Genomic DNA, 144179 nt, shown 5'->3' on the forward strand with positions numbered 1-144179 from the left:
AACTGTATTTAATCACACAATGAAAAATTAAAAGAAAAACAACATGGTCTTCTGCTTCTCTTTTTCTCTTCTGTCACACTGACACCACTGCATGACAGTCATAGAGAGAGAGACTGGGGCCTTTGTCGAACAATAGCAGAATGAATATGTAAAGAAAAGCTCATAAATAGAGAACTGAAAGACCTCCAGCTGAGACTGCTCTCGGCCAGCCTCCAGCCACACACACACACACACACACGTACGCACACACAAACGCACACACACACACACACTGACACACACGCAGGCCCTTTCAGGCAAAGACAACCAGCACTCAATCAAAGGTCTGTAAGGGAAATAGTTGTTAACAGATCAATCACCTGTAGGATGAGACCAACAGAAGAACAATCCATCTGTGGCTGGAGCTATGCTAATGAGAGGAGTCGGTGCATTACTACACACACACACACACACACACACACACACACACACACACACACACACACACACACACACACACACACACACACACACACACACACACACACACACACACACACACAATTGATTTGCAGTATTACAGTTGTTTACAGGAGCACACCAATACTTCAGGAAACCAAAATTGTTGGAAACAATTCTCTACACAGACTTTTTCTCATTCTCACAGCTTAAGTAAACTCCATCTGCTAAGGAGGGTCATGAGATGTGACTTAAAGCTCCAGCACAAATCTAGTAAGTGCATCTCAAGTGAAGAACACATACAAGATATACAAATGTTGCATGACCTCCTCTGCAAGAAGGAAGCAACCACATATCATAACTCATTCAAGTTTAAACTACACAGTGCAGCATGGCTTCAGTGTGTCAGCACCGTGGAGCTGTGAATGGAGCAACAGCGTATGTTAGTGCTGAAGCCAGAGTCAAAGGGAAAGAGAATGAATGAAGTAGAAGACAGAGCGCAGGTTTGTGTGTGTGTGTGAGAACAGACAGAACAGAGCATACTTGAAATGAAATAGCTGATACTGACTTGTTTGTGTGGAGTTGGAAACACTGCATAGATGTGTGTGGTCATGTGTTTGTGTTGAGGTACAGCCTCTCTCTGCTGTTTGTCTCCTGTCTGTAGAGCCCTGCCAGACTCTGTGAATTTTCTTTCTTCTCTGTCTGGAGTGACTCTGTCTTTCCATCCCTCTATTCCACTCCTCTCCTCCTCTGTCCTCTGTTAGTCACTCTTTTTCTCTTCAACCCTACATCTCAGCACCTCTTCTTCCCTGTCTCCTACAAATTCTAGACAGATTGTTCCATATCTCTATTTTTTATATTGGTTGTATTTATTCTGTGGAGAATTAAACCCTTCCTTTATATTGAACATAAAAATACAGTGGTGGAAAAAAGCTTTCAGACACCCCATGCATTTTTGAAGTACTGCATTAAGAATAACTCTTAAGTCATGAAGTGTATTTTATTTTAGTACAGTCACAGCCAAAATACTAAACAAATCCTAAAAAAGCCATTAAAAACTTAAAATTGATTAGTTCCATAAAAATACGTAAGGAATTCTAAGTATTGACTCATTTTGGTACCAGTAATCCACTAATGAAGGTCGTGCTTTTTTTTAAAAGACACAATTTTTGTTGCCATATGTTGTTGTTGCTATATAAAGCCAGTATATTTGAAAGTTCTTCAGAGGCAAAAATGACTAAAACGAGGAACCTAAAGCAGGAAACACGCCTGAAGATACAGATTCTCAGCCAGGAAGGGTACAGCTGCCGCCAGTTAGCCAGGAAGTGCCGATGCAGTCCTTCAGCAGTTGGATACATTCTGCAGAAACACAGACGAATACCAACAGCTTGGAAGACAAACCAGGATCTGGGTATCAGCAAGAAATGGTCGCATTCTGATCCACATGTGCAGGAAAAACCCTCGAATGACATCAGAGGAGCTTCAGCAGCAGTGTTCAAACCAAACAGGTGTCCAATGTTCCACCTGCACTGTATGTGGCTGACTTTCAGATCGTGCCTTAAGGTCCTACAAGGCTGTCAAGAAGCCCCTGATCAATGACAGACAAATAAGAGACAGGTTAGCCCACCGTTGTTGGGCCCAAGCACACAAAACCTTGACAGCCAGGAACTGGAAGAAGATTTTGTGGTCAGATGAGTCCAGCTTCCAGCTTTATATTCCCCCTGCTAATGTGAGGGTACGCAGAAGGCCAGGCGAAGCATTATCTCCAGTATGTACGGTACCTACTGTTAAGCAAGAATATACCAAACTTAATTACGGTAATTCGGGAAGAATGGGACAAGATTACCCCTAGAGCTCTACTGCGTGCTGATGGCAGGACTACTAAATATTAATTTGATGATTTGATGGTTTATTTATGAACATTTATTTTTTGTTTAGTCTTGTACACATTCTCTGCTATTTGTTGGCTTTGATACTGAAAATGTTGAGAACTGACAACTGACATAGCTTTTCTTGTAAACAATAAACAAAAAATATATAATTTGTATTTTTTGCATCTGTCTAATGCAGCCACACCTTTTGAAGTACAAAAACGATTTTTCCACAATTATTTAATGATAATATTTGAGATTCTGTAAAATTTTAAGGGTGTCCGAAAACTTTTTTCCATCACTGTATTAATACAGGCTGTAAGTATAGGACTGTATGAGAAAGCAGCATTCTGTTGGATTTTAAAACAATCATAGCAATAAAACATGAAAACTGAAGCAACAAACAAAACATATCCTTCAGCATACTTTTCATACATTTCATCTTTCCATTCATACTCTCTCTTGCTTTCATTCTGCTACCCGTTTTTCAGCTCCCACCAGTTATTATTGTGGCCTGCTAGCCACTGCTGATGCTGTAATCATCATAAATGTGGTCACCTGCTCATTACACTAGGGCTGCGCTGTGATTTGGACAAATTGCAATGAGATGTCTTTTCTTCTCCAAGGGTGAAAAACACTGGTTGGGACACATGGAGCTGGATCAAGAAAAAAGAACATAGACTAGAAGAAGAAGGAAAATGCTCTTTTTGTCAGTACAAGATAGAAAATATGATGTCTTTTTAAAGTTAAATTCTTGTGGTTGCTATAGAGAAGACAAAGGGCATGTGGTGAACTCTGCACTCCTTGCTGAACAGTCTGACAGAGAACTACATTTTTGAGTACATTCATCATTCATACTGTCATTTAATGTGTTCTAATAAATGCATATATACCCTACTGTTCAAATGTTTGGGGTCACTTAGAAATGTCCATATTTTACTGACAGAAAAGCAGTTATTTTCAATGAAAATAACATTAATCAGAAATATAGTGTAGACATTGTTAATGTGGTAAATGACTATTCTAGCTGGAAACTGCTGATTTTTAACGGAATATCTACATAGGAGTACAGAGGAACATTTCCAGCACCATCACTCCTGTGTTCTAATGCTACATTGTGTTAGCTAATAGTGTTGAAAGGCTAACTGATGACTAGAAACCCCTTAGTACGGTAGTGTATGTCCTGTCATTTCAATTGCAGATCAGAGTTTTAAATGTGTTTCTTGAAGCTAAACACACAAAATCTCACCATTTTAAAGTGCAACTATCAAGTTGTTACTTAAACTATAATAACTAATGACTGATTAAATGATTTAGGGATGTAGTAAGGGTTGCTAACTGCTAGCAAACATGTAAGACAACTAGTCTGGAGCTTGAATTAAATTATTTTTATAAAGTTCATCTTCACAAATTGCAAGTTATGCCAAATTTATGCCATTGCATAGTGCTTGCAGAGTATAGTTTGGATCAGCTCCTCAAGCAAGCAAACAAACAAACAACAAACAATCATATCAGTGTTGTAGTTGTAATCCCACATTGAAATGTTGGGAATTTATGGCATCTACAATATCTTGAGTAGGTGTGAACAAACTGGTGATAAAATGACTGGTCAATATTGCAGGCAGTTACAGAGCAAAGAATTCCAAACAAATACAACTGATTCTAATTAAAACAGGACTATACTATTTGTATCTGGCTTCACTTGTGTTGAAAATGTAGTACAGATTAATGGGTGTATGTCACCATGGGGGAATAGTAATAGGTTTTCCTCTTCTTCTCATTTTGTTGCCATAGTCTGATGTTCCTTTTCCCAGCTAGCTTCATTTTTTAATATTAGCGACTATCTTCATGAAATTAGCTCACTATATTTCTCCCATTATCATTTTTATCTAGCTCTAGCTTGAAATGTTTACATATTTAATATCCAATGTCCTTGACTATCTTGTAATGGAATAAAGGGGGTGTAGGGTATTGTTTGAAGGAGGATAGTTTCTCTGAATCAGCATGGTAAAATGCACCGTTAATGGAATTTCTCGATGTCTACTCAATACCCCCATGCTTTTAAGTATTTAACTCAGACAAAAAGATATCCCATAGAAAAAAGTTTTTCCACCCCTGGCCTTCAAAACGATACTACATCCCAGTCATTATGGCAGGTCTTAAGCTACAGTCAGGTCTGCAGTCCTTAGCACAGTATGCCACTTGGTCTTTATTGCAAAGCTTGTCCAGGTGTTTCCTTGTCTGAGGTTACCCATTTTTCACAGGCTACATAGTTGGATGGGATCTCATCCAGAGTGCAGTGTAGAGTTTATGACAGACTCCTGGGCTCAAAGTTGACCTAGGTCAACCTCACAGATCAGAGCCGTATCTTCCGGGCCAGGTCCAGAATGTGGCTGCTGCTGAAATCACAGGTTGCATATGGTCAGTTTTTGTTGGCCTCTACATGGACCGAGCTGCACCCTGCAAGGCTGGACACACCTCTGGCCACAACTACCCTGGCCAAGCACAGGCAGACCATTATCACCTTGGCTGTGCTCCCTTACAGACTGAATGTTGCCGAGAAACATCTATTAATGCTCAAACTATGTGACTTTATGTTTGACACACTGTTTCTTACAAGACTGAGTGAATTATTGTAGTTGGATTGTGTTTTTCAGTAGTTAAAGTGTCAAAGTGCCAAAGTTAATTGACTTGGTGAGGCCATTTCCCTCTCAACTTCAGTGGCCTACATCTATCATCCCAGTGGTTTCCAGTTCTCAGGACACAGCACGTCTTTGAGAGATGAGACATTTTTCTCTTCCTCTCTGACTGCAGAGTACAGAGGCAAATTCCTGACATTTCTAAATCTGAATCAGAAATACTTTAAGAATTTCTTGTGTAGCCACTGTTCTGCTAGCTTGTGTAATTAAATTCAGTCTGTCATTAACAGTTTCCTTTATCCATCTTTCTGAAAATCTGAACACATTGAGTTCATAAATACACAGGGAGTGAGAATTAGAGATAAAGCTTCCCAGAGTTTAAACCCCTTAACAACACAATTTCTTGATCTTCCAAACTACACCTTCAATGAAGTTTTATCAGTGTGGCATGTCTTATATTGTGTATCATAATAACACTTTTTATCTTCTAATGGAACCTTCTCAACTTCCTGTAGCTGTAACTGCTGGTGTGTAAACTTTGCCATATGGCCCTTTAACCTTCAGGGGTATCAGACTTTTGGTAAACAGCATCTATTAAGAACTATTAATAACAGAAATAGCTCATTAAGTTAACAATGCCATGCCACTTTTTACTACCCCTATTAAGGAAAATTATGTAAATACAGCTTGTTGTTGAGTAGGCAGAGTTATTGCTAATCTGATGAATTAAAGATGTCACATTAAATGTCCTGTAAGTAGCCCTGGAACAACAACTGATTTCAGGGGCTTCGAGAGTTACTTTTTCATTTAAAATGTGATATTTGTTGGAATGAAATCCAAGTCACATAACCAACAAAGCACAGTTAAAAATCTTTATTCTGGGCAATTAGCTAACACATGAACTTCTAGTAACCTAACTAGTATTAGCATCCAATAAAACTGGTTTCAGTCTTACAAAACCCAAAGAGCTGATTGTATTTTTACACCTAATCATAGCAGCATCTGTTGAAGCTGCTATTGTTGGTGTTTTGTGTATTAGTGACCATAAAGAGCCTCAGAGTGCCCCCCAGACCCACTTTGGGATCCCAGGGACTAAACAGGGGCTACAACTGGGAAAGTGTTGTATTGTTATTCACTGAGGCTAACACTCAGGTCTCCCTTTTGAGTGCTGCTGGGTATCCACCATTACAGGTAGTTGTGAACTGCTAGTACTTGTTGAGATGAGAGCCTAGCACACAATGAACGGCTGAAGGGCACAATGACTTCAAATAACTTTCAAGGTAAACTCCCTCTGCACAATAGAAAGTGTCTGTGCCACAAAGGACCCAGGCACTTCAAGTCACAGACACCCAGAGTCACATTGTGTATTGACCTGCGTATTGTTGATTTGTTCTTTTTTTCTGGGTTTTGAGAGTCGTAAATGAACACAGTACAACACATCTGTGTCATGTTTGCCAGTAAAATGACACTAAATGGAGGAGAATTAGTGTGATGCTTTAGTGACTTCAGTGAAATAATGTTGTAACCAAAGATGGGGAAGCTGCATGGGAGCCTTGCCCAGTCTGAAGGTCTGGACTGGCTCACAGAGACTTTAAAGAGCTTATCGCACCCTTTTCTTCAAGTCCTGGTCCTGCTGATGTGAATGGACCACCACTGTCCTCTGGTGGCAGTTTGTTTCAGTCCAGGATGAAAGACATACAAACACAAATAAACCACTCTCCTGGCTGACATTATCTGAGTTTCAATACAATCTGAGCAACAATATATTAGTAGCTGTTTACAAACACACTAAAAATATCCTTGGCTGCATGTTTTGTTATGTTGTACTATGAATTGATTAATCATTAATTTGATGCTGACAATAGCCTTACACTTCTACTTACACTGCTCATCCACATCAAAGCCAACAGGTAGAAAAAGTCCCTAACACATACACATTGAGTAATGAAAGGCTGCAATCAACATGTGACTGTCTTTAATAAGGTGGGGGAATAAACATGTGAGTAGTGGAACAGTCAGCAGAAACCAACCCAGCTCTGAAAACAGCTCAGATGCTTATTGGGTGGCTACATTAGCATACTGGTATCTACAACCATGTCTGTAGCTCAGGGGCAAATTAATGGTGATTACCATTTAAAACAGACCCAAGACTTGTTCAAAGAAGTTACACAACCCCAACCCTCAGTGAGCAGCTGATGTCATTGCTTAGGAAAAAACATTTTAGCATTTTAGATTTATCCTGGAGGTGTTTTGCTGTAGGTGAGTCTTCTGTGCTATGTATTATATTATATTATATTATATTATATTATATTATATTGTATTGTATTGTATTGTATTGTATTGTATTGTATTATATTATATTATATTATATTATATTATATTATATTATATTATATTATATTATATTATATTATATTATATTGATTTAACAAAATGGGAGGAATATTTCATAAATTCAGAGCTTTTAATTGGGTACAGGCTTACTTTGGAGACATGCCTTTTGAAATTTCCTCTGTTCCCCTGGTAATGAAAACGTTACACTTTATGCCTTTTCTCTGTTCTATCAGTACATCAAGAGTGTTGGCAGGTCTTCCACTTCCCTGAATCAAGCTAACATGAATGAAACTCGACACATCCTCCAGACTTTTCACACTAAATGTTTTGCAGCCTTCCTTCATAGCAGGTGTAGGTTGATGTGTGTTTTTGTTGTTAATGTTGATGCTTAAAATCAAGGAATACACGAAAATAGAAAGGAAAGAACTAGATTTAAAAAATTACATTAACAGAAAAACTCAGTAAAGAGGTGAGAATAACATCAGTGTGGAGAAGTACATTATATTAAGCAGTTAACTGTTGTAGGTAGTTGCTACTAGTCATATTCTCTAACATCTTTTCCCCAACCTTTATGAATGACCGCCTTTTATTTGTCTTTGGTATCTAGTTTTAATATGCAAATTTTGGGTGTTTTAATTCTTAAACAATTACATAACTTTTGGCACAAAAGAATCAACCTGAATTTGAACTGATTTCTGACTGAGTCACTGAATGTTGATTCAAGCCCTCTCAGAAAAGTCCCAGCCTATACATTGGTGTATTTATGTGAGAGGGAAACAAAGCCTCAAAGCTGTCTGTGTGGCAGCATGGTGCTGGAGCATAAGATCAGGCCGGCCCAGTCGTAACACACTTGCTCACAAAACACTTAAAGCCTGTAGCAGTGAAGTGCTACATTCATCAACTATCTGCCAGAGCATTTACTCTCCTATCCTCACCAGCTCACGGAGACGGATGACAGAGGGAAGGACATAGAGAAAAGGTAGATAACTATTTGTGTGAAGCAGGCAGACCCGTCAGTACCTCAAATGTCCTACCTCCACTCCACAATATAAAGGTCTTAGAATTTTTCATCACCGTGTGTCAGCTATAACAGGTCCTCCATTTTCTGTGTTGTGGCCGTTGTTTAATGACATGGATTTTTTTTTAAATTTGTAGTGTGTTTATATTGTGCTACAAGGTAGCATTATGACTGCAAAATATTCAGCATCAGCACATGCATCAATGACAAGCTGATGCATTATCTACACACTATTTAATCCTCATTAGGGCCACGGTGGGGCTGAAGTCTATCCCAGCTGACTTAGGGTGAAGGCAGGGGACACTCTGGACAGGTCACCAGTCTATCACACACTCTAAGAAATTTCCCTGTAAATTTACAGTAAAGAGATGGCAGCAAAAGTTGCCAGCAGTGCACTGTTTTTCTACAGTAAACCTACTGTATTCTACAACAACAGCTTATTACTGTAAAAATATTACAGTATTATGCTGTTTAGAGTTTATGCTTACAGTATATTACTGTCGGTATTTTGGTGCCATTATACTGTTATTTTACTGTTTGTACTGTAATCTTCATAAATAGTTTACTACTGTAAAATTGATATCAGAGAATGTGATGATATAAAGTGATAACATTGCTAAAAACTAATGATTTAAAAACATCACATCTCAAAATGAAAGCCCCAGGAAATAGCACAGCATAGAAATGGCTCAGACAAGAGATGACTTTACAACATTAAGCTTTCAATAAAGCCAACTCTGTATCAAACATATTATTAAACCCATTAAGTTTTAGTAACATACAATCATTTCCTCATGCTGAACAGGTTCTCATTCTGCATGTTCTAGTTCAGGTACACTGAGTTTGGTTTCCATTTCTCCTGAACTGTAACAAAAGATATCTATATATCATTTAGATTATTTAACTACTGCATTGAACACATTCAGTAGCTAACAAATTTCAAGTAATTCAAGTCTTGTAAAATAAAATCTATAAAAACAATTAATGATGTTGAACAGGCTGTCAACAATCTGTATAAAAATGGCATATCACATTTCAGGTACGCTGCCTTCAGGATCAGTCTTTCCTAACTCATGATCATGTTCAATAAACACCAAGTCATGGATCAAATCTGGAACTTCAAAACTGAGACACATGGACTGAAGTATTTTATACTGAACTGAAGACAATACTGAGACTTGTTACATTAGAATGACAACATGAACATCTGGTGGCAGACGGGGCTTTTACTTTGTGAAAGTGAGCTCCTGTGGTGGAGAGGTGCTGTGGGTTTACATGAAGTCCCACTCAGAGTCCATGAGTCTTTTTTTCAGGGAGGCTACACGGGGATTTACAGTAGACGTCTTTTTCTGGAGCAGCTTCACTGACCTCTTGGACATCACCTTCTCCTGGCTGGCCTTTGTTCCCCTCTCAGGGTTGATACCAAGAAAGAGTCTACAACAAATTGACAAAGAAAGAATATATTAGGTGTGGTAGGCAAAGATCACTTAAAGTTAATATGGAACTCTGTCACATTCATCAAAAAAAACAAACAAAAACAGGAAATTCAAATTATTAAGCCAAACAGAGGCTTCCACTTATAACAGCTATTTAGTTCAGTACACAATTAAATGTAATTTTTGCAGCTATTTGCATAACAAGCAAATTTACCTTTCCTAAGTGGAGAGAAAACCAACATGACACATCCTACAAACCTTTTTGTAAAACTTGAAATCATCCAAATGGTCGAATGCAGACAAGTACATGTGGAGATTTGAAACACTCTGCAGCCAAAGGGGTGTATGCTAGCTGCTAGCTAACATTGTGGAAAACATGGCTCAGACAAGAGATGACTTTTCAACATTAAGCTTTCATTAAAGCCAACTCTGTATCAAACATGTTTCAAAAACTGACTTATTTAACCCATTCAGTTTTAGTAACATACAATCATTTCCTCATGCAGAACAGGTTCTCATTCTGCATGTTCTAGTTGAGATACACTGAGTTTGGTTTCCATTTCTCCTGAACTGTAACAAAAGATACCCTTATATCATTTAAATTATTTAACTACTGCACATTTCAAGTAATTCAAGTCTTGCAAAATAAAATCTACAAAAACAATTAATGATGTTTAACAGGTTGTCAACAATCTGTATAAAAATGGCATATCACATTTCAGGTACCCTGCCTTCTGAATCAGTTTCTCCTAACTCATGATCATGTTCAATAAATAACAAGTCATGGAACAAACCTGGAACTTCAAAACTGAGACACCAGGACTTAAGTATTGTATATTGAACCGAACACAATACTGAGACTTGTTACCTTAAAATGACAACATAAACATCTGGTTGCACACTGGGATTTTGCTTTGTGAAAGTGAGGTCCTGTGTGGAGAAGTGTTGTGGGTTTACATAAAGTCCCACTCAGAGTCCATGAGTCTTTTATAAGGGTGGCTAGATGGGGATTTACAGTAGGTGCATTTTTCTGGAGCAGCTTCCCAGACCTCTTGAACATCACCTTCTCCTGGCTGGCCTTTGTTCCCCTCTCAGGGCTGGTACCAAGAAAGCGCCTATAACGAAATGACAAAGAAAGAATATATTAGGTGTGGTAGGCAAAGATCCCTTGAACTTAATATGGAACTCTGTCACATTCATCAAAAAACAAACAAACAAAAATAAACAGGAAACAAATTATTAAGCAAAACAGAGGCTTCCACTTAAAACAGCTATTAAGTTCAGTACACATTTAAATCAAATTTTTTCAGCCGTTTGCATAACAAGCAAATTTCCCTTTCGTAAGTGGAGAGAAAAGCAACATGACACATCCTACAAATCTTTTTTGAAACTTGAATTTACCCAAATGGTCGAATGTAGACAAGTACATGTGGAGATTTGATAACAGATCAGTGGAGCATCACATTGTATATTTGATGGAAAATTACAAGAAAGACAGAGATAGCTAACTTAACCTAGTTGGATTTGGTTGCCTAGAAATTCATTTTCTTGGTCTGGTTTAAAAGTAAGAACCAAAGTGTTGTCCAGTCTGCAGCCAAAGGGGAGTATGCTAGCTAACAGTGTGGGAAATGTTAGCATTCATGCTAGCGACTCGGGGCTAACACCAAGCAGTAACTAACCTGGTTATGTTTATGTTACTGTCTGTAGAAAAGGCCCCAAGGTTAGTTCATGTTCACACATTGTTAGATTTCATTCAGTTAGACGTAGTACCTTCAACGGGCAGGGCATCGCCCATGTGAAACGTGTGTGATGAGTGACGTCATATAATAGTATGCGGCGTGATAGAGGAATGGGTCATATATGAGACGTTGGTTGTGCGTGCAAGAAGAGTAAGTATTGTCTGAATGATTTGTGTAATGTGTCTAGTTAATGTTATTGTCAGGTTTATATTCTGTATTTATTCTTTAAGTCGAACTGTTTGGGCACTGTGCGTTTGTAAAGTCATGTGTGTAAGAGGAACATGAGTATTTTCACCGTCTGACGTTTGGAGCGTCAAGTTGCTGCTGCGCTGTGCGCAGCTAGTGGTACTTGCGGTTACCAAGTAAGCGCATGGTCCATGTTTATATATTGAGGATGTTTTATTTTGAAATGCCAAAGAGGAAGTTGCACGTTAATATGCCAAATAGTGGAAGTAAGTGTATTTGATGATGTTCATGGATAAGTTTGATTGCAGAGCATTTGTTTACATTTCTGTTCCTATTGTTTGTGTATTTAGATATAAGTTATTAAGATATGTTTATTATTATTTCCTTGTAGAAAAACCACAACCAAACTTCAAGTAAAGTAGAAAACAACGCAGTCTCTGTGCCTTTTATTCCATACTCTGGATAAACTGGCTTTAAGTGGTGTTCTGGCCGACACTCCCTGTGTGAATCCGGTGACAAACCAGAACCAGCGCTGAAACCTAGCTAATTCTTAATATCTCCCTTACACTGTCAAAGAATAAAACATAAAATAGACTGACAGAATTAAAAGTAAGGCTGACTTTTTTTTTTTTTTTTTTTTAAACAATCACAGTTACCTTGTCAAGTGAACCACCGGAGCAGGATGGATCAGCTACAGGTGGTCCGTGCAGGTCTGAGCCGGGCCGAAAATCATGGTCCTCAATTCTTCCTTTTCTCCTAATTATTCCCTCAGTAATGAGTAGAATCACTGATAGATAATATTTTAAACCTATTTCGTTACTTCTTTGTGTTGACTGTTTGCTGAATGCGGTGATGTGCAGGAAGATATGCTGAGATGAGTAATGGTCGGACTGCGCCAACAGTCACACTCAAATCAACCCAAACCAGAAAAACACTGTAATCTGCTGTAAGATTGTACGGTAGCTTGCTGTTGATATTTTGTTCTTTAAAAACACATGAATTTACAGTATTCAGCTGTATTTATAAAGAACAGTACATTACTGTACAAAATATGCTGTATTTTTACAGCAATTTGTTACAGTGCAGAAAATGACGATGCACTGAGAGAAAAACATTTTATTACAATCTGAATTTTATTTATTTTTTTAGCTTTTAGAAAGCCAAACTATCCAAATGTGTTGTAAATATTTATTACAGTTTACATATAGAGAAGCAAGAAGCAGTGGCTAAGACATGTAAAATTTGTAATGATGATCAAAGAAATATGTCAATTAGAGATTTGGTTTTTTTCTGTACATTAACCTCTAGCAGCTCATGTCAGTCTCATACATTCAAGTTGGCACCCTTGCTTATTTTCAGGAATATATTTAGTAAACTATGTACAAAGATGGTGTACTCAATCTCCATTGTGCCTGCATAGCTCTGAGTGGTCATCTCTATCTGATGCTTGAAGATATGTCATTACATTGCACGTAGTTTTACAAGTGACTAAACAGTCTATTATTCAACAACAACAATAATAATAATAACAAAAATGACATGCAACTTTTTGAAGTTTTGTCCATCATTCCTAACAATTTCGCTAACACTGTATTCACCAAAATAATTATGAATGAGATCTTGGAACAGTGACATGGTGTCACTAATACAATCACGCTATGAAAACAATTAATCTACCAGTTTATTCACTTTACTTGGAAGTCAAAATGAAAATGAGGGCACTGACAAGGGCACTAAAACTCCCCCTAATTTAGGAAAACCAAACCACAACCGGTACAGTACAGATGACGAGGGAAGTGAATTTATAAACTGTGATGGCTTTTCTCTCCAAATATGTTTGTCAGGTCTGTTTTTATGTTTCTTGTCCTGTCACACTTCATGTCCCAGATTTCAGTTATCACATTGAATAATACAATGTAACTTTGGGGGGAAAAAAGGCCAAACCAATGATGGAAAACTGGATTTTTTTTTGTCTTAACCTAAAGCACTAAGCTGATAAAGTTGCAAATAGCAGGACTGCATACTATACTGTTTTTTAACAGTATTTTTAACCTGATTGTGGTTCAAGTGGGAAGTCCAGCTTCACTAAACTAGAATCCTCTAAATACAAGTGAAGTGTAGTTTAGTTAAAGGGCACATATCGAAGTAATCAAGAGCTTTGTAATCTCAGTGAGAAGCTGAAGCTCTGTTAAGAAGATGAGCTGTCAAACTCCAGTGAAGCATGTTCCATACCACCGTAGCCATTCATCTTCTTCAGCTTTAGCTGATCACCATGAATCAGACCCTGTGTCTCTAGGACTGCCTCCTTCTTACTGAACATCCGGCTGATCTCCATGAAGGTCTTGTTTTTGGTCTCTGGGATCACGATATAGACGTAGATAGCAACAAACACGCAAATGGTGGCGAAAACCAAGTAGCAGTAAGCCCCTGCTGACATCTGATGATTGGATAGGACAGATGGACAGAGGATAATTGGAAGGGTAGAGCAGAGAGGATAGAAACATGAGGTTGAAACAGAAGGTTTTTTGTTAGTTTGTTTACAAGAACTCACATGAGCCTGTATGTAGACAATACTCAACTGATCAGAGCTTATAAGTAAAGGAAGTGGTTAAGAATTTGTTTTTGTACAAATGGAATGTATGACATTATGATATTTTAAACTGCTAATATATCATTTGATCATTCAAGCTGCTCTCTAATCAGTTATGCAAGGGAGAGCTGGTCAGATGTTTATGGAAATGTTACAAAAGAAGTCACTGTTGGAAGCTTCCTAAAAATATTTAGAAACAGAAATGGAGACCCTAACCAGGAGGGTGGTCAGTGATCACATCAATTAGTTCTCATGACATTAAATATGGGAAAACTTTAGCACTTCAAATGATATTAACATTTAGGAAAGAGATGCAGGACAGCACAGTGTATTGCTTTCACCTGTAAAAAGGGGAAGACGAAGCCCACAGTGAAATTGGACAGCCAGTTAAGTGACCCTCCTATGATGTAAGCTGCTGGGCGATGGGACTGTTTAAACAGCTCTGCTGTGATCAGGAAGGGGACACCAGCTAGAAAAGGGAAAAGCAAACCAGAACAAAACATATACAATTATAAATGGCAATTACAGTTTTCTATTTGAATGTTGTTGCACTGAATTCATTTAGAAGTTGACATCATGTGGTTTAGTACAGCACTTTATTTAGCTTGGCTGCTCATGAGAAAAAAATCATCAAAACCTGAGATTTTTTGTCTCTTCTATGGTCCTAAAACTTGTTATCCTACATTTCCCATAATTCAGCTTAACAGTGTCTTTCCATATACTCCCAGGTTAACCCCTCAGAACTCACGTTGACAGTAAATTCCTGTAAACAAGCAACATGTTTGTTTAGACTCCATCCCCACTAGATTGTTCAACAAAATATTTCCTTTAATTAACACTGTATTAAATATCATTAATTTCTCTTTATTGGCAGGCTACGTAGTGCAGACTTTCAAAGTTGCTATCATAAAGCCACTCTCCAAAAAGCCTACTCTGGATCAAGGTGTTGTAGCCAATTACAGACCCATATCCAGCCTCCCCTTCATTTCTAAAATTCATGAAAGATTTTTTCCAAGCCGATCATGTTACTATCTGCATAGAAATGGTTTGTCTGAAGAGTTTCAGTCAGGATTTAGAATACATCATAGAACAGAGACAGTACTGGGGAATGTCACCAATGATCTTTAAATGTCTTCAGACAGTGGACTAGTTTCTATACTTGTTCTACTGGATCTCAGTTCTGCATTTGATACAGTTGATCACAGCATCTTATTACAGAGACTGGAACTTGTTAGTGGGAATAAAGGAACTGCAATAAACTGGTTTAAATCATATTTATCAGATAGATTCCAGTTTGTTCATGTTAATGATGATTTTTCTGCCCACGCAAGAGTTAGTTCTGGAGTTCCACAGAGTTCTGTGTTAGGACCAATATTATTTACTTTGTACATGCTTCCCTTAGGTAATATTATTAGGAAATACTGCCTAAATTTCTATTATGCAGATGACATCTAGTTATATTTATCTATAAAGCCAAACAAAACCAATCAGACAGACTTCAGGCATGTCTGAAAGACATAAAGGCCTGGATGACCTTTAATTTTCTTCATTTAAATATGGACAAAACTGAGATTATTGTATTTGTCCCTAAACACCTCAGAAACATACGACACAACCAGATAGTTACTCTCACCACCTGCTATCCTGCTATCCCCACCCCAACACCTCCTGTCATACCCCACCCCTCTCATCTTCACTCTCACCCAGCCGGTCGAAGCAGTTGGCGCTTTTCCTGAGCCTGGTTCTGTCTAAAGTTTTCCCCCCTCTCCCTACTCCTTCCCTCTGTCACTCATAGGGAATCCAAAGGTAATTCTGGATTGCTGTGTTTTATTTTCTCTGTTCAGAATTCATAAGGTCTGTACCTTACCATCAATTTTTTTTTTTTACCATAGATGACATCTGTTGTGCATCTGCACTATATAAATAAAATTGAATTACTATGATGTGATCAGGGGTATTTTCGTCCATTTTGACTTTGAGTAGTATTAACTATAGTGAGTGAGCAGATGTTAATGTGTAGTGCCCCTCTTTTCAATAAACTCAGTAACCAAAATTGCTACCATTTTTGAGCATAATCTATGTATGTTGTCACATCTCTTAATATGTTACTAACTGTTGAATGTTAATTAAACATTATCTAGAGTTACTATTTAAAAAAAAGTTTTTGTGAGACTGAACATAATTCTTTCTAAACTATCCATGAGACAGTTTCCTGCAGTCAGAAAGGTTTTCATTGTTTGGTGTTAAAGTAACTTTTGTTTTCACAAATCAAGTGCAAAAAATGATAGAAAAGTCTTCTAACAGGATAGGTTTTCTTTTTCAATCTGTGAGGGTCTGTGTGCGCAAGACTTTATTCATGGTCCTGATTGGCTTATTTATGTTCATTCATCTATTTATTTATTTATTTTAGCAATTGCAATTAAGCTTGTAAATGGCTAATTAGAGATAAACAAAACTGTCCTCTCAGGTGAGGGCCAGGCTAGCATGTGGACCGAAGAGTCATATATTAAAGAATGCATATCACGAATATTGTATTATCATATCCTTTCATTAAAACTGCAGTATCTGTCTCTCTCACAAGAGGCTGTACAAGATGAATTTGTCAGCATATAGAAAAAATAAATAGGCATATTTATCTCTTATTGTTAGATGCTGTGAAAAACTGTTTACAAAGAAGATCGCTTAAAATTTTTAAATTTACAGTATTCCTATGGCTAATGCTTATAATTTAAACATTATTAATTCAGTGTCATTTACCAGACTCGAAATACATATTTAAAATGTAAAGATTTATGGCTTGATATGTTGTAGGAAAATGAATGTTTCCCAAAGACCTTTAAAGGAATTTTCAAGGTATGACCTCCAGAGGGCAGCATTCATTCATTCATAACACAAACCAACCTGAACCCTTGCAGAATAATCGTCTGTCTTAGTTTGTGGTTTATCAAAATGGAAAAATCAAACAGAATGTGCCAGACAAAATAACCCTGGTTTTAAAATTCTGTTGTAAAAAACAGGACAAAAAAACCCAAACCAATCATCCTTTCTCTGTTGGAATCAAATCAAACTACAACCATAAATATTTCATCACTTTCTGCTAATCGTGTCTACCTGCTCACAGTTTTGTTTTTTGTCCGTAATTACACTAATATAATGAAGAATAATTGGAATAGCTGATATGTGGTAATCCCCTGATCAGTCTCCTCTTTCCTTTGGGTCATCCACGGAACACATTGTGAACGGTCTATATTTAAACCAAAATGACACACCAACTAATCTTAATTATTTGACATAAAATTAAACAGCTACTGTTTTTATAACTAATCAGTCAATACATATTTTTTGAACAAAAGAGTAAAAACATCCTTGCCTCCAGATTTTAAAATCTGAATACTGCCTGTATTGTAATCTGTGATGATAATAAGCATTATCTTTGGTTTTAGACTGTTGGTTAGCCAAAACAAAACTTTGGGAGACTGTGATGTTCTTTGTGTATTTTGTTGACCAAATAATTAACTGAGTGAATTGAGAAAATAATTAACAAACTGAAAATGTGCAGTTGCACTGCATTCTGTATACATCGTAAAAAAGTGTGAATTTACGTTTCCTCATCATTTGAAGTCTTTTACAGTTTTTCTCAATTGATAAGACACTAAATTCCATTCACTGCACACAGCCACCAACTGACTGCACACATTTCTCAAAAACAGGACACTGCTGTCTAAATTTTGGACACTATTCATGGTTTGCACACAGTTTCCAAAACTTTTGCACTCTTTTTGCAAAAGACTGAACACGTTTTTTGCTCATTTGAACACAATTTTCACTCATAGCACACATTTTTTAAAAAAGTGAACACTAGGAAGCAGAATTGGGACACTGTTCCAACACTACTGTCACAATTGAGACACAATAGGTCAAAACTGAAAACACTTTTGCCAATGAACTGCACACTGTAAAACCTGCTGGGAAACAGCATTAGCTGTTCAGAATGCAATCTGTTGTTAAGGTCAGCAGATGGTAAGGATGGTGCATAAAGTAAATGGTTTCAGGTTTACTGTGGTTTACTTTACATGTATGTAAATGTTGTTTGTCACTTCAATGACATGTCTATACTGGAACAATACAAGCAGTCAGAAATGTTCTCAGAATACTGTAAAAAATTCTAATGCATAATTCTGGTTCACAAGTGCTAGTAAAATTACAGAAAGTGTACATGACTGACTTTTTCTGTGTTTGGTTCGTTTGTTCCAGAGAGTTTTTCAGTTGGATTCTGATGATACACATGAATACATCTGGGACAATGTTAGTTTTCATAGAGGACTATTGATTTAGGAATGTTTCAATATGAACTTCAAATTATTGTGGTTTTTCTGCCGCCATATTCTCCCTTTCTGAATCCTATAGAAGAGTTCTTCTCTACATGGAGGTGGAAGGTATATGAGCGACAGCCATACTTTGGGAAAATCTCTTGCAATCAGTGCTCTTGGCATGTGGTGATGTTTCTGTTGATGCATATCAGGGCTGGATCAGACACACTAGGTCTTTCTATCCACGTTGCCTGGCCAGAGAAAACATATCTTGTGATGTTGATGAGGTCCTGTGGCCTGACCAGGCTGAAAGAATTGATGCAGATGTGGTGTAAATATTTGCATACTGTACAATACAGTGCTGTATTTTTTGTCTAACATTATTTTTTTTTCTAATGTACAGTCAGGCACTGCAATGCTCCCCTCTGATTCATTTATAGGATGCATTTGTGTTTAAGTTGTCATTTTTAAGGACTATCATTTTTTTACACTTCATGTGAAAACACGGTGAGGGAAGAGTGTTTTGTATTTAGCAGTGCAGTGTGCTAGTTTTGCTTCGTGTCTTAATTTTGAAAACAAAGTTCAGATTTTGACAATAAAGTACGCTTTTGACACGTGTGCAGTGCTTTGTGAATTGTGTTCAAATAAAGAAAATAGTGTGCAGTGTGTTGGGAAATATGTGTTATTTTTCAGGAACAGTGTCTTATCAATTGAGAAAAAATGTAACATGCAGTGTAGAGCTTACCTGGTCCGATGCAGAATCCAGCGATGATGCCGACCACACAGCAGACACTGATGTAGCGCATGAACGGTAAGTGAGTCTGCAGATAGAAGAAACAGCCCTATAAATAAGACAGTTTGAGAACATTTAGAATTTTTTTTTTAGTGGCAAACTGACTCCGTTTTAAAAACTGCTTCACATTTCAATCCACTGCTACCTGGCCTTGCATGAAAAATTGACTGGGAAAAGCATTTTGCTGACTGAAAGGGAAATGCTCATTCCAAATGTGTTAATTTGTCTTTTCCTCTGCTTGTTTCCTCTCCTCCTTCACTTCCTCTTGTCTTCTACTGAGTGGTAATGTGGAGAAAGTTAGTAAAAAGAAGTGGAAATAGTGACTAAAACAAGAAGTGACAGAATGATAATTTAAATTCAGCTAGAGCCTTTCTGTATGGAGTTTGTGTATTCTCATATCACCATGGGATTCTGCAACAGTATAAAACAAGGAAAGCACTCCGAGAGCGCAGTACTCCACCAACATTGCTCAGTCGTATCATTTGTATCATTGCTGAAATCTTGAAAAGATTGTTGCAGAAATCAGGACACCATAGAATGTGGCCATTTAATACAGATGTACCCACAAACAAAATAACCTGGTACTGAGCACAAGCGTGTGTTATGCAGGTGTACGTTATGTACAGATACTGAATTGTGTGACCTAAATATGTAGCAGAATTGATGGGACTTGGAAACACCTCCACAATTTAATCAGCTGTTCCTTGTATTATTTCTGATGGATAAGTCCTAATAAGTCCGCAGTGGTCGATTTGTAGTAGGATCGCAATCATGTGATCGTCTGCAGGCAGCTGACGTAGCGTTCACTTGTTGTCATAGCTACAGGGACGCCGTGGTGCTATCTCGCAATGATACAGAAATCTTTTAGAAATCCGTGGATCCAGACTATAAACACCATCACTACCAAAATGTAATCAGTTGGTCCTTCTGTCATTTCTGACCTTCTCTGAAAACTTCATCCAAATCCGTAAGTCCATTTTTGAGTAATGGCGCACACAGACAGACGGACAAACATACGCCAATCGTCACATAATTGGCCAGCGTTCCTTGGCGGAATAAAAATGCAGGTTAGAAGTGCTGGACAGACACACACACACACACACACACACACACACACACACACACACACACACACACACACACACACACACACACACACACACACACACACACACACACACACACACACACACACACACACACACACACACACACACACACACACACACACACACACACCTGTAAAAGGAGAGCTAATGTGATTCCACCACTGCAGATGCCCATCATGGCAAAACCCCCAATCATGAGAGGCCTCCTGCCCAGCTTCTCTATGGTGAAACACTGCAGGAGGAGACACAGAGATTATTGTTAAATAAATACATAGTGCACATGTTTAATATAGTCTGGCATGAAGACTGCATGTAGGGGAAAATCAGCTAGTCTGGCTCTGTCCACCATTCAAAAATGCACCTACCAACACCTCTAAAGCTCAAAGATAAATGTTGTGTTTTACAAGCATTGATGTTAAAAATAAATGTAAAAAGAAATCTTTCGTGACAAATGTTTCCATCTATCCAGCTCTTCTGTGCATTGTTTCTGGCTTTACTGTATGTTGCCAGCTACAGTCAGACATCCAACCAACTTTTGGTTTTGGTCCAATGTGACAACCTCACTGTAATTGTAATAAAAAACAACGATGAAAAGAGAATGTGCAGAACTTACACAGTAATTTGATGAAATGGCAATCGAAGATGCGTGTATTGAGTTCATCTGGTTCATCAGTTTTGTTTTTCGTTATTGTTTTATCATGAAGCACCTTATAAAGTTGTATTTTTTTTAATCAATAAATTACTCCTGTTGCATCTGTCTTATTGTAATTTTACCCCAATGAGTCCAGCGATGATCTCTATAACTCCTGTTCCTGCTGTGGTATACTGGATCTCTGGTGCTGGAATACCTGCATTCTTAAAGATGTCGTTGGTATAGAACCAAATCTGTGGTGAAAAAATAAACATTTAAAAAATGTGTGAAGTGATATGTGTTGTCTCAGACTTGTTCATCACTGTTCAGAAACTAGTTTGACACTTAAAACCTTTCTTGGCCTGCCACTATATGATATCATAACGTGTTGAAAATTTTTTAACTACTGTGGGTTCTACTTTCCATAACTGTAGTGCATTTGCAATCTGGGATTGATCAGACAAAATGAGTCATTCCACCTCAATTCACCAAAGAAAGTTCACACCTGACCATTGTTCAGGTTTTTAGTAATGAATACTGATTGAGCTGACCATGTGTAAAATCAAGGTTCATCGGCAACATTAGTTATTCAATTTAAAGTTCTTAAAGATGGGTGGGGTTATGTCCATTTTGCATTGATTTCTTCAAACCATTCTATGGAGCAATGTTTGAAGTGTCATAATATAACTAGAGTCCTGAAATTTTTCAGGTTCATTGATAAGTACATATGGTTTTCAATGGTACAACCCTTATTTGATAGAATAATACAAACTAGTTATATGATGGTACAAATTTGGTCAAATAATGTCTGTGTGGTTTCTATTCTGATATTTCACCAACCATGAAAACCTTTATTTTTCACCCTAAGGGGCTAAATTTCCCAGTAGACCTCCACTCAGAGGCCCACTTTATGAGAAAGAAATTGTGTGACTAACTCTTTGCATACAAGGTTTTAATCTGTTAAAACAGATCTTGATAAAGAAGTCAAAAAGAAGTGACTACATATAGAAAATAAACATGGACAAAATTGCTTATGGTACCACTTTTCATAAAATAATTTGAAGCACTATAAGTTGGAAAACCATGATTTTTTTTGTCCATTAAAAATGTTATATAATCTTCCAGTTTGGATGACTTTTGAAGTGGTTTCACCCACCATACTTGTTCAAATGCATGCTCAAATATTGGTCTTAAATGCAAAAAAAAAAAAAAAGCAATTTTGATTGATTCTTTCAAAAAAGGTTTGTGCCACTGAAGACCATATGTCATACATCAATGAACCTGCAAAATTTCAGGACTCTAGCTACCCCGCCCCATTTTAATTTTTCTTAAACTCCTGAACTAAAGTTACCTTTGACCCCCAATTTTATACTCAATCAATACCACTTAAACCCTTAAACAAACAAACACAAAAAAGAGTGGGGCATTCCGTGAATTGAGGCGGCCATCACCACCTTCACCATTAATATTATTATCATCATCACCACCACTTTCATCATCATCATTGTTATCATTATCAGCACCATCATCACCGTCATCATTATGGTCATCACAGTCACCTTTATCTTCAGTGTCAGTCATCAGCGATCATCATCACTGATTATACTCACTTTTTATTTTAGATTAATCATTTCTCATTATGTTGTTACATATTATTCCTCTCATTCTAGTGTTGCTGTTTTAATCACCACCATCACCGTTGTCACTATAACCATCATCGTCAGCGCTGTTCTCAGTATGTGTAGGATTTAGCAGCTAAAACTACAGCATGGATAAGGTGTGTTAATGAGTCTAGCTCCAGTGCTTAAGATGTGGACTTTTTGGCCCAGACACCCCACTAATCATTTGAATAATTAATGAATCTCTGGGGCAGAATTCAGACAGGAAATCTAGCTAATTGTATCAGCAGAAAAATGATGACACCAGCTCATAAAACAATAATAGGCCAGTTTTCATTTCAGTGTCTTTGACTAATAATCTAGATCAGTCAGATGAGGGAGCTGTAGAAACAGGGAACCACAGGAAGTGGACAAAAGGGTAGAAAGGCAAAAAGAGAAAGTTGGAGATAAATTGTTCAAGATGGAGATTGAATGCAAAAAAAAAGAGCCAATACTGACCAGAACCATCTAAAGTTATTTCATTGTGAATTTATGCTAATTGGTGCTGCTTAGCACTGTGCCTAAAGACTCCATTTAACAGAAATCATTTGGCAGCTACCAGCTGATGGGCTATATAGGCTGATATGTTTTTTTGTTATTTATTAAAGCAAATGCCTATATGACTACCTGGTTTTAGGGCTGTTCTAATTGGGCTGTTTCGCTCTGAAAACCAATTAGCTGTCCATCCTCTCTTTAGGAAGAACGCTGCCGGTGCATGTGTGACTGACACCGCAGAGCAAACAGCCGACCGTACGCTGCAAGAAGACCAACGCTTTCTTTTGCTTCTATCCCTGAGTAATAATTTCACAGTGAAATATCATCAAATTTACAGCACAGCTGTTGTTTTTAACTCGTGTATGATTAGCTTGTAAGATGATGTTGCAGTTATAAAATCAGGGTTTTAGCAGTACAGAACAGTTTGAGACCCGTTATTAAATGATTGCTGGGTAAAATGTTGGACTGCACTTCACTCACTGTTTCATCCTCGTTCTCTTGTCTGTTAACGAAAACAGAAAACTAAGTACATGTAGCAGGTAGCAGAAGCAGCTTTAGAAAGTAAATAAATCTGGTGGACTGCTAGTCAGCTGCTCATTATGAATGATTCAGCTGAAAGCAGTGGGCGGTGATGAGGCTGGATTACAAAGAGCTCATTGACTATTGATTTGGTATGTGTGAGGTTTTCTGACACCCAGATTCTATCTTTAGCAAGCTACTTTTAGTTTAAGGCTACACTACCTGTCCATCACCTGACAAAAGCAAAAAGCTGGACCACATGATACCAAACCAGAGCAAAAAGAAAAGCCAATACTGCACTTGTATTTCCCAGGTGAACAGAAACACTGAATGAATGCTAAATGAATCTGAATATGTAAACCTGTAACTGTTTGCTAGCATTGTAGCAACAACACCTTTACAAGTTCAGATGGATCATAAAACATATTTCATGTTTTCCCAGCTTGCTCTAGTGACAAAATAACAGTTAATGTAGGTTTAAGGACAATGTTTTTGTACTATATGGCATTGTTTAAATTAGATATACTTTCCTAGACTAACTGTTCAAACATTTCAACCCCACTGCATCTCTGGCATGGAATTTTTGGGTTAGTTAATACAGTGCAACGCTGCTGCATCTGTCCACTGCTTTTCTATGTTCAGTTCTCATCATCAAATGAAAAATTTAAATACTCTATTGAAAAACGGTTTTGAAACTTTAACTAAGCATTTCTAGACTACTTCACAAATAGATAATTGACTCTTTGATTCATTTTAATTGTTCATAGTTCACAATTATATTTTATTCAGCTAAACTAACTCTGCTGCAACAACACTGCAAATGTGAACAATTAAAAATTAAACTGAGATAATTATTTATTTGTAATGTCATCAAAAAGTAAATCTGAAAGTTTTAAACATATTTTTTATTTGATTCATTTTGATGATTCGAACAGAAAAGTAACCTTTAAAGCTGTTCACAGACCTAATATGTATACATTACTCTGTGTTCAATGTGCCCTTACAGCATCAATGCCGGACAACTGCATGCCAATGTTGATGACCACCACACTCAGCACTTGCCAGCGGACTGTGTCATCCAGTAACAGTTTCCATACTGACAGTGTTTCCACTGACGACAAGGAGTGCTGCTCCTCCTGCATCTCCTCAATCTCAGCCTGGATGTTACACTTGGCTCTGTACTGCTTTAGAGCTGAGAAACAGGAGACAAATAGCATTGTGGTTACAGCACATTCTGGAAAGGAAACAACATCTGAAGCACTGGTCATTACAGCAACACCAGTTATGCTATTTCATTAACATACCAAATGGAAGGTCAGACAGGTTATCTACCTAAGATCACTGTGGGATTGGTAGATGTTTTTCTCTGACTGTGGTCAATACAGTGATGGCAGTCTATCCACTGGTCATCAGCATTGTTTAATAAGCAGTTTGCAACTACAATTCATTCTTGTTCTTTATGTACATGTTGCTCCTTTGCTACATGGTTTGCTGCTTTGATAATAGGCTTATCTAGTGTGCCTAAAGGGCAAAAATGATCAGCGAACTATTCCTTTTTCACCTTCAAATATTCAATTTGTTCATCAAATGCCCTGTTGTCATATCTTCATTGAATCCGTTTCATTTTATCACTTTTTCAATCTATAAAAATCAGTAACAACATCCATGTTTTAGATAGCTGTATTCACAAATGTTCTCAGCGGAGAAAATCAAACTATCATAAACATCATCTTTATTTTCTTTTTTACTAGTCCTGTAATGTTGTCCCCACCAATACAATTCATCACCTGTGCACAAGTGCACTATTCGAAAGAGGAGCGTCTGCAATTCTGCTGAAAATCTAAGCTGTAGGATTGTTTAATACCCTGGTATACCTTGATACTGCTCAAACCTTTTGGACATGGCTGATCATTGCTATAGTGGTGATACACTTCATCCGCACTCTTTTAATTGTAACCCTTAAGTGAGGCTAGATATAATTGAAATCTCCTATAGTCCATTCCTGTTTTGTCTCCTATTGTTGATGGGCAGCAGAGCCCACAACACTCACCTGTGATGGTGGCGTGGACGTTGTGCTTCTCAATCAGCAGGTACCTAGGACTCTCTGGGAACCACGGCAACAACATCAACTGGATGAAAGTGGGTAACACCACCACCGAGAGGAAGAGGGGCCAGTGTTCCTCCTGTAATGGTCACAACGTGGTTACAGGTGTACTGAGAGTGTCACTGTAGAGGGCAGCAATCACAATAGGGCTATCTGGAAACATTATAAGTGCTATTGCTGTAAACATTTTAAATTTCTGGTGGAAAGCCTGAATTCTGGGTTTCTTTAGAATAAAATGCCAGTTACAACACAGCTATATACTACTCTTGATTGCAATAGCAGATAATAGTATCTAGTAATATACAGGCTTAAAAATATATAATTAGATTTTTGGGTTTATTAATGTGGTTTTGCTGCAGTCCTTTCCACATATTGGTTGTTGTTGTTGTTGTGAGAGCGCAGTTATCCATTACCTTTCCTAGGAGCTCGTGCAGGCCGAGGATTTGGGCAGCAAAGACCCCAGTTCCGATAAATATACTGGGAACAAGGCCGAGGAAGCCCCTCAGGTTCTTAGGTGCTATCTCACCCAAGTACATTGGTACTACACTTAAAGAGATGCCTGTAGGAACAAAAGCAAAAAAAGATCTTTGAAACAATGCTCCGACTGTTTATTAAGATACTTTATAAAGTTTTGAAAGCAGAATTGAACTAGATTATTGCAAAGCATAATAAGTATCTGAACAAACAGTGTTAACAGAGAGATGTAAACTCCATGGACAACAGTAGATATATGCCTGAACATTCTAGCAATAGATGATAATTGGATGTAGTCATGCAAACTAAAGTGGGCTAAAAAGGTTAAGAGTTTTTAAACTGAATCTCTGGAAAGAGGTCTTAGGAGCATTTCTACAAATTTCAGCTTGTGCCTTCTCATGCACTGTGATATGAAAGTGTGAAGAGGGAATATGTATGCTTTTTGTTGGTGTGGTGGTCGTTATTTTTAGATTAAAGCAGCTATAGGTATCTTGTAAAAAGATAACAGTGCAAACCCTTGTAACTTGCTGAGCAGACGTAGAGTGATTAAATCAGTCGTTAGTTGCCAGTATTCCAGTCATCTATTCTGCAGGAATGCTCGCATTTACTGGTGCGAGGATTGCAACTTGTTAATGGAATCTCTTGGCATTTTGGGTATAAAAATTTATGTAAAGACAAATTAGTTCTGGAAAACTGTTACTAGAACTGTTCACTGTTTAATGACATGTTTACATTGACTGATTAACCCATAAAATAATCTAAAGATTAATAAATTCATGATTTAGATTGTAACTCTCTGTTGTTTATTCAGCCAGAAGTTAAAGGTGTGCAGTAGCCAGTGTGTGTGGAGCCACTGAGAGACTTTGATCAAAATCTGATTGTTATTCTCTCTTGTCTCTTTGGATCAAACCAGATCATGTTTGAGGGTTTTGAATTTCGTCATCTTGATCAATGTGTGTTGCATAATACGGCCTTCTTTCCTTTGGTTTCTGTCTCCATTGCAGATGTAGAACCAATTGAACGGATTTGCTTCAGTTCAGACAGCAGAACATTAGTATGGTCAATGCTGGGTTATCCCTTTAAGGTTCCGCTCAGCTATTTGGTAGAGCACATTTTGACTCACTATATCTTATTTAGAAATATTTTTTACTTAATTCCATCTCTACCACTCAGTTGAGGTACATTATGCTAAAAAAAGTCCAGTAGATGTCACTGTGTTTTGAAGTAGCATGCAGAGCAAGTTAGTCTGCTCACAGGAAGTTAGCATGAGCAAAATCACTCCTCACATGAGGCCTCTGTTTGCTGTGATTTTCAAAGGTAAAGTAATACTTTTGACATATTATAGTGCCTAAGGAGTTGCTGAACACAACTGTGTCATTTGAAATGTAAAAACAAAGATTTAAAAGGGTCAAATAATTTTTCTCAACCGTTTGCCATAGGTCAATATTTTAAAAACCGCTGGGTCTCTTCATGAAAAAAACATTGATTGTTGTTATTAGTGCCCCAAAAAGATAAGAAATATAAAAAATAATTTTTTCATTGCCTTTTTCTTGATGAGGATGTTAAAGGGTTATGAGGTCTGATTTCTTTATGCACTGCAGCAACATTATGTTGAAACAGAAAAGCCAAGCAAGAACAGGGACCTCTTCATACATTTTGACATGTAATGCACATGCACAGTAAATGCAGAAGCAAATGTGTATGTATGTGTGTTTACCTGAGTGAATGCCTGTGATGAAGCGGCCAAAGATGACCATCTCAGGTGAACCACATATCCTGCTGAAGCCCATGAGTGAGCCAGCAATAAACACCAGCACACTTGTGTTTATCACTGTGCCCTTCCTGAAAAAAAAGACACACACACATTCACACATTAGCAGCAGGCAGACATTCCCAATACAGTATATATACTCACAGTCATTGACATGTGTGCTTGTGTCGGAATATATTGTGTATATATTGTATACACCGATCAAGCGTAACATTATGACCACTTTCCTAGTATTGCGTTGGATCCCTTTATGCTGCTAAAACTCCTCTGACCCAGTGAGGCATGGACACAGGACCTCTGGGGATGTCCTGTGGCACCGGGATGGTGGCAGTGAATTCTGTGGGTCCTGTGGGTTACAGGGTGGGACCTACCTGGATCAGGCTTATCCTGGCACATCCCACAGATTCTCAATAAGATTTAGATCTGGGGAGTACGAAACCCAGGTGAACACCTTAGCTCTGTCATGTTCCCCAGGCCACTCCTGAGCAGTTTTTGCAGTGTGTCGGGGTGCATTAACCTGCTGAGGGTGGCAATCGAGGACTACTGTTGTCAGTGGGGGGTAGGGGTTGCTTGATCTGTAATATTTAGGTGGGTGGTACATGTCAAACATCTACATGAATGTTATCTATCTGCTGTTATCTCACAATCCCAAAGCAACGTGACAGAGTTTGACAGTTTTGCAAAGAAGAATGAGATAAATTTGCCATGTCCATGTGTGGAAGTCTAACTGAGACCTACTCACACAGGCTCAGTGCCATAACTGCAGCCAAAGGTGCATCGACTAGAGTGAGTTAAAGAGGGAGAACACTTTTCCACTCATTTATTTACAATTTCTATTTTTAATTCTTTTACATTACCTTGTAGAAATTAGTTTTCCTTTTGACATGGACAAATATTTTTTGCAAATCCTTGCCAAAAAAGTCAAATTAAATTGTCCATGATTCAATGTTGAAAAACAATAAAAAGGGAAAAACTTTCACATACTGTGTAGTCTTGTCTCTATCTGTTTACCTGTTTGTGGGCTAGTTAGTAATTAGATTTTGTATTATTTTATGTTATTTTGATGATAGCTTCCTGCGTGTAGAGCCCATGTCCAAGCTGAAGCAGTCAGCTCAGGTATAATCCTCAAGGAACTTCTCCAGTCACCATGCCTGGGTTGATCAATGGCTTTCCTGTTTTCAAGTAATTTCTTTTTGACTCTTAAGACTCTGCTCCTGAGTGTGCCTACGGTTAGCTCAAACCTTGCTCAGGCCCCTACAATCTTTGATCACTGCCTAGGCTAGGTCCTTGTAATGATGTTTCCCCTCTTCCTAGGTCAATGTCAGGTGATGTCTCCTCTGTATTTCAGTCAAAGTTGGCTGATGTGACATTCCCTGTGTTCCTGAATCTGTTTCTGACTCAGTCAAGACAAAGACTGTACCTGAGTCAGCTTAAGTTTCTCTTCTTCCTTAATCAGTTGAGTCCTGAGTGAGTTTTCAGTCACCAGAGTCAGCAAAAAAAAAAAACAAAAACAAAGACTGTTTCAGAGTTAACCAGCACAAACACTGCTGTGTGACATTTCCCCTGCTTCGGAGTTGAAGTCAAATGGAATCGTGATGATTTGGGCATGGGACCAGAATGTGGTCTTTCAACTAACGATCGGTTTCAGGTGTGGGATATCCCCCCTTCATCCTATTTGTTTGGCTACTATAGTATTAGTGCAGTTCAGTTTTAAAGATGGCTGGCTTGATCACAATTTGCCAAACAGTGACTGGCAAACTGCAGTAATCAACTCATAGTATCCTGTGTATTCTGTAAAATTTTGGAAGGACATTAGCTCATGTTACAGTACGGAAGAGAAGCAGTTTCGTGTTCTTCAGCAGCACAAACTTGACTTGATATTTTAGGTAAAACCTAAAGACTCCAAATCACAAGCTCTTTCTAGCTCACACACACCTTTTAAGAAGAAAGACTTGCAGAATTGAACATGGGCTCAGGTGCAATCATCTAGGAATCCATCGCGGCTGCTTCTATCATTCACTGTGCTCTCAATGCATCTCAAAAAAACTTCTAAATATACATATATACCTTATGATATACACACATTCATAATAGTCAAAATAAACCATAGAACTGGTGTATAATATAACATAATTTCCTGAACAATCTGTAAAAACAAATCTTTTACCTGCCGAAGCGAGTGACCAGCATGCCCACAATGAGGGAACCCAGCAGACCTCCGATAGCAAAGACAGACACAGTGAGAGAGTACATGAGGGTCAGGGTCTCTCCACTGAGTCCTGTTCCATTACGACTCACTACCGTCTTGTTGTAGAAGTCCTTGATGTACTGATAGTAGAAACAGGATGGAGGAAAAGTCAGATGACAAACATAGCATGAGAGGGAAACACTGAAAAACCACCGTCTATGAATGAAAGATAACTGAGTAATTACAGACATTAAAGCTTTGGGTTTAGTCTGTGGGTTAAGGGGGTGTCATAGTCTCACAACTTTCTGATATACTTATAGCATTTTGTGCAGTGACCAAATGTGTTGAGCTGTAAAAATACACATAGCTTGAGCTCTACAAAGTCTATTCTTCAGTTTTCAGGTGCTTGACCACCATTTTGAGGCTGAGTAGAAACTGCTCACCAGTTAATGAGAAAGAAATACATGAATTAAGCAGTAAAAGTGCATTCAGATAAAGAAGAATGTATGCAGATATCATGAAATTATGGGAATGATGAGGGAAAGATGCAAATTTGCTGTAACTGGAAGGAAGGCAATGGTGTATTGCCTGAGCTGAAAATTGAGCTACATTTTCAGAAAGATATAAAGATAGACTGGATTCCAAAAATATTTACACCTGTTCATTAAAAAAAAAAAAAAAACTACTTTGTTAGGGTTAGGAAACCTTCAGAATTATAGTTTCAATCATTAATGATGATACCAAGGTTATGAAGAACTTTGGAATTTGAAAACCAAAATCAAGACATCAGCTAATAAAGATGGGATTAACACAGGTGTGTTGAAAAATGACCAATGACTGAATAATCAAATGTCTTAGCTACATTTTCAGTCTTTCCTTTCATACTGGCATTTTTGCAGACAGAATGAAAATAGGGCAGATTATTTAAGACAAACACAGAGTTTACTAGCTAGAAATCACTGTCTGATTTCACAGCTTTTTTTGCTCGAAAAATTGTTCTTCCAAAAGTTATATACTTTGTTTAAAAATAACCAATTATTAAGTGAGTCAGAATTCCTTTTAGACAAATTACCACCCAGCTTCATTGTTAACAGAAAATTTGCAGCCTTCTAGCTGCATCAGTACAAAGGCTACTTTATTTATTTGAACAGTCATCTACAAAAGTGTAGGAAAGTTATGTCCTCTTTACCTTTTTACAGACTAATAAAGCAAAGTCACCTCATGCAAGCTCTGAAAGCCTACATGTTATAAAACTGTATTTTGTTGTAATAAAAGTTTTGTTTTTTGCAGCTCTGGCTTTGCTTAAACAGGTAAAGAGAATTTAATGCAGTGTTAATGAATTTTGGATTAACAGCCAGCTGATTCAAGACACTTCACAATATGCAAACATTTCAAAGCTGCTGATGTAAAACATTTTGCAGCAGCATTTTGTATTGTGTGGTTTGCACTGTCACCCCCAAGGCTCTGGGTTGGAATCTTGGCCTGGGGTGAGTTAGGTAATTTTAAATTGTCCATAGGTGGTACTGTGAGTGTGTTGGTTGCCAGTGACCTGTCCAGGTGAACCCTGCCTTCACCCTATGTCAGCTGATATAGGCTCCAGCCCCTTCATGAGCCTACAGAAAATAACTACAAAAAAACATTGTTCCATGGAAAAATAATCACAACATGAAACAAAAGAGAGAATGCAGAGCTTCAGAGCACAGATGGCAATAAACAAAACTAGAAATCCATTATGATATACTCACTGAAAACCTTAAAATCCACAACAAAAAAAATTTGAAAGTCCCAACACTTGGCTCTATGTGGCTGTGTCTTATGATGACACTGAACCAGCTGACTCACTTTTTAATTGCATTTTAGATGTTCAGGCCTTGATGTCACAGAAATTTTTTACAGCTTAACCAGGACAAGACAGATGTAAAGGCTCAGAGAGAGAAACTGGGATCTAAACTAAATACATTTGGTCTAAAATCAAGTCAAGAGGCAAGAAACCTAGGAGTGATACTTGATTATGATCTTAATTTTAAACCGCATATACGCTGTCACAAAAACAGCATTTTAAAAAAATATTTCCAAAGTGAGTCAGTTTCTCTGTCTGAGCAACACAGAGACTAATGCATACTTTCATAAGTAGCAGTCTAGACTATTGCAGTGCTCTCCTTTATGGTTTATGCAAGAATACAATTAATCAGCTGCAGCTGATTCAAAACTCAGCAGTACGGGTTCTCACTCAGACCAGAAGGAGAGCACACATTACATCTATTTTAATTTCCCTACACTGGCTGCCTGTTAGTTTTCGTATTGAGTTTAAAGCTCTTTTATTAGTTTATAAGGCACTACACCAGATTGTATCTCAGAGATGCTTTTATTATATGAACCAAGAAGGACCCTCAGATCCTCTCAGTCTTCTCTTTTAACTGTTCCACAGAGCAGAACAAAAACATCTGGCGATGCTGTTTTCGGCTGCCATGCTCCAAACTGTGGAACAGCCTGCTGGAGGATCTGAGAGTTAGAATCATTGACACTTTCAAACATTGGTTTAAACCCCATCTTTTCAGTCTGGCTTTTATGAGTGTGAGTGGAGGAGGAGGTGTGATGATGTGGGGATAGTTTACTGGTGACACTGTTGGTGATTTATTCAAAACTGAAGGCACACTGAACCAGCATGGCTACCACAGCATCCTGCAGCAACATGCCATCCCATCGAGTTCGTGCTAACTGGGACTATCATTTGTTTTTCAACAAGACAATGACCCCAAACACACCTCCAGGCTGTGTAGGGGTTATTTGACCAAGAAGAAGAGTGATGGAGTGATGACCTGGCCTCCACAATCACCTGACCAAACCCAATCGAGATGGTTTGGGATGAGTTTGACCACAGACTAAAGGAAAAGCAGCCAACAAGTGCTCAGCATCTCTAGGAACTCCTTCAAGACTGTTGAAAAACCATTTCAGGTGACTACCTCATGAAGCTGACTGACAGAATGCAAAGAGTGTGCAAAACTGTCATCAAAGCAAATGGTGGCTACTTTGAAGAATCTAAAATACAAAACATATTTTGATTTAACAGTTTCTTGTTTACAACACAATTACTCCGCCAAGGAGGTGGAGCCTGGGTGGAGTTATGTGACAATCGGTGTTGGTTTGTTTGTCTATCTACATTACTCAAAAACAGACAAACAGATTTGGTTAAAATTTTTCACGGAAGGTCAGAAATGACACAAGGACCAAGTGATTAGATTTTGGCAGTGATGCGGCTTATAGTCTGGAACCACAGATTTGTTAAAAAGTTCTGTATCGTTGCGAGATATCGGCACAGTGTCATTGTAACTATAACAACAAGTGAACACTACCTCAGCTGCCTGCTGACGATCACATGATTGCGATCCTACTACAAATCCACCGTTGCAGACTTATCAGGACTTATCTGTCGGAAATCATACAAGGAACAATTGATTAAATTGTGAGGGTGTTTCCAAGTCCCATCAATTCCCGCCCACAACTTTTTTCAAGATTTCAGCCGTTGGAAATGATACGACTGAGCAGCCTTGGCGGAGTACTGCGTTGAAGATTAAAGACAGTTTTACAAGACTCAGCTCTGGGACCTAAACTGCTACATCTATAGATAAATGCCGTATGTAAAATATCAAAAATATTGTTGTTTGTTTTGTTCACAAACTGCAGAATTTGAGATAAAAATTTTGGAACAAATAATCAAACCAAACTTGAAAGACTGTTTGATTAAAATAAATTGCAATTGAAGTTAAAACTGTTTCACTCTCCATAGTTGATGCTGATATTGAAAGAGTATTTGAAATTAGATTTTTGATGACAAATGACTTGGAAATCTCATTCAGTTCAATTCAATTCAATTCAATTTTATTTATATAGCGCCAATTACAGTCAAATTGTCTCGATATATACAGTGTATATTTTAACAAAGGTAGCCAAGTATATTTCTGTTGTGAAAAAACATAAAACTGTTTTTTAGATCATAGCTGTTAAAATCGAGGATGGTCGAGCTGTGAGGTGTCAGTGCGAACAACCGAGCCACTGTGCAGCCATGACTGAAGATGTTTCCTGATCTGCTCCTGTTAAAGTGAATTTAGCATTTAACCCTCAAATATCAGATCAGACGTTCTATAGAAGTAATAGTTACAATTTGAACCAACCTACTGAGCCAATCAGACAATGTTCCTTCCTAAATATAAACATTGTCCTTGTCTATCATGCGGATGGGATATCTTGGTGTCACAAGACCAATATTAACTTTATCTTTTTTCAACTCTCAAAGTAGTCTCTAGTATGTGAAACTTGTGTCTGTGGTTGGTTCGTGAGGGGATAAGGATAGCAGGGGACATTAGAATTGTTTAACGCTGAAGAATAGTAAACTCGCTGTTAGTTTTAGTTAAGGGGTGCTACTGAGGTTGTATTTTGGTTTTGGAAATGAACAGAATGGGGTTTTTTGTATTGGTTATCTTTCAGTTGCTTTTCCAGTTTGGCATCAGCTTCAGAGAGAAGTTCGCTTTTAGTTAGATTTATTTCTTTTATGTCAGTAGCACCCATTTGCCTTTAATCCCCTCACATTTTGTACTACTGTGAACTTGGCTTTAAAGTAAAAACCTGCTTATCTCTCTGGAAATCAGCGTTTGTACTGTTTTTGTGTTACTCCTCGGCTATCCTAGACAGCCGGGTTGTATCAAAGAGTCACAAAACTCTCAAACAGAAACTTCTGACAGAGACAAAAACATTCCAACAGAAAAAGCTGAAAACAAAAAGAGGAAAAGTCATCAGTACTTAAAAGACTCCGAGTGCAAAGTGGAATGTGATGAAGGCCAGGTACTAACTAATAATGACTATTGTGACAGTTATGTTATGGAGTCATGTATGACATGCCACAAACACTTCAGGAGGCTATGAGCTCATCAAGCTCAGAATCTTGGGATAAGTCTATGAAGGAGGAAATGGATTCCATAAGAGAAAATAAAACATTTACACTGACCACTCTGCCAGAAGGTAAAAATGCAGTGGGGAGCAAGTGGGTTTATACAGTCAAAGAAAACTCAGAAGAAACACAAACATACAAGGCCAGATATGTTGCAAAAGGTTTTAGTGTGATTGCAGGAATGGACAACAATGAGACTTTTTGTCCAACTGCAAACATGACATCTGTACGTATCCTAATGCGGCTTGTAGCTCAATATGATTTCATCAGCTGGACATTAAAACATCCTATCTACATGCTCCAGTTAATTGTGAGATGTATATGAAATAACCAGAAGGACTTGAAGTTAAGTCAGGCGAGACGCTATAGTCTGCAAACTTAACAAACCACTATAGGCCATGGTGGATATGTCTCCTGGTGACAAAGTTTTCTATTATGTCCTAAACATGGCTGGACAGGCTGCAGGTTTTCACTATAGCTTATTCCATTTTTTTGCTGGCCACGACAACCCACGTCATTCTCTCTATCTACAATGGATACATCCAGCACCTTAAAGAAAAAAGAAGCATAAAATCCTAAATAATTCCAGCTTGTACAATCAATTTCGGAAATAGAATAAATATGACATTTTCAGACCATTAAGGTCCACCACAAGCCATTGAAAACATGTATGTTTTGAGCTTTTTCTGTGAAATGTCAGTGGAGAAACATTTGAGAGACAGAGAAACATTGTTCCAAAGCTTTTGGGCTGTTACTGCAAAGGCCCACTCTCCCTTTCGCGTTAGTCTTGATTTTGGAACACTTAAAAGCAGCTGTTCTCAGGCCAGTGAGGTATCTATGTGTATTTATCTAGCTACCATCTAGCTAGTCCACTGGCTTCACTTGCTGATTGTCAGTAGCAAACAGTAGCAATAGCGATCAATGTTGAACGTTGACAAAGACTCAGAGTGAAACCTGAAATAACAGGAACCAGAACTAAGCTTGATACAAAACAACCACACTGACAATTGTATTAAAGGGAGCAGCAAATAATCGTAGTCAATAAAAATCAGTGACCAAATTAATTGCCTGCAAAATTCAACGCAATTGTTTTTGTGCTGACTCATGCATTAACGGAAGGGCATTACCACTTACTGGAGTGAATGGTGTTACTACCTGATGTGAGTGACTGCTAAGCATGCCTATATAAAAAACATAGATCAGTTTCTCACATAAATTGTGAACCACTTTACAATGAGGATTACAGTGATCCCTAGTGGACCTCAACGTACAGTAAGAAGTCCTCTAAGCTACAGTTACATTGGAGGGGTATGGCAAGAAATACATAAAATGGTTGGATAGCAAAGCACACCAGCAACATTCAGCGAGTTATCACAGAAACTGTAGGACCCTACTTTAATGCTGCTCTCAGTCTGTTTCCGGCCTCCACCTAACCCCTGTCAGAAGAGATATATGGCCACCTGCTGGTAGGTTAGTGGACCAGCAAATAAACAAAAATATTTTGTTGGCTCTGTCAATGTCTTTCCCTGCCCCCTCATTTGCATTCTGCTATGGCTTTTCATTGGTTTGACAGAGGAAACCAGCATGCATATTCAAACGCGGCTGTAAGTATACTAAGACAAGGAGAGATAAACCTTAGATGTTTTTACACAACAGAGATTACAGCTAAATTAAAAGAAATATAACATTAGGGCTGAATGTGGATTGATTGCTGATGAAATAATCACTGTTTAACTTCTATAAAATTATGACTGGCTCAAATTCTATTGTGTCGTGGCTAGTCATTTATCTAGAGATGATATTAGGCTCTCTTTTGGTCTTTACCGAATAGTTAGGCAAACATTTTCTTTCGTTTAGTGTCGGACCAAACCAAATAGTTACGTAAACAAACATCCAATACTGATTATCCCCCCCAATGATCAGGAAAAGGATCTATGCTTTTAATTACTGATTTGAACAGACTGAATGTACGCTTAAGTCAAACAAAACCGAGAGTAAACTCCACTGTACACCCACTCTCACTAACTGGGCCAGACGCTGCATTCCTTCTAATAAAATGCTGTATGACATGCAGTTCACATTCCTCACAACAAGCAGCCCTTCACAGGCACACTTAAGCTCTTTAACTATTTACATTCCCTGTGCGTGTCCAGCAATCGCACTCTGTGACAAAGTATATAAATATACACACAATTAGCTTGGACAAAGCCATCAGTTATCATCAGACTAACATATGCACACAGATCATAGCTGTTTCTACTTCCAAATGGACAGGTATATATGGCAGAAATATAATAAACTACAACAGTTATTAAAAACTGATTTCACATAATGTTACCTTTGCCATTTAAAATTTAATTCAAAATTCTACACTCTTGACTTTCAAGAGTGTATTTCTTTCACAGCATGGTGGGATTTACCTTTTTGGGGGGGTTGGGAGGGGTGTCAGCTTAAGACTTTGCTGTTGGGTCTATTATATGGTTATTTGATTTAGCACCATTTTATTAAGTCGCACTTATTAAGTGAGCACATAGGGCTTCTCAACACAAAATGCCAGAAAAAATAAAGTCAAACTTTAGGGTCTGCCTAAGTTCAAAAGTTCAAAGAAGTGCAGTTAATTAAATTACCAAAAATTACTTGACATGCAAGAAAAACAGGAGTCTGTGTGTGTGTGTGTGTGTGTGTGTTGTAGTTGTGTCTAAATCTCTTACCACAGCAGGGGAGTTGACCACCGCCAGATTGTAGCCATAAAGCATTGAGCTCCCAAAGGAGGAAAGGAATGCTACTGCCAACAGAGAACTGGTGAGGTGCTGCATACAGAGGATGAGAGATATGTTAGGAAGTGCACAATACTACATGTAGGTTTCATCAACAGAATAGTGGGGAAATGATATAACAAATCACTGGTAGTCTTTACCTTACACTAGTTGTACTGTTAGTGCTAAGGTTTCAACCAAACAAGCTGCTTTTTGCCATCTTGCTGAAAGTGATGCACACTAGTACTTTTTTCTCTTGCCATTGCACTCTACCGTAATGTGTCAGAAATGGTGCCTTCTCTCTGCTTAGTCACTCAGTCACACCTCAGTCTAAAACTTTCCTGAATGAAGCATGCATCCGACTAGGACAGGATTACAAGGATGACAACAATTGAAAGCTTTTTACTCCTTGCGCTGATAGTCAGGAGAGTTTCAGAGGATTCCTAACCAGTTAGCGGTTGCCAGGGTATGGTGTTCTGGCAGTGACATAAGACACATTCTGTGGAAGAAGATGTTCAAATTTTGCAAATGTTTCATTTCCCATCATTCTGTGAATACAACCAACAGACATGCAAATAAGGAGTTTATTCATTTTATTATTAATTCATTTGTTAACATGATTAAAGGTACTACTATTGGTACTATGTGGTGTTCTACTGGAAAATCTTGGATTTTGGCATCCAAGTTGATGAGACTTAGACACCAAAATAAACACTGTCCCAGAACAAGCACACACCTTCATGCAAATGGCAATCCCAAATGTCACTGGCCTACCCCTAAAGAAAAGTGCACCCCACCACATCGCAAGAACATCAAACAATCAGGAACATCTTGGGGAACATGACAATCACCCAAGATGTTGATTTGACCTCCATACTTCCTAAACTCATTCTGATCAACAGGATGCAGTGGAACAAATTTGATTCCCAGAGGCCCACTGCCAACGTCCTGGTGCCAGACCCCATTGGACACCCTGAGAGGTCCTCTCGTCCATGCCCAATGGTCAGAGCATTTTTGACCACACAAGGGGGACCAACACAATATTAGGCAAGTTGTCATCATGTTATGTCTGATGTATACCTACTGCCTTCACATGTTGAGCTGGTAATAGTCATTTATTAATTTTTACTGCCGCAACAAGATCAAAACTTTTTGGATTGCATAATTACATGTCACTTCGTTGAAAAGGCATCCGTTGAAAAGGACAGAGATTAGATGTTTGCAATGTGTTGATAATGACAAAATGTGATCAATTGTGTTTTTTGTCGGGAGATTAGGAAGAGATGTATTACTCTTCTGGGCAAAATGTCTAATTTGCAAGTACCTGAAGAAGTGAGCAGTAGGTAGATTAAATAACTGTGAGAGGTGGGTAAATGATCCAAATTTGCCATTAATGAATAGGTTTGACGTAGATTTAACTCCTTTTGAGTACCATGCCTTAAAGGTACCGTCTGTAAAGGAGGGTGGGAAATTATAATTGTTTCTAATAGGAGAAAATACTGAGGTAGTCTGGAAGTTGAAATGTCTTCTAAACTGCGACCAGATTCTAACTGAGTGATAAACCATAGGGTTAAGGCGAAACTGGCTGAGAGGAGGAGTTGTTTGTCGGCATAAAACAGACTTTATATCGACTGGGCTGCAGGCATACTCCATTTGGACCCAGACCTCAGGACTATTGGCTGGGTTTTCATCAGTCCAGTTCAGCATAGATTTTATATTGCATGACCAGTAATAGTGCATGAAATTGGGTAAGGCCAGGCCAGCAAGATTTTTATGTAAAGACATAAAAATCTTGCTGGCCTGGCACCCTTTTTGATTCTATGTGGCTTTCTGTTCAGGATAAAAGACAGTATTGTTGGAAAGACCAATAAGAACTATGCATTGCCCTGTGCATGCACGTTACGGGCTGGATCCCGTGCGCATCACATGCACAGGTGATGCACAGCAGCCGAGCGGAGGCACGAATGAATGTGTGCAGCGCATTGACTGTGCAGCGGAGGCGACGTAGCGGTGGAGTCAGGTGTGCATTGGAGTGGTGTGTGTGCGTTATTGACGACCCGTAAGTAGCTTTCCCTGCCAGATTTGTGCTATATGTGTTGTTATTTCTTGCGTTTGATTATTATCATTTCAGCATTGGACTTAAGCCTTAGTTTGACTTTATTTGGCAGACTTTAAGACACACCGTTAATGTGTATTTATGTTACATCTGCTAAATGGTTGTTTGTGCGTTATTGCATTTATTTTGTGTTTGAAGCAGCATGGTACTGTAAATTTATAAGTGTGTTACCAGTTAATTGCAGTGTGGTTATGTAGTGATTGATGAAGGCTGATAGAGATTTCCGTTTCTCCTTTTAGAACCACATTCACACAAACACGTTTAGATACCGTTGTCAGACCCCAAGGCTCCTGTATTGTACTGTGTTGCCAACGTTCATTATTAAAGCATCCAAACTGCAGTTCAACTCCAGAGGTGTTCTTACCAACACACCAAGGCGACACCAACCCACCTGAACCATCACCTAGCACCAGTTTTGACAGAGATCCTTTGAGCCGGATTGGAGGTGTTTCCTTGGATTCCTAGGCCTTCAGTATGCAGTACCTGGTACCTATTGGGGTGTTTCCAGTGGTTCCTACTCACCTTCAGCACCAGACCTACCCACCTGCTTACCTAAGAGACTATGATGTTCAGCTTGTGGGCCAAAGCCAAACAATGCAGCCACGGGAACCTTATGCAGCACAGTACGTACAGGGGCTGGAAGACAGCCACCACATGACAACAGATGAAGCTACGAGGATGACACCACATTCATCCCGCTCAGCCAGCCCTGTCAGCCAGAATGCAGAGTATGTAACACTGGATGCATGGAGCATTGCGGAGGAACAAGAAGTGACTAAGGAACCTGCTGACAGAGATCCCAAGCGGTATGCAGTCAGCGCCAGTGCACAGATGGTGAGGATACTAGACATTGGACCAGAGGCCTGCATCACCCTTCCACAGACCCTGGGAGGCTCCTGTAGCTACAGAAATGTTAGCACCACATCATGACAGACCTATCGGGACGCCACAGTATAAGCAAGTTGCTGAGAGTACTTATGACAGGTTCGCTTCATTTGGTCATCTTTCCTCAGCCACCGTCCATGCTCCACCACCGAAGTCTAACCTGCAGCCTCCTTCAACCCTAGTGCCACAGTTGCCTCCTCAGAGATCTGGTACACCAACTCATCAACCATATCCAGCACGTCAGCCAGTCATGCCCCATTCTTATGGTCACCAAGAGGTGGCGTACAGCCAATCTGTGGTCCACACCACAGGGCCAACAGAGAGAGATCAATCCCTGATGGACACTGTGGATAGGATGATGAGTGAGCTGCAAATCATTAAAGACCAGGCGAAGTTAGCTTCACAGAGGAACCCATCCTTAGCCGACCCACATCCTGGTGAACAGCCCTATTACAACCGTTCACCTCCAGCCCAGTATTATGGTAGGGATTATCACCCCTCAGACAGCCAGTTTTATGCCTGTGCATATCCCCCAGCAGCCTGTGATTGGTTGGAACCCACCAAGACCTTCAAACCCAATTACCTTCAAGCCAACGTAAATGCATTGACGCCTCAGCCTCAGTACAAGCCACATACTATGGCACACAGTGCACCTACGCAGCAGCCACTAGCATTTCTCAGAGAGAGAATGTACAGAGGTCCCATTCTAACCATTCCAGACTTCTGCAGAAGAGATCCTAGTGAGTTCACATGCCTCAAGATTGCTTTGGATAACCTCCTACCCCCTGATGCTACAGAGCTATTCTGCTATCAGGTTCTGTTGGACCATCTCAAGTTAGAGGAGGCTCGTCTTGTGGCCGATGCCCATCTGAACTCACCTACACCCTTTTCAGACACGATGGCAGGGCAGCATTGACTGACAAGTTTGGTCTGCCTCAAAGGTTAGCCCTGAAGAAAATAGCCACTGTACTGAATGCCCCAGACATCCATCATGGAGACTCTCAAGCCTTTCAGATGTTTGCCTTAGAAGTGCGTGCTCTAGTGGGGATGCTCCAGACCCTTGGGCATGAAGGTGCAGTGGAGCTTCAATGTGGGTCACATGTCGATCGGCTCTTAAGCAAACTTCCCTCTGACCTAAGATCGGAGTTCCGCAGATGTATGTGTCGGCGACCTGGCACGGGTTATAACCTGACAGACTTCTCAGAATGGCTGCAGTATGAAGCGTGGTGCCAGGACAGCGAAAGTCAAGCTAGTCTTAGAGAACCCAAGCCAAACAGTAAGTGGAGATGGGAGCAGAAGCGTGAAACCAAATCTTTTCAGCCTGCAACAGTACTTCATGGCACGAAGGATGACCCAGCTAAGCATACAACTGAATCAGCCCTCACTAAATCCGATGACCCAGGTAACAAGAAAACACGTCAGGCTTACTGCTCATACTGTGAAAGTGATGAGCACTTCCTCAGCCAATGCGACACCTTTAAGTCTTTCAGTAAGGACCAAATCATGCAGTGGATTAAATACAACCGGCACTGCTGGTGATGTGGGAGGACACATCAGGCAGCACAGTGTACTCTTAAGAAGCCGTGCAGTAAGTGTCACGGTAAACATCTCCAGATACTGCACGATGTCAATGTCAAGCCTGCAAAGGAAGGATCCTGCCTTGTCAGTTCTGCTTCAGAGACCCTCTACCTAGACAGACCAGCAGAGTGCAGTCGAGTTCTCCTGAAAGTAGTCCGGGTGATCCTGCGGCATAAGGACAAGTCCCTCGATACGTATGCGGTCCTGGATGATGGCTCAGAATGCACAATGCTTCTGCCTGCAGCTGCTTGGATTACAAGGACATTCAGAGATGCTAGCCCTGCGGACTATTCGCCAAGATGTGCAAACATTACAGGGCACCTCTGTCACTTTCCGAATCTCACCAACCAACCAACCTAACAGATCCTTTGTCATCAGTGATGCATTCACTGCCAAACGTCTTAGCCTTGCAGATCACACGTATCCTGTGGCTACTCTTAAGGCAAAGTTCAAACATCTCCAGCACATTCCTCTACAACCCTTCGACAAAATGAGTCCGATGTTGCTCATTGGGGCAGACCACCCTCACCTGATAACTCCTGTGGAGCCAGTTCATCTGGGACCCCCAGGAGGCCCTGCAGCTATTAAGACCATGCTTGGTTGGACACTTCAGGGTCCAGCAAGGCTCACCGAGATGCAGTTATCACCCCAGCAATGTTTGTTCACGTCTCTCAGTCCATTGGAATTGGAACTACGGAGAAATGTGGAGAAGCTTTGGCAACTAGACGTCTTGCCACTGCAAGGTGAGAAGCAGGTCACACGCTCTAGAGAAGACCAACAAGCCATTGATCTGTTAGTCTAAGACCATCAGAGTTGATGTCAATGGCACTCTCAGGTATGCAACCCTGTTGCTCCGGAGGAAGGATTCCCCTTTTCTCCAGGCTCCCATAGATGCAGTCATGCCCAGGCTTAGAGGACTGGAGAAACGCCTCCTGAAAGATCCAGAGAGTTCAGCTGCCTACCAGACAGAAATAAAGAAGTTAGAAGCGGCTGGTACTGTAGCCAGGTTACCTGTGCAAGTGACCCCATCTAGTGGTGAGTGCTGGTACATCCCTCACCATATTGTAGAGCATAATGGTAAAAAGAGGATTGTATTCGATTGCTCCTTCCAGTACAAAGGCTTCAGCCTGAATGAGTCTCTGTTACCTGGTCCAACACTTAGTCCATCACTGCTAGGAGTCCTCCTGTGGTTCAGAGAGCACCGCGTGGCAATAGTGGGGACATTAAAAGCATGTTTCACCAGGTGCTTCTACTGCCTGAAGACAAGCCCCTTCTGCACTTTCTTTGGCGTAACACACAGAGGGAAGAGACACCTCCAGTCTATGAGTGGCAAGTCCTGCCATTCGGGACCACATGCAGCCCTTGCTGTGCTACGTATGTGCTGCAGCGGCATGTCTTTGACCACACCAGCGCTGACAGTGAAGAGCGGTTTTCCATAGAGAGGTGCTTCTATGTTGATAATTGTCTGCAGAGCCTGCCATCTCCCCAAGAAGCTACATAAGAGATCAACAACCTCAGAAGCCTCCTTGCCTCTGGAGGGTTTGAAATCCACCAGTGGGCCAGTAACATGCCTGAGGTCATAACCCATTTACCTCCCAATGCCAGGTCGGATAAATTGGAGTTATGGCTAGCGCACGACAAGTCTGGGGCACACAAGTCAACACTAGGGCTGAGTTGGCAGTGTGATGTGGACACCTTCAGCTATAAGCACAGGCCAGTCACCTACCAAGACATCACCATGCGGAATATTTACCGGGTTAGCCACTCAGTATGACCCACTTGGGTTCATACTTCCCTACATTACACGGGCCAAGATATTAGTTCAGCAGCTGTGGGACAAGCAGAGAGACTGGGATGACCTCAATCTTCCTCATGAGCTTCTGGCAGCCTGGCACACCTGGGAAAGTGAGCTAGTGTACTTGTCACAGGTACAGTTGCCCAGATGTTACACCCCTGCTGACATGGATCACCCAGACACTAAGAGAGACATACATATCTTCTGTGATGCCTCCGAAAGGGCCTACGGTGCGATCGCCTACTTGTGATCTGAAGATGCCAAAGGAAGAGTTTGCATCGCATTCCTCATCGCATGCTCAAGAGTTGCCCCTTGTAAACAGGTTTCAGTGCCCAGATTGGAGCTGTGTGCAGCAGTAACAGGAGCTCAACTAGCAAAGCTATTAAAGAACGAGCTGACCTTCCAAAACCGCCACCTCATCCTCTGGAGTGACTCAACAACAGTCCTCACATGGCTGCATTCAGAGTCATGCCGTTTCAAGGTATTCGTAGGCACCAGGGTGGCGGAGATACAAGAAACTACTAATTCCAAGGCTTGGCGTTATGTTGATTCCTCTCAGAACCCAGCGGATGACCTCACTCGAGGAAAGACCCTGCAGGAGCTCCAGGAACCTAACCGATGGTGCCAAGGACCAGCATTCCTGCAGTTATCTCCTGAACAGTGTCCAAGTCTTCCTTCCGATGTCTACACTGAGTCAGAGGATACCACTGAGTTCAAGCGTTCTGCTTTCTGTGGACTGAATACACCCTCGATTTCACAGGGAACAGATGGGCCAACTTTCAAGACCTGGAAAGAGCTGGTGGAATCTCTAGCTCGGGAGCTTCATGGGGCGGCTAGTCATTCTAGTACGTATCCTCCTGCTAGCACCTATCAGGCTGCTGAGATGCTTGCCTTCAGAAGGTTTCAGCAGGAGAGTTTCGCAGAAGACTATGAACTCCTTCAGGCAGGTAAACCAGTGGCTTTCCAGAGTCGTCTTCTTTGTCTTTCACCTGAGTTTGACGCCATTCATCAAGTCATCAGAGTGGGAGGACGGCTTCGTAGAGTGGAGGACCTTGACTTAGAAACAGTACATCACATCATACTTGACCCAACGCACATTTACACCAAATTGCTCATTCAGGAGTATGATGCTAAGCTTTGCCACCTAGGACCTGAGCGGGTATTCGCTGAAGTGAGGTGCACTGTGTGGATCCTCAGAGGTCGCGAGGCAGTGAAGCGCCACCAGTGTCGATGCATTCAGTGTTGCCGATGGAGATCAAAACCCGCTGTCCAAAGGATGGCTGATTTGCCACCACCTCTACTTAGGCTGTTTAAACCAGCATTCTACTCTTGTGGAATGGACTTCTTCGGACCACTCCTGGTGAAGATAGGCCGAAGGACAGAGAAGAGGTGGGGCCTTCTTTTCAAATGTCTAATAACAAGAGCTGTGCACTTAGAAGTGTTATCTTCACTTGACCTTGATGCCTTCCTGATGGCACTCCAGAGGTTTATTGCTCGGGGTGGCAAACTGGCTGAGTTGTACTCGGATCAAGGAACCAACTTCCGAGGGGCGACAAAGAGTTAAAGGAAGCCTTTTCAAACCTTAGCCCTCATGTCCAGCAACAGCTTGCTGCCCAGCAGATCTCATTTCACTTTAATCCACCTGCAGCGCCACACTTTGGTGGTGCGTGGGAATGAGAATTTTGCTCAGTGAAAGCTGCCCTGTACACGACTGTTGGCTCACAGACAGTGAGTGAAGAGGTGCTCAGGACTGTACTCACTGAGATTGAGTTCATACTCAATTCCAAACCCTTGGGTTACATTTCAGCTAATGTAGCCAATTGTAATCCAGTCACCCCAAATTCCCTGCTGATGGGGTGGCTTGACAATTCATTACCCCAGGTAGTCTACCCACAATCAGAGCTCCTTGGATGCCGAAGATGGAGACACTCTCAAGTGCTCGCAGACAGGTTTTGGACTGCCTTTGTAAAAAATTACTTACCTGGTCTGCAAATACGAGGAAAGTGGCACACCCCTGCTCCTGACATCACAGTTGGTTCAGTGGTCGTGATGGTGGAGCCTCAACTACCCCGGTCCCTCTGGCAGATCGGTAAGGTAGTGAAAGTGTTTCCAGGGCCTGATGGACATGTTAGGTCAGCAGAGGTCCAGATCAAGGACAAAGTATTCACCAGACCCATTGTTCGCCTCATCAGGTTACCTGAGATTCCTGATGATGAAACTGATGCACATTGACTGTTGACTAACCATTTGGTCTTTCCAGGGATCACATTTGACTTCAAATGTGAGGGTGGCTGTGTTGGAAAGACCAATAAGAACTACGCATGGTCCTGTGCATGCACGTTACGGGCTGGATCCCGTACGCATCACATGCGCAGGTGATGCACAGCAGCGGAGCGGAGGCACATATGAGGGTGTGCAGCACATTGACTGCAGCGGAGGCGACGTAGCGGCAGAGTCAGGTGTGCATTGGAGTGACGTATGTGCGTTATTGACGACCTGTAAGTAGCTTTCCCTGCCAGATTTGTGTTATATGTGTTGTTATTTCTTGCGTTTATTATCATTTAAGCATTGGACTTAACCCTTTAAGCGCCAAAGTCGCAATACTGCGACAAGCAACATTGCTGAACATAACAAGGTATAGCTGCAAATATGGTGCCTCATGTAGTTATTACTTTACACCAGGAGATGGCGGACATCTGGAACTTCAATCTGAGCATCATTTGTGGGCGTGTTTTCATTCAAAGTTTTGGAGTTTATAGAGTTAGAAAACCGCCTCCCGGTCGCAGCAGAGCGCATGACAGCGCGAGAAAACTCACCATTCTGAGAGGTTTGTTCACTGTTGACAAAGTACTTTGTCAAGTAATGGCTGACTCAGATTCTGAAGAGGAATGTTCACCCTCTGATGAAGATGTTCAGTCGTCCAGTGAGACAGAAAGTGACGCTGCGTCTGTGAGTAACGGCAGTGAGTCCGTGCACCATGACAGTCCACAAGCAGCACATACTGGAGCCGATACTTTGCTTCACCGTGTCCGTTGTGGCAGGAGGGGACGTGGTGGGTGTAGCTGGGGTGGTCAAAACCCCGCTAATAGTGAGGTGGGTAGCGGGAATGCAAAAAACCGCGGAAATAGCGGCAGACGCGGGAGAAAATGCACTGATAATAGCGGCGGAGGCCGCAGTGGCGTTCACGGCCCTGCCGTAAATGACGATCATGATGGCTGGGTTTGCTTGAGAGATGAGGAACAGTATTACAAGTGGATCAGACATTTAGATGAGCCTGTTGGGTATCGTGGAGACAGGAATCTGACAAATTCTGAGCCAAGCAATGCCATCTTGATCGATAAACATCTGTAGAAGGTATGTAATCCATATGTCCGCCGCCTGGTGATGTCATAATATGCAAATTAGATGAGTGAATTTACTCCCATCACAAACTTTGGATCATACTGATGATTTTACTCATTTATAGTTTGCCTTTATTTCTAATCATTTTCAAGTTACAACCTTTTGAAAAAGTGATATCAAAACTGAATATGTTATTGAAAAAACTGTGGCGCCTAAAGGGTTACGCCTTAGTTTGACTTTATTTGGCAGACTTTAAGACACACCGTTAATGTGTATTTACGTTACATCTGCTAAATGGTTGTTCGCGCGTTATTGCATTTATTTTGTGTTTGAAGCAGCATGGTACTGTAAATTTATAAGTGTGTTACCTGTTAATCGCAGTGTGGTTATGTAGTGATGGATGAAGGCTGATAGAGATTTCCGTTTCTGCTTTTAGAACCACACACACACAAACACGTTTAGATACCGTTGTCAGGCCCCAAGGCTCCTGTATTGTACTGTGTTGCCAACGTTTATTATTAAAGCATCCAAACTGCAGTTCGACTCCAGGGGTGTTCTTACCAACACACCAAGGCGACACCAACCCACCTGAACCATCACCTAGCACCAGTTTCAACAAGTATGCTTTTGTCGAGAGATTTAAAAAAAAATTTTTTTGATCAAAATTGGAAGGTTTTGGAACAGGTAAAGAAATTTTGGCAGCACAATCATTTTGATCAGCTTAATTCATCCAGTGATGGACAGCGGAAGATTTCTCCATCTTTCCATGTCTTTTTTACATTTATTGAACTAAAACACCAAAGTTCTTCACAAAAAGTGATGAAAATGTAGATGTGACCTCAACTCCAAGATATTTAAAGCCCTTACTGACGGTTCTAAATGGAGAATGTGATGGTAATATTTGAGTGGCTGCCTGATTTATAGGGAACATTTTGCTCTTGTCAAACTTGATCGTATAGCCTGAGATTTTCCCAAATTGGTTTAAGGTAGTAAGTATGACAGGTATAGATGACAGAGGCTTTGCGACATATAAAAGGATGCCATCCACATATAGGGATATTTTATGAATAAGGCCCCCACGCTCAATACCAGCAAAGTCCTTGGCTTGTCTAAGGGCGGCAGCCAGAGGTTTAGTGGTGATAGCAAAAAGGTCGGGAGAAAGGCTACAGCCCTGGCGGGTACCTCTATCAAGAGGGAAGTAATCAGATTGTTGTCCATTTGTTATTATTGCAGCCAGGGATTGAGAATACAGCAGTTTTACCCAAGAGATAAAGGATCGCTCAAATTTAAATTTTCTGATTGATGAAAATAGATATTGCCACTCAACTCAATCAAATGCTTTCTCAGCATCAAGCAATATTACCGTTTCAGGAGAGTCAGATGGAGGGGAATGAATAATATTAAAAAGCCGTTGAAGGTTCGAACTTGGGCATCTTTTTGAAATGAAGCCTGTTTGTTCTGGTGAAATTATCTGTGAAACAACCTTTTCCAGTCTCATTGCTAACACCTTTGATAGAATTTTGCAGTCGACATTTAGCAAAGAGATAGGTCGAAAGGAGGTGCAATGAAGCAGATCCTTACCACTTTTTGGTAGGAGTGTTATAACTGATTTCTGAAGGGTTGGGGGGAGACTTCACACTGATAATGACTCATTATACATGGCTTGAAGTAGAGGGCTTAACTGATGGACAAATTTTTTGTAAAATTAAGAAGTGTAACCATCTGGTCCTGGAGTTTTGCCACGCTTCAAGGATTTAATGGCTTCCAGAATCTCTACCTTGGAGATTTCACCTCCTAGCATAGAATTGTGTTCCACTGGAACTGATGGGAGATTAAGTTTATCCAGAAAGAGTCTAAGCTGTGATGGGTCGCTGTCACATTCGGAGGTGTATAATTTACTATAATACTGCTTAAAAGCATTGTTTATTTCTGTATGATCTGTGAGTGTTTCCCCTGTTTGATTATATATTTTAGGAATGAGGTGAGAGGACAGGGCTTGACAAGATTGCTGGGCTAATAGCTTGCCGGCCTTGTCACCTGAATCATAAAAGTTAAACTGAGCTTTTGTGAGTAAATATACGGCCCAATCTGTTGTTAGTAAGTCATAGTCTGTCTGTAAACGTAATCTCTCTTTAAATAGCATTGGGGAGGGTGACACTGAGTATTGGCTATCAATGTTGGCAATAAGTTCAGAAATATTAAGTTTGGAGTCTCTCAGTTTTTTTGCTCTGGAGGAGTATTCAATTATTTGCTACCGAATATAGGCTTTAAGCGTCTCCCATAGGGTGGAGTGAGAGATTTCTGTAGAGGTGTTGGTGTCAAGGAAGAAATGGATTTGAGTGGAAACATGAGACACAAATTGTTCATCAGCTAGGAGAAAGGGTTTAGCCTCCAGTTGCGAGATGGCCTAATGCATTTAGGTAAATCTATATGAAATGAAACAGCACCATGGTCTGATATTGTAATGCTTTGGTATGAGGAGGCGCTAACATTAAAAAGTAGTCTATTGTCCAGAAGGAAGTAATCAATGTGAGTGTATGTGTGGTGGACATTAGAGAAAAAAGAGAATGCTTTCTCGTTGCCAAATTTAAATTTCCAGATATCTGAGACACCATTTTGGGTGGTGAAATTGTTCATCACCCAAAATGGTGATTGGCAGATCTTGTGAGGGAGTAGGCTTTATTTGATGATCTGTCTAATGTGCCATTAAGCACACAGTTGAAATCTCCCCCTATTATCAGGCTGTAATTGTTATCACTAGGTATAGTGGAGAATAGTTTGCTGAAAAAGGAGTAGTCATCAAAGTTTGGGGCATACACATTGACCAATGTAACAAGGCTGGAAAACACCACACCCGAGACTATTACAAATCTTCCACTTAAATCAGTTATCACCTCCTTTGCCTGAGGGAATATCCTTATGTATTAGGATTGCAGTACCTCTAGCAGTAACATTAAACTGTGAGTGGTACACCTGACCTACCCAGCCTTTCCTAAGATAGTTAACATGACTATTTGTCAGGTGTGTTTCCTGCAGAAAAGCTACATCTGTGTGCAGGTCCTGTAGATAGGACATGATTTTCTGCCTTTTCACCCTGCTAGTCATCCCTTTAACATTTAGAGAGACAAAATGGACAGGTTGACTTGAATTAGAGTTATTGGTTGTTGTCATGTCTTGTAAGATGGATGGTATTGAAGCATAAGCAGGATGGAAACACAAAGATGGGGCGGGAGAGGTAAAAAATGAGCAAAATGAATAAACAAAATAAAAAACAAAACAAACACACAAACAAACAAACAAAAAACATAAGTGCATCTGGGTGAAGATGAGGGCCCTGAACACTACTCTTCTGTCATCATATAGCCCGTAACTTACTCTTAAACTCTGTTTTAACAAGGATAAATGAAACCATACTGTGCTCAGTATTAAACTCTATGCAACCGCATGTTTATTAACACAGTTCACCTATCAGAAACTACCATATACAAACAAAAGTATTTTCATTATTGAAAGAAAGGGGAAAAAAAGACAGTAGCAATTTAAATAAAACAGACTAAACTCTCGTCACTGTATGCACAGTGATTATGTACACGACCGCGCATCCACCTGTATGATGAAGCACCGTTTTGTGGTCAAGTAAGTTAAACTGTCACACAGATTACAATTAAATTATTTTAGAATCCATGCAGAGCAAGTGTCCGCCGTTCAATGCAATGTACAGATATCCTGTCAAGTTACCTTATAGCTGAATAAGTCTGTAAAAGTTCCGAAGGTAATTTGAATAAATTGAAAATGGACAGATTCTCATAAAAATTGACTTTAGTTCATTTACCAGCTTACTCACTGCGATCCCAGTGGTTTTCATACCGACAGAAACTAAAGAAGCAGCTCACATTGGCAAAGCCGTTAACCTGTCCCGAAGAAAGGAGGAAGCTTCTTCGGGTGAAGAGAAAGGCCGTTTATCTCCATGCTTGTCGAAGATTTGAAGCGTCGCTGGGAAAAGCATCCTATATTGGACTTCCGGGTGGACTAATGGCAGAATAGGCAGCAACCGGGAGAGCTCTGTTGAAATCTCACTTTAAACTGTACCTTACATGCTCAGTTATTTACTTTTTCTACTGCACAAACTTTAAACACAACCAGCAATATGGGGAAGCCTACTAGAAAACAAACTCAACACCCAGAGGAGCAGTCTAACAAAGAGGAACAACGGGAGAGCGTGCCAGCCAGCCAAAAGGCTAAAGCCGCAGCTAACAACATGCCACTAACGCTAGCAGACATGGAAAACTTCTTAGGTCAATGGAGGACTGCATAATTGAAAACCTGTCAGCTCAACTCTGGAAGTATCACTTAACGATATGAAGACCAGACTGACCGCTTTAGAATCCACCTGTTTAGTGCTGGCCAAAGAAAATGATATCCTCAAACAGAAAAAAGACGACCTTGAAAACAGATCATGGCACAACAACATTCGTATAATTGGCTTACCTGAAAAAGCTGAGGGTCAGCAACCCAGCTCCTTCATGGAAACACTCCTAAAAGAACCGGTTAGTGCCGATGCATTTCAGACACCTCTAACAGTGGATCGAGCCCACAGAATCACCACTTCAAGGACGAAACAAGATGAGACTCCGTGTCAATTCATTGTTCGGATACATCACCACCAGACCAAGGAGTGCATCATGAAGCTGGCAAGAGAGGCCGGGTCCCTGTCCTTCCGTGGCTCCAAAATACACATTTTCCACGATTACAATGCTGGAGTTTCCAGGAGAAGAGCCACATACTTCACGTTGAAATCGCAGCTACGGAACGCAGGGTTCCAATATAGGATGCTTTTCTCGGCGACGCTTCAAATTTTGCACATTTCTTTTAAAAACTCTCATATTGCAACTGTCATTAAAGAAGACAAACAATGTCCGCTAACGAAAGTCTGATTTTGTTGCACCTTTTTATAATATTTTGTGTCCAAATTCAGTGTAAATGGTTGAAGGAGTGTCCTTAATGCACCAGTGCCAGTGACATTAATGCATGTACCAAAATTAAGGAAATCCACCAAATAATTTTCAATATATTTTAATAAAAAGCAAAACTGTTAATCTCAAAGTGTCCCTAGAAGAAAAGTTAGGGCTGACCAAGGCCAGAAGGAAACATCTAGACCAGCGTGATCAAAGCAAGAACTTCAAATCCACATGCTTTGTTGACACATCCAATGGAGAGCAGCTAGCCTAACATTTGTCCCACACGGGTGGATAATTGTGTTCATAGGACTGGAGCCTCACTGCACACGACTGTTGCCCCTCTGAAAAATACGACAATGAATCAAAAAACAAAAGTAGCTCCAGTTTATGATTCACAAATGTGAATCTTAAAGCAAACTTCATGAAGACTAGACAGACAGTGGCTTTCCACAAGTTCAGAATAATTTCCCTTTGCCTGGAAAGCGATTTGTGGGACAAAAACAGGTTATTTCTCATCTCTAACAGAGGAAAACAAGAACAAGCCCAGGTTTCTTTTCAGCACTGCAGCCACGCTGAGAAGTCACAACTCTGTGGAGCCCTGTGTTCCTTTAGAACCTTTTTTTACAGGTAAAATTGTGACTATCAGAGGAAAAACCATCTATCTCATTAGGTACAGTGGCTCTGGATGTGTCCATTGGACCAGTTTTATATTTTGACAGTTTCTCTGCTGTAGATCTCCCTGAGTTATTACTGATAGTCACTTCAACCAAACCAGCAACATGTCTGTTAGATTCCATCTCAGCTAGACTGATGATGCTTTTCCTTCAAGTTACACTATTTGCACTCTTTATTAACAGGCTACATTTAAGGTTGCTGTAGTCAAACCAATACACCAAAAATTACTCTTGATTCAGGTATTTTAGCCACTTATGGTGCTATATGCAACTTCCCCTTATTTCTAAAATTCCTGAAAAAGCTGTTGCAAGCCAACTATGTGAGCATATGCAAACAATTTTTATTTTTATTTTTTTACTTGAAGGATTTAGAATCCCCTATAGCACAGAAACATCATTGGTGAAAGTCACCAATGATCTTCTAAGAGCCTCAGACAGTGAACTTGTCTCTACACTGGTCCTGCTGGATCTCAGTTCTGTATTTGACATAGCTGATGACAAAAGAGCCACACTCAGTTGGTATAAATCATATTCTACAGGGTTGTGCTAGAACCGATACTATTCACCTTGTACATTTCTCTCTTATGTGGTATTATTAGGGAACACTGCATAAATTTACCAATGTTATGCAGATGACACCCAGTTATATTTATCTACAATGCCAGATTAAACAAATCTCTAATGTAATTAATTATTATCAGGAAAAACCTCCATCTGACACAAAATGCTGTAGCCAGAGTTCTGACAGGAACCAGTAAGAGAGATCAGATTTCTCCCACATTAGCTTCTCTTCACTGACTCCCTGTAAAATACAGAATAGAATGTAAAGTCCTTCTCCTTGCATACAAAGATCTGAATGACCAAGCTATATTATATCTCACAGACTTTAATGAACCATAACAGAGCCCTTCACTCTCAGACTACAGGTTTACTTTTAAATTCTAGTTTTCCAATAGCAGATTGGAAGGCAGGGTCTTCAGTTATGAGCCTCCTCTGTTGTGGAATCATCTCCCAATTTGAGTTTAAGAGGCAGACACCCTCTTTACTTTTGATATTAGGCTTAAAGATTTCATCTTTGATAAAGCTTATAGTTAGGGCTGCTCAGAATTACCTAAACCACCTCTTAGTTACACTGCTATAGGTTAAAATGGCTTCCTAGGATGCACTGAGCACCTCTCCTCTTTCTCTATCCATATTTCTTTAGGCCACCATTGTATGTCATTAACTTTGCGTCTTCTCTCTCACATAGTTTGTGTTTTATTCTCTCTGCAGGTGTCTCTGGATCTGGAGCTACTCGTCTCTGATGTGTAGTTTCTGGCCTCACCAGTCTCCAAAACGTTCATTGCTCTCTTCTGTATTGTTTGTCTGTTCTCCATTTGCTATCCTGCTTTTCCAAACAGAAATCGAATTGCAAATTTTATAAATTTAATGATCTCATATAATTTACATGCAGACTTTACGTTTTGATACATTCTGTATGTATTTTTTTCTATGTTTTTTTTTTTTTTTTACCTTGGTAGGTAATTGCGATACTAAAAAATAGCAAGTTCACACAAGAAAAATGATTTAGAAATGTCACCTCATATATTGTTTGAGTTGTATAAAAGTGCCTCTTTAAAATGAGTAAAATCAAATAAAAAATTTAATCTAAAATTTAAATCAATTATGATTTCAAAGGTTTCCTTCACTGTCTTTAAAAATCTCAAATGATCTTATGTGGACTAGCCACTGATCTGTTTTAACCCAAGTATGTTGCTATGAGTTGTTAGTAAATGCCCTTAGTGTAGCTAAAACAATAGCGGATCAGTCACCTAATGGTCCTGGCTCTGCATCTGACCTGATTATTAACATAAGTCTGAACTTACCGATGAGGTTAGCCCTGATGATGGAATTAAAATCTCTTCAGCCATTTATGAATTCTGTCACGGTGTCGAAAACAGCAAACAGTAGGAGGGTTTCTCTCTACAAGGCAGAAAATCTCATGGCTGTAGTAGCAGGCGTGGTCACACAGGCTCCAAACTACAGGTTTTAGTTGTTGGGCTGGTCTATTTGCAGTGTCAGGCCTTTCCTGGGCCAAGTAGCAGTCCACAGGCCCCCCAGAACAAGCCCACACAGTGTCATCACATGACGAAGAGCAGCGTGACGGACTGAGAGAAAAGTCTGCTGGAAGCAATTAGCCTTAAATGAATTTACAAAGAAAGAGAGAGAGAAGAGAAGACAGAGAGATGAGGAGAGGAGAAGGAAAAGGATGAATAGAAAGGAGAAGAGAAAATAGGAGAAGGAGGAGGACAAGAGTGGAGAAAATTAGAGGATCGTAGGGGAAAAGGAGGGCAAGGGGGCAAACAAAGGATGGGGAAGGGGTAAGAGAAGGAGAAAGGGAAAGAGAACAATTGTGAGAGAGAAAAGAATTAGATTGATAAAGGTAAGGTCAGAGGAAGAAGGAGAAAGGGGAAACTAAGAAGAGAGGAGGTGAGGTGAAGTGAGCAAGACAAGAAAGGAGAAGTAAGAAAATGAGAACGAGAGAATTAATAGGAAAGGAGAGTAAAGGAGATTAGAGCAGGACAAAGTAAAGAACAGGGGGAGGTGGCAGCCTTTTATAAACACAAGTGAACACTGACCCATTGATGTTGGCCAAAATGCACCACAATGGTTACTAAATAAAATAGAAGTATACACTACTGTTCAAAAGTTTGGGGTCACCCAGACAATTTCATGTTTTCCATGAAAAGTCACACTTTTATCCATGTGCTAACATAACTGCACAAGGGTTTTCTAATCATCAATTAGCCTTTCAGTACGATTAGCTAACACAATGTACCATTAGAACACAGGAGTGATGATTGCTGGAAATGTTCCTCTGTACCCCTATGTAGGTATTCCATTAAAAATCAACTGTTTCCTGCTAGAATAGTAATTTACCACATTAACAATGTCTAGACTGTATTTCTGATTAATTTAATGCTATCTTCATTGTAAAACCACAATTTTGGTCCTTCAAGTAAACTTATAAAAAATGTTTACCTTTTCTCTAGTTCTATTGCTGTTTTTCAGAACACAAGAATAAGAATATCTCCACCACTGCACAGCATGACTATTAATTTTCAAATGTATTTCACCCAAAATCAACCTCCCACCACTCTCCAGCGACCACATTGATCATGTGCTTTCAATTTTTGTTGCAGTTAAAAGAAGCATGACAGTGTTCTCTGCTAGTGATCACTGGCTAAAAACCACCCGCCTCGCATTACGCGTCTTAATCTCATGACTTTACCTCGACTGCTGCTGCATGAAAGACTGGTTTTGTTCTACCCCTTGGCGCCAACATTCATTCTATTCCATTCAGTTATTATTACTGAACTAGGTATTTGGAATGCCACCAGCTGGTCGGAGACCTGCCACACTGTATGTCACAAACAAATCCAAACCTAATCGGGTAAATCGATAATGTTGTGGTTTTTTCATGTGAAAAGTGGATTCATGTTGCCAAATGAAAGACCGCACAGGCAAAATGGAAACATTTCTGTTTTATAAATTATTTAACTGGAAGTCTAATGTAAGAATGTTTTCTACTGGCTGTAATCAAAAACTCTTGAAACCTGCAACTGTTACACAAATCGTTGCCTCCTGCTTTCCAACCAATGACAGGATAATTTGTGCTTCCACACAGACGCTGTACTGAGGTAGTCATGGTAGATGTGGGGTGTGTTATGCACAGGACTTTGACACTGGCAACTGGGGTTCATGTCCTGAGTCTGTCATGATTTTGGAAGCAAAAGCACTTCAGTTCTGGTCAGAGATAGTTACATACAGAAAAAGTTGACATGTCCTGCCTCACGAGAAAGCTAATTTTTAATGACATCCACTCTTCCAAATAAAACAACAAAATACATAATTTGCCCATATACCTGCAGCTACAGCTGAGTTAGAGAGATCTGTCAATGATTCAAAATAAGTAGTCAAAACCCCAAACCCTCCTGCCCACTATTACGTGAGTGTGTGAATAGGGGAAGATATCAGTCCCACATCTGCAGTGTTAGAGCAGCGAAAGGCATAGTGCCAAAAATGTAGTGACAAGATAAATAAGTACTTTTGACATTGTACAGATTATTTTCTATGTAGAAATTCAAGACATTGCACAGATTCCTCTGAATGCGGAAAATATCATTATTGCACAGGCTTATTCTATATGTTTTTAAAAAACATTGATATTTAATAGAGGGCTGCACAGTGGCTCAGTGGTTAGCACTGTTGCCTTGTAGCTAGAAGATCCCTGGTTTGTGTCCTGGCCTTGGAATCTTTCTGCATGGAGTTTGCATGTTCTCCCTTTGATTACATGGGTTTTCTTTGGGTACTCCAGCTTCCTCCCATAGTCCAACTAGAAAAGCAGTCAGAGAGAGCAGTACTCCACCAAGGCTGTTCAGTTGACATATCATTTCCGACTGATGAAATCTTTAATAAAAAATGTCCTTGCACTGAGCACAAGCATGTGTTATGCATGTGCATGTTATGTATGAATACCAAATTGGGTGTAAATTACTCTTATAAAAGTCTGTTGATCAGTTCATCAGTTTTGGCAAACCTTTGTTTTGCTACTGTTAAAATAACCGTTCCTTCCATGCTTTTATTTTGAAAACGTATTTTTAATGTTGCGGGCTTTTATTTTGTCATCATTCCAGCGGCACAGGAAGTGATTCTCTAAGATGCGGTTTCTTGACATGACGAAGACGCTGCCGAAAAGTCAGAAAATTCAAATAAAGATGAAAGACAACGGTTACATGCTGTTGCTGTCTAGCAAAGGATATGTCTAAACTTAGAAGCACCTAGTGGGGACAAGGTCTTACTGTGAAGAAAGGAGTGAAGGACAGAAAGGTGAATTTGTGTTCAAAATAAGGCTGACGGCTGAACTTAACTGTCTGGCTGGGGTTTGCTACATTGCGTGACCTAAATATGTAGCGGACAGCAGCAATTGATGGGACTCGGAAACAGACCACAGTTTAATCATTTGTTTCTTGTATGATTTCCAACTGATAAATCACATTCAATTTGTAGTAGGATCGCAATCATGTGATCGTCAGTGGGTAACTGACACAGTGTTCATATCGTGGTTACAGCGACGCTGTGCCGGCTGCTATATCTCCCAATGGGAAATCTTAACAAAGCTGTAGATCCAGACTATAAGCCGCATCACTGCCAAAATCTAATCACTTGGTCCTTGTGCCATTTCTGACCTTCTCTGAAAATTTCATCCAAATCTCTTGATCCGTTTTTCAGTAATGTTTCACACAGACAGACAGACAGACAGACAGATTCACAGACAAACGTACGCCGATCGTCACATAACTCCGCCCGTTCCTTGGTGAAGTAAAAATATGTTCAGATTAATTGGTAACTCTAAATTGTCCGTAGGTGTGAGTGTGATTGTTTGTCTGTATGTATGTGTAGTCCTGCGATGGTGACCTGTCCAGGGTGTCCCACCCACGATCCTAATCGAGATTAAGCGGTGTATAGATAATGGATGGATGGATATTTAATAGATTATTTCAAGAGGAAAAAAAAAACATAATATACAGAGTATTTTATGTGTACACAACATTTATAATGCACAGGTCTGATGCACTGATGTTACACCAGAGTAAAATATAACACTTTTTTGAGTGATCTACTGAGCATTGTTGGTTGTAAAGTCTGATAGCAGCAGGAAGGAAGAACTTGCAGTAGTTCTGTTTTACTCACCAGTGAAGAAGCGTTACTTTAGGAGCCTAATGCTATCACTGTCCAGTAGGGGGTAATATATGTTCACCAACAGGGATGATTGCTTAAGCAGCATCCTCCTGTCTCCCACCATCTCCACTGCCTGTGGACAGGCAGGCTGCATGTCCTCTGTAAAATGGTAAAGTATGGAAAGCCCTTCAAGCATTTATTCCATATCCTCGATATCAGACATTAGTTTTCTTCACTAGTTCGGTCTTTGTCAGAACTAGTTGGACATTCGGCCACACTAGTTATGCACTTTGCCGTACTAGTTGCACAAAAACTGACTAGTCAGTCATTTTCAACATGTTAAACATGGATTCTCCTCACTAGTTAAGTAGTGACCTAGGATTTTCCTTCACTAGTTAACTAATAAGAACCAAAACATCCACTATACTAGTTAACTAGTGAAGGCCAAAACACTGACTAGTTAACTAGTGAAAGCCTCTTGAAGTCCAAATATTTAACTAGTGAACCTCAAAATTTTGTACTACTTAACTAGTGATGCCCCAAATATCCACTAGTTACCAAGTGACACTGATATTCATCTCACTAGTTAACTATCTGAAGACATTTTGTCTCACTTGTAAGGCTCAATACTGAACTTGTACAGACTTTAACTGAACATGTTTGATAAAATTGTTTACTATTTGACATGTGCACACAACTAACTAGTAAAACTGTCAAATTCGACTAGTGAATATGTTTGCCAGTTACAACACTTTACAAGTTCAATATTTTTCACCATTTTTAAAATGTGATTTAGTGTCAGAAGTAGAGCCAGGGATTGCTCCTGCCAGTATGGAAGGAACAGGTGAGCTGTTGTAGCTGTTGTAGCAGAGTATGTGAACAAGCAAGCATTAGTTCCAATATAACCACTTTCTATGCCCAAATGACAGTAGTGACCTGTTTCATTTTTATCATTAAAAGTAAGATAGTAAATACACATAGCCCTCAATTGAAAGGGAATAGGATGAAAGTAACATGAAATAAGCCTGCATATTTTGCCATTGAAAATATCTTAATTGGTTAAGTCAAAATGTGTTATGGATATCAAATGTGCTAAAAATCCCTACAGATTATTATTTTTTATTGTGATACAGGTGCAGGCGAGTCTAGGGAAACTGGAGGAAGTGTGAAAGGGAGAGCAGAGTCTACTCAGAGACTGATTACAGAGGCAGCAGCTCAGCAGCAGAACCCTGAACCACAAGTTAGGAATGAGACAGATGAAGATGATTCTGTTGATAGTTTTGATTACTTTGCTTGCCCTCAGTCACAGGATATACATACATTGTTTTCTTATAATCCTCGTCAAACCCCTAATATTGCTATACCAAAAGTTTTCAATAGCAAAGATTGAACCAACCGCAAGTGGCTGACTTACAGTGACAAAAATCAGTCTCTGTACTGTTCTGTCTGTCTGGCATTTGCACCTGTGGTTAGTGATGGCCTTTTCATGAAGGAAGGCATGAAAGACTGGAAACACATTCACCAAAGGATTGTGGAACATGAAAAAAGTAAGACACACAGAGATAGTGCAGATGCTTACTTTCTGAATGTACAAAAGGCAGACATATAAAGCATTTTGACTGGCAACCAAATGCCATTGTGTGCTGAGCAAGTGAAACAGAAATATCAGGTGATGGAGCGCATAGTGGATGTTATTAAAATTATCGGCAAATGTGGCCTTAGCTACAGGGGAGATAAAGAGGAGACAGGTTACAGCTTAGAAAACATTGCTGTTAATCATGGCAACATCTTAGAGTTGATTCTACTTTTGAGTAGATATGACATTTGCCTACAACAGCATGTAAACACTTGTATAGAAAACAGCCAGAAGCAGCATGAAACTGCTGCAAAAGACAGGTCTCTACACTGCTGTTAAAAGACACATTCAATAAAGTTGTAGATGTCATCAGCCAACTGATAAAGGCGATTATAGCCAAAGAAGTAAGACAAACTGGCATATTTTCAGTCCAAATTGACACCACACAAGATATCGACAGCAAAGACCAGTGCTCCATCATCCTAGGATATGTAACTGATGTCACTCATGAAAGATTGTTTGCTATGGTGGACTGTGAGTCATCTACAGGGCAGTATTTTGCAGAGATCCTGAAAAAGGTTCTACTGGAGCTTAATATTGATATTGGCACATGTGTGGGGAACTCCACACATGGTGCAGCCAATATGCAAGGACAGTACCGGGGGTTTTCTACACTCCTCTCTGTGCAGTCTCCCAGTCAGAGTCACATATGGTGTTATGCACATCTTTTGAATCTTGTATTAACTGACACAGCAGGTAGTGTTGTAGAAAGTGCATCCCTCTTTTCGCTGCTTAATGATATAGCAGTTTTCCTAAGAGGGTCATACAAGCGCATGCAGAGGTGGAAAGAGATGAGTCAGGACAAGCATCACAGACGACTGTGCCCAGTAGGGCCAACCAGGTGGTGGGCTAAGGATCAAGCACTAAGTGAAGTCTTTAGGTGCTTTGGGAATGCTCAGGGAGCCTTGTTTCTTGAAGTGCTTATGACTTTACACACCATTATACAGTGCCTTGCAAAAGTATTCACCCCCTGTTGGCTTTTTGCCTATTTTGTCACATTACAACCTCTAATTTAAATTTTTAAAAAAAATCTGAATTCAATTTGATGGATCTGCACAAAATAGTCAGTTTTGAAGTGAAATGAGAAATATATATATATATATATATATATATATATATATATATATATATATATATAAAGTAATTTTTAAAAATAAAAAACTAAAAATTGGCAGGTGCATATGTATTCACCCCCTTTGCTATGAAGCCCCCAAAAAGCCCTGGTGCAACCAATTACCTTCAGAAGTCACATAATTAGTGAAATGAAGTCCACTTGTATGTCACATGATCTGTCAGTATATACATACCTTTTCTGAAAAGCCCCAGAGGCTGCAACACCTAAGCAGGAGGCACCACTAACCAGACACCGCCATGAAGACCAAGGAACTCTCCGAACAAGTCAGGGACAAAGTTGTTTAGAAGTACAAGTCATGGTTGGGTCATAAAAAAATATCCCAATTTTTGATGATCCCCAGGAGCACCATCAAATCCATCAAATCATGTGGAAAGAACATGGCACCAAAACAAACCCGTCAAGGGAGGCCTGCCCACCAAAATTCATGGACCGAGCAAGTACAGCATTAATCGGAGGGGCAGCACAGAGAGACCAAAGGTAACCCTGGAGGAGCTGCGGTGTTCCACAGCAGAGACTGGAGTATCTGTCTATAGGACCACAATAAGCCGTACGCTCCATAGAGCTGGGCATTATGGAAGAGTGATAAGAAGAAAGCCATTACTTTTAGCTAAAAATAAGAAGGCACATTTTAATTTGCAAAAAGGCATGTGGGAGACTCAAAATGTATGGAGGAAGGTCCTCTGGTCAGATGAGACTAAAATGTAACTTTTCAGCCATAAGGGAAAACACTGTGTCTGGCGCACACCCAAAACATCTCATTACCCCAAGAACACCATCCCCACAGTGAAACATGGTGGTGGCAGCATCATGCTGTGGGGATGTTTTTCAGCAGGAGGGACTGGGAAAACTGGTCCAAGTTGAGGGAAAGATGTATGGTGCTAAATACAGGGATATTCTTGAGCAAAACCTGTAGCAGTCTGTAAGAGATTTGAGACTAGAACAGAGGTGCACCTTCCAGGACCCATGCAGGACAATGACCCAATATACTGTTAATGCAACACTTGAGTGGTTTAAGGGGAAACATATAAATGTGTTGGAATGGCCTAGTCAAAGCATATAGGCCTCAATCCAACTGAGAATCTGTGATCAGACTTAAAGATTGCTGTTCACAAATGCAAACCATCAAACTGGAGCAGTTTTCCCTGGAGGAAAGGGCAAAAATCCCATTGGCAAGAGGTGGCAAGCTCATAGAGACTTATCAAAAATGACATGCAGCTGTGATTGCCACTAAAGGTGGCTCTATAAAGTACTGATTTTAGGGAGGTGAATAGTTATGCACATTGATGTTTTCTGTTATTTTGTCATATTTTTTGTTTGCTTCACAATAAAACAAATAATCACATCTTCAAATTTGCAGGCATGTTCTGTAAATTAAATGACGCCAACCTTCAAACAATCCATTGTAATTTCAGGTTGTGAGGCAACAAAACATGAAAAATGTCAAGGGGGGTGAATACTTTTGCAAGGCACTGTAGATGACAGAACACAACAGGCAACTGTGAGGGCCAAGGCAAAGGGATTCATAGAGGCCTTTTGAGGTATGAGACAGTGCTCACTGCTCAAACATCCCCCCTTTCAAAATACTTACAGACAAGGGGAATGAATATCATCACAGCTCAACGTCTGGTTGAGGCGACAGAGGAGGGTCTCAGGGAGTGTGCTAGGGACTTTGAAGGAGTTAAGCGTGCAGTTTGTGAAGTGTGCTAATGGAAAGTTACAAGAGGAGGAAGAGTGTGAGCTGGTAGTGCAGACTGCCCTTACTGAGAGAAGGTCCAGAAAAAAGAAACGAATGCCAGGAGAGCTTGCAGAAGGTCAAAGTTCACAATGTCATTGTGGACACAGTGACAGACAGTATTCATAGAAGGTTTTCGGCCAATGCAAAGCTTTGCTCAGATTTTGCCTGAAACTTTGCTCATGTGAGGGAAAATAGACTCCCCAGCTTGGCTCTGGAAGAAGTAACCAAATGTCTGCTTAAGTTTGACAATAGAGCTACAGCTGATACATTATGTAGTGAACTCTACAGCCTTGCATGTCAGACTAAAGGACAGACTAAAGATGTCCCCTCTGGAGGGTTACACTGTCAGGACAGCTAGTGGAATGCCACAAGGAAGCGAGGAGAATCCTTCCATGGAACAACAGGATGTTGAACTACAGAGCAAAATTCGTTCCTCCTGTAAAAACTGTGTCATTTGTGTTCATCTCATCCTCTCTCAGTACAATCTGCTAACTGATGCCTACCATGTGATTGGACTGGCCTACAAGTTGCTATTAACACTGTCCATCACACAAGTAAGAGAGAGAAGTTCGTCAACAGTGAAATTCATAAAAGAATGCAGAGGAAAAAGAGATAATGGCATCATTAGAAAGCTTTGTTATACTGTGAATAACAAACTTGCAGAGAACAATGCAATTATTTTTTTCTTTACTCACAAGGATTAGATATCTGTGAACACTAATTTGTGAAATCTAAGTTGTGATGGAACTGTTTCCTTGCAGAGGAAAAAGAGATGATAATGTTATTTGAAAGTGCAATACTTTTTATTTTATTTTTTATTTTTTTAATTTAGTATTTTTAGTTATTCTTTTATTTCATTTTAAAGATTTGATATCTGTAAACAATTATTTGAACACAATATAGATTCTGTTATTGTTGTGTTGTTAAGAATAATGTTGGAGATGTGCACTCATGTTGAAATAAATCCACGTTGTGAAGCAACCCTTACTTGCACTGAATTGGAAAAATTTTTAAAAAGTACACTGAATTACAAGATTTTTCAGAACAGTGCTCTATTGTAGACTTAACAATGAGTCCCACTTGGGCCCTGTAGAAATATATAGCTAAATATTTTTGATTCATGCCTGTTTCAAAAGCACAAGATTTACATCGCATCTGAAAGTGTGTACTAACTGTGTGGCTGTGGAAAATAACTCAGTTACAGCAGAAAGACATTGTAACCAAGTTTGAGGGTCGTGGAGACCAACACACCACTACAAGAAGGACAGTCACTTTAACTATAACTGCTGATGCCATTCAATTTGAGTGTTATGCACCCTAACCCTCACTGTGTTTAGGGGTTGTGTTCCATGTATTCCAACACTATTCCCTCAGCCCTCTGTAAATCCTCCCCATCCTTCGCCTTCCATGGTGATATTTCATTGGATAATGCTCTCCCAGTAGGTTGCCAGCTGGTTGGTAGAGGGAGGGGCCTGAAGATGGATTACCCAGTGCCATATTGGCCATCAGGACCAATCAGCAGCCAGGCAGGAAATGAATGGCTCTCATTTGTTCTCATTAGTATCGTAACAGCCATAATGCTTAGACAGACACATACATGCTGCTCGCTGTCATCACCATGAAACATTCCTATTAGTTATGCTGGAAGGCTGCATGTGTGTGTGTGTGTGTGTGTGTGTGTGTGTGTGTGTGTGTGTGTGTGTGTGTGTGTGTGTGTGTGTGTGTGTGTGTGTGTGTGTGTGTGTGTGTATGTGTATGTCTTAATCAGGGGGCTCCCGGGCAGCTCAGTGCAGTGATATAGCATCTCATTATTCCTGCAGTATGGAGAGTCTGAGCATTCATCCATTAGAAGATGCTTCACAGAAAGGCCAACTTCTCTCACACAGCACAGGACAGTCAATGAATGCTGACACACACCTTTAGTCAGTGTAAAAGGGCTTTGTTAACTTGTGGAAATAGTTTCAATTAAAGAGACATGCTAAGTGGGATATACAGTACTGTCAGAATGGAGCCCATGCAGGCCTTCTACTAAATTCAGGTGTGGTCCATGTTTGAAAGAATAGATATGGTACAGCTTGACTGAGTTCTCATTGCTGTATTTTGGGGTCTTAGAAGCCAAAGGCATTGAAGAATGAGGGTTTTATTTTACCGTGATAGTTTGTGTGCTGCAACTGAATCTTCTTCACAAACATCAGATTTTAAAAATGTTAAACCTGAGGTAAAATTTTGGCTTTAATGCAAAAGTCAAGAATGACCCTCTGACCTCTCCTGGACAGTGAAACTTAACACCATTCGTTGGAATAGACACATCCATGACTGGTTAGATGCTGATTTGAATCTGGCTCCAAAGAGTTTGTATAAAATAAAGTCATTTACAATTTTGGGGCTTAAAAACAAGGTTTGGTCTTAATTTGTTTGGTTTGGGATGAGATGGACTGCAGAGTGAAGGAAAAAGGGCCAACAAGTGCTCAGCATCACTGGGAACTCCTTCAAGACTGTTGGTAAACCATTTCAGGTGACTAACTCATGAAGCTCATTGAGAGAATGCCAAGAGTGTGTAAAGCAGTGATCAAAGCAAAGGCTGGCTAATTTGAAGAATCTGAAATATAAAACATGTTCTGACTTATTTCACACTTTTTTGTTAACTACTGTTTAAACCCTAAAGGTTATAGCAGTAATCCTCTTAAATCAATTTAAATTAATTAATTGATTGTCCAGAGAACAACTGGACCAGCTCTCCATCTAACGGCTCCGGTCCTCATAGCCCAGAGGGAATCTAGTCCAGATGGGATTCTGAGGAACGATTAAGCTGGTCAGAGCGAGGAAACTCACCTAGCTTCTAACTGCCTCCATCCAGACGCCTATCCCGCGTCCTCTGATAATTAATCTAACTGAATAGTCCCTTTTGAGTGGTTATATTGATTACCAGTCACGTCTGTTAACGGCAGCTTTCCTCTCATAGCTTTGGCACTTGGTAAGTTGCTAGGTTAAAGTTTAGAGGTTAGGAATAGAAAACCCCTGGGATAGGTTTAAAAAAGGCCACCCTCGGCCCCAAAGACTAGTAACCTTACAGAACCTGTTTAGATGTAATGCACACATTAACCTGACTTTTTACCACCAGAGAAGATGTTCATAATTACTTAATCATTGTGATAGGGATAAAGTGAATTTCCAATCTGTTAACTTTAATTGCAGGATAAATATTTTATTATAATTCCAGCAAGGGCGCAGCATAAGCTCTTAATCATCAAACAATCGACCAAACATTAATATTATTTCAATTGCTTAACACGTCTCATACGTGGAACTATGCTTTCATATAAAAGAAATAATAATCACCCAAATTGCGTAATTTAGAGGGAGAGAGCAGTCGGCTTGGCCATCGCCGGCTGCACACCTGAAGACCGACGAGCCTTTGAGGGTCACCGGCTCCAGGGGGAAGTGGAGGGGGTTTGGTCCAGATTTAGATCTGCTTGTATCCATTTTTGTTGTTTGGGCCAGTAAAAACTTTGTTAATCCATTCTGGTGTTGTTCCTCACGGAGAAAATAGAGTTCAGTAATGTTCCTTCAGCCAGTGTTATTTTTAGATCACAGTCTTTCGTAATCCTCAAACAGTGCAGAAAGAGCCGTCCTTCAGTCCATAATTCCAGTAGAACAGTTACCTCCTTTGCAGATCATGTTGAATCCCCCATCCAAGTTACGTGGTAAAATCCCCTTTGCTCAGAGTATTTCTACCCTGGCTTGCAATGAGTGACCAACTCGCAACAACTCCCAACTTCTGTCTCGATCGGGTGTAATTTATAGTAAAGTGAACCGTTTTGCATATGCAATGACAGCACACTTAATTAACATAAGCAATGATCTCATACTAAATTAACTTGAACAATGACTTCATTCTTTCCGCATGTTTGAGGAACTAAAACCATCTATTTTGGACTGTTTGGGCCCTTCCACTCAGTCTCACTTCTCTATTAATGTACTTTTTCCATCTGCAACTCAAAACAGGCTCCTGATCAGGAAATGGAGAAACAGATGTCAGACTCACCAAAATCCCTGAAGTCTATTTCAAACTTAATAACCTTTACCGTGAACACTTGACCCTAGTTCAGTTTAGCTCTTGACTTCTCACCTCATTACCAGGTTAAAAACCTCTTAGTTTAACAGTAATCAAAACTCTTTCTAAAACATCTCAGTTTCATAATAATCAAAACTCTTAAAAGCATTTCCATTTCATAAAGCCCTCCTCATATTAATCAAAAACATAAATTTTCACAGTGAGTTGCAGTTCTGACTTAGTTACTTCTTAAATAAAGATTATGAAGACAAGTATTCCAAAATAATGAAAACATCACTTTTTACAGTGAGACACTCTTCTGATTTTTACACTGTTTCAAACAAAGATCATATGAAAATAGGTATTTGAGTTAGATTAACCACATTCATTGGTTATGGCATAATTTGATCATAAATCAATATCACAATGTTCCCTTATTTTGCTGTTATTCTGCCAGAGTCTCACCCTTGTGGCTGATTCTGGGATCTCATACCTCCATGTATCTTGACACTACATAATTCCATATGCGTTCATTCATAGATTTGATGCCTTCACTGAGAATCTACAATGTAAATACTTTTGACTGGTAGTGTACATGCAGTTTAAGAATATCAAACCAGTTAACATTTACACCAATCAGCCACAATATCATGACCACCGACAGGTGAAGTGAACAACTTCGATCATCTTGTTATAATGCAGTATTCTGCTGGGAAACCTTGAGTCCTGACATGTGGATGTTTGACATGTACCACCCATCTAAACACTGCTGGTCAAGCAACTCCCCACCTCCCATGGCAACAGCAGTCATTGATGCCAGTTGCCACCCTCAGCAGGACAATGCAACCCAACACACTGCAAAAACTGCTCAGGAGCGGCCCGGGAAACACAACAGAGCTAAGGTATTCACTTGGACTCCAAACTTCCCAGATCCAGATCTTACTGAGCATCTGTGCGATGTTACAGGATAAGCTTGATCTAGGTCGGTCCCACCCTGCAACCCACAGGACCCACAGAATTCACTACCACCATCCGGGTGCCACAGGACATCCCCAGAGGTCCTGTGTCCATGGCCCACTGGGTCAGAGGAGTTTTAGCAGCATAAAGGGGACCAACACAAAATTAAGAAGGTGGTCATAATGTTATGCCTGATTGCTGTATGTATTAAACAAATAAGATGTTGCTCTGACAATTTCTGAACTGTTCCTGTTAGGATTCCTGCCCCAGCCCCTGATTTGCTGCCAGTCTCTGCTTCTACTTTCTGTCTCTCACCGTCTCAGTGAGCTGCTGCCTAATCAGCAGGAAGTGTGAACACCTTAGCCGAGGCTGCTCAGCTGCCACAAATGATCCTCCTCTCTATAAAATCCTGACTCAGGCCTCAGGCTACCAGATCGTTGACTTCAACACATGCCCTTACTGGTACCCTGCCTCGTTCTCTACATGTCATTCTGGATCGTTCATTGCCTGTCACGCAGTTTAAAAACTCAGAACCAGCCATCCTGTTTTTCATGCCTGTGCTTTCCCAGCCCTTATCTGTCACCTAACTTTGTTTTGTTTTGTCAGTTTTGTTTTCTATTCTTCTCTCAGTCAGTCCTGCAAGTGCCCTTACCATACTCCTCTTAGCTCTTCTTTCTGTGCCATTCTCAGTTTTGTTTACCACCTGCCTTGTTTCCCTGCCCAGCCCATCAGTGTATTGTGTTATCCCTTCAGGTTCTTAGCCATGTGTTTGTGGCTCCATATCTGTAGTGTTTGTTGCTGTTGTTAGTTTGTTAGTTGCGCACTCTCTCTAGTTAACAGAATGATGAGGTCAGTCTACTTCATAAATGGTCATTAATCCTTGGTTCTCTTTAATTCTGCAGTTGTGTAAAATGGAAGGAGACTGGGAACAAGCTTGTTTTTTACAGTTCAAAGGGTTTGATTGCTATGGAACTTCATGGCTGTCATTGGCCAAGAGAATAATGAAATGTTAACAAAGGCTGTCTGCTTCACACGGTGAGGAGTCTGCCCCAGGCCTGGAGCATCTGCTACCAAGATGGATTAAGCCAAAGGAAGGTGGAGGGGCTACAGACAGCAGTGACAGACAGATAATGAAGGGGACTGATGACATTGGACTGGGGTAACTAAACATATAAATATATACTAATTATTCTGTTGTCTTTCAGACATCTCCAAGACAGTAATATATTCTAAATAAACAATTGCCAGTAATGCCAGTGTTGTTACTGGGCATTACACCAGAAACACCTTGACCATAGGCAGCCTCTTTAGCCAACTGTACAAACATTTTCCGAGTCCCATCAATTCCCGCCACCCGCTGCATATTTAGGTCATGTGATTTGGTATCTGTACATAATGTGCACATGCATAACATGCCTGTGCTCAGCGCAAGGTCATTTTGTTTGTGGGTACATCTATATTAAATGGTCACATTCAATGTTGCCGTGATTTCTGCCACGACTCTTTTGAAGATTTCAGTCGTCGGAAATGATATGACTGAGCAGCCTTGGTGGAGTACTGCACTCTCTGAGTGATTTTCTTGTTTTAAATGTATTTAATTTTTTGCCTGTTTAGTGCCAAATTTTCAGCTTAACTACTCACAGTAATTTTGTAGAAAGTTGCACTTTTTGGTTGTTATGCAATTTTATTGTCCTTTTTGTGTATTGAGTGCAGAGACTATAAGAGAGATTTAACACTGAGATTGCCTGTTAGGAGGTACAAAGGTCACATGTTACACTTTCTCTCTAAATGACTGAAATTAAGACTTTGAATATTTCAATGGAAAAGGTTCTTTGTCCACAGAGCCAAAGATTTGGGCATTACAGTTGTGGAATTATAAGTGATGTTTTTTTCAAGCTAGAAATGAACATTAAAAAAAAAAAAACCTTAATGTATTAGCACTTACAGGCACAATGTCAAGCAGCTCTGCCAGTCTTCAGAAACAGATCATGCAGATTTTGCCAACTGTGGCTTATCCCAAGCATCACAATACCCATCCAAAGCTTTGCTGAAACCTGGCATTTCTCAGGATCTATATACAGTATACTGTAACTGAGTTCCAACTATGTTAACATCTAATATTCTGTTCAATGGTGACAGCTGCAGGTCAGACACTGGACTTGTAATGAGAGAAGGCAAACATGCCTTCCTTCAGGGTTGTATCTGACTTCTGTCATTATGATGTTATAGACAGGGAATACGCTGTACGGTGGGTTTTATGCAGACTTTTCATTTATTATAGACCAAGTCATGAGTGTTTGAAATGCCAATCATCTATCATTGTCATTGCAGAAACCAAACAGGACCCCTGCCTCAGGATGCCTTAAATAAGAGAGTTGAAGATTTGCTTTTTTATGGCTGTAAAAATGCAGCAATGTTAACTTTTTTTGAGTGAAAATGTATCAAGTCTAAAGAGTTTACTCAAGAAGTTTTCAAGTCATACTTTGGTCCTAAGTGGTAAAGTTTGGTGATGCAGCAAATAGCGTGCACAGTAATTATAGTTGAGGTTCTAACAAAATCACAGCAGCAGGAGGGTGATAGCCTCTCTGCCTTCATTTCTTTCTGTTTCCCAGCCAGCACTGACATACCTCACCACACAGGCACACAGGCGAGAAATTAAGAGCAAGGAGACGCTGATAGTTCTTGCTAATGTTGCAGACCAAAAGGACATTGACAAGACAAACACATGACCTTTGGACATACCGCTAGTACATTGTTGTATCTCTGCAGTGTATATAGATTTAAAAGCTCTTTGGGGACTTTTATTCTTCATAAATCTCAATGTGTCACAGATGCATGCAGACACACAGTGGCACACCAACTGCCCACCAGTAGCCACTCTGAGAGTGTACCAGGAGTCATGGAGGGAAGTGTGGGCCAGTTAGCAGAGAGGTTGTCATTAGTGTAATGGTCAGTCTTTGTGACATTCTGTCTCTGGCCCATTGACTTCTGTGGTCAGATTGAATTTCAGCCTGTATGACTGTGGGCTGCTCTACCATTAGCTGACAGATATGTCTCGCTGCCTACTTTGGGGGTCTGGCCAAATTTTAAGGCCAATTGACTTTTAATATGTATCATGCTGGGATGCCAAGGACTCATCCCATCACTGGAAATTAACACCCTGAAGCACACACACTGACAAATAGGCACGCGTGATGCACATACACACATGTACTGACAGATAAACAGTTATTAATGGCTTGACTGAGTATTGTGATTGTTTTCACTGCAACTAGACAAGCATCATGTGGTGCAGACTATGACACTTGTGGTGAAGTGTACAGTAAAGTTAGGCTTTTCCATTTAAGGCTATCAGCCCTGTAGACTGCACAACTCAAGGCCCTGGCTTCACCATCCACATTCTTCATTTTGTCCTCCCTACCAATTCCTCCCCACTGGTATTTTTAACCATTTGTTCTTCCATTTTGTTTACCTTTCATAAATCCCTTCCTGTTCTCTTACTTTGCACTCCCTGCTTTAATCACTTACTGGCTAACAACAAGTATTCTCATTAATTCACTCAACAGCAGGGGAGGCCACTCAAAAAATTGGGTTCTTAATATCGCCATGCCAATAACAATGTCTGTACCTTGTTGTGGGTGCAAACATGGACATAATGATAGAAACAGTAATAATGTTCTATAAACAATGCTTTTTGGCCACTATCAAGTGTTGATGAACACTTTAAAGAGATGTAGCTGGCAAGTGGAGGGCCTGGATTTACAGATTAAATCAGAGATCATGGAAGGACCTGGGAGTTGTAAAGAGGAGAATGACTGACATATATATATATATATACACACACACACACACACACACACACACACACACACACACGCACACACACACGCACGCACACACGCACGCACGCACGCACGCACGCACGCACGCACGCACACACACACAGGGTGTCCTCGGTTTACGACATCCTCGATCTAAGGCATTTCGTCGTTACATCAGAACTGGTTACGTGGAACTGGTTGATGAGCGGAGCGAACAAATACATCATGACGCGGCGCTATAAGACGGCTTTGTTTACATTCGCCAGTTGTACACCACCTTGGATTGTGCTACATTCGCTAACTTTTTGCCCTTCATTATGGCTCTCAAGCAAGTCAGACTCTTCTGATAGCAAAGAAAATGGTGATGGTAAAAGCTGCAGCTGACCAACTAGTTAAACTCATGCTTGCAAAATGAATCGAGAGTAGTGGAAAACTTGACTTCTTTACTGTGGCTCTTGATACACATTACAAACAGAGCGAAAACTGCAACAAAAACAGAATAAGAAAACATAAATACATGTAAATACATCCTTTGAACTTAACCAGTAAAGCACATAAATGTGTAAAGGTAAACAGAAACAGCGGCCAGGAAATGACAACTATCAACAGACATTTTCAAAATAAAAGTACATTGATAATTCCGACGTAAGTCGAGGACCCCTATATGTATATATATACACATATATATATATACATATATATATAAACTATCATATATACCTATTTTTAGTTCATCACTACACTGTAAACCCAAATGAGTTCACAGAACTCAAAAATTATTTTGTAACAGATTACACAAAAATATTTTAGTGATGTTTTTAAATGTTTTGAGTTAACATAAAATAAAAATTACATTTGGAGTTGCCTTAAATTATCTCAATGTTATCTTATAAATATTAATATTCCTCAACTTATAATTAGGGAGTAATTCACTCAAAATGTCCAATATTTTTCAGCTCATATAATTTGAGAAATACACTCAAAATTTTCAGTATTCTGAACTCATAATCTGGGGGATGTGTACTCAAAATTAATTTGAAACTGAAATACTACTACACAATTATAATCAGCTAATGTTACAAAACATGAAAGTGACACCACAGTGACAATTTAACAACTTTTTTATTCAACACAATGCACTTTTTAAAAGGCATGAATCAAAGGAGCTCAGTCAAAACAAAGTGCTTGTCATAAATTCAAACAAAATAAAATGAAATGACTCCAGTTAAAAAAAAAAAAAGAAAGATGTGTTTTAAAGTACAGTAGGTGTTAATAGTTCCATATTCTGATAGTGGCCATTGCTACAGAGGGTAGATTCAGTATTTTGGATCTCCATCTCACAAGTAAAGATGATAAAAACTCATTAAGGATTCAGGATAAAATTCAATAAGATAATAAGTATAATCCATCCTCAACAGCAATGACAACTATTAGAATGAGGAGAATTGTAACACTGTTAAAAACATTTTGGCACTTACTGTACCTTGAAGGCTGCATATCACTTTTTAAAAAATAAAACAAGTCAAAAAAGTACTTGTTTCTACTGTGCCATACTTCAACTGGCAACATCAAGGTAGGCATTTGGCAACAGAACATTAAACATTTTAAGTGCATGAATTTCACAGACTTTCCCCACAAATTATTCAGTGCATAAACTTGTGCTAGGCAATATATCAATGTTGTGATATTTATGTATTAGCAACCAATGTATTATATCTGAGGTAGAAGAGGTAAATGGTTACATATGCAAAGAGTGGGGAGGGGGAGCGCCTTCCTTAATACTCAGTTTAACAAATAAATAACCCTAACCCTAACCCATAAACATGATTTCCTTCTTCTGGTATATGCTCCATTTCATAACCAAAACTAGGAACAACAAAGTGATCAGGCTAACTCCTCTGGCGCTGCATCGCAGGTACATGTGGGAGTATGTCTGTGTCAGAAGATGCAGTAGATGAAGTGTCACCTTTAGGTCTGATGACTCTCAATGTGCCCTTCTCTGGTAACTCCTGGATGTCCACAAGAACACAAAGATCACCATCAAAGTCCGGATCCTCATAGTGCAGGCTAAAGTCTCCATCCAGTCTCCGCTTGAACCTCTCTTGCATTATTTCTTTCAGCTCTTCCACTGACTTTGGTCGCTCGAGTAGAGTAAGTTTCAGGGCGGTGTCTCGTGCAACATACACATGCAGCAGATGCTTCTGGGCAGCAGCCATCTTTTGGTTCCTAAAAGACAAAAATATACTAATTTTAATGGAGAGTGAAGGTGACACACACAACGTATACATGCACAGCTCCAAGAGAATGTTGCAGTCAGCTGTTTACCTGCTTCAAAAAATCTTCAGTGTAACAATATGAAACGTTTGGGTGTCAAGAGCAATCTTCCATCTATGTTGTAAGCGCAGAGAAGTGTTTTGTCATTTAGCTCTGATGGGATGTGAACAGCCAGATTCTTTGGGAAAGTTTGTAAGATCTCAGGTGTTCAATGTAGTGCGATGTGTGCTCTTGGCAAACAAAGATAACACTACTGTTAACCAGGAAAACCTGTTCAATTCTACAGTAATTAGGCAGTCCTCCCTCTTGTCCCACAGCCAAAAACATTCCTACTTCAAAATCAGTTCCATCAATGCAGACCTTTGATGTGCTGTAAATAACATTGCTTGCTGTTATTTGTTCAATGTATGTCTTGACAACATTTGGAAGCATTGACACCAGGACAGAAGAGACATTTGATGTCTGCTGGTGAGGTTTGAAGAATCCTGAGGCACTGAGATGGTATGCTACCATGTATTGATGCCTGTCTGCAATTGTTTTTAACACATTTTTAAAGTTTTGTGTGTCGTGAACAACTCTTTTGAAAAAACGGTGTTTCCCCTCAAACCTCATTGTCCACAAGTGTACAAGGGGCCCAAAATGGCGTACAAGGTCAGGATAGTGTTCAATGTAGTGATGCTTAGGATGGAGTTTGAAATCTGGAAAGGTTTCTTTCAGCATCTCTCTATGATCCTGTACCTTGGACTGTAAATACTGGATGGACTCCTCTGTGAATTCTGAGCACAGCGATAACTCTACTATCTCTTTTAAGTCCATTAGCACAGTCCATGCTCCATCCTCTTCAGGAACTGCATTCCCAATAATCAAAGGGAGCAGTCTTAGCAATGTGGCATTTTCATGGCCATTACCACCAATGCTTTTCTTTACGGTGAAGGTCTGTGGTATTTTATGAGGTTTGTCAAGCTTGTCTGTGTGCTGGTATGGAAATGATAGAATTCTCTCGTTCGTTGCTATTTCTGTTGTTGATGTTTTTTGTTTTTGACAAAATATTAATTAAGGGTTCAAGTGATCAAACTATTTTTCTGTGGACCCCACAGTTGAGATAAAAACACTGAAAGAAACAGCAAAAGAATGACTGTGGAAACACTGAAAATAAAACCAACTGTTAATAACACTATTTTATAATATATCCTACCTGAACTGTTGGAAGGATTTTGAGACGATCTCCCAACCACACACTTGAGCCTACGAAGAAACACAAACAGGGGCCTGGTTAGCATCAAGATAACACACTCACGTTATGTTGTTTAGCATTGTTCGTTTCACGCTAGCACGCGCGCGCGCACACAACTCGACAACGTAAAATACTGAGTGTATAACGCGGACACTTATTGAAATAAGTAGGCTATACTCACGTGCATTACCGGCGAGCAGCGAAAACAACAACCGGCAGAAACCGGAAAAGCAGGGATAACTATGCTTTTGACCTCACCCCACCATCAATATCCCGCGCAAACGTGCATTACGGGAAATCGAAACCTATATAAAACCCAGGAAACCCACTGATAACTAGGGCTGATCCGAATACCAATGTCTGGGCTCCAGGCGGGTCCAACATTCGCCGAATGTCCAACTATTCGGTGGGTTCGGTTGCGAGCAGAGTACTTTGGCTGACGGGGCAGAGGGGGAGCGAAGCAGCGGTGTCCTCTCGGCTGCGGGCGGGAGAAGGGTGTGCTCTGCAGACATATACTATTGTGGCGGGCGTCGGCGCAGCAGCACGGTCCTCCATGCCTTTAGGCTCCTTGGCCGCCTCCCGAACCACATACCGCTGTTGCTAATACTTCGGTGGTGGCGGCGGCGCGCATCCGGATACCACGACACCGAACGAATAGTCGACTATTAGGGTGCAGCCCCACTGATAACTATACACCGTTGCAAAATGCTGCAAAACGTCACATTCAACAACGTCTAAAACTTCAAATATTCACTGTGCACGTTGTACAAATGTATTCTCAGTTACAAATTTAAGACTGTTTATCGAAATTCGATTTTAAAAAAAACAAAAAAAAAACCAACGTTACTTACCAAATCAGGGCTGATGATAAGACGGCGCTTAAGAAGACGAGGGCAATAACGATACTGAAAATTGTGGTTGTTTGAAGCGAGTGGATAACAGTGTGCATTGCAAACAAATAAAAAGACAAACTGTGTTCCACATCCACATAGGCTGGCCAAAACTTCACCGCATCAAGGCAAATTCAAAATGGCTGATTCAGTTTACCTGAGGTAGAGATAAGACCCACCCATCTAAACACTTCTGTATGGTTCCTAAACTTTTTGAGCGTATCACACAAATTACATAAAAATATTGAGCCCTATTCAATTAAAGTGGCATAAATCTTGACAGAGCGCAATACTTTATAGTTTGGTCAACTGCATAACGACATTTGACTCTTATGGCCTTATTAGTTATGAGCTAGTACAGCTGTTTGGGATTACAGTGTATAAAGTTCTGACTGTGCACCTACAAATAGTCATAAGATGAATTTAGAATCACAAATTTACATACACCCTAACTTTCTCTGTCTCTCTCTCTCTCTCTCTCACACACACACACACACACACACAACACACACACACGCACACACACTCGCACACACACACAGTGAGACCATTAATTACGTTTGATGTGTACTTGGCAATATAGTGTCATGGTCGTACTGATTCTGCAATCTTGGGCACCTGCATGGCATCTGTGGGATGTAAAAGTTTTGAGCTCACCCTTTTTTTACACTGGTCCAGTGGACAGTATGGAATGACTTCTTGCCAAACTTCTGACAAAGTCAGTGTTTTCCAAGTTTTATGTTTATTTGAAAAAATAAAGCAACTGAAATTCAAAGGTCTCCACGAACTCCTTACAGATCCTCAAAATAGAGTTAAAATCATAATATACAGGAATTCATCAGTCTGTTGTATGAACCCTAATCCAAACTGATCCTCCCCTCAAAAGATTCAGATTCCAATTTTATTTGTCACCATTTGCACCTGTTTAAATGTAATGTCAGACACTGGATTCATATTTGCTCTGCATCAAGACCTCAAAGCCAAGTGCAAATGATTTATTGCACGTGTTGAACTTGTTTACATGTGTTCTTGTACCCTTTGTGTGTTAGGCCTACAGGTGTGACTTAGTTCAGTGTGACTTGTGAGACAAATACCCCTCAGTGAACATTTATTTAAAGTAGACTTGTTCATTAAAAAATACATTAGGCCCCCCTTCCTGTGTGTTGTTGACGTGTGAACTACATATCTTGGTTGTGAGAGCTGTGTCTTATGTGTGTGGCCTTCTCCCAGTATCCTGACATTCCCATGCTGCTGTTGAGAAGCTGAGCCGCAGGCAGTCGGCATAGAAGCACTGTAATCTCCAGCCAACAACTTTGAATCCCAGCTCGTAAAAACTAGTGATAGCAAAGATATATTTGGATGTGAATGTGGCCAGACAAATGTTCCCGACCCCAACAGCTTGAGGTTAATGTGTTGACAAAGCAATTGGCTCGTTTCAGGTTCAAACCTTTACCAGAAGAGCAAAAGAGAGAACATCCCTTGTATTATGTGTTGAAAGAAGCTCCTGTCAAATGTTGTTGGATTCAATTAACTGAAATGATGTTGTGTTCTTGATGGCAGCAGCTCCACTGAAATTAATGTTTTGATAATGTGTGTTGAATAAGGTGTAGTGGAAACAGACAAGTGATTGCACTATTACCTACAGCAGATGATTAGGATCCAGCACCATCATTAACTTAAAACAAAATAAGACATATTCAAAGCTTATTCAGAGATAATATACATATATATTAATTTCAAACTTAAGACATTTTATCTTCTACAATGCCACCAACAATGACGCCTAATGACACCAGAAAAGTGCTTTCTCCATTCCTTTCTCAGTTCCCAGGCCTTTTTTGTGTTGCAGTAAAAGTGTTATTTTCCAATCTCTCTTCAACCGTTAAGCACTAAGCTGAAACGTCAGTACCAAAATCCTGCACCTGTTTCAGGGACACAAGATGGGATAAACTTTCCCTGCCTGCGACAGCTCAAGCTGGCCGGAGGCACGGATCACTGTAGCTATTGTACCGTGACTGTATCTGCATGGTATGCACAAAGGGTTAACACCAAGCCAGGTGTTAGATCATGTTTAAGTCCAAATGTCAACACCTGAAACACTTACAATTGCTTGTGAGAAAAACACATCAAAACAAACTTACTCTAAGATTATTTTAACGACTACCATATACTGTTAAAAAATTATATTTGGTTCTCATTAGACAACCCACACAAAAAACTCTTTTAAAAAGTGGATGCAATTAAACATGTTACATATACGTAAGTACATAAAAATAATACAAAACAAGTCACTTTTCACATTGTAAGTCAGAATCAGAATCAGAATTAGTTTTATTGCCATTGTTCATGAGGTTCACAAACGAGGAATTTGACTCGGTGCAATGCTGCTACATTAAACATTTAACAAATAGTAGAGATAAAAATAAAGTAAATACTATAATAAAAGCTAACATCTACTATAATAAAAACTAACATCTAAGTACACTGTACAACAAAAAAGTGACTAAGTGAATAAAGTGACCAGTAGCAGCAGGTGGTGGGGGCCACCACATAGTGCAAATATTGTAGTGTAAAAATAGTGATAATTGTTGATGAGTAACACTGTAGCTCACTTAATTTCAATATTTTAACTTGTTCAGTAATGCCAATCTTTCTTTTTCTGCAGGAAAATGCTTTGGCTCCACAGCTGTGATATGCTATAGAAGCTTTGGCAACAAAATGTCTCTCTTGGGACGGATGTAGATCAGCAGCCTAGATATGGATAGCAAAGCTGGGTGAAAAGTTTTTACTAGTCAGATTTTCACTACAAAGCCAACACTGTTTAGGGTGGTTATAATAATTATCACCATTATTTATAGAGGCCTTTTTAAAATCCAAATCACAAGGCAGCAAAATAAAACAGAAAAGCCAAAAACAATTTGTTGATAGAAACCAGTAGAGTGATAGAAAGGGTAAAAATGTTATTAAAATAATGCTACATGTCCACGACATGTGTTTCACAGCTCAAAATGCACCTCAACCGGCAGCATGCGGTACATTTTGAGCTGCAATCCGGTGCGTCTCCCAGGAGCAGGCTGCAGCTTATTTACATAAAGTGGGCGCGACTTCTATTTCATGCAAATTTAATGTGGTGCGCGGAGGTCCGACGCATCGCGAAACTGTTGTCAAACATCTAAACTAGCCGTCGGTGAACTAAAACAAGGACAGGTTCAGTTAATGCGCAGCTTATTTCTCGCCTCAAATGCTTTCAGAAATACTTTTCGTTGAAGAGTATAAAAGAGAAAGTTTGCGGCTGAGCCACCATGTTGGTCCGGCTTGAAATCAAAGAGCAGATAGGCCCCGAGTCGATGTCCAATCAGGGGCGGGCAGGATAGTTGTAGAAGAAGGTCAACAGGAGGATCATGGAGGAGAAGCTGATAACAGCGAAGACCTACTCATTGCTGAAGTCCAGAAATACAGGCATTTGTATGACTCTTCGTGCAGAGAACACCGAGATAGCCAACTCATGTCTAATTCCTGGCGTGAAATAGCGGTCACACTCGCAAAACACGAGGAGTGGGCAAAAAAAAACTTGGAAAAATCTGAGAGACAGGTACGTTAAAAACGGCAAAGTGGAGACCCAGGAGGACACACAAACATCCTCAGGATTTTGACTGAGCTCAGCTGACTGTCCAATTTTATAAAACACAGGGAAACACAGTCAAATTTCCCTGCAGAAGAGGTAAGTGTATTGATAATTACATCGGAATAGACAGCTAACTGCTAAAATGCAAATATTCAGTAAAAGTAATTAACTATTTCAGTAAAAGAATAGCTTTATTGTCATCATACATGGCATGATGAAAATATAAATAGCTTCCAATGGACGGTGCATAACAACAAGCAATAAATAATAAAATATCAACATTAAATAAAAACTAATCATACTTACATAAATCCAATACTTACATACTAAAGGTTGTTGTGGAGGAATTGGACAGGGAGGTCCTATCTCCACCACCGCAGAATTCGTCCAATATGGCAACAGTCTGCTTGTCGGACTTGGACGTCTTCCAGGCCTCACCTTCACCTTCCACATCTTCAGAGGTGTCCTCAAACAGCTCCTCAATCCTGGACTACACCGTTGTACCAATTGTGGGACACAGGGTTCCTGCTTCAACTGGTGGTAGGTGCTTTTTTATTTATTTGTTTATTACAAAGAACTGGAGTAGCTACTATGTTGTATATGTAGTACAATACTAAACTGATGTGCAATATGAATTTGTAGTAGGATACCACAGGTTAATATTGTACTACAGGTTCATATTGTACTAACTTTATTCATATTATATGCAGTATTGTACATGTTTATATATTTCTTATTGTAATGCTTATATCAATTCTGCGTCTCTGCTTAGAACAAAGGAGGGCCTCAAGGACCGTGTGGTCAAGGCCACAGCTGAAGAGGAGGAGCCCTGAAGATTCAGTTTTACAAAGACTCATAAACCTTGATCAACAGAAAGCTAGCCTCAAGGAAACAGACAACACCAAGGTTTGCCTCTGTTATGGTGGACATGTTAGAAAAAATCCCGGATGAACAAATGGATGCAGTCAAGTACAAGATATACAAACTAATGTATGAGGCCGTGTACCCTAATGCAGTGTAGTTTGTGTTTAAGGAAGCAAACAAGGTGTATTTTAAGGCCATTTGTTTTTTAAAAAAATTTCTTTACACAAACTAAAACATCGTACTTGGTCAAAGATAGTGGAACTAAAAAACAGTGTACTATCTTTTTAAGTTATTTTCTTGCTGCTGTTCTGTGTGTCAGTTTTTGACTTTTTTTTTTACATTGTTACACAATGATAATTGCACTACAAGCAGTTTTGTACTTTTTAAATTCTCTTCATTCTCTTTGTTTGCACAGATTTTTCAGTGTTTGACTTTTTTTTTTTTACATTGTTGCACAATGAAAATTGCACTACAAGCAGTTTTTTTGCTTTTTTATTCTCTTTATTCTCTTTATTCTCTTTGTTTGCACAGGTTTTTGAATAACCACAAAGTGTTATTTGTTAAAGTTTTTTGCTTGCAATAAAAACAGTGTTATATTTCAAACTCAAAGCAGTCCTGTATTGTCTTCAGTCCTGTTCAGCATGCCTTTTCTAAGCACATTCTCCTGCCAGCGTACAAGTCCCTCTGGTGTCAGGAAGAACGACTTAAAGTCATTTTGCGCTGTGATTGCAGAATGAGTTGCTCGAGCTTTGCTGAGACAACCAATGTCCAACAAGTTGTTGTCACCTGCTACCACTCTCCTCCACTCTCCACTCACGGGATCACCAGTTGGTGTTGAGGAGTCCGTGAATCTGGGTGGGATGTAAGCGGGTGGCTGGGGTGAAGCAGTGTCTGTGCTGCTTACATAATTGTGCAATGCAACACAGGCCTTCCCAACCTTCACTGTTTTCTGTGGGTGGAATTCCACTGGCCATCTCAGGATGCGTCATCATGCTGCCAGGATGCCAAAGCTGTTCTCTACCACTCTCCTGGCACGTGAGTGGCGGTAGTTGTAGATCCGCTGGGCATCATCAACTCCTTTTCCTGTTAATGCAATGAAAAGAGTTTAGGTTTTTTATATAAAAACATTTGAAAATACCCACCTCCTCCCCCCTTAAATATATATCATACCTGGAAATGACTGCATCGGGTTCTGGTGCAGAGGAAATGCAGCATTGCCCAAGAAGACATGTAATACATTCACCGTGGTACCAGGAGGGTTAGCAGGGGGTGGTAGGTTCAATTTCCCGTGAAGCAGTTTCCTCCCAAAACTGCACTCCTGAAAAATGCCACCATCGCTTTCCCTTCCATACGCTCATATGTCCACCATGGTGAATTTGTAGGTCGCAATGCATACTGCCATCAGGACAAGGGAATCTGGTTCCTTTGTAATTGAAGTAGTCACTCACTGCCCTCGATGGTGCTTTTATGATGACATGCTTTCCATCAATGCAACCCAAACAATTAGGGAAATTCCATACACGCCAGAATTCCTTGGAGATTTTGGTCCACTTTGCAGTGTTTCACGGTGCAAGCAACTCACTGCACAATGCCGCCCAAATTGCCTTGCAAACCTCTGTCACAATGAGGGAAACTGTAGTTGGTAACATCATATAACTCTGTGCCACACTTCGCTGGTTATTTCCAGAGGCAAGGACACGAAGGGTTACAGCAAGTCTGTCCTGTGGCGTAATAGGGCAACTGTGCATACCTGAATATCTGATGTATGGTCGAATATGACGCAGCACATCATCGAATCTGGAGGAGGACATCCAAAAGTATTTAAAATGTACCTCTTCGTCCATCCCATGCATCGGCCTCACAAGTACATTGTACTCGCCTCCTCCTATTCAAAGGACGAGTCGACCACCTTTTGTTCCTTTTCTGTCTCAGCTGCAAATAAATACAACAAAGTTCCTCTTCTTCAAGAAGTAGATGTGCACGTGTTGTCATGTTGGAAGTCGTAAACAATGGCAAACTTCTTCTGCTCTAGTTTAGTACCGTGGTAGACGTGTGTTTTCGATTCACTGCCCCCTGCAGTTTGGGAGCAGACGCTGCACGGAGTATAAATGCACACACGTTCTCTTGCGTGGATTTCCGCACATCTAGTTTGTGCGGAAACTATGACCTCGCCTTGACGCGGAAAATTTCTGCACCATGCACCTCCACGTTTTTCTAAATATGCGGAGGGAGCCGTGCAGAAAAACTTGGCAGAGGGCCAGGACCTACTCGTAGCTGAAGTCTAGAAATACGTGCACTTATACGTTTTATAACACGAGATCACCGTGGTAACCATGTTATGAACAATTCATGGAGCGAAATTAAAACTAACTGCTGAAATGCAACTATTTTGTAAAATGCCATTTTGTAAGTGGTGTAAACAATGGCAAACTTCTTCTACTCTAGCTTAGTACTAGAGTAGACTAGATAGACGTGTTTGCGATACACTGCCTCCTGCAGTTTGGAAGCAGACACCACACGAAGTATAAATGCACACACGTTCTCTCGCATGGATTTCTGCGCGGCTCTTTCATGCGGAAAGTATGACACAGCCTTTACATGATGTGAAAACATATTTCTCTGAAATTTAGGCAGGTTACACTTCAAGTACATTCCTGTCAACAATTACAAAGTTATTACTGGTCATTTAAAGCTGGCACCGTCACTGTGATGTCTGTTGGATACCATACGGGTTCTGTAAAGCGTCTCGAGACAATTTGACTGTAATTGGCGCTATATAAATAAAATTGAATTGAAATTGAAAAATACAAGATACTTTTGGACTAAAATATAAGGTTATATGGTACGGTAAGATTTACAGTTTCTGAGGTGACACTGAACTGATGTGTTTTATTCTTCCTGTGTTCTCATAAGAGGTTGTCTGTCGCACATGGTGGAGAAACTTAAGGGACCGTTTCAAAAAGAGCTGACCAGGGAGAAAGAGAGGCACAGGAGTGGAGCTGGGGCCTCCGCATCACGGACATGGTGTTACATGACTTTGATGTCGTTTTTAAGGCCATTTGTGGAAAATAGGGAAATGTCCACTAATTTACAGAGTACCAGCACCTGCTGCTGGTGTCAGTCAACCCTCCAGGGCTGCCACCCAGCCAGATCTTCAGTCAGGTGTCCATCCCCTCCTCCGGCCAGGTGTCCATCCTCCCCTCCAATCAAGTCACTGTCAGTGATCTTCTGCTGGGGCAGGTTGTTGTTGACCAGCCATCATCCCCCAGTCAGCGATCTACCGCCTCCACTGCCCCCAGCTTCATACCCAATGTTCAGGATGTCTCCATCTCTGTCTCCACCTCCACCGACACCCTTCCCTCCACCATTCCCTCCAGCAGTTTCACACAAGGTCTTGTCCCCCGAGCAGCAGAAAAGCGTAAAAAGAAAAGCCACAAGGAGCCAAAGGTGACTTATTTCGAAAGGCGGCTCATGCATGCCATTGAGGAGACCCCACCATCACAAACTGACACGCAACCCCCAACCCCACCAGATATTGATGAGGACTCCTATCTTATGCTGAGCTTTGTGCCAGCACCAAAGTGACTCAGCATCTGCCGAAAGGGGAAAGTGAAGCTGCAAATCCACATTTATGTGAATTGGGCTGAACAAGAGGAGGGGGAGGAGGATGTCTAACAGTAATTTATAATATATTGTAGTTATTGACATTACATACAGTTCATGTTTGCGTGTTGTAAGTTATTCTATCTTTTTTGCACAAATTAGATTGTATTTGTTTTGTAAATACTTTTGTAAAATAAATAAGTTTGACTACGAAGCTATGGGGACTAATCAGTGCCATGAATCCTGACCCAATCACAAATCAATCACAAATATAGTAAAAAATGACCAAGTCATTTTTGATATTGGGCAGCACCTGTTAAACAAGGGAGGGGCATCAGCCAAGAATCCACAATGTGTCCGAGAAAAGATGCGAGAAATGGGAAAGCTGATTGAAAATGCCAGGAGATGCACCACCACCACCACTGAGATGCTTTAAAAAAAAAAGGTAGATTTCATAAATCCAAAGAAGTACACGGAGACTGTCAGAGCTGTCAAGGTTATATGTGGGTATGACAGTGAAACAGGCAAGTTATTGATTCCATTACTCAAACAAACACATGAGGATGTGGACTGGGTGCTCTCTGAAGTAGAAGGAAAGCTCTGCAGACATTTCTCAAGGATTGTCACCAGGGGGAAAATGTGGTCACCCACTTTCAATTCTTCTGACTCCAAAATGTTGAAGGCATTAGATCTTCTTGTTAAGCAGAGAGGCTTGTGGGGTTCTAAAGGACAACAATTATATGTTTCCAAGACTAGGAGCTATGCCACATTTTCGAGGTTCAGACTGCATTCGTGGCTTTTCAAAGGAATGTGGTGCCAAGAGTCCAAAGTTACTGACATCTTTAGACTATGAAAGCATGCAGCAACCCTCCCAACAGTGCTGAACATGACAGACATTGAGATGGACCAGTTGTCCAACTTTCTTGGACATGACATAAGAATCCATCGTGACTTCTATCAACTTCCTGAGCAGACCCTGCAGCTTGCCAAGATCAGCAAAGTTCTAATGGCTCTCAAACAAGGAAGACTGGCTGAGTTTCATGGAAAGAACCTGGATGAGAATGGGATAGATCCAGATGGTGTGCTATTTAATTTGACTTTTTTGTTTTGTGTTTATTACCTATTCCTTTCTGTTTTATTGTTTTGGTTAACAGTTTTTTGTGTAACTTCCACAAAAAATGTTCTGGACTGGGATGAGGGAGATGTGCACACAGGAGGGAAGCTGTTCATCTGCTGCCGATGGTATGTATTTTTAGTAAGTTGATGTCAAAATACTACAGTTGTCTTCTCTTCTAATAAAAGTAGTTTCTTACTTAAAAATTCAGAATGGTATACATAATCAAAAATAATTATATCTTATGAAAACTTCTGTGACAGTCTTTCTATGAAAGTGGACTTTTTTCTTATCAAATTACATATTTCAATCTAATGCCTGCTCAGGTAAAGTGAGCCTCATGGGTTGATTGGCATTTGATTTGTCTTTTTAGGGTTCGAGCACCAAAGGTGCGAAGACCCTATTGGAATGTATGGGTTTATTATTCTTCTGAGATTTTTCTCCCGTCTTTTGAAATGCACTTTTGGTGGCCTAAACATACCCCAAAACGCGTGAAATTTTGCACACACATCGGGACCGGTGACAAATTTGATATTTTATGGGACTTGTGCATGTGTGTGGCAAAATGGCTCCATAGCGCCCCCTACAAAGTTGAAAAATGTGGTTTCTGACCCAACTCACAAGAGGTTTCATCTACAGCTACAAAATTTTGTAGGCATTTCCAGAACATCGGGACACACGAAAAAGTCAAATACAGCCATATTGTAAACCCAACAGGAAGTCGGCCATCTTGAATTAGTTGTGAAATATTTGAGATTAATAACTCACCGGGGGTAATTCCGCGAGACCTCAAATTTGGCCAGGATATGCAACAGTCCTTCCTGATGAACAGTTATCAAAATGCTCCGCAAAAGTCAAAGGGCGTGGCCATGGCGACCCCCAAAAATTGATCCTTCGCCATGAAACAGGAAGTGCTGTCTAACTCTCCTGAACATGCTCCAATCTGAATGAAACTTTACATGTATGATCAGAGTCCTGCTATGATGACATCCATGTGGTTATATACATTCACAGTCACAGCGCCACCTTGTGGTATCGGGAAATAGTCATGTTTTTACACTTTGATGTACTATTCTTAGCAGGTTGATCATATTCACTTCAAATGTGGTGACATAAGCCTAAACACGTTAATGATGAATGCCAGAGAAAATGGTGACTCGTCATCAAAGGACGTGTCTGTGGCAGGGTGGCGAATTTGATGTCTCGCCATGAAAATTGAATTATTTATATCTCAGCTGCAAATAGTCCAATCTGGACCAAACTTCATGTGATGGACAACAGTCTGGGTCTGAACACATCCACACTCATAAATTTAGAAATACTCATAGCGCCACCTATTAGCAATAAGAAGTTTTTGTCATTACATTTGCACGTACCATTGCCCAATACTTTGTCATATCATTCTAGAAATTGGACAGCTCAGAGTTCACGCCTTGACGATGCCACAGTGTGAAGATTTTGACGATTCATAAAACGCTGTTGCCGTGGCAATGCATCGTTACCATAAAAAAAGTACTTTTTGACAGGTTAAAAATGCTCAAAAGCTTGCCAAAATTTCTACACGTATCTGGACCGGCGAACCATTTGATGTTTTAGGGAAATTGCACATAATTGTGGCAAAATGGCTCCATAGCGCCACCTGGAAAATTTCAAACATTTACTACGGCTAGTGCATGTTACCTACAGGTATGAAATTTGGTAGGCATATGTAACTTGTCAAGACACACAAAAATGTAATTGACACCCATACTCAAAATCCAACAGGAAGTCGGCCATTTTGAATTATGTGTCATATTTTTGCCGATTTTGGGTAATTTTTAGACATTTTCAAAAGCTATAAACTCAAACAGGGTGACTCCAACACAGCTGAAATTTGGCATGGGTGATCAAAAGCTATCAAAATGCTCCGCAAAAGTCTGAGGGCATGGAAATGGCAACCCCTGGATTTTGACAATTCGCCATGAATTTGCTATGGAAGAGCAAATGCTGTGTAACTGCCCTGTACATCCTCCAATCTGCCTGAAACTTTACATGTGTGATCAGAGTTCTGCCCTGATGACAGCCATATGCTGATATCGGGCATGGTCATAGCGCCACCTGGTAGCTTGACAGGAAATGGTGTGTAACTAGCCTGTACATGCTCCAATCTGCCTCAAACTTTATGTGTATGATCAGAGTCCTTCCCTGATCACATCCATAGGCCGAAATACGCTCTTGATCGCAGCGCCACCTGGTGGACGTGCGTGGATTCGCCAACTGGCAAGGATGCGAGGACCCATCCAACACTGCTTGCAGCTTTAATTTGTGATTGTATTTAGTTGTACATTGATTATCAGCATTATGAAGTCAATAGAGAATAAGCATAAAAATACTTAAATTTAATAAAATAATTTTCATATATACTTGGAATATTAAACTCAATTTTACACTAACGGTTTAATGGATTTTTGCACACTAACTGTAAATGTAAGTCATTAGTGCAACAAATAAAACATCTATATACATTGCCAGTATTCTATAGTAAAGCATAGACTGCTAGTGCTGCTTTGATCATTGCAGTGGAGTTGAGGGTGTATTGTTGGAAGAAAACATGATTAAGTGGTTTTCCGACCTCCCGCCACTGTGTCAACGAGCTAAAATATTTATTTTTTTCCCCATTTTCCACACTCAAAGCTCTGACAGAAATTACTGTCTTGCCAGTTTGTTGTTAAAATGCCAGTAGGATTTTATACATTCATCAGGTGATATTGAAAGGCCTATGTGGTGGTCAGTAAAGCCAACTGGACATATAAAACTCTGCATTAACCTTGCACTGAGGTTTTGGGAGATGTAGATCCTATCAAGTCTAGCTGCACTCACCCTGTTATTGATGACCCTTCCCCATGTGTACTGTCTTGTATGTGGACAATTGACCCTCCATGTGTCCAACAAACCCAAATGTGTGGTGATGATATTTAGGTTTTATGGGGTTGTGGGGGGAGCTAGGTCCATGTGTCGCTATTGCAGTCTAGAGATGAAGCAGGATCAGTGGGAGAACTGAGTCTAAGAAAGGATCAACAGTCTATGGTCTGGAGGGGAGTGAATGACTGAACTGGGCTTATATTGCATGAGGTGAGATTGAGAACAGGTGAGATGATCAGTGCAGCTGTCACTAACTGCTGCAATCAGACTGCAGGCAGGTAATGCAGGGAGCAGAGAGACACCAGAGAGAGAGACAGATGACAGGCAGACACAGGGAGAAGGAAGGAGAAAAAGAGTGAGGAGGACAGGGGCCAGAACAGGGATCTTAACAATCTGAGTCACAGTCATATTCCATATCCTGTTCGCGTTCCATTCTTCATTAGTTTTAACAGTTTAACCAAACATGCAAAGTTGTTGTCCAGTAGTTCATTGGAGATGAACGGTGAACACCGGACACATAGAGAGAGCAGTCAGCGGGGGAGACCTGTACAAACATGTCCCTGACAAACGCTCTGCTCTCTATCAAATTGTGAACGTACAGTTCACTGACCAAGAACACAACTACAGCTTTAGTCATTCTTGAAGCACAACACAGCTTGTCATGACCTACTGTTCACCTAGCGCTTACAAAACTTCCTCAGCGATGACAACCCTATCCAGAAGGACTATCCCTATTCCTGCTGGATAAACGGATCTGGCATTCAATGGATGCTGTCCTCCCAAAAAACAACAACAATCAGAACATCAGTTAAGAGCACGGTTGAGCTAGTTTATCTGATCATGTAGATACGAGTGAAAACAGATAAAAGTTTGTGAATAGGGACAGGAACCAAATCTCCCGCAACTTGCACCTGCACCATGGTTACTCAAGCTCACGTTCACCGGAAACTGATAGAAGGGCCGATGAGACAGTTGTTCTATAACCTTTAAAATGGCCCAGTTGTTGTGTTACCAAAAAATGACACAACGCAGTTTAACAACAGCACATGTACATATTTACAAATGTATCTGAATAAATGATGATTTTTTTTTCAGAAACTGAGGACAAGTGACACCAGAGCTACACTGCATAAAATCGCCAATAGAAACAAACTCCAAGTTTGATGGCATTTTATATTTCTCCTAGTGAACCAAATGCTAGAAAACTGATCAAACGTGCTGCCATGTCCTCTACCTCCACTGCTTAGCTGGCAGCTCCCCCTCCTTTTCCCTTTACCTGGTGGGTGTGACTGTAGTGTGTATTTCCTCCACTCTGGACTGGATAATCTGCTGATTGAGGACACCTGTGACGAGGAATAATTCACCTGCTCCTCATTCTGAATCTGAATCTTCTCCTCCTGCCATAAAAGGGCTCCTACTACTTGATGCCAGTAGTAGACCCTGGCCAGTACAGTTTAGCTTAAGACCATTGCTTTGCTGAAATTCTAACCTGTGTTTCACTGCGCAGTTCTCTTTGCTATTCCCTGTTGGTTCTCTTGCCTTGACCTGGTTCCCTTACCCTTCTCATCCAGGTTAGGCATTTTTGATTTACTGATATTTTTAGAATCTGCTATGTATAGTGTTCTGCATTCTGGTTCAGTGCCCATCTAGGATTTTGTAAGCAGCTGGCTCGTTTTCTGTTTAGATTTTGTCTATTCTGTAAATAAATTGCGTAAACCCTCGCACTGTCTTCATGTCTCTCTGTCTGCACTTGGGTCTCTGCACAAACATGCCTGCATTGTGCTGCAGAGTATGTGGGACCCAAAAAAACAGCAAGCCATTGCTGTGAGACGTGTGTGTGTGTGTGCTGTGAAAATGAGGCAGCAAATCTGTGCAAACTGAGCTAAGCATCACGTAAGCTTTTCTCATCTATCGGTTTTCCTTCTGTATGGTCTGCATGTCTTTGTAGCTACAGAATCATACACCGCTCTCCACCAGCAATCTGCATCTATGGGAGGTTTAAGCAGAGACTTTTCCAGTTGCCTCTGCTCTGGGGGGTGTTTCTCACGCCAACATGCCTGACCACCTGGAGCTCTGTCCACTACCTAATGATGCTTTGTAATAGCCTTCACAATTACAGCGTACAGGGTCTATTTTGACACTTTAGAGAGGTCCAGTATAGTTCCAGTTTTAGATAGAAATTATAGACACTTAAGTCATGCGATTGGTCAGTTGACCCAAAGCAGAGTTGGTCCCAATTGTGTTGTGGGGATTCTCTGTACTGTTACCATATAAGTGCAGAAGTCAGCCTCTGGCCTCTGGCCTCCCTCTGACAGAGGTAAAAGCAGCACATCAGTTCTGGTCCATCAATTTCTCCTGTATTTCCCTAATGACTGGGCTATTAGAAAAATACATTCCACTTACTACGGAGTGGTTGTTCACAGTTACAGTTGTGGTCAAAAGTTTACATACACTTGTAAAGAACATAATGTCATAACTCTTTTGAGTTTCCAGTTATTTCTACAACTCTGATTTTTCTCTGCTAGAGTGATTGGAACAGATACTTCTTTGTCACAAAAAACATTCATGAAGTTTGGTTCTTTTATGAGTTTATTATGGGTTAACAGAAAAAGTGACCAAATCTGCTGGGTCATAAATATACATACAGCAATACTAATATTTGGTTACATGTCCCTTGGCCATTTTCACTTCAATTAGGTGCTTTTGGTAGCCATCCACAAGCTTCTGGCAAGCTTCTGGTTGAATCTTTGACCACTCCTCTTGACAGAATTGGTGCAGTTCAGTTAAATTTGTTGGCTTTCTGACATGGACTTGTTTCTTCAGCATTGTCCACATGTTCTCAATGGGGTTTAAGTCAGGACTTTGGGAAGGCCTTTCTAAAACCTTATTTCTAGCCTGATTTAGCCATTTCATTACCACTTTAGATGTGTGTTTGGGGTCATTGTCCTGTTGGAACACCCAACTGCGCCCAAGACCCAACCTTCCGGCTGATAATTTTAGGTTATCCTGAAGAATTTGAAGGTAATCCTCCTTCTTCATTATCCCATTTACTCTCTGTAAAGCACCAGTTCCATTGGCAGCAAAACAGCCCCACAGCATAATACTACTACCACCGTGCTTGACGGTAGGGATGGTGTTCTTGGGGTTAAAGGCCTCACCTTTTCTCCTCCAAACATATTGCTCAAAACACGCTTGACTGTGGACACTGACACCTGTGTTCCAGCAGCTTCTAATTCTTGGCAGATCTGCTTTTTGGTGGTTCTCGGTTGACTCTTCACCCTCCTGACCAATTTTCTCTCAGCAGCAGGTGATAGCTTGCATTTTCTTCCTGATCATGGCAGTGACAGAACAGTGCCATGCACTTTATACTTACAAATAATTGTTTGCACTGTTGCTCTTGGGACCTGCAGCTGCTTTGAAATGACTTTTCCATTGTAGCGTTTGTGGGCGTTTGTATCCAATGAGCCCTATTTAAATGGCCTCAGAGAAGTCACCAGCTGTAGTCACTCATAATCACTCACAAGAAGTTAAGAGGCCATGCTATGAAGCTCATTTCATTGACACAACTTTCTAAGTCACCAAAATTGCTAATTCATGTTGCTGTATGTATATTTTTGACCCAGCAGATTTGGTCACTTTTTCTGTTAATCCATAATAAAGTCATAAAAGAACCAAACTTCATGAATGTTTTTTTGTGACAAAGAAGTATCTGGTCCAATCACTCTATCAGAGAAAAATCAGAGTTGTAGAAATAACTGGAAACTCAAGACAGCCATGACATTATGTTCTTTACAAGTGTATGTAAACTTTGACTACAACTGTATATCCCTGGCCCTTGCCTGCCAGAGATGCAACTGTGAGCACGTGTGTACACCCTCGTGCAGATGGTTGGGTGAGTTCCAAACAACAATAATGCTGTGAACCCAGGCAGCCAAACATAGCCTGTGAAGCTTGTCATGGCTCAGGTGTAACATGAGATGCACAAAACACCATTAGAGGTTGCTCAAATGCAGCAGTCCCAGGCGCAAGTAGACCCAACAAAACTTCGTACAAAGAGGGAGATGGAAGTGTACTTCAACAAAGCTTGATCATTTATTGACTTTTAGATTTTTAGTTTATTTTTTGTTTTAATCTATTTTTGCATATTTTTTTTACACTTAAATGTTCCAGATCATCAGACTAATATTTATATATATTTAATATTAGACAGCGATAACTCACAAAACGCATGTTTTAAATGATGAGTTATTGAATTTTAATGGAAAACTTCTATCACTTCCTATGACAATGTAATTGCCTCCCTGAACCTAATGTCTTCTTGTGTCACCCTTGGCAGCAACAACTGCAGTTAAGCATTTGTCACAGCTTGGGGGAATTTTGGGGCAATCTTCTCTGCAGAATAGTTTTAAGTTTGCCAGATTAGATGGTTGAAGCAAGTGCCCTTTTAAGGTCTTTCCACAGCATCTCAATTTAATTGAAATTTAGACTTTGACTCGGCCACTCCAAAAGCTTAATTTTGTTGATTTTGAGACACTCAGAGGTGGGCATGCTTGTGTGGCTCATTGTCATGCTGCATAAATTATTTGTATTGAGCTTTAGGTCATGAACTGTTGGATTTATATTCTCCAGGAGGATGTTCTGATAGAGAGCAGAATTCATGGCTCCATCAACTATGACAAGTCGTCCAGGTCCAGGTCCTGTGGAAGCAAAGCAGCCCCAAACCATCACACTACAACCACCATGGTTCACTCTTGGTATCATGTTCTTCTTGTGGGATGCAGTATTAGCTTCACACTAGATGTAACGGACCCATGTCCTCCAAAAAGTTCCACCTTTGACTCATCAGTCCACAGGATGTTATCCCAAAATTTTTTTAGCTTGTCTAGATATATTTTATTTTTGCATCTTCCTTATTGTGGAATCATGTACACTGACCTTAGCTGAGACCAGTGAGGTTTGCAGTTCTTTTGATGTCCGTCTGGGTTGTCTGGGATTAGATATCGGAGTGCTTTTGGAGAAATGTTGGTCGGCCGGCCACTCCTGGGAACTTTCACCACTATGTTCTATGTTTTCTCTGTTTGTGGATAATAACTCTCACTGTAGTTAACTGAAGTCTCAGAGCCTCAGCAATGACTTTGTAACTCTCCAGGCTGATAAATGCACTGACTTTGTTCATCATCTGTTCTTGCATCTCTTCAGAACGTGGCATCATGTGCTGTTTTTTGAGACCCATTACCTTACTTCACAATACCAGACAGGTTCTATTTAGGAATGTTTAGATTCAACAAGCCTGGCAGAATCACATGTGGGTGTGGGTGGTGAAATTGAACCCAATTGTGCAAGCAATTTGGTCATTTGGTAGATTAAGGGGCAATTACTTTATCACATAGAGCAAGGTGGGGCTGCAGAGCATTTTTCCTTCAATAAATGAAATCATTTAAAACTGTGTTTTGTGTTTTCTTGGGATATCCTTTGTCATGGTGGGTAATGGAACCATGGTGCGGACACAAGAGCACAGGCAGAATCAAGGGAATGACTGGTAAAGTTTTTATTCGACAAGAAAGAAAATACAAATCAATACAGAAACTGAAAACTACACTGAAGGGAGAACTGAACGGACTAAACCAGACTGCATGCAAAATACAAGTGACATTACAAAACCCTAGAAGAAACTTTAACAAACAGAATAGGGTCTAAGGAAATCTAATCTGAATAAACTAAAACTACACTAACCAAACAAGGATACTCATGGAAGGGGGGACTTAAAATATATAAAAATCGAAGATATCTGTCGAGGGGGGCAATACTTTTTTTTTTTACAGCACTGTATTTCTTCCATTGTGATTCTGTTTATATAACTAATCTGCAATCACAAATGTCTTTTGACAGAAAAGTAGAACAACCCCAATTCTGTTTTTTTAATCAACATAATGGCGAGATTTTTTTTTGTTATGAGGAATATGAAAAGTTACAGAATCTTAATACTAACACAACTGCTAGTTTGCTATTGACTTGTTCTTGGCACAAGGCCCATTGCAATTACCTGCAGTGAAAAGGGGATTGTCTGTGGTCCTGACTCTTTCACTGCAGTACCAAGTACCTAGTCCCCTAGAAATTCCATTCCTAACCATAAAAATATACAGAAACACAAATGCATTCATGTTGTCTTTGGTGACTGTATATATTACCATTGGTAAAAAAAAAAAAAATAAAAATAAAAATAAATGACAATAACAGTATTACAGAACTACAGATACAAAATATTTATTTTACCTTCTACAATAAAGAAATACACAATTTTCAGGAACTGAAATGTAGCTATCTTTTACTGTTCTTTCCTGTAATGAAAGTAAAACAAGTCTGTTTAGGGTTTCATTGGGCTCACGGATGTATACAGCACATAAATAACCATGTTCTCGCCTTTCACATCCCATACAAGTCAAGAACTAACAAATACTGAACGCTGAAGTTGGAGAAACAAGTTTTTCTCATCAGAGTGGTGATTTGTCACACTCTGCAGCTGGGCAGAAGGGAGGAGAGGGAGGGCTTGGTGGCACTACTCACTATTAATGAACACATCAGTCCATTGTCATCAGTCATCAGTAATGAATAAATCACTTTAGTCACAGTCAGCACTCAGTGAAGACAGCAGTCTGCTGGAGTGAGGCTGAGCACATGACCTCTTCCTGCCCTCTGGGTCCACAAAGGGATCACGCTAACTCTGACACCTTGACATTTATTTCAACTTATGCATGGAGAATTTTCATGTGATTGTAACATCTATTTGATGGCATTAGATGTCTGAGTGCTTTTCTTGTTATTTATGTTTTCTTTTAAGTTTTAGACGTTCTCCATCTTCATTCAGAATATACTTTTTTGGCATAAACTGATTATTTTAAACTTTGTGGGGGCATGTTGCACCTTTTGTGTCATAATACTTGTACAGTTTTTTTTTAAGTTGAGTTTCTTGCATCCAGTATCCTTACGTGTCACACAGGGCTAGAGCCTATCCTAGATGATACCCAGTAAGAGGTGGGCTCCAAACTGAAAAGTTTGCCAGTCCATCACAAAGTTAACATAAAGAGACAAACAACAATCCCAAGCATGCTACCTTAAGTAACTGTCACAGTCAACTATTTCTGATTGCTTATGCTGTAACAGTCCTTGAGACTCCAAGCTCTTTAACGTTTAAGAGGGTCTGTTAGGAAGAATAGGATAAACTATAATTTCACCCAAAGTGGTTTCATCAAAGTACTGAATTTAGAGTCAGAATACTTATGAGATTTCACTTAAAATTTTCAAATAAATTTACAAAAGTGTCTGAAACATTTATTTATTTTTTGTATTGCCATAATAGATTGACTGTGAAAATGTGAAACTGAAATTTTGTTTAATAAGAATTCGGTGTGCAAAATGTGCAGTGGTCTGAATTCTTTCTGAAGTGACTATCTTCCTGAGTATGTCTATGCAGCTTGCTGATTTAATCTGTTCATGAGGGGCATTTGGGTATCTATAACACCCCAAACATTAATGCCATTTTACAGAACTGTACATTTCTGTTTCTGTAATTTTTTTTATATTTGTCCATTTTACATTTGTCCATATAGCGAACATATGAAATGTAAATTGTTTTAATTTGTTATATGGTCATGTCTGTTTTTGTCAGCTTCATGGGAAACCATTATTTATTCATTCATTCATTTGTTTGCTTGTTTGTTTGTTTATAGTCCCCTGCAGTAATTGAAGACTGAAATAAAGTTTGAAATTCATTTACTATTTGTGTTTTCAGGGCATATTGTAGTTATGAGACAAAGGGAGTCAGCCACCATCATCCTGCTTCTCTTCCTGGATGTGAACGGCTCTTTAATGTTACCAGCACGGTGGAGTCCCCTACAGCTGTAGAGGTCCTTATTTACGGCAAAGCTGAGAGGGGTCCAGGGGCCGGCACTTCATAGAGCACACTTCCCAAAGATGAAATTAAATCCTACGTGAAAAAGTGAATGTTCCTCCATTTGGGAGCAGGTATCAGATGAAGACATCACATTCATCAGCGTCGATGTTGAGCTCACTGATGGAGAATGAGGCTGCAGGCGGGAGGCCCGCTCCAAAAAGATCCAAGACAAGGCGTGTAATCAAATGTCACAGTATGACCAAAGCAGGGGTAAATTATGCAATAAAACTGTCCGATGACTTTGTCAGAGCAGCAAAAGGCTGTAAGTGCAGATGGCTTCCCTAAACTGCTCTAATCACTTCTCCGGGCTTGCAACAAAAAGCAACCCGAGGATTTGCTGTCACACGATTTGATCTGCTTACGGTACATTAAATTGGAATTTACACAAAATGTGTATCGATCAGCTAATTCCTGATAGTAAAAGCAGCAATCTGAAATGTGAAAGGATTAAAATAAGGTTTTTCTTTTAAATATGTAAAGGGTCCATAAATATAAGTAGAAATTAGGGTCTTTACAGATTTACTCCAGTAGCAGTCTTACACTCCAGTAGCAGTCTTACATGAGTGGAGGGGACTGACATCAGGCCAAACTAATTATTTACTGTTTATTCAAAACTGACCTTAAGAATATGCAGCAACACAAAGACTCATCCTTATGGAACCTACCTGTTGCAAAAGGTGACTTGCAGTGACATTATTTATACACACTTAATATGTAATTTTTGTTTCATTAATTGGCCCATTTCATATTGTTAAGACTAAAAATTGGTTTCTGTTGTTCCCAGTGGAACAGTGGTGACCTAATCTGATTTAATCACTTTTATTGTCACATTTTTATTGTTTTTTAATATTGCAATATACTTGCTATTTATTATATTTGTAAAGCTGAATAGCTTGAATGAAGTGGTCACATGAGTGATGTATTCTGCTCTAATTTACTTCACAGTCACACAAAAACATTCAGTGGTACATTCATTGTTCATGCATTACACCAGCAAAGCCTTTTTCTTTGTTTAGTAGTTTTCATTGCACCGCCAGCCATGGCCTTTCTATTTCTGCCTATGTTTGGACTGTAAACTACCTAACGACAGCGACTAACTGCTATTACAGCCTTCATCAGCTGAGTCACTGCAGCTAACATGTCTATTGAATACCCAAATATAACATACAAGCTGCTAACACTGGGACCATTATATTTTTATCTCCCCTCTTTGATTTGATGCCACTTCAGTGATGATGAATGTTTAAGTGTTGAAGTTAACTCTTGGAATAGAAGAAGCAGTTAACTCCATCCACTGGTGAGGTCTATGAAATGTGGTCGAAAGATAAAAGTAAGTATGTGCACTGAGGTTTTATTTATTCATTGGTCAAATTCATCCATCCTTATAATTCCATTTACATAACACACAAACAAATCAAATCAAATGGCTGACACTCTGGAATAAAATCTAAATAAATCCGCTGCTGGCCTGCAGCATGGCAGCAGATGTTTTACAGGTAAAAGTATGTTTGGAAGCATCGCAGTGTGTAACTGTGAGCTGAGTGCTGCCAGACCTCTGCATCTGCTCTCATGCTGAGAGTCCCCAACCCTGGAAATATCCAGATTCCCCAGTGACTTCTGAAAATAAGAGAGCTCCACCCTGCTGGCTTTACAATTCTCCTGCAGTCTGCAAGCCTCATCAGTCACTGAATATAAACTGAAATTAGTTTCAAAAATGGCCAATTTTTAACAATTGGTATCAAAAGCTTCAGCAGATTCTGTGATTAATTTACTTGTTTTAAGTTCTCTGATTTTAATCACTGACACTTTTCTACATTTACACATATTTTTTTTTGAGGAAGCAATTTGCAGTTAGGGACTGAGCATAGATATGATTTTTGAATGAAAAAAAAACAGGATCTGAGCCTCTAGCATGAAAATCTTATTCCATTTTATGTATTTATTAGATGAAGTGCCCCAGGTGAAAGTGCAGAAAAGTTGACAACATGTCAAATTTAAGGGACTTAAATGGACTATCTATTAGATAGCATGTTTATAAAGGACTTTACCATATAAGATATCAGAACATACAGAAAATACTCTTATGTAATTATACATACGTACCGCAGGTCCTTTCTTCCTGCTGGAATCAGACTTTACAATCAGCAGTGTTTAAATCTATGTTCTTAGTATCTTTGTGTTCCTCTGTTTTTCTTATTTATATTGTATATAGAGAGTGTATACCTCACCTTTTTAATTTAAAGTTGTGTTTTCTTGCTTTTCGTACTGTCACTTTGCTGCTGTGATGTTGCAAATGTCCCCTCGTGGCACTAATAAGATAAGATAAACTTTACTGATCCCACATTGGGGGAAGTTCACCGTTACAGCAGCTCAAAAGACAGGGGTATAAAGGCAGTATAAGAATACATTAAAAACACAGGGCAAAAATTGTAGATAGCATTATATACACAAGATGAGATTTTTAAGAACACTATATACAAGAGGATGAAGTTGTAACAGTTATTGCACATATGTCAGGATATCATATTCTATAATCTATTCTATTATACTGAAAGTAGGTTTTGTTTAACCCTTAGATGCACAAGTGATTGGATCCTACAGTCTTCCATAAGTGGGTCAAAAATGACCCGTACAAGAATCAATGTGTTTTTATACCATCTTTTGTCCTTTTGGTTCAGAATAATCATTTGCATTATTGTTTGTATTATATTTTTGCCCATACAAGAATGATTTCATGTTTGAAATATGTTTGTTTTTCACTTTGTAACAGATTTTGAACATTTTGATAATTGAAAAAGAAGAATATTACATAGAAAAGCAATAGTACAATGTCAACATCCAATTGTTCGAAGTTTGTGCATCACCTCTTACGATGATATTATCAGTGACAAAGAGCTTGGGCTAGTAATACAATTATTACAGTATAAAAGGTAACTTAAAAAATTAAAGGAAATTAGATCAAAAACATGTTTTTTGAGGAATAGCTGGAATATGAAATGCTAACTTTTCATTCCAAAGATATTGCAAGAAAACGACCCACTTCTGCATCTAAGGGTTAAAGAGAAAATAATTTTCCTCATAAACCAGTTCTAAAAACAGAAGACTCGTGTTTGTGTCTGTTTAGAAGCTAAACCTATGAAGGAAGTGTTTTGTGTTTTGTTTTTTGTTTTTTAAACTGAAGTTGAATATGTGTGTTGTGATGGTGTGGCCTGTGTTTCAGGGCTGATGGCCTCCTTCTCCTACCACTGATGTTTACAGCACAGTGCGCGTTCACGTTTCCATGCTGGGATTGGTCGATGAACGGCTCGTGCCCTGTGTTCCTCATTGGAGGAAGATTGACGTTCAGGAGTAATCATGTAAACTGGCACAAGCACAATCTGGTGATAATTAGGGCGTGTATGCAAATGAGGACAACATCACGTTCTTGTTTTTGTGACACAATGAGAAAAAATGTCAAGCGGTTCTCCTCTACTTCTAATTGGACTCCTCCCTTCCACCCTCTGATCACCCCCCAATGGCTGAGAGAGAGGAGAGAGAGAGTACTTGATTGCCTTCTAGTCAGTGATCACTTGTTAGTCAGTCGGTACTGCTGTCGGTGTACCACCGTCCACCGGAAGGGTTGGAAAGCGGCTCAGAGACGCGTTGGGCTCGAACCAGGAGTCAGAAGTGTCCCTCCATCCCAGCTGCAAATATGAGGCTGCTGCTCCACTTGTGATGCTTATTTCCCCCCACATCTCTGCACAACCTTACCTCTGCCTCACGTCGTTATTTAACTCGCTGAGTTGTCATGACCTCCACTGACAGCTCGAAATGCCCATCGATGTTGGGGGACAGGAGACGCATTCCTCTGGATCAGCTCCCACCGCCGGCCAACTCCAACAAACCACTGACGCCTTTCAGCATCGAGGACATCCTCAGTAAGCCGTCAGTGAGAAGGACCTACTCCCTCAGCGGACCGGTGCACCTCATCTCTCCCGGAGAAAAGGTGCCATCCGCGGGTCACAGCTTCTCCAGCCGGGCGCTGCTCAGCCACACGTCTCCTCTGTGCGCCCTAGAGGAGCTGGCGAGCAAAACCTTCAAGGGCCTGGAGGTCAGCGTGCTGCAGGCTGCTGAGGGTAAACACTGCTCTCTTTGAATCCGTTGTCTTGTTTTTGCAGGAGTTATCAGCATATTGTTAGAAAAGTAGCCAGTTTTCCTTTCTATAAATGTGTTTGGGGGCAACAAGTCATCTGTGAAGCTTATCTATTAGAGTATACAAACTCCAGCTTGCTTTGTATAGACATAAAACATGGTTATACAAATCAATATATAATATTAATATATAACACTAAACGGCAACAACCACGAGCCTCATTGCATTTTAAATATATATATTTTTTAATAATTTACTGAAGCACAAATTTGTGTTGTTTTAAGTTTTCTCATTAGCAATTTAAAAATGCGCAGCACAAAAACATGCAAAAGAAAATTTCACACAAATTAAAATTAGTGTGTGATCTATAATAATTTCCAAAGGTAGTTTTCAGTCTTGTTTAATGCCACATAGGAAGCAAGCAGTACATATTATCTTTATATGTTTAAAGGACTGACATCAGGTTGGAGGAAAGGGACAGTAGCAGTCTGGTCATTTATCCTTTATTTAAATTTCACATTTATATCCTCGGTGTGGCTCATAAGTTTGTGGTTTTTAACCCATAGATGCAGAAATAACGTAGAAATTACCCAGTGTGATCGTTGTCTTGCAAAGTTTTTATCATTTCATATTCCAGCTATTCGTCTAAAAAACGTTTTCAATCTCACTCCACTGAAATATTTGTTACCTTTTATACTTTTAAAGAAATTGTAATATTTATATTACTACTCCGAGCTCTTTATCACTGATAATATACTAGAGGTGATGGACAAACTGCAAAATGGATGTTGACATTCTTCTATTGCTGTTCTGTGTAATATTCTTCTTTTTCAAAAATGAAAATGTTCAATATCGATTATAAACTGAAAAATCAACATGTTTCAAACATGAAATCATTCTTGTGTGGACAAAAATATAATACAAACAATAATAGAAATTTTTATTCTTAACTAAAACACATTGATTCTTATCCAGGTCATTTTTGACCCACTTATGGAAGAGTGTAGGGTCCAATCACTCTTGCATCCTAGTGTTTAGAGAATATATATATATATATATATATATATATATATATATATATATATATATATATATATATATATATATATATATATATATATATATATATATATATATATATCCTTATGGTTCATTCTTATTTTACACCTTATATAATCTGACTCAACCTTTCTCTTAGGCCGAGACGGTCTGACGCTCTTTGGTCAAAGGAACACACCGAAAAAGCGTCGGAAGTCCCGCACGGCTTTCACCAACCACCAGATCTACGAGCTGGAGAAGCGCTTCCTGTACCAGAAGTATCTGAGCCCGGCGGACCGGGACCAGATCGCTCAGCATCTGGGTCTGACAAACGCTCAGGTCATCACCTGGTTTCAGAACCGGCGGGCTAAGCTCAAGCGGGACCTGGAGGAAATGAAAGCCGACGTGGAGTCTGCCAAGGCCGCGGGCACTGTGGCCTTCGAGAAGCTCTCCAAGCTGGCCGAGCTGGAGAAGTGCGCGGCTGGAGGTCTGGGAGGAGGGATGGTTCCTGCACCGGACGACAACGAGCAAGACGTGCTCTCCTCTGGGTCGCAGCACGACACCACCGGCAGCCTCGGCCCGAGCAGGCCGCGCACGTCCCTTCCATCACCGGCATCGTCGATATACACAGATCGACTGAGTAGCAAGCGTTTCTCTGAGGATGAAGATGAGGAGATAGACGTGGGTGACTAAAATAACGGGCTGTCAGTGGGACATCAAAACAGTGGCCGGTTTTAGCCGACAGCAACTCTGGATTTTAGCCTTTTACGCAGCGATGCGATTCAAACTTAGAAGTCAGTGGTGATGTGAGAGAAGCCATCCTATGGGACATTTACCCTCTGAACACGTGTGATGCGTTCAATGCAAACAGATCAACAGAGACATGCAGAAAGATCTACACTACCAGTCAAAGGTTGGACACGGCTTCTCATTTAAGGCATTGTAAATTAATACTGAAGACATCAGAACTATAAAAGAATACATATGGAATTATGTTGGAAACCAAAAAATGTTCATCCTCAGTATTAATCTACAATGTACAAAATAATGCAAATAAATAAAAAGCATTGAATGAGAAGACGTGTCCAAACTTTTGACTGGTAGTGTAAATGCAGGTGCAACACACACCAGTTCATGTGATCAGAAATATTTCACAGCATGATTCATTTATGTGCTTTTCCTCTCCACAGCTGGAAGGCCTCTAGAATCATTTTATAAGCTCGCTCCACTTGTTTCCAGCCTTTTGATATCGCACTGAATTGATAATCACGCACAGAAAAACGTGCAGCAGCTTGTAATAATTCACGATTTAATATATTTATAACGCTTTGCTACACCCTTTAAGTGCCTTTATCGTATAGCCCACAGAAAGCATAAACCTGTAAAAATTGTAATGTAAATAAAACCTTTTCAAATTATTACATTTTTTTTGCATGTTATTTCTGAGGCGGTCTAATGAAATCCTTCTGGGCTCCATGTGTCGGAGGGCTTGTTGTTTGATAAACCCATTCACAACTTGCCTTTTCACCTCCTGTGTGGATTTCCATTTTTCTGTGAGAAACAGTCTGGAGGAGAGGAAGTCCTGCAGAGACAGTGTTTGCCTCGGGGGCCTGAGGAGCCTGTCTCCGGACCGCACCGGTCTCTGTGCACAAAAAAACGGCCAGAGGACAGTTTTGCTTAGACCATATGGTTTCAGGATTCTCCTCTCAATTACGAGTCACTTTGATTGATTGACTTGACCCGTCTTTTCAACAACGTAGCCTCCTTTTTGTCACCCATAATTTAGACACGCTGCTTTAAATCACTGCCATGAATGTGGATGGGGCTCAGTGGGCTGGTCGGAGCTTTGTTATTGTGCAGGGGTCTTGAAATAATTGACTTATTGGTAAGAAAGCTCTCACATTTTAACTGCACTTCATCAGTGAGGCCTGTCTGCAGCATGTCCCTCTGTAGTGATCATGTAGTCCTTTAGACTAGAAATTAAACAACTGCACAGTCTATTTTTTAACAAAACACCAAATGAATGGTGGAATATTTTATCAATGATAGCTTTGTAATTACCCAAGGATATTTTCAGATTATAGTTTAATTCCCATTGGTCTGTTTACTGTTTTCTGTCTCGTTCTACTTCTTATTATTTCTATGAAATAATCCACAGAGGTGATTCTATAAATGACAATGATAAGCTATTACGCATCCTAAAAATACATTTGTGGCAGCTTGAAGATACATCATTTACTGCGTATCTAATTTAATGTGTCACTTATTCATCTATTAGTTCATCAACACAAAAAAAGAGAAAACATCTCAGAATAGTAATGGTTTCCCATATAGCGCGGGGCACCAGATATTTGTCTTTTTCTTTATTGTCTAAAACCATCTAATGGGTGTACAGAAACAATATATATATATATATATATATATATATATATATATATATATATATATATATATATATATATATATATATATATATATATCTGGCTGGTAAACTGTCGTACATGAAGACGTGCCAGGAGAAGTTCAAGAGGCTGGAAAACTCCCCTCTGGGAGAGATCCTAAGACAGAGGACAGGAATGCCTTCACAATATTCCAAAGGTCAACAGTCAGAGCTGAGTGACCCAGACACCCAGTCATTTGGCGCCATGTTTCAGCCCGCAGAGGCCCCGAGCAACATGTCCACCCACAACAAAGATTATGGATATGGCTACCATCCAGAGCCACCTGCGCAAATGGGCAGAGCAAGTGACTTTAATGCTCCAGCTCAGGGAGCCCAGGAAGAAGCCCATCCACTATGAGGACCTGAGGCTCAAAAATAGAGAGAACTGAGGGATATATGTATATATATATATATATATATATATATATATATATATATATATATATATATATATATATATATATATATATATATATATATATATATATATATATATATATATATATAAATAAAAAAATATATATACACGTGGACAAAATTGTTTGTACCCCTCGGTTAATGAAAGAAAAACCCACAATGGTCACAGAAATAATCTGAATCTGACAAAAGTAATAATAAATAAAAATTTGATGAAAATTAACTAATGAAAATCAGACATTGCTTTTGTACCGTGGTTTAACTGAATTATTTAAAAAAATAAACTCATGAATCAGGTCTGGACAAAAATGATGGTACCCTTAACTTAATATTTTGTTGCACTTTGTTAGTGATGAGACCCACACAACTGTGGTGGGTCTCATCAGTGACAGCGATGAGACACAATACAGGAGTGAGGTGAGCAACCTGGCCAGGTGTGCAGCACCAACAACCTCTTTCTGAACATGGAGAAGACAAAGGAGATCGTTGCTGACTTCAGGAGAGGACACACCCAGCATGCTCCTCTCAACATCAACGGTGCGGCTGTGGAGAGGGTGAGCAGCACCAAGTTCCTGGGTGTGTACGTCTCAGAAAATCTCTCCTGGACCAGAAACACAACATCACTGGTCAGGAAGGCACAACAAAGTCTCTACTTCCTGCGTAAGCTGAGAAGAGCCAGTGCCCCGGCCCCCATCATATCCACCTTCGATACAGGCACCATTGAGAGCATCCTGTCCAGCAGCATCACAGCGTGGTACGGCTCCTGCACCTCCTCCTGCCGCAGGATCCTCCAGCACGTTGTGAAAGCAGCAGAAAGGATTGTCGGTGTCTCTCCCCTCACTCCAGGACATCTACAGCACCCGCCTCACTCGCAAAGCACTAAGCATTGCGGGTGACCCCACACACCCATCCCACAACTTCTTCAGCCTGCTGCCATTAGGGAGGAGACTGAAGAGTCTGAGGGCCAGGACCAGCCAACTGAGCAACAGCTTCATCCACCAGGCTGTCAGGAAGCTGAACTGTCTCCCTTCTCTGCCCTCTCTACCATCCCTTTCCCCCACATACACAAACTCTGGTCAGTAACTGTTGATCTGCACTGAAATAGCACATTCAACCGTCAAGCATATTTGCACTTCTTGGACTGTTACTTATTTGCACTGTTCTGAGTATTCTGCACTAAATCCGTCACTTTATCTCATGGTCATGTTTACATTTCACTCAGTTCTGCTTGTCTTAGTTCTTAGTTGTTGCTCGGCTTTAATTTTGCTTCCTTTGTTCTTTTTTGCCCTTTAATATCTTATTTCTAAGTCTTTATTTAATGTCTACTGTTGCACAAAGAGAGAGTGACGAAATTTCGAATATTGGTATGTCATGTACATATTGAAGAATTGACAATAAAGCTGACTTTGACTTTGACAACCTTTTTAGGCAATCACTGCAATCAAATAATTTCTGTAACTGTCAGTGAGACTTCTGCACCTCTCAGCAGGTATTCTGGTCCACTCCTCATGAACAGACTGCTCCAGTTGTCTCAGGTTTGAAGGGTGCCTTCTCCAGATGGTATGTTTCAGCTCCTTCCACAGATGTTCAGTAAGATTTAGATCAGGGCTCATAGAAGGCCACTTCAGAATAGTCCAATGTTTTCCTCTTAGCCATTCTTGGCTGTTTTTAGCTGTGTGTTTTGGGTCATTATCCTGTTGCAAGACCCATGACCTGCGACTGAGACCAAGCTTTCTGACACCGGGCAGCACATTTCTCTCTAGAATACGTCTCAAGCAAGCATAAGTTATGGCAACTGGACTAACCTCGTGTGAGTCGAAAACGTTTCACCTCTCATCCAAGAGGCTTCTTCAGTTCTGAAAGCCTGGTGGGGAGTACCAGATATTTATCCACCAGGAGGTGGATAAGGTGGTCTTTAACACCCACCAGATCCCAGTACACTTCAAGCCCAGCAACACTCTGAGGCAAAAGCTGGTCCATCCCAAGGACAAAATTCCAAGGGAGAAACAGAGCAATGTGGTGTACGCAGTGCAGTGCAATGAGGAATGCTCTGACCTGTACATTGGAGAGACTAAGCAGCCATTAAGCAAGCGCATGGCACAACACAGGAGGGCCACGACCACAGGCCAGGACTCAGCAGTCCACCTCCACCTCAAGGAGAAGGGGCACTCCTTTGATGACCACAAGGTGCGCATTCTAGCCAGAGAGGACAGATGGTTTGAGAGAGGGGTAAAAGAAGCCATTCATGTCAAACTAGAACGGCCATCTTTGAACAGAGGAGGGGGCCTCAGACACCACTTGTCTCCCACTTACAACGCCGTTCTTAGAGCCCTCCCAAGGTGGTGCAGCCATCTGTCCCACTTGCAGTCAGGTGACCCCCAACCACCCTCCTAGAGGGCTGGGAGGGGTAACGACCGCCCATCAAAGGCTAACGACTCACATTAACACCTAACGAGTCTGTTGGTTTCGGGTCTTTGTCCACTTGTTTTTGCCACCACCCTCCCGGTGGATAAATATCTGGTACTCCCCACCAGGCTTTCAGAACTGAAGAAGCCTCTTGGATGAGAGGTGAAACGTTTTCGACTCACACGAGGTTAGTCCAGTTGCCATAACTTATGCTTGCTTGAGACTTATCATGACCTGGATGACTGAGAACATCCACAGATTTTTTCTCTAGAATACCTTGATAGCCATGAGATTTCATTGTACCCTGCACAGATTCAAGACACCCTGTGCCAGATGCAGCAAAGCAGCCCCAGAACATAACAGAACCCCCTCTGTGTTTCACAGTAGGGACAGTGTTCTTTTCTTGATATGCTTCATTTTTTTTGTGAACATAGAGCTGATGTGACTTGCCAAAAAGTTCCAGTTTTGTCTCGTCTGTCCATAGGACATTCTCCCAGAAGCTTTGTGGCTTGTCAACATGCAGTTTGGTAAGTTCCAGTCTGGCTTTTTTATGATTTGTTTTCAACAATGGTGTCCTCCTTGGTCGTCTCCCATGAAGTCCACTTTGGCTCAAACAACGACGGATGGTGCGATCTGACACTGATGTACCTTGACTTTGGAGTTCACCTTTAATGTCTTTAGAGGTTGTTCTGGGCTCTTTTGTTACCATTCGTATTATCCATCTCTTCCATTTGTCATCAATTTTCTTCCTCCGGCCACGTCCAGGGAGATTGGCTACAGTCCCATGGATCTTAAATTTCTGAATAATATGTACAACTGTAGTCACAGGAATATCAAGCTGCTTGGAGATGGTCTGACAGCCTTTACCTTTAACATTCTTGCCTATAATTTTCTTTCTAATCTCCTGAGAAAACTCTCTCCTTCACTTCCTCTGGTCCATGTTTAGTGTGGTACACACCATGTCACCAAACAGCACAGTGACTACTGTAACGCTATAAATAGGCTGACTGACTGATTACAAGTTTGTAGACACATGTGATGCTGATTAGAGGACACACCTTGATTGAACATGTCCCTATGGTCACATTATTTTCAGTCTTTTCTATGGGTACCATCATTTTTGTCCAGGCCTGTTTCATGAGTTTATTTTTAAAAATAATTCTGTTGAACCACTGTTCAAAAGCAATGTCTGATTTTCATTGGTTAATTTTCATTGAATTTTTATTTATTATTACTTTTGTCAGATTCAAGTTATTTCTGTGACCATTGTGGGTTTTTCTTTCATTAACCGAGGAGTACCAACAATTTTGTCCACTTGTGTACATGGATCGTGTTTTCTTTATCGAACGAGAAAAAATATGAAAATGAAAATATGGACTTCTTAAACACATACACACACACACACACACACACACACACACACACACACACACACACACACACACACACACACAAACAGAGAGAGAGAGAGGGATCATTTATTCAATCGGGCGAAAAATTGAAGTTTGATGCATGGCTCCCTGCTTAAACAAGTGGACCTGACACTCCCCCCTCTTCTTCTTCTGCTGGACCTTTACAAAATCTGGCTGCTACCATGTGGGACCTGAGACCACAATGGCAGATTTATACTTCTTATTTATATTTACAAATTAGATATTCATCATTATTACACCAAGTGCCTTTAAAGCCTTCAGTTTTGAATAATTATTATCATTATTATTTTAATTATTATTATCATTATTATTGTTGTTGAACCATTGTTATTAATAATAGTAATAATGCTATCGTGGAGTATTTTTATGTAGTTACAATTCTGATATGATATGATATGATATGATATGATATGATATGATATGATATGATATGATATGATATGATATGATATGATATGATATATGATATGATATATGATATGATATGATATGATATGATACGATACAATACGATATGATGTGATACGATATGATGTGATATATATATATATATATATATATATATATATATATATAGTCACTTATAAATGTCGTTATTTTTGAAAGAAAAGCAGTTTTTTCAATTAAGATAACACTGAATTAATCATAAATACAGTCTAGACATTGTTAATGTGGTAAATGACTATTGTAGATGGAAATGGCTGATTTTTAATGGAATAGGGGTACAGAGGGACATTTCCAGCAACCATCACTCCTGTGTTCTAATGCTACATTGTGATAACTAATGGTGTTGAAAGGCTAGTTGATGATTAGAAAACCCTTGTACAATTATGTTAGCATGTTAGTGAATAAATGCATGAGAGTTTTCATGGAAAACATGAAATTGTCTGGATGACCCCAAACTTTTCAACGACAGTGTGTGTGTGTGTGTGTGTGTGTGTGTGTGTGTGTGTGCGTGTGTGTGTGTGTGTGTGTGTGATTTGTTTTATAGCTGTGTAGTTTTTGAAATTATCACTCTCTTCCCCATGGAGATGGTTGCTGTTTTATATAGTAATAGTAATGCATGAATACTTTGATAATTATGACAACAACTGTATTATTTGTATTAGGCTAATAACAACAAGATGATGACGTATTTTTCATTGTTATAATTAATAACTGGACTGTTATTTACAACACTGTGTTGTGTTGCATTGCGTTGCGTTGCGTTGCGTTGCGTTGCGTTGCGTTGCGTTGCGTTGCGTTGCGTTGCGTTGCGTTGTGTTATACAGTGCTTTGAGAGCGTGTTGCAAGAGCGGTGAGTTTTAAGCAGGCGTGTGTGCTCTGTGTTTCAGTGTGTCAGGATGGAGCTGAAGAAATGAGCTGGCTCTGCTGCAGGGCACAGCTTGATTGATCACTAAATAGGGCGGATTTGAAAGTTTTAGTTATAACGTTCCTGTAGAACCTCTTAACACTTTAGACTTCAATTTTACGGGCTATTGAACTAAGTGTGTCCCTGTCAAAATTGATATATGTATTAATTTACTTTTACCAGTGATTAATTACTGACCACAAAGAGAATTATTCCAGACTTTGTCCCTTCCCCCAATGAATTTGCATATTAATCAAATCCCAGTTGATAATTCAGACGGAGAAGTGGATTTAGCACTGCTAGAAGGCATAACTCTCTCTCACTCTTCCCACTATACACTGTCTCTCATGCTGTCTCCCTGGGGCTGAGCTCTCTCGCTCCCTTGTTGCTAAGCTGCTTGTCGAGTGTATTAAAATCAGAGATGCAGAACGAGCTCGGCTGGCTATTTGGTGAAAACAGAAATTGCCTGTCCACTTTTATGATGTGATCATGCTGAGCAGGCTGTTCTTAATGTGGTCTGTCAGAGTGGAGTGGGATTTACAAAGGCCAGGGAGTGGAGCAATAGTATGTGTACATGCATTTGTGTATGTTGATTAGGCCTGTGTATGTACAGAGTGGTCTTGTAGGGATCACCTACGTGTAAATCGAAGTGCACTGATAAACAGAAAAATGTTGTAAAGGAACAACATGTAATTTAACAGAGTTAGAAGAAGGAAGTGCTATAACCATGTGAAGACCCAGCCAAAGCTTTTCATGTTGCATGTGCTAATAAATCCACTGATTCTTTCCACAAGTCATGTGATTTTTTTTTTAACTACCTTATGATAGTTCTCATCCAGGGACCATTTGCTGTGAGTCATTGCATTGTTTTCTCCCACATCACCTGTTCTTCTCCATTGTCCCTTTCAAAATAACAGGGGTTTTCAGTCCCTTTTGGTTCCATCCATCCATCAATTATCTATACATCGCTAGCCAATTATATTTAATTTCTGTATTTTTTCGAGTGTTTAAAAAAATTACTCTCACTTAAGCACTTTCTTAAGCTACATTGAAAATCAAATCCTTTATTAAAAAAACACACAATGCCTTCCAAAAATGTGGTTCATTTAAACATGTTTAGACACCTTCACTTTAATTTTTTTTTAAATATATATGTATTGCAGCTTTATGTTAAAATCGTATCAATTATTTTTTTTCACTCATCAATCTGCACTGAAAAAGAGAATTTGATCTTTTTTGGGCAAATTTATTAAAAAGGAAAACTGAAATATAATTTTTCCATTCAATTTTTTGTTTGTTTGTTTGTATAATACCAATTCCCAACATATTTTATCTCACAGTGCTTAACACAGTGAGGTTACTGCAGATCTGAGATGTGTAGCTCCAGATCAAGTGAAAGCAGCAAAGAGAATAAACACAGGATTCAGGACCTCAGGGGAAACACAGAGCTAGTGAATGTAATGGTGATATATATATATATATATATATATATATATATATATATATATATATATATATATATATATATATATATATATATATATATATATATATATATATATATATATATATAACTGTATGGATGAAAGAGAGAGGATAGTAGAAGAAAGGAGAGGAGCCCAGTGCATCATGGGAATGCCTTGGCAATCTAAACCCATAGCAGCATAATGAAGGGACAGCTGATCCTGAGCAGCCCTAACTATGAGCTTTATCAAACAGGAAATTTTAAAGGTAGAGAGGTCTGCCTCCTGAACACAAACTAGGAGCTGATTCCACAACAGAGGAGCTGATAACTGAAGGCTCTGCCTTTCATTCTACTTCTGGAAACTCTGGTAGCCACAAGTAAACCTGCAGTCTAAGACAGCAGGGGCTCTGTTAGGATGGTATGGTGCAATCAGGTCTTTAAGATTAAATGGAGCATGGTCATTAAGGGTTTTATATGTTAGAATCAGGATTTTAAACTCTATCATGGATTTTACAGAGAGCCAGTGAAGGGAAGCTGAACTGGGAGAAATATGATCTCTTACTGGTTCCTGTCAGAACTCTGGCAGCAGCATTTTGTCTCAGCATCACTCTAAGACAGAAGAAGGAAATCCTACAAACTTGAGTTTATATTTGTGTTGAAGGGCTAATCCATCAAATGCAGCACCGTAGAACAAGTATAGAAACTAGTCCACTGTCTGAAGATATTAGAAGATCATTGGTGAAGGTCACCAATGGTGACCTTCACCAATACTGTTTTGTTACTATGATGTATTCTAAATCCAAACAGAAACTCTTTGGACAAACTATTTCTATGCAGATGGTCACATAATTGGCTTGCAGCAACTTTTTCAACATTCTTAGAAATAAAAGGGAGGTTGGATATGGGTCTGTAGTTGGCTAAAACATCTGGACCTAGAGAAGAGTTTTGAGAAGTGGATTTATGACAAACTTTAAAAGCCTGTGGTATGTAGTCTGTTAGTAAAGGGAAGTTAGTGCACAGGTCACAGGATTTTTCTGTCTTCAGCTGCTGTTGTTTTCTGTGAATGACCTCTTCACCAGTGCTTCTTTTTTGCTTAAAACTTTCCACATTGCTGCATTTGATAGATTCATTCCATGTCCAAAAACTGAGTGTCTGCTGATTTTAAGTGCGGGCTGCACAGTTGCTTGGTGGTTAGCACTTTCGCCTTGCAGTTAGAAGTTCCCTGGTTTGCATCCCAGCCTTCCTGGGATCTTTCTGTGTGGAGTTTGCATGTTCTTCCTGTGAATACGTGGGTTTTCTCCGGGTTCTCTGGCTTCCTCCCGCAGTCCAAAAATATGCTGAGGTTAATTGGTGAGTCCGTAGGAGTGGATGCGAGTGTGATTGTCTCTACATGTAGCCCTGTGATAGACTGGTGACCTGTCCGGGGTGTCCCCTGCCTTCACCTTAAGTCAGCTGGGATAGGTTCCAGCCCTCCGTGACCCTCATGAGGTTTAAGTGGTGTATAGATAATGGATGGATGATCTTCACTGCAGGTACAAACAATTTTAAATTTTTAGTATGAGTTAATATATAAGGCAACAAAAATGACTGTCTGGCAGCTGATGCCACTGATAATTGGCAGTGGTCTGCCTCACTGTAATGTTCATTTTCACATTCTCAAAGAACCAAGCAGATGTGCTGTGATGTTGATCTGTTTGTTGTTCCTGTACTGACATCTTGTGGTGGGGTGCCACTGCTGAGTCTGTGTACACTTAGTTGGCAACATAATAGGCACATCTTGAGTCCTGCTATGTTAGACTTTAACTTTCTGATTGGCTTCAAGCTAACACTATGCAGTATTATTGTTATTAATATTAAGTTTATTAGTTTTTAGCATAGTGTAGTCAATTTCCATACCGAAAAAAACTAAAATGTAAGGATTGTTAACTGTTTATGTCAGCTATTTTGCATGATGCAAAAACAACAAAACAAAACAAAACAAAAAAAACACACACACTCAGTAAATTTAAAGAAAAACTTACCACCAAGAGATAAAAAACAAATCAAGTAGCTCTTTGCTCAGTTAATTCAATGTTCTCCTGTGGTCTGACATATTTTGGCACTTCTTGGCAATGTCAACCTTTTCCAGATAAGTATTAGAGGGGTTTTTTGACCTGTGAGTGTGTTAAGATATTATTTGAGCTTTGCAGCTTCACAGGAAGTGTTGCTCTTGTTGTTGGAACAGTGGTGTGGGTTCTTTAAGTTGCCATGCTTAACCCATCTCAGTGGCTGGGTCATAGTCACTTGGTCTGTGTTTAGTTCATGTCTTTTTCTGATCCTGATCACTCACGCTGCTGTTCGGCCTCTCACTGTATATCCAGTGCAAAATAATCTTGAACTTTACTTTGAGTATTTCAGTTGCTGTGCTGTGGTTGATGTGATTTTTTCCCCTCATAATTACTCTCTCAATCCCCTCCCCTGAAACCTATGCTGTTTAGTCAAGCAGAAGTTCATGTGCCCTTTTCAACCACAAGGTGGCATGTCCTCACTGTGTAGTGTATTGTCATTTAGCATGTAACTATGATACATCCCATAATAATGATGCTCAAAGTTAGAGAAAATGAAGAGAATCCAGTTTTATTCTTTAGACTTTGACACCCAGATGAATGTAAAACTGATCTGATGTCAATTTTTAACACAATCAAATGTATTTTTCCTCCTAAAATGTCATGTGCCTATCCACTGTACTGATGAATTTCTAAGGCTCAGAAATGATGTAAAAAGTCTATTAAAAAGTGATAAAGCTGTACCACGTCCATGTACTTCAAGGGGAACTATGACATATCCCATAATAGTGATGGTCAAAGTTCTTTTATGGAAATTTTGTGTCTTTTTATGGTGATTTTGCAACTTAATGTCTTAATTTCAGCTCTTGTAGTAATTTTGGGTGTTTTTCTTGGGATTTTGCATCTTTTTGTAGTGATTTTGTGTCACTCTAGCAATTTTGTATTGTTTAATATCAAATTTGCAGCTTTTTGTACAATAACCACTAACAGATGCAAAACAGTCAGAGATTTAAAATTACCACAATTAGATGAGAAATTTGTCATAAAAAGACATAAAACCACCAGTATCACTAATAGGCACAAAACTATCACAAACGGACACAAATAGATGCAAAATTTGTCATAAAGAGATGCAAAACCACCACAAAGAGATATGGAAAAAACACAAAATGACAAAACAACATGCATCCGCAACCACAAATAGATGCAAAATAACCACAAACAGATGCAGAACGTAAACAGTTAGATGGAAAATTGCCATCAAGAGACACAATACCACCTCAAAGAGACACAATACCACCTCAAACAGACACAAAACTACCAAAATTGGATGCAAAACTACCTCAATTAGAAGCAAAACTGCCGCTAGAGATGCACAACCAACCCAAATAGACACAAAACTTCCACAAACAGATGTAAAACTGCATTTAGACGGAACCACCATTTTGACAAACCACAGTGAGAACAGCAGAATCCCATAATAATAGAACCAGCAGTAATAATAAAGGCAGTTTGTTAAGTTAAGGGACATTTTGATTCATATCTGAACATTGTGGGATGTTTGGTGGAGCCCCTGTTGCTAGGTAACATGGTCACAGTTAAATGAAAGCAGTCACAGATTAAAATCAGATTCTAGAATGAATCCAGAAACATCAGATTATATGAGCTGATTTCTAAATATTTTGACAAGTTCCTAAAAACTGTGAACCTCAGTTGAAGTCTCTTTAATGCAGAAACGTATTAATGAACTCTGTTAGAACATTGTACTGCAGGACTCATCCACTGCAAAGAAGTGATTTTCATCCAGTTTCTACATAGATACAGTAGCTTTTATTTGGATTGTTAAAATGCAGATAAACAGAATTTTATGTCTGTGGTGAGAGCAAGCGTTTTTTTTTCTTGTAATTGAATAATAAGAAAGGTTTGCAGTTTACAGAATAATCAGACCTGATATTTAAGATTATACTGGAGCTGCAACAATTAACTGACCAGTTCTCAGCGATAAATGAATTGCCAATTATTCTGTTAATTGACTGATTCATTCATTCATTCAACAGAATATATTTGGGCTGTAGACAAAACAAGACATTTGAAGATATCACCTTGGGCTTTGAGAAAAATTAATCAACATTTTTCACCATTTTCTGACATTTTTTAAAAATCAAAGAACTAATCTATAAATCCAGAAAGTAATCAAGAAATTAATCATCAGTGAGAATAGTCCTTATTTCCAGACCTAGATTATAGGAAATATTACAGCATTGTTTCTGATGTTTGGACTGTAATGAACATGATTTATGGATTGATCTGATATTTGAAGTTTGAAAAATTATCCTTGTCTTATACGGTAAGTTGCAATCTATAAAATATCACATCAGTGTATGAAATCAAGTCAGTGTGATGTATTATTAATTTTTCAGTTACAATGTATGAGCTACAGTCACTTTTTGGCAGAAAAATCTGCCTTATATGAGTTGAACTTCTGCTTTAAAGGAATTTCAACTGTTAAGAGGGACTGGACCGATAAATGTAGAAGAAAGAACTGGTAAAATAATGAAGTTTGCAGACTGCAATCAGTTTTTGGTATAATACCGATGCTTCCCGTCCACCAAAGCATAAGGTCTTTATGTTTAGACATCTGTCTTGCCGCCAGACTATGACGAGCAAAGTGATTTTTACCCAATCCAGTGATACTCTTTTTGTGTCATGCTTAAAGTTATTGGTGTGATTCTTATGAATTGAGTTCATTTGCTTACAGAGCTATAGGTTTGAGCTGAGCCTGTTTTCAAAAGGACATTGCTTATTAGTCCTTGCTTGCTAAAGGGTATCCTCATCATTTTTAATAAAAATAAATAAAAACAATCATGAGGTCCTGATTAAAGCAATACATATTTTTGTACTCTGACTTTTCCATGGTGGATACTTTTTGGCAGCTGATGTTCTGCTATTATTCAATCATATTAATAGAGACAAAAAAAAGTTTTTTACACTATTAACTGCTTTTGGGAGCATAAACTAGACTGCGTGGTCGTGTCAGAAGGTGGCAGTATAGACTATGTTAGGTATGGCTGTAATAATGGCTGATCAGTATAATATATAGAGAGAAACAATTATCTCTGTTGCTGCTTCTTGTCTGTAGCATTTTGAATTAACTAGAGGTTTTTCAGAGAGTTAATAATTTGTAACAGTTTCAAGTATATATACACTACCAGTCAAAAGTTTTAGAACACCCCAATTATTCCAGTTTTTTATTAGAAATTATACATGTTAATGTCTCTTTGAACTTTGAAATGAAAGCATAGAAAAAAATCAACAAATGAAGTAAAAAAAAATCTATTTGGAAACCAAAATGTATTCTTAAGGTTTTCCAGACCTCTTCCTGTCAGAGTTTCCCCCAGTTTGTGAGTGCCTTTTGATGGTGACACCTTGACTTTCTTCTCATTCTGTAGGAAAGACCTACATTTTTAAGTGTCATGATGGTCTGTCTCTCTTCTACTGAAATTGCCTTTTCCTCACCATTTTTATAGCAACACACTGCAGTACAATACTGTTCAAATAATGCTCCGGGGGGTATGATGCCACAGTGTGTTCCAACACTACTTTTATGCAGACAGAGGGAGTTGTAAGTAATCAAGAAGTATTCTGCTAATACAACTACTGATACAAAATGACCAATATGACTGTTGCATTTTTCATATGCTGACCGCAGGACATAGAGCTGAATTTCATCACCAACTATGATGACGGTAATGCTTTCCCTGTCAGAGATTTGGTCTTGTAGAGCCAGGAGGAGTATTTCCTCTCTTGACATCTGAAATGGGTAAAAGCCTGAAACATGTGAAACTGAAACATTATGAGCAGGAGAGCTGCTACTGCTGCCTTGGTATCACTGGGTTGTTATATAAATTTTTTAAAATTTCTTTAGAATTTTTTGTGTTTGTTTAAGGAGTAGGGATCCTGTTGGGCGGCAGGCCACTGCTCCAAGGCAATAAATGAGAACCGGTACAGTCTTTCTAACTTGAATGTTGTTGCGAGTGCTTACTGGACCTGCATTTATTTCACTTGGCTGTGTAGGGAAACACATGCTGGCACGAGACAAACAAAACAAGGACCCACACATAAAATCCATCCACAACCACATGTACCATTAGTGGTCAAAAGCTATCCCTAATTAACTTACTTTGCCTGTGGGACACTTTTGTAATTTGACAGGAGGCCAAGGTCCAATTAATAAACAATAATATTCATCACAAAAAGTTAATAAAAAATAAAAAATATGACTCATCTTTCTGTGAAATTATTAATGTTCAAATTAGCTAAATAGCAGCCAAGGCACATTACTAAGCACTGATAAACAACTGATAACTGATAAACAACAACCAACCCAAAATGAATCAATGAATTTGTTGTGAATTAGAAATTATCTGTACTGGCACCGTCAGGGACCGGATTCTGCTCACAAGTTGAGTATCACTGCTATTTAAAGTCAGAAAAAGATGGTAGTTCTGATTATTCACTAGGTAAATGTTAAGTGTAGCGAAGGGTGTAAGTCTAAGTGAAAATTTGATGGTCTAACCATCCACCGCCCCAAGCTCCACACCTTTTTTGCCTTGAAAAGCGCATACTGCTTACTACATGTGTTCTCAGCATTGGCATTAGATGTAATGGTGACACTTGGAATTGTCTTATATTTCATCTTTCTTCATATGAAGATTATTAACTGTTATTATCGTCCACACAAAGACAGCAGTACATTACCCCATCCTTGTAAAACAATACTGATGAATGCAGATCACATTCAAAATTGTTTTGAGCAGAGTAAGTATATATCCTTAGAGAATAATTACATTAATATCCTTGTTTAGCTCCTAACAACATAGTAATCTGTGCAGAAATCTGCTGAAGTATCACATAATAAATGGTCTCATTGTTACTAAGTTTAGCAGAAGCTCCTGCCAAGCTTTCACAACTTGTTCCATTATATCTGGACTTAATTTGATAATTTGAGTGACTGCTCCACCCAAAAGAAATCCATCAACAATCTCAGAAATAACGAGACAAGAGGCAACAGAAAGGTTGTGATTAGTGCATCACACAGGTAAACAAAATGATAGCTTTTTAGAATCTTGTGATATTTAGTTTCTTTTTCCACTCTGTTGAAGAAATGGAGAGACTCTGCCTCATTTTCTTTTACTGTCAGCCTTTCCAACAGCTATAAAAATGTATGTATGGCTCTTACACTTCAAGTAAGCGGTGTTTATAAGGTGTCCTTGTGTGTGGTTGTTCTGCTATAAACCGAACTCAGGTTGTAGTCTGATTTACGTTGGTTTAATCCAAACCATCCAGTCTGAGTCAGGGGGAGTATTTATTGACAATGTGTTCTCCGTTGCCATGGAAATATGGGAGACATAGGAGACAGGAAAGGTAAGGCAAGAAGGAGGGGGAGAAAGCAATGGATGCTGAAAACAGAAGAACAGAAATAGGGAGACGTTCTTTTACTTGCATGTGTATATGGATGTCTTGTGTGTGTGTGTGTGTGTGTGTGTGTGTGTGTGTGTGTGTGTGTGTGTGTGTGTGTGCGTGTGTGTGTGTGCGCGCATGTGTGTGTGTTTGCGTGCTTGTGCATATGCAGTGGTACCTGTACTCTGTCTCAATCTGTCAGCTGCTCTGACACTGAGATCTATCTTACAGCAGTGGGCAGGAGACAGGGAAACCAAAGAGAGGACAGTAATTAAAGGTCTTGGTGGATGGTATGTGTGCTTGTGTGTTTTTCTGTCTATATAAATGTATATGAACGTGCTCACCATGTGTTGTATGTATCTTTGTGTGTGTGTGTGTGTGTGTGTGTGTGTGTGTGTGTGTGTGTGTGTGTCCCAGTATGTGTGTAAGTCCACTCATGTCTATGTCTATACAGTTGCTACATTTTGCATCCTGTGTGTATATCCATGTATTTTTGTGTGCATTTGGAATAGTCTCTGTGTGTAACGTGATGCATTCAAGCATCCCCACATGTATTAGTCCACATGTGCATGTATGTCTATTGGTGTCAGAATTAATGTCCCACTGTGTGTGTATTTGTGCAGTGTGTGTGTCTGTGTGTGACACTTTTATTGCAGGTGAATGGAGGCAATATCTTGTCAACCAGAAGCCAGACGTAAGTGACAAAATGGTGTCTTAATTTCCTTCAGGGTGCAGTGACTCTCCATCAGCTCCACATCAACACTAAACTCAATCACCCAGCAAGCTGAGCGGCAGGCCCTGGCCATGCTACACATTTCCATTAGCCTAATGTTTATTTAAAACTACAAACCCTGAGAAGCCTCTATGTTATTGTTCACAGATCCTATTTTAGACAACATGACTATAATGAAGTCAAGAGTGGTTTAAGCTGAGGAGTAGGACAGTGTTTGCTGTAAGCCATGTCATGAACTGGAGTGCTGGAATTTAATTAAGAATTAAGATGAGTTACTTCACGCTCCATATGGAATATCAAGAATGCAGTGGAAACAGAAAACAAATGTATATAATAAGTCAAGTGTTGAACTGTAAGGCAAATTTTTTAAAAGAAAGACAAAATACTGGAGTGTGTGTGCATGTATTCCTTATGCTGTGGAGATCAAAATATCTGTTTACCCAGTCATATTGGGGGAAAATGTTTATATAGATAGTCCCCATAACATCAATCACTGTTTACAATGGAGACATAATTTAAGGTTAGTGCTAGGCTAGTATTAATTTACTTTTCATTTTCATTCATGTTCCAACTCTCATCTATGGTCTTGACCTCTGGGTAGCAACCAAAAGAAGAAGAACTTAGACAAAAGCAGCTAAAATGAGTATCCTCCATCTTAGTCCTAGAGAAAGGCTGAGGAACTTGGACATTTGGAGGAAACTCAGAGTAGAATTGTTCTTATTAAGGTCAAAAAGAGTTAGCTGAGGTGGTGAAGGCATCTGATTAGGATGCATGGACGGGGACATCTTTTGGATGTTTTCTTGCTTACCAACTGGAAGGAAACCTCAGTGTCAACCCAGAAATCACCAGAGGTAGTATATTTCTCACCTGGCCTGGGAATGGCTTGAGATCGCCCAGGAGGAAGTGGAAAACATTCCTGAGGAGAGGGACATATGGAATTACCTGCTTAGCCTTCTGCTACTGCTGCTACGGTGACCGAACCTCGGATGGATGGATGGATGGATGGATGGATGGATGGATGGATGGATGGATGGATGGATGGATGGACAAATATTTGTTTGTCACTGTCTGGTCTGTAACATCTAAAGAGCAGTCATGGCAGGTGAAATTTCTATTTCGCCCTGTAAAGCTCAGAAGCCTAGCTTAGCGTGTATGCTGGGAGCAGATGAGAGTCAGCACCAGTTATACAGCAAAAAAAATCCTAGATTTCCACACAATATCATTCAGATTTAGCTAAGAGCAGATCACCTTTTGAGTTATGACTGTAAAAATTAAATTTATTACAAAAGCTCATCTAGCAGACAGTACTGGACATATTTTATCATGGAAAACAGAATGAATGAAAGTTTAAAATCCATTCTGGTGTTAAATTACCAAGCTGTCCAAAGCAGGCTCAAGAATTTGGGTAAACAAAAGAACCAGTGTCCAGTATAATTTCACCTCTGAAAGAAAGTTTTTTCTTTTCCAGATAGTTGAGGATAGATGGTAATTGATGAAATTTCAAATTGCTAAAAATGTCAACGGATGGGTTATGATATGCCAGTGTGTTTTCATACCTTCACTGCACATGCATGTTTATAATGAGGAAAAACTTGGTTATAAAAATGGTACCACATTATGACAATGTATTGATGACATCTAAATGTCAACTTACAGTCTCTCCAGGGTCTGACCATTTCATAGAAAACCTGTGTAGTAAAGATCAATTCAATGATAAATATGTAATCAATCCAAATGGCATCATGTCACAAGTGTATAGCACTGACTAGACCATGTCTAGCTTTCTGTATACAGCCTTACCTCTTCTCTTCCACCTCAGGTTGTGTGTGTGTTTGTGTGTGTGTAGGTGGGCGGCTGTGCATAGCCGTGGCCAGCTTTGAGAGGGTAATCCATCTCCATCACTTAAATGATTATCCCCATTAATCTGCTGTAAACTAATAAAGTAAACACCATTCCCTCCTCCACCCCTCCTCCTCATCCTCGCTGTTTTTGCTGCTCTGCGTCTGTGCTCTAGATGGAGGTTCATTAAGTCTTTAGTACATTAATACGTCTTCATGTCCTCCCATCGTTCCTATCACCTGGTGCTTGGGGCCCCCAGAGGCCCTGGTAGAGATTCCCTCTCTTTTGCTCTGCCTCTGTGTGTTAATAGGTGAGACACTGCTGGTGTGTATTGTGTGTGTGTGTGTGTGTGTGTGTGTGTGTGTGTGTGTGTGTGTGTGTGTGTGTGTGTGTGTGTGTTTGTGCGTGCGTGCGTGCATGCGTGTGTGTGTGTCTGTGTGTGTCTGTGTGTGTGTGTGTGTGTGTGTGTGTGTGTGTGTGTGTGTGTGTGTGTGTGTGTGTGTGTGTGTGTGTGTGTTTGAGAGTGTGTCCCCAATGTGTTTGAGTGTGTGTTGACATGACTGTTTTTGTAAAAGTGTCACCAAGATGAGGTGATGAGCTCAGTGGATTTAATTTAGCGGTGCGGGACTCAGATGGCCTCAGTGGTTGCCACAGTAATTTGCCTGATCAGGTTAGAGAATTGTTGCCGTTGGTGATCAATCATCCGTGCTGTCATGGTGACTGGGGGCCTGGTCGGCATGTAGCCACTTGTAATTGGTACTGAATTGATGTAGCCATGTTTCCCTAGAATGTTGAACAAAAGTTTGGTCAATTAAAGGTTGTTCAAATTCACCTCATTTACACACACACGCACGCACGCACGCACGCACACACACACACACACACACACACACACACACACACACACACACACTTAAAACCATAACCAAATCTGCTACTTGCCAAACCCTAAACCTAAACTTAAACAAAGTTTTCACACAAAATCGTAATGTTCATCCTAAGGATCCAATAGGAAGGTGGGTCCCCACAATGTGGCTGTACACCCAGACTTAGGTCCCCAAACATGAGTAATACAAGTACACAACGAACTCATACCTGTTTGTGTGTGTGTGTATGTTCTACTTCCATGAAACACACACACTCTGGGTCGGTAGTGTTTTGCTGGACTGCTCCTGGGGGGAGGGGGAGAATGAAAGGACACTATCAGGCTGCTGTAGTGGACGAGGCAGGGAATAAGAAGTGTGTGTGTGTGTGTGTGTGTGTGTGTGTGTGTGTGTGTGTGTGTGTGTGTGTGTGTGTGTGTACGTATGTGTGAGAGAGCGATGCAGAGAGAGAGAGAGAGAGAAATGGAACAGTACGGCCTGAGGAGGCCTGTTCTACTTTAAACTCTGACACTGTTTATGTTGTTGAGTGATACTGTGCTGCCTCCACTTATTACTGACTCAAAGATATAATTCTATCTCTCTTACACACACACACACACACACACACACACATGCACACATACACACATGCGCACGCACATACACACACATAGGTAGGAAGACAGTTGGAAATCTATCCCTCACATTAATCAAAAGGTTAATAAAAATTGTGTAATAATTTCCTAACCACAAGTCATGTGACACAGTAATTACAAAATAATGTCATATACTCTGTGCCTCAACTCTATATTATACACAGATACCATCAATACATACTGCGCACTGTTCTTACACTTTGCTCCAGCCAGGTTCAAGATCTGTTCTTTCAACTGCTGGCCTTGGCCTTTTCTGCCAAGCCTCCAAGTTGAGGTGCACATGGGTGCATTTTTTTGTATATTCAAACAATATCACACCTACTCCCCATTCTCTTTTTTTCCTCTTTTGAACGCAGCATTATTAAGTATTTATAAACAGTTTATACTTCTGACATTGTCATATGCCCTAATTAACCGATCTCCAATCAAACCCCTTGTCTTGGTCACATGGGCTCAACCAGAACCTCTTGCCCACAACATTCCAGCTCTCAAGGACTTAGGGGTACGCAAACTCTTTAAGATGGCAATTTTTGGAAGGGCATGTTGGCAGGCAGTTTGTCAGGTTACTTGTTATTGCATTTTGACCGTATCTCTATGCATCACTACTGCATTATAAATAAAAATCTAAACACGCTGTCTAATTGTTTGGATGGTCTGTTTCTCAGTATCACAGGAACTATAATACTATTAATTTCTCTCCACAGCAGTGAAGGCCACCGCCAGGCCAAAACGTGGAGCTAATGGAAACCAGGCTACAGGATCCATTTGTGAGGAGGTAAGATAGACGGTATGGATACCCAGGTGCAATAAGACAGTTATGACTGAGCAGTGTGATGTGGAGGCAGCATGGACAGAGGCGCAAGGGTTACAGGATCCTAATGCCTGGACCATGCTAGGCTAGAAGTCTCTCCTGTTCATAAGGAGTCATGGTCATCAGGTAGTGCCTGTTCCACAAGGAGCTAATATTCATATTCTGTGAAAACCCCAGTACTCCTTTCAAAAAGTCCTAGTAGTTTCTGATCATTGCTTTTGGTGGCTATGGAACATACATTCTAGGTTGATGTCAGAGGTTACAACCCATCATAACTCGTGGGTGAGTATGTTTCTCCTGCTTCCTGGGGCTGTTCGGAAGCTCTTGACTGCATGCCCCTCAGGCCTGTCACACTCAGGGATATTTATGTGCTGGAAAGCCCAGAGTTCACACACTCTGTCAATGCGGGTCCATAAATACATAGTAGAACAAAATGCGATGTAGCTCCTAACTCTGCTCCATAGGGCCCAAACTGCAGGATTCGCCTGGACTAAGTCCATGTCAGGATACCAAAGTGAAAACCAATAGTTTGTACCTCCATATCTAGTTTTTCCAATATTTTATTTTCATTTTTTTAACAAAAAACACAGAACAAAAAGAAAAAGGCAACAAAACAAAACGAACAAAACAAGGCTCAGACGAAACCAGACGGACATTAACAAAAACATAAATTTACAGCGACGACAAATGATCCACAAATGGTTTCCAGTAGTTTGTAAAAGTGTTCTTTGAGTCATTTGAGTCATGACGAAGTCTTTCCATTTGTATTACAGACAACATGTCAGTGACCCACAGGCGGAATGAAGGCGCCACAGGAGACTTCCATTCCTTTAGAATTAACTTCTTTGCAACAATCAGACCCAGTTCTAATGGCTGCCGCATTGTAGCGGGAATAGTTTTTGTAGTTTGTGTGCAGCCTAGAACAGCAAGTCCTGCGTCAGGCTTAATGGGTGTTTTATATGCTTTAGAATAAAAATCAAATATCTTACACCAGAGACCTGCTAACGAGGGACAGGACCAAAAAGCATGAGATAAAGTACTTTCTGACACATTGCACCTGTCACACATCGGGGAGACTGAGGGATAGATCTTGTGTAATCTGGATTTAGAGTAATGTAGACGGTGGACAATTTTAAACTGGATTAATCTATGTCTGCTGTTTACAGAGCAAGAATTTATTTTAGACAGGCATTTGGTCCACATAGATTCAGATATTTCAATACCCAATTCTTCTTTCCAAGTATCCCTAGTCTTCTCAGTGCGGACAGAAATACAGTCATCGAACAGGCATATAATTTTTGAAATAAGATGCTTGGAGTCAGGAGGGCTTCTGAGAATTTGATAAATTTCATGCTCAATTGGGAGATTTTGGTCTCTTTTAATTTCTGATTGTACGTAATGTCTGACCTGTAAATATCGAAAGAAATGTGATTGGGGTAAACTGTATTTTTCTTTCAATTGGTTGAATGATGCAAATTTACCATCAACATACAGGTCTAGAATTGATATTAAGCCCTTCTCTCTCCAGTCATGATAAGACTTGTCATGCCATGGAGGTGCAAATCGGTGGTTAAAGCATATAGGTGTTTGAACTGATGTATCGGGTAAAGTCAGAAATTTCCTTATTTGGTTTAGGATCCTCACAGATTGCTTTAATGTGTAGCACAGGTTCTTAAAAGACTCTGGTTTTTCAAATTTGGAAAATAGCATTGCTGGTAAAGAAGAATTACAGACAGAGTTGCTCTCAATTTTAAGCCACAGTGGGGCAGGGATTGTGTGATTATCCAGAGTGTCCTGTTGCCAAAATATCAAGGCCCTAACATTGGCAGCCCAGTAGTAATGTTTAAGTACCGGCAGACCAAGCCCTCCCTCCGATTTGGATTTCTGTAAGTGTATCTTTGAGATTCTGGCATTTTTGCCGTTCCAAATGTAGGAAAGAATAATTGAGTCTAAATCTTTAAAGAAAGCTGATGTAAGACAAATGGGCAGATTTTGACACGAATATAGGAATCTAGGGAGAGAAATCATTTTAACTGAGTTTATGCGTCCAACCATTGATAAAGGCAAAAGTTTCCAGCATTCAATATTCTGTTTCAGCCCTGATATGAATTCTGTGAAATTTAATTTGAATATCAATTTCGGATCTTTGGGTATGGTCAAACCGAGATAGGTAATTTGATCATTGACTACTTTGAATGGAACACTTTCCAAAAAGCCTTGAGAATAGATTTTGGTGAGAGGCATAAACTCACTCTTTGACCAGTTAATGGTATATCCTGATAGTTTTCCAAATGATGTAATTAAGTTGAGAAGATAAGGAACCGATTCTTCAGCGTTATAGAGATACAAGATTACATCATCAGCATATAAACTAATAGTTGTTTCTACACCACCGACCTGAAGCCCACGTAAATGTGGATGTTCTCTTATTGTTACAGCAAGAGGTTCTAGTGCAATAGCAAAAAGAGCTGGCGACAGCGGACAGCCCTGTTGAACTGAACGTTGTAGAGGAAATGGAGCTGACCGATCACCATTAGTCAAAACAGAACACAATGGATTTGTATAAATTATTTTCACCCATGATATGAAAGTTTCACCGAATCCAAACCTGCGCAATGACTCAAACATGTAAGGCCACTCTACCTGATCGAATGCTTTGTGTGCGTCAAGTGACAAAATGGAAGCTCCTCTGGAGTTACTATAATCAGTATAAATTGTATTAAGTAATCGCCTAACATTAGAAAAAGAAAGTCTACCGGGAATGAACCCTGTCTGGTCAGGGTGAATAAGCGATGTTAGGTGCTTGTTCAGCCTTATAGCCAGAATTTTAGCAATTATCTTACGATCAACATTTTGAAGTGCAATTGGCCTAAAACTAGCTGGATCTGTTTCATCCTTACCCTTTTTTAGAATAAGTGAAATGTTAGCCTCATAAAGAGTTTTTGGTAGCTTTGCATTACATTTGGATTCATTAATCATTCTGAGTAGGAGGGGTGCAAGGATATCACAGAATTTCTTGTAAAATTCAGCGCTAAAGCCGTCAGGCCCAGCCGCCTTATTCGATGGAAACGACTTTATAGCCGTAGTGATTTCCTGCAAGGTAAAATCAGAGTCAAGATATTTCTTAGCTGCATCACTCAACTTAGGTAGTGTGAGAGTTTCAAAAAAATGATCAAAATCAGATTTTGTAACTGTATGTTTAGATGAGTAAAGTTTACGATAGAATTCGCTGAACCGACTATATCAGCGGGATTAGTTATAAGTGTACCAGCTTTGGATTTGATTTGATAAATTGCTCTAGAAGATTGGGCACCCTTAAGCTGTCGTGCTAACAATTTGCCTGGTTTATCTCCGAGCTCGAAATTTTTCTGTCGCAACTTCAGAAGTAAATTACTAATTTGGTCACTCATAATGCCATTATACTCATATTTAAATTTCATTATTTTTGTATAGTCGTCAGGGGATTTTGAGTTTTGATATTTTTTTTCTAAAACAGGAAGTGAGTTATTTATTTTAACTAAACGTTTTTCTCTTTCTTTTTTAAGAGCTGACGTATAAGAGATTATATCACCTCGTAGAACTACTTTTAAAGTTTCCCACAGGGTGGAATCAAACACTTCACCATTATCATTTAATTCTATAAAATCATTCAATTTAGTGGTAATGGTTTTGATAAAGCTGTCATCACTAAGAAGATTTGGGTTAAAACGCCAAGAATAAGTCGGTTTTTTAAGAGAGACATTTAAGGATATTGTTACAGGGCTATGATCCGAAATTAATATATTATGGTATTTAGAGTTTGTGATCTGCGGAATTAGATCTGAGCTAATCAAAAAGTAGTCAATCCTGCTGTAAGATTTGTGTACATGAGAATAATAAGAGTAGTCTCTGCTTGTAGGATTTTGGATTCTCCAAATATCAACAAAATTTCTTGTTTTCAAAAGGTTGTTTAAAAGCCGCATGGACGCATTATCTGGTGGTGGCCGTGTTGAAAGTCTGTCAAGGAAAGGATCTAGGTAGCAGTTGAAATCCCCAGCAATTACTATATTTGAGTCATTATTGTCAGGGAGTAAATCAAAAACTTTCCTGAAAAAGCCAGGCTCGTCAGTGTTTGGACCATATACATTAAGAAAAGTTAAGGGAAATGAGTTTATGCTACCGGTAACCATAATAAACCTACCAAGAGGGTCGTTAGTTACAGAGGTTACCTGGAATGGAATAGTCTTTTTGAACAATATTGCCACGCCACGGGCGTGAGAGGTGAATGGCGATTGGTAAATTTGGGATATCCAATTACACTTTAATCTTTGCTGTGCAGACGAATTGATATGGGTTTCTTGTAGAAAAATTATATCTGCGGATAAAGATTTGAGATGTTTAAAAACTTTCCCTCTTTTGACTATACTTCCAAGCCCCTTCACATTCCATGAAACCAACTGTAAATCCCTACTGCCGACCTGTAAATTTCCTTGTGCACTAGTCATTTAGAAATATAAAGGAAAAAAAAAGTGGTATGACAGTGCACTTACACATAATCCATCTGGTTGGTACAGTTTTGCAAATACAATGAAATAGAACCTTGCGTCTGAGCCAAAAACAAGAACAAATATGAACATTACAAACACCCCACATCCCCAACTCAGAGTCTGCGTCTCCAGAACCAGACGCATATCTTCCCTTTTTATCATAAGTGGAGCTACCGGACAAATAGTAGGTCTGACACGAGTCACGGTGCCCCTCCACCACAACATAATACTGGTTTCAAAATGTGCTTTAAAACAATCACTAGTATTCTGAAAGTCATCAAGGAAGTGGTGCACCATTAATAAGTGTTATTACCGGGTAAATAGTAACCAGTCTGAAACGTGGTGCACTCATCCTAAAATAACTAACAGTCTCACCTTAAGCAAGTCATAGAAGTTGTTGTTGTTGACGTTACTCAAACAAAGCTTCCAGTCTTACTCGTCTGTAGAATCACCGCGTGCCTTCTGCCGTAATGCCGCTTCTGCCGCCGCTGGATCTCCATACGTCACCGATGCGTCTCTATTATTCCAGTGCACACACAGTCGAGCCGGGTAACGCAGGTAGTGTTTAATTCCTTCCTCTCTCAGGGCTTGCATAACATCACGAAAGGCACGGCGTTGAACCATTACATCATTTGTATAGTCTGGGAAAATCAGAACTTTGCTTCCTTTATACTCCATCGGTTGAGACCGGCTGAGTCGTAGAATCATCTCCTTCACCTGAAAGTGATGAATACGGGCCATGATGGTGCGCGGCCGACTATCCGCCGACGGTTTGGGCTGTAGCGTGCGATGCGCTCGGTCTACCTTCACTGGATGCGGAAAATGATGTTTACCCAGAAGTTCAGGGATGAGCCTGGATACAAAATCAGTTGGTCTTCCCCCCTCAGAGTCCTCTTTTATTCCGACGATCTTGATGTTTTGTCGGCGTGAGCGACCCTCTAACTCCAGAACTTTGTTTTGAAGCTGACCGGTGTGTTTAGATAAAGCCTCGTATTTGGTTTCCAGGGTGTCGATTCGTTCCTCAAGTGCGTAGATTGTTTGCTCTTGACTGGTCACACGGCTCTGCAGATCAGCTTGGACAGAGAATATTGACTGAAATTTAGCATCAAAAGCATCGAAACGCTCGTCGAGCTTCTCCAGGACAGACGCAGACATCTCTCTACACATAGACGCAGACATCTCCCTGCACATTTCTTTGCATATTTCATATGTCTGGGTTTTGTCATCTGTGGTGTTAGCTTTAGCAGGAGGCTCGGAGGAGCGGCTATCGCTAGCAGGTCCGCTAGCATTAGCTCCGCCGATGTAGCCGTCAATGGTCTTGTTTTTAGTTGAAGCGCTTCCTTTCGGTGGCATGGTCCAAATAAGCAATGCTGGAGGTTTAAGGCAGATGCACGAGCAAGAGTAATCAACTTCTGAGCAGATTTATGGTGTTTTAAAGCAAGTTTGTTGAGGTTGCGGTGGAGAGCATAAGCTATGCACGTCTACATCCCACGCATGCGTCCCTGTCCCTACCTCCATATCTAGTTTGGTCCAGTATTTTTAGTGCCAGTAGTACCTCAAAGATTGTGTTCTCTACTAAATCTATTGGTGCTGTCTGTTATTCTGGTTGTTAACAGCATTGAAAATATATAGTATATATAGTACATGTTTATTGTATTTTTACAGTAAATATGAGTAAACAAAAACTAGACTAAACTTTTCATTTCTCTCAGTTTTCAGCCTTTGGTTTCAGCCACCTACAAACATTGCATTTAAAGAAGCAAACCTCTTCAACAAAAAGCAGATTACTGTAAAATGTTGTCATTGTCTGAAACTGGGGGGCAACACACAACTACACACAGTAAGACGTCATTTACCAGTTTTGCTTTACACATCCTTTAACTGCAGCAGCCTCTCCAGAGTTATTGCTGCTTAGAGACAAGACTGAGAAGAATCTTGTTGGTCCAGAGGCTGAATACAAAAATAGCACAGAATTGAAGATTCAAGAGGTTAATTGTCCTGTACACCGAAACTAGGCAATTACACTGTACAATGTACAATGTACAATGAAATTTTTATTTTGCTGATCCTCCTTATTCAAATGACACAATGTATAAAAGTATATAAAAATTAGAGTAGTGACTAAATAAATAAATAGACTTAAACTGATGGAGCAGCGGTCATAAAGTGCACCATGCATTTGTAAACCGGGTTTGCATAAATTGACTATTGCAGTGATAAAGTGATTACAGTAGTATAAAGTGTTTACAGTAGTATCAAGGGCATACTGCAACCAGGTAAGCAGTTGTACATTATGTGGGTGTATAGAGGTCAGTGAAATAGTCCAGTTCGGTGCGAGTGCATAAGAGAGTCATTCACAAGCCTGATAACCTGTGGGTAAAAACTGTTCAGCAGCCTGTTTGTTCTGGATTTCACACTTCTGTAGCGCCTGCCTGATGTCAGAAGTGTAAAAAGGCTGCGTCAGGGGTGTAATCTGTCTTGATGATGTTGCAGGCCCTCCTGAGGACCCTGGTCCGGTCGATGCCCTGCAGTGTGAGGGAGGCTGCCCCAGAGATGAGCTGGGCTGTTTTAATCTCAACCCCTGTAGAAGTTAGACAGAATTTTGGCTGGCTTGCCAAACTTCCTCAGCCTTTCAGAAGGTACAGCTGCTCCTGGAACTTCTTTATGGTGTGATGTGCCTGATGAGACTCCAACTCAGTCTCGCCTATGTATATAGGTGTGTGCTGCTTGGTCCCCTTCTTCGGATCAACCATCATTTCCTTGGTTTTCTCAGCATTGAGGGAAAGATTGTTGTCCTGACACCATGCCACCAGATCTGCCACCTTCGCCCTTTATGCCATCTTATCCCCCACAGTGATCATTCCCATCACCGTTGTTCATCAGAATTTACTATATTCAGCATAGTTTTACTGAAATTGAACACAAAACAACATTTTCCTGGCTTGAAAGCAAATTTATTTTTTAATCTCTTCAGCATTGCAGCTGTTTAACTGCCCAATTCTGAATGTCAAGTCTATCTAGGTGCAATGCTATAAATAGAATTAATAGTTGTGTGCATTTAGTTTTCAAAAAATCCCGTATTTAAGCTCCCTGTTGCTGGAAATCCTTATGTTTTTCCCTTATTGAATGTTGTTCATAGTTATACTTCAGTTTTTTTATTTTTTATTTTGTAAAGACAGTTAAAGGGTAGCACAATAGTTATCACTATCTCCTCACAAAGAAAATCCAGGCTTTGAATCCACTTACGAATGAAATAGTAAATAAAGTCACTGTTACTACACCATGGAACGACAGAGTTATGTGACGATTGGCGTACGTTTGTCTGTCTGTCTGTTTGTCTGTTAACATTACTAAAAAACTGACTAATGGATTTGGATGAAATTTTCAAGGAAGGTTAGAAATGACACAAGGACCAACTGATTAGATTCTGGCAGTGATGCGGTTTATAGTCTGGATCCACGGATTTGTTAAAGATTTCTGTATCATTGTGAGATGGTGACACGGCGTCACTGTAACTATGACAAGTGAATGCTATGTCAGCTGCCTTCTGACGATCACATGATTGTGATCCTACCAGCAGTGAGTCCATCTGTACTTTTTTTTTCTTTTTATGAGTCCAGAGTGAGAGCTGCTTAGTAACTCTGTCTGGCTGCTGGACGGTAGTGTTGTGTCTAAGGTTTGGCTGTTTACAGGATTGCTCCTCTCAGGTCCTCATTGGCCTCTGATTTAGGTGCTGACCTGACTCCTGACTTCTGCCTGTTTTCGGTCAGGACAGTCCATTAAGCCAATTAGAGTGTGGCCTTTGACCTCTGGAAGATGAGAGAGTGAGAAAGACACACACGCACACACACACACACACACACACACACACACACACACACACACACACACACACACACACACACACACACACACACACACACACACACACACACACACACACACACACACACACACACACACACACACAGTCTTTCCACTCTCGGTTTCTAATGTGTTTATTTGTTTCTCCTGACTGACTCCACTTCTTGTGAGGCGTTGTTTTGCCGTCTAAACGATAGAGATATGCGCACACTCAGTTTAGTGGCTGCAACAATTGCCAGTTTTCCAAGGATCACAAAATGCTGGTGCAACATTCATGGAAGAATAATTTAACTAAATGTAAAACCCATAAAAAACCACAAATTTCCACACACAGGAAAATGGAAAACCAAAAGTGACTGCTGACCTTGACTTTGTCAGTGTCATTGCAACTCAGCAAAATGACAGAGCGGGTTTTGGCTGAATTCTGTCAAAATGGTTTGGAGAGGAGAGGACTGAAGCATTGAGGAAGAAGAAGGTGAAAAAGGGGTTTAGTTAGATGACAATGCAACATGAATGGTACAAATGTGAGAGAGGAGGGAGGAAAAGAGAGGGAGCAGAGGAGGTTGAGGACCTGGATCATTTGCTGCAGCTCTTTTCTTCTCCCTGAGCAAGATGCCGGATCTGAGCATGTCATTTAGGCTGCAGCACCCACCCCTGGGGCTAAACAGGCACCAGTCTGTCTATTTCTGAAGTGTCTAGTATTTGATGTGTTGTTGTCATTTCAAGACATTTTAACTACAGTTTGACTGATTTCCATGCTTATCGTAGTAGTCATTGTTGAAAATAGTAGAGTATTTGATGATCATTGTTTTAAATCTTTTACTGTTTTGTTACAGTTTTTCTCAGTTGCTTTGATACATTTCTTTAACCATCCTCAACATTTGCAAAACAGTAACTGCATTTCTCAAAACAATTCATACAAATAGCAAAACACCATGGATTTACCTGCAAATGCCGGTCTCTGGCTCAAAATCCTTAGGTCATCTCTCAAAGGTAAATATCTGTGTCAATATGAACATGTCAGTGCCATCAGAACGACAAGTCCTTGTGTCATTGTGTATGGATAAGACAGTCAAATTGGTTAGTCATGTTGTCATTACAACAGTGTACTCTGGAGGAATGTTCTGATGTAAACTGTGACTAATGTTTTGATGGCAATTATAGTAAATTGCAAGTTGCACTTAAGTGTATGAGGGAGATTGATTGCAAGAGACTGGATAACATTCACATTTATGCTTTTACTGTAATTTGTTGACAGACCACGTCATTGCAATACAGAAAGGAAAAAGACAGCACTGCATAGCACAAAGAGAAAACAAAAGTAGAAATGTAAACGTAAGACAATCTCCTTAAGGAAAACTGTACATGCAGTGCTGTAGGGATTACAGTGCAGTCTTCCTACACCTCCTGACGTTCCTGTCTGTTGGGCCACAAATTCTCATCCACGTCAGAACAAATATCTTCTCTTGTGATGCAGCGTGGAAAGAATCTTTTAGAGAGTCTTATCCAGCCTCTGCAGGCTTCTGCTGTGATGTCATCACACGCTGCATCCATGGCAGCCAGAAGGGTCATCTATGTATGTGGCTGGCAGTCATACATTTTCCATCTCCATGGTGAGAAAAATTCCTCAATGGGGTTAAGGAATGGGGAATAGGGTGAGAGGAACTCCATCAGCATCCTGTTGTGGGTGGCAAACCATTGCCTGATGATGTTGGAGCGATGGAAACTGACATTGTCCCAAACTATCACGAACTTTGGCAAGTTCTCTCCAGTCTGACCCCTCTCTTGTTCAGGGATGAGATCCCTGTAGAGAGTGTCTAAAAAGGTGACAAGATGCTCTGTATTGTATGGCCCAATTATTGGAATATGAGTTACCACACCATTCTCAGAGATAGCAACACCCATGGTCATGTTCCCGCCCCGTTGACCTGGCACATCTACTGTAGCTCTGTGGCCAATGATATTTCGAGCCCGCCTTCTGCATTTCGTTAGGTTGAAGCCAGCTTCATCCACGTAGATGAAGTTGTGCGGTGGTTCACTTGCTTCCAGTTCCATTATACGCTATATCCAGAAGACACAAAATAAGTTTTATAAATTACATGCATTGTCATTTTGGACAAGATATAGCTTTGTCAAATGTATACAGCATATATTGCATCTTCTTCATTACAGCCACAGGAAATGTGTAAAGGTCACATTTACTGTACTGTATATCACTATACGATGTTGTAGTGTTTACTGTGAGGTACAGTTACTGCATGCTCATACATGTTTTACCTGTACATACTGGTAGTGCAGCTCCTTCACTCTTTCACCATTTCTTTCAAAAGGAACAGTGTACAACTGCTTCATACTCATTTGGTGTCTTTTCAGCACCCTGTCAATGGTTGAGATGCTGACTGTTTGGATGTTTGCAAAGATGTTGTTGTCCTCGAAAATGGCACTCTTTATCTCCCTTAGTCTTATGGTATTGTTTTCTACAACATCTGGTGCAGATAGCCTCCTCCTGTTCAGGTGTGAAAAGAGGCCCTCTGCCACCCCTGTGAGGTTGTCTTGCAGCCCTATGTGAAAAAAATATAGAAATGCAAAACACAAAATTGAGTAAGACAAAATGTCACTGTATAAAGTATACTGACTGAATATTGTAAAATGTAAGTGGAATACTGTAATATTGTATGAAGCATTACAGAAAATATACAGCATTACAGTACAGTGCCTGTGGTCAGATTACATACCTTTTCTCTCGACGAAAAGTCTGAATGATTGAAGACACAGTTGTTCTCCCAACATTTGGCTGCACCATTCGACCAGCCTCGGCAATTGTAAGCCCATGATTGAGAATGTGGTCTACAAGTGTGGCTCTTATCTCATCAGGAACACACATATGTCCTCAGCTTCTTCTGCCTCTTCCTCTGTTTGGCCTCCCAACTCCTCCACCACACAGCCTCACTCCTCTTCCTGTTCTTCTTCTCTCTGGCTCTTGACCCCGTCCAATTCCTTGTCCTTCCATTGTCAGACAGCGTAACATTGTGTTGTGCTCCAGCTATATATATACTTGCCAGTTGATGGTTCACGAGATGCACCTTTGAGCAATTTCAGAAAACCCTAACCTTTCACGCATTTTCCTTCGTTAGAGAAAGTCAAGATTCACCTGGGACCAATTTACCAATTCAGGACAGATTTAGAAAAAAAGTCTAATGGAAATATATAGAAACTTGTTGATAACTTGTTCAACCATTTTGCATGGAAAGACTTATACAATGAACTAATGCAAAAATGTTGTGGAAGGTGAGACTATTCAATAGAGACCCATGATAATACATTTTGATCAACATGATATAAGCAATTGATAATGTAGAAAACAGCAGAGAATTGTACAGAATCATTTGCATGGATGTACCAAAGCATTTGCAACTTGTTCAAAGAAATGAGAAACTGCTTTTTTGATGTGCACAAGTGACACAATGATGTGAAGATTAAACAAGTAGTTTTGAGAATTTATAGAATACAATAGCTTTATTGTCATCATACATGGCATGACGAAAATATAGATAGCTTCCACTGGACGGTGCACAACAATAAGCAGTACGTAATAAAATATCAACATTAAATAATAAAATCGAATGTACATATATAACAAAACAATATTGAAAAAGACACCACGTGCAAAGGAGGCCAGATATGTGCAATATGGGAGGTAGATGAAATGGCTGTTAGGAGTTCAGGAGTCTGATGGACCATGGGTAGAAACTGTTCCTGAGCCTGTTTGTCCTGCATTTTGATTCTGATCTGAGAAATGTACCAAAGCGACTGAGAAAAACTGTACTGTAAATTGTAAGTTACACTGTAGTGTATGTGGGAGATTGATTGCAAGAGACTGGATAGCATTCACATTTACGCTTTTACTGTTTGTATTGTAATTTAACAGACCACGTCATTGTGATACAGAAAGGAAAACAGCGCTGCATAGCACAAAGAAAAAAACGAAAGTAGAAATGTGAACATAGGGCAATCTCCTTAGGGAAAACTGTACATGCAGTGCTGTAGGAATTACAGTGCAGTCTTCTTACACCTCCTGACGTTCCTGTCTGTTGGGACACAAATTCTCATCCATATCACAAATATCTTCTCTTGCGTCTTTGAGCAATTTCAGAAAATCCTAACCCTACACACACTTCCCTTCGTTAGAGAAAATCAAGATTCACCTGGGACCAATTTACCAATTCAGGACAGATTAGGAAAAAAGTATGAATGAATGGAATGTATAGAAATATCCTTGACATTGTGACAGCTTGTTCATCTATTTTGCACGTAAAGACGTATGCGGTGAACTAATTCCTAAATGTTGTGGGGGGTGAGACTATTCAACAGAGACCCAATATAATACATTTTGATCAACATGACATAAGCTGATAATGTAGGAAACAGCAGACCCATCCATCCATCCATTATCTATACACCGCTTAATCCTCATTAGGGTCGCAGGGGGGCTGGAGCCTATCCCAGCTGACTCGGGCGAAGGCAGGGGAGACCCTAGACAGGTCGCCAGTCTGTCGCAGGGCCACATATAGAGACAAACAATCACTCACACATTCACACCTACGGGCAACTTAGAATGATCAATTAACCTCAGCATATTTTTGGACTGTGGGAGGAAGCCGGAGTACCCGGAGAAAACCCACGCATGCACAGGGAGAACATGCAAACTCCATGCAGAAAGATCCTGGGAAAGCCGGGACGCGAACCAGGGATCTTTTCGCTGCAAGGCGAAAGAGCTAACCAATACACCACTGTGCAGCCCAGAAACAGCAGACAATTGTACATAATCATTTGCATGGATGTACCAAAGCATTTGCAACTTGTTCAGAGAAATGAGAAACTGCTTTTGTGATGTGCACAAGTGACACAATGATGTGAAGATTGAACAAGTAGTTTTGAGAATTTCAATTCTGATCTGAGAAATGTACCAAAGCAACTGAGAAAAACTGTAATCTACACTACAATTCAAATGTTTGGGGTCACTTAGATATCTCCTAATTTTTGAAAGAAAAGCAGTTTTTATCAATGGAGATAACATTAAATTAATCAGAAATACAGTCTAGACATTGTTAATGTCGTAAATGACTGTTCTAGCTGGAATCCTTTAGCAGTGATGTTGCCTTAAATAAACTATAAATACACTACTGTTCAAAAGTTTGGGGTCCTTATTTTTGAAACAAAAGCATTTTTTTTCAATAAAGATAACATTAAATGAATCAGAAATATGTGGTAATGTGGTAAATTAAAATTTTAGTTGAAAATGGCTGATTTTAATGGAATATCTACATAGGGGTACAGAGGAACATTTCCAGCAACCATCACTCCTGTGTTCTAATGCTACATTGTGTTAGCTAATCATGTTGAAAGGCTAATTGATTGTTAGAAAACCCTTGTACAATTGTGTTAGCACATGAATAAAAGTGTGATTTTTCATGGAAAACATGAAATTGCCTGGGTGACCCAAAACTGTTTAATGGTAGTGTATTTGTCACAGTTCATTCGTTTTGCAACCCGATGTACAGATGTTGCTTGTCCGTTACAAACGTTAAAACCCATGTTTAATTACGACCATTAATGTATTTGATGGTTGATGATGTGAACGTAGACCAGCTGCCGCACAAGGTTCAGATAACCTCAAGATACAGACAAACACTACAGACATCTGCAGATCTCAGGCACAGTGAGACTGTAGCATGAACACATGGGAAAAGACAGTCAGGTAAGCACAGGTTAGATCAACACTGTTTCCCAAAAATTATAATATATCCCTACAAATTGTCATTGTCACATTTGTTTTACAATATAATTGCTGTCTTTATAATGTTCAGCAGCAGCATTTATACTAGTCCATTAAGAGCAAACTTTTTATGGAGAAGTGGTTGGACTGGATGGTGAGCGTACAAGATGTTATTCATGAATATTTTGCAGATATATTATATTTAAGAAGTGTAATTCTTGATTGGAAAATGAGTACCATGGCATCATTTCTACCAGACAGTCTTTGTTTTTTCAGCTCTTAAGGATAAATACTTAGATCCTCCAGATCAGTGAGTTTGTTGAGTCAAATCAGCAACAAAGTTACAAAGCGCTTTGCCAAATCATTTCACAGTGGAGAGGTCTTGAGTCCACTGACCACTTCTCCTCTGTTTTCAGGTGGCCAAGGTGGGGTAAACAGGTCAGAAATATAAAGAGGGGCCACCCCTGCATGTGCCTTAAAATCTATTTAAAAACAGAGAAGGGGCAGTTGTAAGGATTAAGGGCAGTTTTATGTTAACTCTTGTGAGTCGTCTTTCTGCAGAAGTCGGAGCCAGTTGAAGATTGCATAGGTTATATCCAATGATTTAACCAGGTAGTAAAGAAAGTATGAAATCTAGTTTCAATGTTCTTTGTAGAAAAACTTTATTTATTTTATTAGATGTTCCAAATGCACCATTGGATTAAGCATATAGTGCTGTGCAAAAGGCTTTGGGCACTTTAGGTTTTTAGATTCTTTTCCACAACACGGTATTATCAGAGAAGCATCTGATTGAACAAAGGGTCTCTAAGTGATCTAATAGTATAGACAGATAGATAGATAGATAGATAGATAGATAGATAGATAGATAGATAGATAGATAGATAGATAGATAGATAGATAGATAGATAGATAGATAGATAGATAGATAGATAGATAGATAGAGGTATCAATATTGATTTGGCCTAGAGCTCTAACTTTTTACACAATAAAACACCACAAATATAACACAATACCACGTCTCTTATTTGTTTACATTAACAGCAGGACTGAAGGACTTATCTTGATTTTTTTTTTGTCCTCTATGACAGGCTTGATGTTTTAGCTAACCTTTACCTTCAGAAAAATAAATCACTGAAATCACTCAGGATAGCACAAGACACATCCAGAAATTCTGTCTATCATGATGCTAGTGCATAAAGAGTATTACTAGTTATGCACAGGTTAGATTGTCAGCAAGACCTGAATGCAGAAGAATATCAATGCACTATCTTTCCATGAGGAAGATCCTATCTGTCCTGTAGAAGACAACATCTCCAAGCTGCCCATACTGGACAGATGGATAAGAAGTGGAAACCAAAATAGTCACCACTCCTCCCACCAAGTCTTCCACAGACAGCAGGAAGCACACACTCAAATGACTCGGATGGAAGCAACCTTGATGCGCTCGGAGGATGTGGGGGCTGTTGAGGCCTCAGGGTGCTGACAGGGTTTGCTGTTCCACCAGACATATTCCACCTGTTGGTTTGTGTGTATGTGTGTCTAGAAGGTACCAAGATGGATTTTTTTTTCTCTTTTTTTTTTTGGTTTGTTTGTTTTTTATCTTTTACTTCCCTGAAACTTAAGAGAACGCACTTTGTGCTGTCTTCTGACAAACTCAGATGTATGATTCCACATTATAAAATACTAATGTATGTAGAGTCTGTGCATCAGGGATCTTTGTCTTTCTGTAAAAGACCAAGCATAAATTGCAATCCACTTGCTGACACTTAAATTGTTTTTGTTTTTGATACTCCAATTTTTATCGAAGTATCTAAAAAATTTCATGGGATAAACAAAAAAAATTAAATTTGATATGCACTCTTTTGCTTTCAAACTGCATCAGTTTTCCATTCTACCCTTGTACACAGTTTTAGATACAGATACTTAGTGGTTTTTACAACATTTTGGAGAATTTGCCATAGTACTTCTTCGGATTCTGTCTCACTGTCTTATTTCTCTTCATGTAAGCCCAGACTGACTCCCTCATGTTGAGATCAGGGCTACATAGGGTTCACACCATCTGCTGCAGGACTCACCGTTCTTCGTGTGACTGAAGTTAGTCTTTTATGACTGGCTAGATGAATTCACTCAGACAGGTCCAAACTCACAGATAGGGTATGGAAGTCAGTAAGGTAGTGTCAGAAACTTCACCCTTATCTTTAACATAATAAACTGACATGAAACTAAGGCACAAAGGAACCCTCTGATAACATGTAATCAGAACTACCATCTCTCAAACACAACATTTTACAATCTTCTAATAAGTACTAAATGGCTAAACAAAAAGGTAATGCAATGAGAAACAGCTAAACACCTAACATTTACTGCTATTTGTCTGCTGACAACACCAACAGAAGCATACAGAGATACAGATAATTGACCAGATACTTACAGTGTGAATATTTTTTACCCTATATATAATGGTTACTGTATATTTTATACATAACTATGTATATAATAACACAAAAAGCTACCTCTCTTTCAATCCATAAAGGCATAAATGCATTTTCACACTGTCACATTAGATTAATGGTTTTACTGATGGTGTCTGCGATAAATTGTGTTTTGTCTAATAAGAGACATTTCACACTGGCTCCAGTGATGGACTGTAGTTCCACAGATCTGTTGTTGTGTCTCTGACTTCAGGCACTAATGACACATGTTGCCCTCATTTGTTACCACAGAGCCAACAGGGTTGACAGAGTGACTGCTGCTGATCTTGTGTCATTGCAACTTCTAACTGTTCAATATTGAAAATTGCTGTTGTATTTTTTTTAATCTGTTTTGACCTCTGCTGGAACCTATTCTACTGAAATAATTTGGGGTTTGGCATACATGATCAGCTCAAATGCATTTCATACAAGAGATTGTTGTCCTGGAAACATGAAGCATTACATACCTCAGATAAACATCTGGAACATGGAAAATATATACAGATAACATGTAATTAAAATATACTGAAATTTTTCGTTTTAAGGAGAGTGAAAACATAGTGATCAAGTTTAATCTGAGTCTAGATTAAGTAAATTACAGTATTAGCACATTGCAAACTACATAAAATGTTATCATATTTTTACAATGATTTCCTGAAATAATTCTGGTCTGAAAAGACCACACAATATGAACCATATGAATCAAAACCACAGTAGTGGCAAGGTGCCTGGAGATGACAGTGTAAATGAAGTTCAGGATTTTGTATGATTCTAGAGTCCTGGTCCATTCTGTGTTGAGGATTAGGCAACAAAAGGAGTGGGCTTAATTTGTGGATGAATACAACTTTTCTGTCAGGTAAGAGAAATGAGAGTGGTGAGTATTGATTTTGTACTGATGGAACTACTGAAATGGAATTGTATTATCTTTATATTGAAGTTAGGAACATGAAAAAAAATGTATGTCTTTAATATAAAGTTATTCGAAATAAAGGCCTGATTCTCTGTAATTGGCATAGATGAAGTAGATATTAGTTGGGTTTTTTTTGTTTGTTTGTTTGTTTTAAAGGGCTGCACAGTGGCTTAGTGGTTAGCACTGTTGCCTTGCAGCTAGAAGATCCCCAGTTCACAATTTCTACCTGTGCATGTGTGGGTTTTATCCAGCTTCCTCCCACAGTCCAAAAACATCCATCCATTATCTTTACACCACTTAATCCTCATTAGGGTCGCTGGAGTCTATCCCAGCTGACTTGGGGTGAAGGCAGGGGACACTCTGGACAGGTCACCAGTCTATCACAGGGTTACACATACAAACAGTCACACCTATTGACAATTTAACAATTAACCTGAGCACATTTTTGGACTGTTCTAGGAGACTGGAATACCCAGAAAAACCCCACACATGCACAGGGAAACCATGCAAACTCCATGCAGAAAGATCCTGTGAAGGCGGAGAAACGAACCAGGGATCTTTTAGTTGCAAATCCAAAGTGGTAACCATCAAGCCACTGTGCAGCCCAGTCCAAAAACATGCTGAGGTTAATTAATGATTCTAAATTGTCCATAGGTGTGATTGTGAGTGTGCTTGTTTGTCTCTATATGTAGCCCTGTGATAGACTGGTGACCTGTCCAGGATGTCCCCTGCCTTCGCCCTAAGTCAGCTGAGATAGACTCCAGCCTACCGCCTACCATTATGTATGGATAATGGATGGATGTTTTTTAAAATTTGCGCATGAAATAAAAATAACTGATGCCGGAAGAGCACTGTGTCTCCTCTGTAAGGACTCTAAGAACCCTCTCAGAACATATGCTAGAGAATCCTCATTCAGAATTCAGTCAGTTTAATTGACTGCTGCCAACATGCATCTTCCTCTTTGGAAATTCACACAGAAACATCTGCAAGTCCACATCAGAGATCATAGTGAGAAAAAATTTCTTCATCAGCCTCTAAAAATTCCATCTTCCGCTCTGAGAGCTTGTGCCAAGCATCAACCATTCCCAGCTTCCTTTCAACAGAAAGAGAAATATCTCCATAGCCAACAATTCCTTCCATCAGCTACTCAATCTATTCTCCTCAAGAGATCAACATCCCTGGACCTGAATAACAGCAGGCCTTATATGGAAAGCTATGACAAGTTGTAGGTCAGTTGTGGTAAGTCTATTACTGTAAATCTTGGTTAGGGTTGTATTTTACTGCACTCTGGAGTAACTTGGAGAGTGTTACTATGACAGGCGACTTCATATCTCAAAAAAGGGAGTTCAGGATGTTGATGTCTCAGGCCCTTCCTTGTCACCTCAATTCCTGTCAGCTCTCCACTTTCTAATGAAGGCAAAATTTCCCTAAAAGGACTCTCTTGACAGTTGTATGGTTAAGGTGTTTCATACATGCTTCTTCCATGTCATACCACTCTTTCTTCCCTTGTGTTCTGTTTGACTCTGTACTGTTCACTTCCTTAAAATGCTTGAACTGCTATTTGATGGACATCGTAAATATTTGTAGATTCATTTCATTTGGTTAAAAATATTTAACACCAACAAGAACAACAGTAATACACACGTGGACAAAATTGTTGGTACCCCTCTGTTAATGAAAGAAAAAACCACAGTGGTCACAGAAAAAATTTGAATCTGACAAAAGTACTAATAAATAAAAATTCAATGAAAATTAACCAACGAAAATCAGACATTGCTTTTGAACCGTCGTTCAACAGAATTGTTTTAAAAAATAAACTCATGAATCAGGCCTGGACAAAATTGATGGTACCCCTAGAAAAGACTGAAAATAATGTGACCATAGGGACATGTTCAATCAAAGTGTGTCCTTTAATTAGCATCACAGCTGTCTACAAACTTGTAATCAGTCAGGTGGCCTATTTATAGGGTTACAAGTAGTCACTGTGCTGTTTGGTAACATGGTGTGTACCACACTAAACACGGACCAGAGGAAGCGAAGGAGAGAGTTGTCTCAGGAGATTAGAAAGAAATTTATAGACAAGCATGTTAAAGGTAAAGGCTATAAGACCATCTCCAAGCAGCTTGATGTTCCTGTGACTACAGTTGCACATATTATTCAGAAATTTAAGATCTATGGGACTGTAGCCAACCACCCTGGACATGGCAGCAGGAGGAAAATTGATGACAAATGGAAGAGACGACTAATACGAATGGTAACAAAAGAGGTCAGAACAAACTCTAAAGACATTAAAGGGGAACTCCAAGGTCAAGGAACATCAGTGTCAGTGTCAGACCGCACCACCACGTTTGAGCCAAAGTGTACTTCATGGGAGACGACCAAGGAGGACACCATTGTTGGAAACAAATCATAAAAAAGCCAGACTGGAATTTGCCAAACTGCATGTTGACAAGCCACAAAGCTTCTGGGAGAATGTCCTATGGACAGACGAGGCAAAACTGGAACTTTTTGGCAAGGCACATCAGCTCTATGTTCACAGACGCAAAAATGAAGCATATCAAGAAAAGAACACTATCCCTACTGTGAAACGTGGAGGAGGCTCTTTTATGTTCTGGGGCTGCTTTGCTGCATCTGGCACAGGGTGTCTTGAATCTGTGCAGGGTACAATGAAATCTC

The 144179-nt window shown here is 39.9% G+C and overlaps 3 protein-coding genes across 4 annotated transcripts; 1 reads left to right on the forward strand and 2 right to left on the reverse strand.

Moving 5' to 3' along the window:
- Window positions 1-12775: 12775 nt before the first annotated feature.
- Window positions 12776-67321, reverse strand: slc2a15a (solute carrier family 2 member 15a). 2 transcript variants are annotated; one of them, XM_055018261.1, is made up of 12 exons: window positions 66919-67321; window positions 37960-38058; window positions 30283-30443; window positions 28062-28186; window positions 26284-26429; window positions 25817-25949; window positions 24771-24958; window positions 21238-21348; window positions 20594-20695; window positions 19307-19382; window positions 14593-14720; window positions 12776-14098 (listed from the first exon to the last, which is right to left on the reverse strand). In XM_055018261.1, exons 1-12 carry the CDS (start codon window positions 67060-67062, stop codon window positions 13850-13852), a joined length of 1662 nt encoding a protein of 553 aa, XP_054874236.1. In that variant the 5' UTR covers window positions 67063-67321; the 3' UTR covers window positions 12776-13849. The 2 variants fall into 2 exon arrangements, with proteins under 2 accessions (XP_054874236.1, XP_054874237.1); XM_055018262.1 differs by lacking the exon at window positions 66919-67321 and adding an exon at window positions 55218-55840.
- A 33130-nt stretch (window positions 67322-100451) lies between these two features.
- On the forward strand, window positions 100452-103455 carry lbx1a (ladybird homeobox 1a). The gene is made up of 2 exons (XM_023263802.3): window positions 100452-100982; window positions 102198-103455. Exons 1-2 carry the CDS (start codon window positions 100655-100657, stop codon window positions 102728-102730), a joined length of 861 nt encoding a protein of 286 aa, XP_023119570.1. The 5' UTR covers window positions 100452-100654; the 3' UTR covers window positions 102731-103455.
- Window positions 103456-133687: 30232 nt separating this feature from the next.
- Window positions 133688-135178, reverse strand: LOC111564304 (uncharacterized). Its single transcript, XM_023263795.2, has 3 exons — window positions 135082-135178; window positions 134624-134907; window positions 133688-134407 (listed from the first exon to the last, which is right to left on the reverse strand). Exons 1-3 carry the CDS (start codon window positions 135176-135178, stop codon window positions 133919-133921), a joined length of 870 nt encoding a protein of 289 aa, XP_023119563.2. The 3' UTR covers window positions 133688-133918.
- Window positions 135179-144179: the final 9001 nt, after the last annotated feature.

This window comes from Amphiprion ocellaris, chromosome 16 (genome assembly GCF_022539595.1).
Source record: "Amphiprion ocellaris isolate individual 3 ecotype Okinawa chromosome 16, ASM2253959v1, whole genome shotgun sequence".
Taxonomy (NCBI): domain Eukaryota; kingdom Metazoa; phylum Chordata; class Actinopteri; family Pomacentridae; genus Amphiprion; species Amphiprion ocellaris.

Coding starts and splice junctions, on each gene's coding strand:
- lbx1a (XM_023263802.3), top strand. CDS start 100,655: ATGACCTCCACTGACAGCTCGAAATGCCCATCGATGTTGGGGGACAGG. Junction 100,983..102,197: donor CGTGCTGCAGGCTGCTGAGG/GTAAACACTGCT, acceptor CCTTTCTCTTAG/GCCGAGACGGTCTGACGCTC.
- slc2a15a (XM_055018261.1), bottom strand. CDS start 67,062: ATGGATACAAGCAGATCTAAATCTGGACCAAACCCCCTCCACTTCCCC. Junction 25,950..26,283: donor TGCACGAGCTCCTAGGAAAG/GTAATGGATAAC, acceptor TGACCATTACAG/GAGGAACACTGGCCCCTCTT. Junction 14,721..19,306: donor TGGATTCTGCATCGGACCAG/GTAAGCTCTACA, acceptor TCCCTTTTCTAG/CTGGTGTCCCCTTCCTGATC.
- LOC111564304 (XM_023263795.2), bottom strand. CDS start 135,178: ATGGGCTTACAATTGCCGAGGCTGGTCGAATGGTGCAGCCAAATGTTG. Junction 134,908..135,081: donor ACTTTTCGTCGAGAGAAAAG/GTATGTAATCTG, acceptor TTTTTCACATAG/GGCTGCAAGACAACCTCACA. Junction 134,408..134,623: donor TGCACTACCAGTATGTACAG/GTAAAACATGTA, acceptor TTCTGGATATAG/CGTATAATGGAACTGGAAGC.